A 144,179-nucleotide genomic window follows, 5' to 3' on the forward strand; every position below is an offset into this window, starting at 1 on the left:
ATTATGTTCAAAATTTTTCTTTACGTTTACACGAGGATACCCTCTAACAATACAGAGTTCATTTGGGGGATTTTATTCATTAACCGAATAGATTCAGTCAATTAAAACCTTGAGTTTCAAGCTTCTTAATATTCGCAGGTATGTGGGAAGAATGAGTGCTAATCACGCCAATGTTTTTTTTTTATACACGGTCATTCACGGGAAACGGATGTTTTTAAAATAATCATAAAAAATTGAATATATACTTTAAAAAAGTTTTATTGGTACTGAAACACTTGTTAAATCAAACCATTTGTTACTTACTCATGAACGAAAACTTATGTCCGTCAAGTGATGTCCATTTTGGGCAATACATTATTGTAGCCTCAATTCTGGCCTCAATTCTTTGCAGCATGTCTACATCAATCTGGGTGACGGATGACGAATTGCGATCTATAGGTCCTCCAATGTACGCGGTTTATTGTCGTATACACGCGATTTCAGAAACCCCCACAGAAAAAAAACCACTATTACTCAAGTCGGGGGACTGAGGGTGCCAACGAATGTCGCCGAATCTGGAAACGATCCGTCCCGGAAACAAGTTACGGAGAACAGCCATCGTTGCCCTCGCTGTGTGCGCTGTAGCTCCATCCTGTTGGAATAACACATTTTGAAAATCGATTCCCCGGTTTCGTAACTCGGGGATGAAAAACGTATTCAACATCGCAATGTAACGATCAGCTTTTACAGTTACGGCAGTGTCATTTCCTTCAAAAAAATATGGTCCAATAACACCGACCTTTCGTATTGCACACCAGACAGTCACCTTTGGGCTATTAAGTGGTCTCTCGTGAAACCGATGTGGGTTTCTTTCTGCCCGATACCGGCAATTCTGTTTGTTGACGAAGCCATTCGGATGAAAATGGGCTTCGTCACTCATTAACAATAACAAATTTTCATTTTCTTCAAAAACGGTAAGCATTTGTCGACAAAATTGTAATCGCTGCGTGAAATCTTGCTCGTTTAACTGCTGCACGACGGCTATCTTGTAAGGATGGAAATGCAGGTCTGTATACAGAATTCGTCTTACCGTACTTGTGCTCATTTGAAGCGCTGCTGAATGCTTCTGAATAGAGCGGCGTGGGCTTCTGACAATGGCTTCCCTTACTCGTTCGATGTTCTCCGGAGTGCTAGCAGTTCGTCGCAGACCCGGTGGTTTTTTCTTCAATATTGAACCGCTTGTTCGGATGTTGTTTACCCGTCGCAATATTGTGTTACGAGAAAGGACACTTGCATTACGATGGATATTAAACTGACGGCGGAAATCTCGCTGAACAGCAGTTACGGATTCGTCATTTCGCACAAAACTGTCATACGCGAACAGGCGTTGGTCTAGCGTCCACGGCTCCATCTCAACGACTAAAATGTAAATTCTATGAACAAAGGAAATTTCAGACACCAGCCACGTGCCCCTTCCACCACAAACGCCCGAGTACAACCCACTTCAAAAACATCCGGTTTCTGTGAATGACCCTGTACTAGAATCGTTAAATGTTTTCTTGGACTGACAAACTGCAATAGCTTCTGCACTATCAAAGTCGTTTACTACACCTTTGATGCCCTCGAAATGATAATTGAAAACAATACAGCTTCAATCCGCGTTTCCCACCTAGTTACCACTGGTTCGGGAGGTAAAGACACATTTGTCAGTTTTCCTTTATAAGCCTTATTGCGAACAGGTGACTTAAGAAACAATTTTTTTTTAGATGAAATACCATCTTTGGCCGCCTTGATCATCTAGGGAGCAGCATCTGAAAGAAATATAAATACTCTTTCATCTGCAGAAGATTCAGGAAATATTTTTTTAATACCTTCATTAATAAAACTAGCGATCGTAGAATGGTTTATAATTTCAAGGTCTTTGCATGCGACCAAATAGGAAGAAGGCTCTAGTTTTAATGCACCAACTAATAAATTCGCAATGTAACGGCCAAAACTCCAGTAGTTTCGTCAGCTGAAATCCAAATAATGCTATCCTTGAATTCAATGTGTATTTCTTCCAGAACATGTAGGTAGATTGTTGGTATGTAATTTTTACGCAATGTTGATCCATCTGGTATATTTTTATTCAAGAAATATTTTCGCAGAAAATCTTTGAAGGTAGGATTTGTAAGTTTGTGAAGAGGAATATTACTTATCATGCTGGTCTATTTGAAACATTTTTTGTGCACGAATTATTTTTCTTGCAAACTCGACAATATAAATCGTATGTAAATATTCCAGGATAGTCAGCTATCCACGAAGAGACACTTTATTTTTAGGGAGTCGTGATACACGTTAAACTTTGCACAAATAAATAAAAATCTAAGACCAACCGGGTTGGTCTAGTGGTGAACGCGTCTTTCCAAATCAGCTGATTTGGAAGCCGAGAGTTCCAGCGTTCAAGTCCTAGTAAAGTTAGTTATTTTTATACGGATTTGAATACTAGATCATGGATACCGGTGTTCTTTGGTGGTTGGGTTTCAATTAACCACACATCTCAGGAATGGTCGAACTGAGAAGACTACACTTCATTTACACTCATACATATCATCCTCTGAAGTATTATCTGAACGGTAATTACCGGAGGCTAAATAGGAAAAAGAGAGAGAGAAATAAAAAACTTAACTGATGCATTTAGCGCGTCAACAATGACATGCGTAATTTAATTGCCTAATGGGAATGCTGCAGTAGGCGTGCGCGACGCTAGAACGGTATCGTCCCTCCTTGTCTCGCGTGAGTCTGTGTTTTACTTGACCTCATATAATATTATCCTATCAGAACAATAGACGCGCGGTTGCTAAGTGCGCTCTAAGATCCGTGCGGGCGGCCTGCTACAACGTAAGATTTCATTTATTAAATAGGTACCCTACCGAAAAATATGATAAATATAGCAAAGATATTCATCATCACGAGATTTTAAGGAAAATATGCAATAACCGGTGAGAGTGGGCTTAATATTAAGCAAGTGCATATGCAAATATGCAAAAAACGTATAATCTGGTCTCTAGTTATATCCATTGATGTTATTATGTTATGTTTTGTTTGATTATTTATTTTATTTTTCAATTTAAAATTCATGAATCTGTTAATTTTAAAATCTATTATTTTAGTTAAGTTCAAAAAAAAAATTATATTACCCAATTCGAATAGTATGTTTTCGTGTAATGTATTGTTAGCAGGAACCTTCAAGAATGGACTAGAAAACACCCTCTTATACAGTACAATTAATAAACATTAAATTATTTTATAAAAAAAATATGTGGATGACATATTGATAATATATAACCAACAATTTAACTTTAAATATTAAATACAATTTAAACAGAGAAAATAATAACAGTACTGATTACTTGGACATAAAATTTAACAAAATATTTTACCACTAAGAAAATCGATATAGTAATTTATAGAAAACCAACAAAAGAGAATACAACTTAAATCGTTCCATCCTTGGAATCAAAAAACGGGAAACTTTAATTTATTAATTTATATAGCGTTAAAATACTTAACATATAATAATATATAATTGAATAATGAAATAAATAATACTAAATTTATGGTTTTAAATAATAGATATGATACTAAATTAATGAATAAATTATTCACCAGAATAAAAAATAAAATACACATAATGGAAAAAATAAAGTTGACGAACAATATTATAATAATTGAATATTCTAAAATTGAATACAATAAAAAATTATAATAAATTGAATAAAATATTTAAAATTTTTTAATTAAAAACCGCGTAAAGAACAAGTAATAAAATATATAAATAATGAAGACCCTTCTACTACAATAAATCAAGATAATAATTAAAATTTAAAAAAAAGGATTGTATAGTCTTAATTGCAAAAATTGTGACTTAAAATATATATAATGGAAGTGAAACTTGGACAATCGGAGTATCTGAGAAGAAAAGGTTAGAAGCTTTTGAAATGTGGTGCTATAGGAGAATGTTAAAAATCAGATGGGTGGATAAAGTGACAAATGAGGAGGTATTGCGGCAAATAGATGAAGAAAGAAGCATTTGGAAAAATATAGTTAAAAGAAGAGACTGACTTATAGGCCACATACTAAGGCATCCTGGAATAGTCGCTTTAATTTTGGAAGGACAGGTAGAAGGGAAAAATTGTGTAGGCAGGCCACGTTTGGAATATGTAAAACAAATTGTTAGGGATGTAGGATGTAGAGGGTATACTGAAATGAAACGACTAGCACTAGATAGGGAATCTTGGAGAGCTGCATCAAACCAGTCAAATGACTGAAGACAAAAAAAAAAAAAATATATTGGAATAACAAATCGTTCATTGGCCATAAAAATTAAAGAAAATGTTATAATTGTATTATTAAATATAATATAGAAAAATCTAATTTCGCTAAACACATTTTAGAAACTGGGCATAATTATAACCGTAACGAATGTATTAAAATTTTAATACACAATAATAATTGTTATAAAACCAGTATTTAAAAAAAAAAATTATATATATTTAATTAATAATAAATTGATGAATGAACAGGTTATATTCGATAATAATATTCCTTATAAACAAATTATATAATAATTAATTGTTTGGTAATATTTCATTTAATATTAACTCTATTTAATAATACTCGCAAACAATTTACGAACATGACATTACGGTCTTATTGAAGTACAATTTAATTTTATTTTTTGTCGACCGACTATTATGAATGAAAGAATTTAATTTAAATACAATTATACATTTGAATTTCAATATACATCTTTTAGGAAATCCCTGATGATGGAGTAACGGCTCCGAAAGTACTCGGATTTATACATTTCAAAATTGTTGGTAAGTTGAACTTTATATTATATAACTGTATATAACCAACGGTTCCTAATGCTTAGTAAATTAAACTGTCTAATGTTACAAAACAAAAGAAAAAGAACTAAATTTTTTATAAAGATATAAAATATAACATAATTAGTAAAAAAAAAAAAAAAACAGCTTACAAACAATTAAATAATCTGCTGAAAATATCCTCCAAATTAATGGGTACAACACTCTGCCCAAAGAAAATTGTTTTTTTTTTAATTTCCCGTATTTCAATATAGGTGTTTTTTATTATTTATTCTCCACTGATAATTTTAATAATGAACTCATCTCTTGTACTAAAAATTTGTTCATAAAAATGTGGCTTCGTTGAAAAACAAAAATCTTTTTCAATATTTCTTTCGGTTATCGAGAAAAGTAGTTTTAAATGTGCGACAGTATAAAGAGCGTTGTCTTAACCAACAAAATCACTGTTACTTTATGCTATGCGACTAGATCCATCTGCCTAAGGTTATTTTATTATAAAATATAAAATAGAAAACAAACAAAAATAATAAATGAGAATTGAAGGCGGTTACAGAACAGTCTTGCGGGAGGTAGTCTGTGTTATAGCTAGAGTCTAACCAATATCTTGGCTAATGAACGTAAGGACCGCTACATTTCCAAGGTAACCTATTGACGTCAGAACGAAAGCAGAAGATTGAAGACCGGGTCCTTGCGTCTTGGCAAGTCAGATGGGATGAACCCACCGGGTTGGTCTAGTGTTTAACGCGTCTTCCCAAATCAGTTGGTTTGGAAGTCGAGAGTTACAGCGTTCAAGTCCTAGTAAAGCCAGTTATTTTTACACGGATTTGAATACTAGATCGTGGATACCGGTGTTCTTGGCGGTTGGGTTTCAATTAACCACACATCTCAGGAATGGTCGAACTTAGAATGTACAAGACTACACTTCATTTACACTCATACATATCATCCTCTGAAGAATTATCTAAACGGTAGTTATCGGAGGCTAAACATGAAAAAGAAAGGTCAGGTGGGATGAATCCCCCACACGTCGCTACACGCATGGTATATTTTTTATAGTGTCTAATTTAGGTGCGATTAAATGGATCTCCCCCAATAGGTGTACTACACAGTTTCTTTCCGGCGATGGTTGCTTTCGGGCGATTTTGGCTAGGTTTCGTTTGGTAGATTCGAGTAAATGCCCGGATTTTAGGACTGATGATACAGTGAACCACGTCCTCTACGTTTCTCCCCGATACGAGATCGAACGTTCACGAGCTGTTAGGGAACTTGAGAGAATACATTCCTTCCTGGATCGCCGTACCAACTGGGTGATCCGCGAGGAATGATCTATAGCGGCTGGGTTTTTTTTTGCGCGCTTGCAATGTGTAGGTCTACAGAGAGAGTTTGATCGAGGTACTCGATCGCGGTAGGTTCCCGGGTGGCTAGGGTTCCGGGTTAGGCATTTAATTTGGTCGGAGGTAGGCGCATTGGCATCGTGCCACGGTTATATTGGTATTGTTTGTAATTTGATTTTGGGCTCCTGACGGGAGGGGGCTGCACTGCCGGGGTATGGTAACCCGTAAGACCAGGGGTGTGTCAATCAAATTTACGAATCTTGAAATGACCAAACTGTAGTTTTGAAATTATTACAATACATTAATAAATTTTATAGCCGGCTAGTCCTTAATAAAATTACAATAGATTAATACATATTAACATATTCTGTAAGATTATATATGTATATATATATATATACATATATAATCTTACAGAATATGTTAATATGTATTAATCTATGTATATATATATATATATATATATATATATATATATATATATATAGATATATATGTTTCTTCTAATGGAATCGCTTAGTTAAAAAGAAATTCATAAAAAAAAAATTTTTATTCATCATTATTCAAAACTTTATAGAGCCATCAAGTTCATAATAAATAAAAAAATTGTTAGATGAAAATTCGAATAAAATTATTGCTTTTATAAAAAAAATAGCTCCAGATTAAAGATAGGAAATAATAATAATAATAATAAGTCAGTGTAATTTTTATCGCATTTGACCTTCTGTATAACATTATTAAACTACTTTTTTTATTAAATGCTTTACAATCGATATCTAAATAATCGATACTGATATCATCAGTTACGAAATTTAGATTTTATCAGATATTTATGTAAATATTAAATAAAAATATTTGAGAAATATATAAAAATATTTATATATTATTATTTTAGTGGATATTTATATTTAGTATAAATATAAAACAATTTTGAAAAATTATGTTGAACCAGACCGGAAATATTTTTTTTTTTTTTTAACTGAATTTTTACGGGCATCGACTGCTAAGGTCATTAGCCCTCGTCACATTCTTTAAAAGAAATTATTATCTCCATCAGGATCGTCATATGTAAGGGTGTAAAGGGCCCTTACATTTTATTTAAAAACACAAACTTCACAATAAACATTAAAACATAAAAGACAAGGACAATCACAAACACTTACGGGGTGTAAAGGGCCCCAATATTAAAATTTGAGATAGGTTCTCAAAAGACCATGAAATTAAAATTAAAATTAATCTTATCAATACCATATCTTTCTTTCTTTCTTTCTTCTACGTAGTCTCATTTATAGTTTGTTTAAGCACCCTCGGGGCGACCAGAACCGCCGTTGAGCAGTATATCAGTCGTGCCAGGGTGCCGTGGCAGTTGAATCCTTCTTATATCAGGCCATAGGCATGCACGGCGTACACCCATAGCCTCACGCCCACAATCCACCCTTGAGAGTCCCCCATGCCATCATCGGACACACCCCGACTCACTGCTCTTGAATGCAGGTGAGCCAAAATGGCCTAGGAAAGAGGGCTACCTCCCGTCACTATACGTGCCACGCTTCGAGACTCCGTTATATGTATATATAAAACTACCGCTTAGAGTATCTTTTACCACAGCTTTAAACTTCCATTTTATAGACTTTTAAGAAGTCCACTGGCGTGTAAAAATGCAACTATATTTTCTTCATTTCCATTATCCAGATCAGCACTAATATTATTTAATAAAAATATTAATAAAAATATACGGAAATAAAAGTATATAGACACCTTCCTGAAATTTTTTTAATATTTATTTGTGTTTTTTGGATTAAAGGAAATGTCAAAATTTGCAAAAACCCCAATACCCAAAATTTTGACTGATTTGTGTACTTTCCCTTTATGGATCTGCAGCTGCTGCTGAAAATATAAAAGATGGATAGAAATATAAAACTAACTCGTATAAATGTGCCCTCGGCGGACGGCGTAAAAACGGCGTAAATGAAGCCATGATACAGGACTTCATGCATGGAAGAGATTGATACTCTCTCTCCTGGAAAAACAAAATTTATAAAGATGGTAGGAAGATGGCCTATACCAGAAATTCCGATACAGCTTGACGACGAACACGTATTTTCGGTAACATCCATAAAATACCTAGGCGTGTGATTAGATCGGCGACTGACGTTCCCAACAGACGTGAAAGTGACCACGGAAAGGCGGCTAACATGGTTAAGAATCTCAGCAAACTTTTGGGAAACGTCTCGACCTCTCGAATGTCCAAAATATGAGTGTACGGCTACGTCATTCTATCTTACTATACGATGTTACAGTCTAAGGGAAGAACAGGCGAGTTGTAGAAGACGACCAACGACGGATGGCACTACATATATCTTCAGCCTACTCGTCTATATCTACGGAAGCTATCCTGCTGATAACAGAGATTCCCCCTCACGAACCAGCTGGCCACTATGAGGAGGACAATAATGACAGGTTCCAATAAGGAGACGGCGTACAGAGAGATGATAGAGGAATGGCAAGCAAGGTGGGAGGGACACAGCCTTAACGGGATGCTGGACCCAGCGCCTGATTCAGAAGATAGAACCATAGATTTCAAGAGGTTTTGGAGAACTAAATTATTGGGTGACACAAGATTTTACGGGACACGAAATGTTTCGCCCCTACCTTTACACTAGAAGAAGAGATGAGGACTCGTTTTGTCTTTATTGTGCCAATAATGATGACCCAGAATAAGTCATTTTTTAATATCAGAGATGGGCCCGCGAAAGAGAACAATGCGAACAAATTACAGGTTTTTTGACAGTCGAAACGATAGTACACCGTATGCTTTCCGACCTGAATATGTTTACATCCGTATGAATACTACGGAAGTCCTACGGAATAAGAACAAGGAAGATTGAATAGCGAGGTTGTGGTAGACATCCTTTCTTGGAGTCGTCGTCCGTCCATGTCTACACGGGTGGGCGGGGGTAGGCCCCTAAGCTCCCAAGAGTAGAGATGTCAAGAAGACCGCAGAAAAGCCCACAGGTAATGAGAAGGACCGGAGAGCAAAGGGTGAAGGACAGCCTCCTGCGGACCCGTCGTTTGTCCGCGCTTGCGAGGATGGGAAACAGTGATGAAACACGAAGGACTCTGAAACCCCCAAGCTCAAAGGCACATTCCGAGGTTGTGTAATGCTTTTTCGCAGTCTAGCCTCGGGAGGGGAGAATTGGGGTGATAGGAGGTTTAGTCGGTAGGGCGCAGGTACACATACGCAACCATTATAATAACTTGCAGAACTTGTTAGGAAGTCCTACACTTCGCCCGTAAATGCGGTTCCTCCGACACACCGATATATATATAAAAAGCTCATATAAATTTATATATTATTAAATTAAAAAAAAGAATATTATTTGAATTAAAAAAAAATTATAAATTTAGTTATTTGAAAACTTATTTTTTTATTAAAGAAATTTTCTTATTCTATTAGTTTTTTATATTACTTCTGTTCACCAAAGAGTATTTAGAAACGAAGTTGATTAAAAGAAAAGGAGAAGTAAAAGATATGTGTACCAAAGTAAATAATAATAATAAATAAAAGAGTGGAATATAGAAAGATGTTGAAAAGAAAAAAAAGTGAAATCAGTGGGAAGAAATCCAAAAACTTTTCCGATTAAATGGCTTGTTCAACTCAGATCAATTAAATAGACTTCTACATTACAGGCTTAACAAGTGTTACATTATTGACTCTAAAGAGTAAATAATAAATTTCAGGTAGTATTTTATGTAAATAAATGAAAATTAACAATACTTTAACATAAAATTGATAAACAAGTAATTATTTAACTACGTTTAGCAGTAAAATGACAAAAATTATAGCATTTAATCAAAAATATATTGGATATGTAGAAAAATAAATTAAATATGTGCGATTTGATAATTTCTTACTTATTTCTTAAAATTTCCTCATGTTGAGGATGAATTATTATCTACTTCCTTTTATCAATAAATTTCTTTTTAAGATTTCATTATTTCTCCTATCATAAATCAACCTTTTTCTAGGTCTACCACCTGTTCCTTTACATTATTTTTTACCCTAATCCTTTTGTCACGAACGGTGCAGCAGATATAAATATGAATTCAGAAAGTATGAGTTATATTTCAGTAGTATAGGCTGAATCATTTTGACATTTACTTGTACAAAAATATTTCACATGTTTAAAATACGAGAAGCCCCACCTTCTTACAGTGCCAGCAACACTTTGGTAATCCCTTGCCGTAAGGGTTGATCATATCAAAAATTGTTACACACAAAACTTTTAAGTAATGTTTAGTGGACTAATGACCAATTTAAACCGATTCGATACTGTGCCTGTTAAGGGAGGTATGATTTTTTTATTTTATTCGAAACCCAATTTTTTCAATCCCTTGGGCTAATGGTGGGTGATATCAAAAAAATTACTTTAGGCCCTTATGCAAAAAATATTAGAAACTTTAAACCAATTCGATATTTTACTTAATAAGAAATTTATAGCGATATATTGTTTTTTTGAAACAGCCCACCACCCCCATTTCGATTCTCATGGTCCGATTTTGGTCGTTAAAGAACTCGACTGTGATTTAGGGACGAGTTATTTTTAAGGAGCTATTTGACGGTGATTGGCGCAAAAGTACAGCAGTTATGTCGATAAAAGTAAAAATATATATATACATATAAATGTATAAATAAAGTTTTGAGCTGAAGATGGTTTTGGGGTCTGAGGGATGTAAAATGCAAAGATATGTTGAAATTTTCCGGAAGTCGAACCGTGGTACCTATTATAATAGGTAACTTTCTTATGAAATCTACTTAATATGACCAGAATTAGGCGAAATTATGAGACTGAAGGTGACCTACTCCTACAGCCTCACGCCCTAGAACTTTTAAGTTGAAAATTTAATGGCATCAATGCCCCATATATAGAAGTAATTTGTCCAAGTTTGGTCAAAATCGATGTAGTAGTTCTAGAGCTATAAGGTGATTTTAAGTCCCACACCGAACACACACACACACACACACACACACACACACACACACGTATGTACGTAAAATTTCCATCCTGTATTTGGGTTCCTTAGGTGTAAAATAGAGGAAGAAGAGGAAGTTGAGGAGGATGAAATGGGAGAAACAATACTGAGATCTGAATTTAAGAGAGCATTAAAAGATTTAAATGGCAGAAAGGCTCCTGGAATAGACGGAATACCTGTAGAATTACTGCGCAGTGCAGGTGAGGAAGCAATTGATAGATTATACAAACTGGTGTGTAATATTTATGAAAATGGGGAATTTCCATCAGACTTGATGTGACCATCAAAAAAGTGTTATAGTTATTATACCAAAGAAAGCAGGGGCAGATAAATGTGAAGAATACAGAACAATTAGTTTAACTAGTCATGCATCAAAAATCTTAACTAGAATTTTATACAGAAGAATTGAGAGGAGAGTGGAAGAAGTGTTAGGAGAAGACCAATTTGGTTTCAGGAAAAGTATAGGGACAAGGGAAGCAATTTTAGACCTCAGATTAATAGTAGAAGGAAGATTAAAGAAAAACAAACCAACATACTTGGCGTTTATAGACCTAGAAAAGGCTTTCGATAACGTAGACTGGAATAAAATGTTCAGCATTTAAAAAAAATTAGGGTTCAAATACAGAGATAGAAGAACAATTGCTAACATGTACAGGAACCAAACAGCAACAATAACAATTGAAGAACATAAGAAAGAAGCCCTAATAAGAAAGGGAGTCCGACAAGGATGTTCCCTATCTCCGTTACTTTTTAATCTTTACATGGAACTAGCAGTTAATGATGTTAAAGAACAATTTAGATTCGGAGTAACAGTACAAGGTGAAAAGATAAAGATGCTACGATTTGCTGATGATATAGTAATTCTAGCCGAGAGTAAAAAGGATTTAGAAGAAACAATGAACGGCATAGATGAAGTCCTACGCAAGAACTATCGCATGAAAATAAACAAGAACAAAACAAAAGTAATGAAATGTAGTAGAAATAACAAAGATGGACCGCTGAATGTGAAAATAGGAGGAGAAAAGATTATGGAGGTAGAAGAATTTTGTTATTTGGGAAGTAAAATTACTAAAGATGGACGAAGCAGGAGCGATATAAAATGCCGAATAGCACAAGCTAAACGAGCCTTCAGTAAGAAATATAATTTGTTTACATCAAAAATGAATTTAAATGTCAGGAAAAGATTTTTGAAAGTGTATGTGTGGAGTGTCGCTTTATATGGAAGTGAAACTTGGACAATCGGAGTATCTGAGAAGAAAAGATTAGAAGCTTTTGAAATGCGGTGCTATAGGAGAATGTTAAAAATCAGACGGGTGGATAAAGTGACAAATGAAGAGGTATTGCGGCAAATAGATGAAGAAAGAAGCATTTGGAAAAATATAGTTAAAAGAAGAGACAGACTTATAGGCCACATACTAAGGCATCCTGGAATAGTCGCTTTAATATTGGAAGGACAGGTAAAAGGGAAAAATTGTGTAGGCAGGCCATGTTTGGAGTATGTAAAACAAATTGTTGGGGATGTAGGATGTAGAGGGTATACTGAAATGAAACGACTAGCACTAGATAGGGAATCTTGGAGAGCTGCATCAAACCAGTCAAATGACTGAAGACAAAAAAAAAAAAAAAGGTGTAAAAATGTAAAGATCCAGTGAAACCGCATATTCCCAAATTGTAGCAATTATAATACTTTTCCTTCTACAGCTCTGATATAGCCCTAGACGGGAAAGTAAAAATCTCACTATAATTGGTAGTGTTTCTTTTAATTCAATTGGTTGTTTTATACTTCTGTCAAAACATTAAATGTTTTTATTATTATTTTGTATTAAATATATATTTTGTAAATAACAAAGAAAAGATCTACAAAAAAAGAACCAGAAAAAACAGCGCACAACAAATCAATGAACCGCTTGACGGTGAGAACAGGCTGTGTCGTGTTTACCCATAATAGAACTTGAGTACTTCTTTCATATTATTTAGAATTCATAATATAATAAATACAAATTCAGTATATTTTGACGTATTTATTGTTTTATAACTTATTTATATTCTTTTGTATCATTTAAATAAATAAAACCTACATTTACAGCAAATAAGTTTCTACAGCCAATGTTAACTTTACTTATAAGACAAACAAAGAATCGAATCTCTTGTTATCGATAATACTAATTTAAACGTCATATCATTTCTTTTTAATATATATATATATATTTTTTTTTTAACTGACGGAGCTGGATATTACAACAGCTCCGTCAATTCAAAAAATGTTTTATAATTACAGTTAATTAATTATTTGATAAAGAATAATATATAAGCATATATCCAGAATATTTGTATAATTTATTAATCAAATTCTAATGTAAACAAAGAGTTGCCAGTATATAAAAGCTGACAACACAGTTGTAGGACTTTCTGATGCACCGGTTACACACACAACTTAATTAAAAATATTTCTCATTTTATTTAAATACAATATATTTGTTTATTTAATAGAATAATTCTGAATAAATCTCTCGCTCATACCTTATTTCATTCGAATGGATGAGGCAATACTAGTGGCCATTTTAAATAAATTTTTACACTTTAAATATTATTCATTTATTAAATTTTACCGCTCACTTGATAACAGAATATAGCAGACGTCTACAGCAGTAGTCCGGCCGCTATGTGATATGGGAGTGTATGGTGGGGATAGCTGGGTTAAAACCTCACTTTAATAGAGAACAAATTTGTGGATGTACCGAAATTATAATACAAAAAACTGCAACAAAAAAAAACCCACTGTACCGCTTTTAAGAACGTTTCAAAATTTAGATTATTTTTGCAGTCGGGGTGCAATTTACAAAAAGAAAATTTATAAACGATGTTATTTATAATTGTTTACAAAAAAAATTAAAAAAATTGCAACGAAAATCACCCCCATTGTACTGCCTTTTATAATTCTTCAAAATTAAAACGATTTGTACGAGTGGAGATGAAATTTAGCAAAAAAAAATTTTTTCAAAAGTTTTTTACTTTATTAATATTCTCAAAATGGAAAAAAAAAATAGTATTAATTATGCAAAATCTAGAAATAATTTTGTTTTTCCCCTTGTACCCCCCACCAATTGAGCTTTTGAACGGAAAATTTAATATCATCAATATAACTACTTTAGAAATATTATAGCCAAGTTTAGTGAAAATCAGTCAAGTAGTTCTGGAGATAAAAGGCGCTTTACCTACCAACATTCATGAGTACGCACATTTTTTCGCTTAAATTTCGACGACATTTTTCGGTTTTCTGAGGTCCTTAGGGAAGAATTCGTCATGATTCTGTGAAAATCGGATATGGTCAAATTTGACTTATCACCATACTGTCTCTTCTATATAGCTGCTATGCAGACGGCAAAGTAAAAAATCATTAATATGGAAAAATAAATGGGCTAATTTATATTCAAGCGGTGATTATAATATAAATACTATGTGGCTTTCTCGGAATAAACATATGAAGTGTACAATAAAACACAGGAGAAATTAATAGAAAAAAGTTTATATATATATATATATATATATATATATATGTATGTATGTATAAAACAAATTATACTTAATTATACATCTACTAACATAAATAAATTAGCATATAAATATGAAATAGAAAAATAACTTACAGTTTTATGTAATGGAACGATGATATTACCTGTAACAAAAAAATTTTTTTTAAAAATTAATATATATATATATAATTTTGCTTATTAGTTTTCTCTCTATTAGATGATATACAGAATAACTCACGAAAACGGGAAATTTTGAAATTTGTGTTGATAGCCCTACTATAGTGTCAGGTATGAAACAGGCGAAATAAGCCTTCAGTCAGAAATATAATTTGTTTACATCAAAAATTAATTTAAATGCCAGGATAAGATTTTTGAAAGTATATGTTTGGATTGTCGCTTTAAATGGAATTGAAACTCGGAGTATCTGAGAAGAAAAGATTAGAAGCTTTTGAAATGCGGTGCTATAGAAGAATGTTAAAAATCAGATGGGTGGATAAAGTGACAAATGAAGATGTGTTGCGGCAAATAGTTGAAAAACGAAACATTTGGAAAAATATAGCTAAAAGAAGAGACAGACTTATTGGCCACATATTAAGGCATCCTGGAATAGTCGCTTTAATATTGGAGAGACAAGTAGAAGGAAAAAATTGTGTAGGTAGACGACGTTTGGAATATGTAAAACAAATTTTTAGGGATGTAGGGGGTATACCGAAATGAAACGACTAGCACTAGATAGGAAATCTTGGAGAGCTGCATCAAACCAGTCAAATGAATGAAGACAAAAAAAATAATAAATAAAATATTTTCCAGATATCATAATTCTTGTCTAATGTAGCTACTTCAATCAGTGTTTATTCATTATTAAGAAAAAAAAAACTTTTTTTAACAACTTGAATAAGAAGATTTTAATAATAATGTGATATCTTTTCTTGTATCGGAAAAAAAAATTCATACGAAAATTTATAAATATTATCAATATTTTTAGTTGTAAGTTAAAAATAAAACCTTGCTTTAAAATGATATATAAACGAAAATTTTCCTTGTTAGATGTAAAGGTAAAAAGGATAAGCGTAAATATTAATTACATTTAACTGAAGTAGAAACTAGCTGACCAAAGTTTTGTTTAATAAAACAAATATATAACATCCTTTCCCTTTTGGATGGTATTATAATTGTCGCAGTTGAATATTACATAGATTAATTTCAATGCTTTTATTATATAATTTCTAATTTATTGTTTAACAAACTATTCATGTTTCAATTTGTCGTATATCTCTTAGATTATTAATAGTTTGTATATATGTTATACTAAGGAAGGCAATGAAGTGAATGATTTGATACGATAAGCTATTCAAGTAATTTGCGTGCACGTATGTTTAATTCAAAGACGAACAAATCATTACGTATCTCTAAACTTACGTTTTCATTGACTGCTTTATACTAAAGCTTGATAGGTTATTTTGCAGTATAACACCAACGCAAGTTTTTCTTAGTACATAAAAATAACTACTACTAAAAATATCTGTGTTAGTAATATCATATGATACTAACTAATATACTATGATACTATGAAAAAAAAAAACTTTTTTTAACAACTTGAATAAGAAGATTTTAATAATAATGTGATATCTTTTCTTGTATCTGAAAAAAAAATTCATATGAAAATATATAAATATTATCAATATTTTTAGTTGTAAATTAAAAATAAAACCTTGCGTTAAAATGATATATAAACGAAAATTTTCCTTGTTAGATGTAAAGGTAAAAAGGATAAGCGTAAATATTAATTACAATTAACTGAAGTAGAAACTAGCTGACCAAAGTTTTGTTTGATAAAACAAATATATAACAATAAATTTTTTTTTTATAAATTAAAATACAATTTAATAATTTTTTACAATTTTTTTACGATAGATTGATTAATTAAACCGTAATTAAATGAAGAATCTATCTTTTCTTTGCTTACACTAAGATAACTTTGGAAAAAATGATACTTCTTATATTCCGTTCAAATCCAAAATGACATGATCATATTTTATAATTACATTATCAGAGTTATTATATCCTAAAGTCATTTACCGGGAGAATACGATAGAATATTGAAACCAGTTTACTTTTATTTTTATTATTTTTTTTTATAGGAAACAATTTAGTGATTAATAAACAATTTAAATATAGTACTAAAGATTAGGTAGTAACATTATAAATGGCAAAGTGTAGAATGTCATATTAGCATGTTACATACAACATAATGAAATTATTGAAATACCGGATATTTAAACCCATAAAGTGTAACAGAATATAAATTTCCTTATTTACCATGATTTATCATCATAATAGTGCATATAACTTGAAAATTTAACAGGAGGTAATATTATAAATGTAGGTCTTACAAAGTTATGAAGTGTTAAATTTTCAAAATTTATAATTTACGATATTCAATAAATAAACTATTTTAATAACGCTAAGGGAAATTTTATTTTATTACGTTTGCATAAATTACTATTTTTTTTTGTTTTTTTTTCCGTAGGAGGAGGAGAAAGCTCTGCCAGCCCCCGCCAGACCACCTCTGACGGCAAGTGGTGGGGCTTTCACCCGTTAAAAAACCTTCCCCTATAGTCACGAAGGGGACAGACCTAATCCAAATTGTATGTACACAGCCCCTGCGCAATCACCAGGGCGCTCTTTTCACCGAATTAGATTAGTCAGAGCGATGTCGTCAGGGGATCATCGGCGAACGACGTCTCCTAGGAGCCCCCGCCCAACATCCTAAGACTGGACGCACATAGACGTCCGGCATTGGTCTCTCCGCCACAGGTCTACTGCAGACTTCCAGTATTAGTATTAATTATACAGATTATTATTTTATGCATTGTAATATACGAGTGAGCCAATAGAATAAAAAAATAATAATCTGTTTTATATATAAATTTAAAAAGTATTTTCTAAAACGTGTCAGTTTATTTAATAATCTATACTATTACAAAATTGTCTCTCTCTCTCTCTCATTGTGTGTGTGTGTGCGCGTGTGCGTGCACGTACCGCTAATTAGAAATACAACAAAACAAATGCTAAATTCTAATGGAGGATAAAAAATGATTTGATGACACCAAATTGACCTTTGCACCAAACTTGATAGTTACTGAAATAATCGAAATAGATTAGGATAAGGGGAGGGGGTATCAGTGCATTACACAAGAACCAACAGACCCGATACATATAAAAGTTTCAGGATATATTCTTGTTATCCAAGGTAAGGTTTTAATAATAGATCGAGACCCTTTTCCACAATGGTGGGGATGGTTGAACCAGACCTATTATATCTTTGACGAGGGTAATATTGGTGGAGAGAGGTTTTTTTTACAGTTTTAATTGTTATTTATAAGTATTATTCAACCACACGTACAAAACGGGAGTCCAAAGAGCGTATGCAATGAAAGTCCAAGGAGAACAGCCCCTCTTTTTTATTGTTAAAGAGGTGGGGAATCCCATTTACGGATCCTTAAGCAGTTTCGGGCTCGCTAACAGGTGCCAGAAGATGTTATTAATATGCGTATGTAAACCTGCGCACTACCGAGTAAACCTCCACTCTTCGGTACCACCCTTCCTGGAACCGCTAACGAAGCATTCCTTCTGGAAGGGGGGTTACACGCCCACTCACATACTCATACGTCATAGTGCAATCGCATCATAATACGAATATCAACAAAAATACATCAGTCACAGCAAACATGATACAACACCATAAATCAAGATACAGAAAACAGATTATGAAACTACATACAAAGAAAAAATCACACAATAAATAGAAATACAAGGGAAGGAAAACTCAAGAAATCAAGTCTCACAACATTATAAACATAGAAAAATCATCAAAAAATACAGCAATACTTACTTACTCGTCTTGCTGTACTCTAACAAACTAAGTAACACTTATAATTATAATTCAGAGAACGAAAAAGTTAGTGAGCACGTGGCCCCAAGTATAACGCATTCGATATTTAACACATTATGAAATTAAAATTAACGAACGGATATTAATTTTTAATGTATCAGAATGACCACCTCACTTATTACTAACATTTTACACAAAAAACACTGTAAAAAACACATATTTATCACTGTAATTTAGAAAAGACAAGGAGCTTTAAAAACACCTACCGCTATTTACAAAAATCATAAATTCAAGGCGGAGAGCCCCCCTGACTAAATTAAAAAAAATTATGTTTTAAAAAAAAAGATTAATAAACAATAAAAAACTACATTCTGGGCTAGAAAAATTTCCTTTTAGATATTTCTCAAGTGAGTTTACATATTTTTCAGCACAAAATATAAAATTTCTCCTCAGTAATCTCGACAAAGAAATATCACATATTCTGAAATACAGGAATCTCGTCATCTCCGATGAATATTGGCGTGTCTGGAGACAACGCAATATGGGAACAATCAGGTAATTATTAACTAATTATATAATTGCGTGATCTATCAAACTATTCTGTTTAAATAACTTCTTTTACTTTGGAGAAAGGGAAATCTTTTATAGGCCCCATGTGATTTTAGCTCAAATCCCATAGCAGTATTGGACAATCCCTAGTGAAACACTCCCCCTCAATAACATGAGGTCCCACCTTACGTTATCCCAGCATCCTACGTGTCTTGACACCAATCATACCTCATTGCTAGCTCCACGCTTATGAATAATGAATTCCAGACTCTTTGATGTATTTCGGTGTGCAGTAGACTAGTTTACAACTAAGTATTGATCCGTTTTGATGTGCTTGGATATGCGGTGATCTTCAGTGTTGGCAATTACATGAATGATGGTGGTAGTCGTTTTCTCAATTTGACCGAAAACTTTTTGATATGCCTCTGAAACGTGACGTTTTTATCGATCTGTATCCCGTGGTAGTTCACTGTATGGGTAGAGTGAAAAGCAATGGTAACGATTCTAAATGTAATTGGTTATCAACTGCCGTCTTTCTGAATCTACGACCATGTTTGGCGTAAAATAGCGTGCTATATTGACTTATTTCCCCGTAATTTGAAAATATAGTATTTCTTCAATTATTTTAATATATTACCCTTGTTTTAGTAAAATTATATGTTTACGGAAAATATTTCCTTTAGAAATTCCCAAGGAAAATAATCACACGGCTTCAAATAAGAACTGTCTGGGGGCTAGTTCTATCCGCACGCAGAATGATTAGGAAATCGGTTTGAAAGTTTCAAGCAGAAAATCTAAAACAACATTAGCTGTGTGCGGTCTGGATCCATCCTGCATGGAACCCCTTTTGTAAGAAGCTGAGGAAAAAAAATTACATTCAGTATGTGTTTAGATAACTTTCACTGTTCACTGCCTGTTCAAAAAAGAATGACCCTATTATCCCTAACTTGAGATAGCGGCCCGTATTGTAATTCTTGGAGCGTGATACACCTTTCCATAAAGCTCGCGTGGATTTTCGGAATCTCAAAAACGTACACTTTGTTAATTAACAACCCCATTGAAGTGAAAATGTAAATCATAAGAAAACTAAACATTATTCAACAATACGTCTTGGTGCAAAGCCTGTTCAACGAATGCAATTCTTTGATGTTTGTTGTCAACCGTTAATTTAGGCAATACCGTTATTTTATAAGGAAACATATGCAAATCGTTTTTTCGCTGCAAAGATCGCCTAGAAATCCTAATTTGTCCTGCTGCTTTTCTTTTGATTTCCTGGGCTTCTCAGCAACACTGCTTTGACAGCTTCGACTTTCTGTGGAGAACGAACATCGGCAGGCCGTTCCGCGCGTACTCTTAAATACTTACTGAACCATCACTATTAAATTTTTCCTAAAATCTACGTATTGTTTTAAATGAGGGAGACAACTGAGTTAAAAAAGGTGCACGAAACCGTTATTTTGTAAGCACCATACTTTTCGTTTCATTAAAAAACAACACAGTCTTTAATTCAGTGTCCAACAATCAATCTTCCTTTGTCACATATCTTGGAACAATACACAAACAGCGCGCTTGGAAAGAGAAGAAACTAATATTCGTGAACTGTTGTCACTTCTGCCAACATAAAACAAATTAATAAAAATTAACCTAAATAATTATTGCCAAAACAAATATTGGAACATGTCCTGCGCCATCCTGTAGTTTAGAAATGGCTGAATCCATTACAGAGCTTGTTAAAGTAAGGACTACAGAACTGCAGCTGGAAATTTTGGATCTTAAAGTTATAAATTCATATATCAGATGAGAACTTCTGGAATTTAGAGGATAGAGAAAGTTTTCCGTTCTTCAAAAGAGAAGCGTAAAGGATAAAATTGTTTTTGGGTTCTACAAACCCAAAAAAAAAAAAAAAAAAAAAAAAAAAAATTTTTTTTTTTTTTTTTTTTTTTTTGGGTTTGTGAATCATTATTTTCAAACACTAAATAAAAATATAGATCTCCACTAATTGATTAGCATATTGATGACGTATGCTGTTATGATTGTATTGTATGATTAGCATAACGTTCTATTTGTACGACCAATAGTACAGGCAATTTGTCATCAAAATAGGCTTTCTTTCTTTTTCCTGTTTAGCCTCCGGCAACTACCGTTTAGATAATTCTTCAGAGGATGAATGAGGATGATATGTATGAGTGTAAATGAAGTGTAGTCTTGTACATTCTCAGTTCGACCATTCCTGAGATGTGTGGTTACATCAAAATAGGCTGTATTTGAAAATCCTTACCTACCAATTGATCTTTTGTCCATGCGTTAGGGGTGATGAGGGGAGCTTAACTCAAGATTATTAACATCCCCCTACCATAGATTTTTGAAAAACTCGAAAAACTGAAAAGGTTTTTGAATGCGTTTTTCTCTGAATCTATGCATTTTAGAGAAAAGTTTTTCAAACAAAAAATGTAGAGGACATTCTCCTCTACAATTAATGTCTGTGAAGTTATGCTGTATAATTTGAAATTGAAATACTAAGTGGCGCTGAATTTGTAAAAAAGGTTGTAAACGAGTAGACCGGTTTCGAACACGTGCCCAATTCACAACATTTTTACACTTTCACAAGGTACAGCTCCAAAACGGTAAGTCGTACAAAAAAATTGTTTAAATAAAAGTTGTCTGCTTTTTTGAGATTAACAACTTTTCCAAATGCAATACAGACGAAAAACAATTTTTTCCGGTGAAAAAACCGAAAAACACGTTTTTTTTACAAATTCAGCGCCACCTAGTATTTCAGTTTCAAACTATACGGCATAACTTTATAAACATTAATTGTAAATGAGACTGTCCTCTACATTTTTTGTTTGATAACCTTTTCTCTAAAATGCATAGATTCAGACAAAAAGCATTTCAAAAACTTTTTGAGTTTTTCAAAAATCTATGGGAGTCGGATGTTAAAAATCTGGAGTTAAGCTTCCCTCATCACCCCTAACATATGAAAAAAACATCAATCGGTAGATAAGGATTTTCAAATAAAAATAAAAATTGACTGTAGTACAATTTAATCCAATGCCAAAGATCACATTCCTTTTCAGATTGATATTTGCTATAATTTTTTATTTTAATATAAACTCTAAAATTTGTATGTATTTTTTAACAAAGAATTTAAATAAAATAACAGTTGGAATAACTGAAATAAATATTTAACTGTATCAATAAATAAATTTTGTTTTGTTGAAGGAGATAGTACCCATGGCATTACAAGTATTTTAGAATGTGCTCTATGTATAAACAGTTTGAAAACCCATGGAATATTGTATTTAGCTTTATTTTAACGAGATGCTATAATTGAATGAATTTAGATGACTTGAAGTAAATAAAACAAACATCAAACAAGTGACCGACGTATTCACATGGTGAACAAGAAACGTATATAATAGGGAAAATGAGGATTGTTGTTATTTAAACAATTCACAATTTTCAAGAAGAATACTCCACGTATATGTTTCAATTTAAAAATTCTGTTCACTCCAGGAGAGATTTTTAAATAAATATTATTGTACGACAAAATAACGTATTTTTATTAACTGAAACATAAATAAAATTAAAAATAAAATAAAAAAAATTTACTAACGAGCAATTTTTTTTTATTTTAAAAATTTTACAATTTTTATGGGAAAACAGTAATAAAAATCGGTGTAAGAAGTATAGAATGTATACATTTTTTTTCTGATGACATGGAGATACTGGCAAAGTGCCCAAATAAAATTTATTAAATGCTTGATGATTTAAACGTAGCTTGCTAGTACAGGGTATGGAAATCAACAAAAAGAAGATAAATGTATGGTATTAGATGGAAATTAAATTCTAGAGCACGTGAAGAAATTTCGTACTTATAGAGTTTTACAACCGATGATCTGACTTGTACAGTAAAAATTAAAATAAGAATATCAAGAAAAAACAGGAATTTAATAATAAGGGAAAAGTGATGTGTAAAATTTTAAAGCTTAGTATTTAGGAAGAGATTAATGAAATGCGAATGTGATGCTCTGTAGAGCTGATATGTGGACGTTGAAAAACGCAGAAAACGAAAAGTTTTTGAGATGTGGGTGTGGCACAGAATGATAAATTTCAGATGGCAAGACCGTGTAACAAGTTTGACCGATTGAGGATCAGGTAAAGTAACATTCTTTCATTGCTTTACATGAGTAAAGCAATGAAAATTTTTTTTTTTGTAGCATGACATAATGACGCCTTAAAGAATATTACTATGACTCAGGCACCAGGTTCAGAAAATTTACTAAAAATTCCTTTTTTCCACGTGTAAAAACATGGACGTGGAGCAGTTTGTGGATGTAGAAAAGCGGGTTGTGTTGTACAGTAATTATTACATTTATGTATTTAATGTTGTAAAAAATAATAAATATAAGTATATTAAATTATAATAAAATTCTCTCAGTATAGAATTTTTAAAATATATTTTCCATTTTTTTTACCTTCCGGGACCACCGTTCGGTATTGCTTCGGAGGATGAGATAAATGATTTGTAGCGTGTTTGAAAATACCATACCTGACCGGGATTCGAACCCGGGACCTCCAAATTAAAGGCCGAGAACGCTACCATTCGCGCCACAGAGACCGGCTTAATATTATTATTAACCAACATCTAAGGTTCCTTAGGTGAAAGGCAACATATGCAACGCTAAAAACAATAAATTATACATAATTTTCTGCTTGTATAAGAATAAGCCGTCTAGAAAAAAAAAATCAAAAAATGAGAAACCTACATCTTAATAACAATTAAAAACATCTGATGTAGACATCATATGAATTCCTTGTATGTTTATTAGTTTACAAAAACACATTTTTTTAAAATGAAAAGTACATAAAATTTTATTTCATTAATAACGTCTGATTTTTTTAATTTTTTTTATTTTTATTATAATTATCGAATTATTATTTATTTATATCGTAAAACTTTTTTTTTACAATCAGAGGTTAATATTATTAATAAATCAATATATTTAAATTAACAAACAAAAAAATGAAAAAAAAATGAGATGAAGTCTCGAATCGATGTGTCTTTCCCTTGGAAGATCCAATATTTCATTAATTAAAATTTTATTTGGCTGTAACTCTGGAACCAATGAAAATAAGTACAACTTATATCGTTGAAAAGTTCTCAATAAGGACTTATAACTACGAAAGAAAAATTCCAAAATCCAAAAATTTGAATTTTGGGCTTTTATGGACACTTTTGGTCCAGTCAATTGCAATCACAAGATAATTACACAACCAGATGTTACAACAGTAATAAATACAAAATGTCAACATCCTACTGCTAACCATTTTGAGTTATTCGATATACGTAAGTACAGACGTCACACCAAAATATGTCAAAATGGATATTTTCGTTCAAATCTAAAAACCGAATTTTTTCGTGATCAAAATATTTCCTTTATTTCGTACAAGGAAATAAACAATTTAAATAAAAACAACAAACATGTATATCAATTGTTTGTAAGGTAAAAATGTTTTAAAAATATTATTATTAACTTATATTATATAATTTTTTATTTAAAATGACTAGCATATTTGGAACAAAGTTATTTTGTGAAAATTACAGAAGACAATTAAAATCTATATCTAAATTAGAAAAAAAAAATATTAAGAATTTCGTATTTTTATTCAGTTAAAATCAATAATAAGTGGTTAAGAACCTATGTATTTATTTAGGATATCGCTATCCACAACAAGGAAAAACAAAGGAACCAAGTAGAAAGAAAATTCCATTTATAATCAGTACCAGTGGGTGACTGTTTGACTGGAACTTGTTTCGCTTTTGACGGGACTATCCGTCCATCAGTTTATAAATATTTTATATATTTCCAGACAAAAAAAAATCAGAATATCTATAAATAGAAATAATATCTCATATATGATGTTATATTAATTTTTGGAATTTTAATAAATAATATATTTAAAAAAAAATAATACTGTCATAATTTATGCTCTAACTCATCTTTTACAGTACGCAAAAAATTTGAAAATAAATTATAAAATATAAATATATTTCATTTTTTGATGTCTATGTTTCTTCGTTATTTTTTTAATTTTTAATAATTAAATTAAATAAAAATAATAATTATTTAATAACAATTAAAATAATTATTAAATATATCAATAATAATTTTAATATATATAAAAAAAAAAAAAAAAAAAATAGTAATAAAGTATAAAAATGATTATTAAGCCTTTGTAAATTATTTTACGAAATGAATAATTAAATAACAATAAACTAAATAATTATATAATTTTGAAAGCGGATTTGTGAGTAGTAAGAGAGAAATAAATTTCAAATTAAAAATTATATAAATAAAAATTTCAAACGATCAGGTCAATATAAATGAATTTTTTTTAAAATAAATGTTATTAATTATCAACTTATAAATAAATATTTCTTTTTTTCAAAAATTTATTAATAAAATAAAATTTTAAGGCGGGTCTTTATACAGGTATAGAATATAAGATCAATGTTGTACTGTAACTAGCAAATTGCGCAGGATCAGTATACGTTTGGTGATGGTTTATTATTCTACCAACATGTAGCAGCACTTTATAATAGTTTAATATAGTTCGCATATAAGCCAATAGAATGCACAATAATACAGGTATAAATTTCCATATTGTTTAAATACTGTGGACAGAAATACAAATTACCAATAAAAAAAATAAATAATGGATTTCTTTATTGAATTAATAATTTGTATTTTTAAATAATTAAAATAGCATTTAAAAATAATAATTTTTTCAAGAAATAGATCGCTGAAATATATGTAATCACAACAAAGATCAAGTAATTTTAATTTTATTCACATTCTACTCCTATTTCTACAAAAAAATATATTAATTTATTTAAATTTTCACTTTTCCCCGTATTTTATTATACTTTATATAAAATACCATCTATCAGGAATTCAATCGAATACAGTATAAATATTATAATCTGATCAAATTTTGTATTCCCAAGATTTTGGATGCTCTGAAAATCGATGACCACAATTTAACAAAAAAAAAATCAAAAAATGATGTATGTACGTGTTTACATAAATATGTGTAAATGTAAAAAACTTGTTTTTTCATTGATATTTTGAAACTAGATTCACAGACGACGATATATTGCAGCTGATGGATGAACGTAGAAAATATAAGAATGCTAGTGATGAAGAAAGTAAAAGCAACTATCGGCAATTAAGAAATACTATAAACAGCAAGTGCAAACTGGCGAAAGAAGACTGGATTAAAGAAAAGTGTTCAGAAGTGGAAAGAGATATGAACATTGGTAAAATAGACGGAGCATACAGGAAAGTTAAGGAAAATTTTTGGTGTACATAAATTAAAATCTAATAATGTGTTAAACAAAGATGGTACACCAATATATAATACGAAAGGTAAAGTCGATAGATGGGTGGAATATAATGAAGAGTTATACGGAGGAAATGAATTAGAAAATGGTTTTATAGAGGAAGAAGAGGAAGTTGAGGAGGATGAAATGGGAGAAACAATACTGAGATCTGAATTTAAGAGAGCATTAAAAGATTTAAATGGCAGAAAGGCTCCTGGAATAGACGGAATACCTGTAGAATTACTTCGCAGTGCAGGTGAGGAAGCGATTGATAGATTATACAAACTGGTGTGTAATATTTATGAAAAAGGGGAATTTCCGTCAGACTTCAAAAAAAGTGTTATAGTCATGATACCAAAGAAAGCAGGGGCAGATAAATGTGAAGAATATAGAACAATTAGCTTAACTAGTCATGCATCAAAAATCTTAACTAGAATTTTATACAGAAGAATTGAGAGGAGAGTGGAAGAAGTATAAGGAGAAGACCAATTTGGTTTCAGGAAAAGTATAGGGACAAGGGAAGCAATTTTAGGCATCAGATTAATAGTAGAAGGAAGATTAAAGAAAAACAAACCAATATACTTGGCGTTTATAGACCTAGAAAAGGCATTCGATAACGTAGACTACAATAAAATTTTCAGCATTTTAAAAAAATTAGGGTTCAAATACAGAGATAGAAGAACAATTGCTAACATGTACAGGAACCAAACAGCAACAGTAACAATTGAAGAACATAAGAAAAAAGCCGTAATAAGAAAGGGAGTCCGACAAGGATGTTCCCTATCTCCGTTACTTTTTAATGTTTTCATGGAACTAGCAGCTAACGATGTTAAAGAACAATTTCGATTCGGAGTAACAGTACAAGGTGAAAAGATAAAGATGCTACGATTTGCTGATGATATAGTAATTCTAGCCGAGAGAAAAAAGGATTTAGAAGAAACAATGAACGGCATAGATGAAGTTCTACGCAAGAACTATCGCATGAAAATAAACAAGAACAAAACGAAAGTAATGAAATGTAGTAGAAATAACAAAAATGGACCACTGAATGTGAAAATAGGAGGAGAAAAGATTATGAGGTAGAAGAATTTTGTTATTTGGGAAGTAGAATTACTAAAGCTGGACGAAGCAGGAGCGATATAAAATGCCGAATAGCACAAGCAAAGCGAGCCTTCAGTAAGAAATATAATTTGTTTACATCAAAAATTAATTTAAATGTCAGGAAAAGATTTTTGAAAGTATATGTTTGGAGTGTCGCTTTACATGTAAGTGAAACTTGGACGATCGGAGTATCTGAGAAGAAAAGATTAGAAGCTTTTGAAATGCGGTGCTATAGGAGAATGTTAAAAATCAGATGGATGGATAAAGTGACAAATGAAGAGGAGGTATTGCGGCAAGTAGATGAAGAAAGAAGCATTTCGAAAAATACAGTTAAAACAAGAGACAGACTTATAGGCCACATATTAAGGCATCCGGAATAGTTGCTTTAATATTGGAAGGACAGGTAGAAGGGAAAAATTGTGTAGGCAGGCCACGTATGGAGATGTAAAACAAATTGTTTGGGATGTAGGATGTAGAGGGTATACAGAAATGCAACGACTAGCACTAGATACGGAATCTTGGAGAGCTGCATCAAACCAGTCAAATGACTGAAGACAAAAAAACAAAAAAAATTCACAGATTTGGAAGAAATCTTTCCAAAATCATTTCAGAGTACTGTAGATTCAGCTGAGGCGAATGGTAGCGTCTCGGACATCCGGAAGTCCCGATACTACTGTTAAATATTAAATTCTACTCGTATAATTTAAACTATTAAAAAGTAAAAGATAAAAGAAAAAAAAAGTCTATCCATTAATCTCGGAATTTCAAAAAATAAAGAAATCACTTTATAGAAATTTACATGAAGATTACAGACAACAGAAATCAAGTTTATATTTACATTTTTTACCGAAAAATTAATAAAAATATAGTAAATTTCATGTTACTCATTTAAATCTTCAAATTTGGACTCTATTTTAACGCTTTAAATATAAGATTTTTCTGGGCATTGATTATGAATCCGTCACGACATCCTTTACGTTACCTAAGTAAGATTTTTCTTGTTTTAGGTGCAGATAGTACAAGGCTGTAAAATGATACGTAACTAAAAACTTTTGACACAAGATAATAGCCTACCGTTGTGTGCCTTTCATTACAAAGCTAATATTACAAGTTTAAAAAGTTTTATCATAAAGTTGTCATGAATATTTAACTTTTATATAGTCTAAAAGTTGAACGAAAATAAAATTACACATTTTACAAAATAATGAAACATGAGAAAAGTAATTTTTTTTTTTCGAGTACAGTTGGAGGAAGTCTAGTCCATTCTGTGTTTAATATTATGTATTATGCAAGATAAATTCCTATTATTTCTTTGCTTAGCGTAGATAGTTAGAAGTTCATTTACTCAAACATACACGAGTATGATTTATTACGCTGTACTGTTGAAAAAAAAATGATACGAATCAAAATTTCTTCCAAAAAAAGCTTTTTAAATAAAAAAATTATTTTTTAATAATTGCTAAACAATAATATTTTACTTATCCGTTTATATAGTACCTATAGCGAAGCTACGAAGAGAAAGTATGGTGATCGGTCATAATTGGATATATCCGATTTTCACCGAATCATGACGAATTGACTCATAAGGACCTTAGGAAACCGAAAAATAGCATCGAAATTTCCGTGACAAAATGTGCGTACGTATGTACCTATATATGAATGTACGTTGACGTGTAAATCGTCTTATATCTTCAGAACTACTTGGCTATAATATTTCTATAGTAGGGGAATTGATGCTATTAAATTGTGAATTCAAAAAGTCAAGGGATGAGGGATACAGGGGGAAAACAAAATCGTCTCCAGATTTTGCATAATTAAAGTTACTTTTTTTGTATGAATATTAATAAACAAATTTTGCAAAAAAAAAAAAAATTGTTAAATTTCATACCTACCCTTAAAAAATAATAATATTTGAAAATCGCACTTCTAATCTCAAAAAAAAAAGCTGCTGTAGTCATCTGCTATGTTGTGATATCACAGGTGAGTGGTGGAATTAAATAAATGCATAATACAGAGTTATCATAAAAGAATGGTGCGGTTTTGAACATGGTTTAAATTAAAACAGAATTACTTACAGTTTATATTTTTTTTTTATTTGTCATCTCAAACATTTTTTTACATAATTAATAAATTTCAATATGTGCCTCTTTAGTCGCTCGATAAATGTCCAAACGATACTCAACTTTTCTACAAACATTAGTTAACATTTCATCGTTAACGGTTGTCATCGCTTAATTAATCCTGTTTTTTAAGCGGTTTAGGTCACGAAATGTTTTTGTTTAAACAACGTTTTTGATGTACCCCCACAAGAAAAAATCGCAAGGTGTCAGGTCTGGACTCCTTGGAGGTCAAAGTACGGGTCCTTGCCGGCCTATGCATCGATCTCCAAATTTTTCGTTCAAAGCGTCCGTGACCGATGCATTGAAGTGCGGGGGAGCACCAGCTTGTTGGAAATGAAGCCGATGAATGTCTTCGAGTTCATTGGCTGAGAAAAGCGATAATCGGTTAACACGTCAAGATACACAACTCCATTAATTGTTTTTTCAGCAAAGAAGAAAGGCTCTATTACACGATTTTTCATCACACCACACCAAACATTAACTTTAAGCGAATCGCGTTGTTTCTCGATATTTGCGTGTGGGTTTTCAGTGCCCCATATTCGTGTATTGTGGCTGTTAACGCATCCATTCAAATGGAATATAGCTTCGTCTGTAAAAATTATATCGTCTAAAAATGATTCGTTTTCACTTATTCTTCCCTAGCATTACAACAGCGAAATTGTAACGTTTTATACCATCATCGGGTTTCAATTCCTGCAGTATCTGGATTTTATAAACGTTTAATTTCAGTTTTTTACGTAAAACTTTGTGAAATGTTGATTTTGGAATACCTTATTCGACGCTTCGACGGGGGATGGACTTCCCAGGATTTCTAATTGCCGATCGTCTAATTAGTTCAACCGTTTCGTCCGGTACACTTGGTCTGCCGGTTGATTTCTGTTTCTTAACCGATCCGGTTTCTCCAAATCGTTTAAAACAACGTGTTATGTTATTTTTGTGTGGTCGATCTCTTCCGAATTCACGTCGAAACGCACGTTGAACTAAAATTACGGATTTTAATTCAGCCATCAATAAAACACACTTTGCTCTGTCTTTATCCGAGAACATAGTAACTCACTAAACTCACCGCAACAACCATACAAGAATTGACGTTGTGGTTACAAATGCTGATAAACAAACTTTTGGGTTGGAGGCTTTCAGGGATATCAATATAACATTTAGAAATTTCCCTACAGTCTTTCTATGAATTACTGAAACCGCATCATTCTTTTATGATAACTCTGTATTTAAAGTGTAAAAAAATTACTCGGTTACGTGTCGAACTCGATCATCTAGTTGACTCGGTACATGGTGCGTTAAGCCTCGCGGCTACACTAATAAGATTTAAATTTAGAAGTCGTAACTTAGAGTCGTAATTTAGAACGTAAGATTTAATCACTTCCATATAAAATAACGAATGTTGAAGAAAGAAAATTCGAGTGGGAAATTATTCCGTGATTCTATCAGTAATATTGACTGTGAAAAATTATCACTGGTTAAACCATACAGCAAAAGCGATTTTATTTCTGGACAAAATTACAAATATTGAAAAATAATGTTGGGTATATCATTTTTAGTTTTTGCCTTTGCTTAAAATACAATTATTTTTTCCTAAAAATACTAAAAAATGTTTTCTAATAATTCAGTTCTAAAACATGATAAATATAAAAGGTAGTCAAATGTACTATAACAAAACTTTAATGTAATCAATGCTTTAACTACGGCAAATACTTAAGTTATGTGTATGCTTGACTGTAAATTAGTAGTACCGCATTTGGTGGGGGTTAAGAATTATTTCCCCCATAAATCTGTTCTCTCCCTTTTATTACCAACAATAACACGATTTCTATATAAAAAAAATAACAGTAAAAGTAATCGGTAAAAAAAAATTTGAAAGGGAAATTTCATGTTTTTTTTTTTAAAGATACCATTTTTTTATTTACTATATAAGGACAGTGTAGACACATATTATTTCTCAATAATCTTTTGGATCAACTACTATTTGATCCAAACTACTATTTGGTTGGAAACAGCTGGTTTTATTATAAAAAGCTTTTCATCTTTACCATATTATATATATATATATATATTTTTTTTTTTTTCTTTTATTCAACGTTCAAGCTACTTTTATTCCACTCTTTGAAAAGGTAATTGTCAATAAAATAATTTTTAAAGTAGTTATATACAGATAAATAAACTATAACACTTTCTATTTCAGATTTTGAAATAAAAAACTGTGTTGAATAATTATATAAATATATTTTTAATAACCGTAAGGTACTGTGTAACGTGAAAATATTAATTTCATTTTACCACTTACTTTTGTTGGTTGTTTGTTTTTTCATTGTTTCTTTGTTTGCTTAGTTATTCTTTGTATGTTTTTAAGACCTTTTTTTGGTGTTATCTTTTTTTTTATGTCCTAAAGTTTATTTATTTTTCTTGGACTTATCATTTTTTATATTTATTTAACATAATGATCAACATAATTACATTATCTGTTGAGGGATTTTAATGGAGAAAACCTATTTCTCCATGTCATTTTTATTTTATTTATGGTTCAGGTAAATTGTAACCGATTCTAAAATACACACTTCGGTTAATTAACAACTTTTCCATCGAAATTAGATAGAATAGATATATATTAAAGGGAACGTCTGATGACAGTGTCAAAAACGAGGTATCGTATTTTGCAAATCTTTATGTTTTAGGGTTAACTATTTCATCTAGACTACAAAAAAAAAATCATATGTATGTGTGCTGCACGGATTTGGCCTTCATTTCAAAATTTCCCCAACGAATATTGTACAAATTTGGCTTAGATATATTTATGGATAATTGATCATATTATCGTTTGAAAATTCGTTAATCGGAAAGGGGATATTGCAATAAAACCAATTAGGATTTTATTTAGAAACACTTCAATAAAAACATTACTTACTTTGATATTTCAACTAACACATTGGTTGAAACATCAAAACTCTCTTACCACATAAAATTGAAATTTTAATTTTATCTTTTTCTCCATTCAGTTTTAAAGTTTAACTAATTTTTTTTTGAATTTTATACAGTGTATAGGGTTATCAAAAATGTTTACAAATTAAAAAATTGTAAATTCCTAACCAATAAAGAGGATTTTTATTTAGATTTTTTTAAAATCTTCCTTTAATCTTTATTGTAGTTGGTTTTATAACGTTTAGAAATAGTTTTAAATGTACTCTCCCTTCGAAAAAAAATATTCTCAATTTTTTTTGCGATAATTCTTTAATTTTTATTATTAAAACTATTTAAAAGCATTTTTATTTCTTTCGTACATTAAAATCGATTAAATTTTAAGTTGTTTTGACCCATATAATATACCATAAAACCCAAATAAGAACCAATTTTTTTCACTGGTATCGTAAAAGTTATATACCTAATTTTCAAATTTTTTATATAATAAATAAAAAACTTTTTTTAACGAATCACTTCTTCATAAAAAATATTTCACCGGTTCTTCCCGCACAAATCAAAAATATTTTTAATTTCGAATTTCAAATCTTATTTTGTAATAATTATAATTAATAAAACCAAATATTACTTATAGATATTTATAATAGAAAGCAAAAACAGATAATTATTTCTTTTATTGATTTCAAAAAAGCGTACGATTGCATACGTAGGGCTTCGATGTTAAAAATTCTGAGAAATCTCGCAACGAATCCTAAGTGAAATTTTAGAAAGACTTCGTAAATGAGTTCTTCGTGTCCGTGCCAACATTGCTGATAATTGTATTCTGCATCACGATAATGCGCCATCTCTTATTGCTCTGTCAGTACAGCAATTTTTAACCTCAAAACAAATTTCAGTACTACCACAGCCACCTTATTCACCAAATATCCCTCCGTGTAACTTTTTTCTATTTCCAAGAGTCAAAATGACGGTCAAGGGACACCATTTTTAAACAACACAAGATGTCTAAAAAACTGTGACGAGGGTTTTGGAGGATATTACAGAAGATGAGTTCCAGAAATGTTACCATCAATGGCAGAAGCGCTGGAATAAGTGTTTGCAATCAGAGGGGAACTACTTTGAAGAAGACAACACTAAACATGACTAAAATGGTAAGCAACATTTTTTTTCACATCAGTCTCATTACTTTATTGTCGCACCTCGTATATCACTTTACACTTTCAACACGGTATGAAATTTTGAAAGCAATCAAGCTTATAAGCACAACAAAAATCATGCTGTAGAACAGAATGTCATGCAATAGACATGCTATAAAACAGAACATATTCCCACAATTTATACATGAAAATAACCTACGACTGAATAACTAAATTCTATTTTCGTAGTTTTTGAAATTTAATATTTTGAGGGAGAAAAAAATAGTGTTTTTTTTACATTTTGCCGTTGTGTTCTACTGCTATTAAATCAATATTTGTTAAATTTGATCAAATTATTGTTTTAAAAAATTACAATACACTGATAGAATTTATAAATTAAACAGGTTTTAATGTTTATTTATTGTTATATTATTCTTACATGTATGACTTTAATAAACACAGAGGGGTACAGGGAACTTTACCGCTTCTTTATACAGGATGGGCGGGTACCAAGTGAGCAATGACCATCTAAGCTGATCGCGATCGGAAAGGAAATTAACCTAAGGCGAAACTGCGATGACGACAGCACTTTTTATGAATAAAATTTAAATTTCTATTTAAATATTTATTATTGATATGAATAATTAATGACTTTAATAAACACAGTGGGGTTCAGGGAACTTTACCGCTTCTTTATACAGGATGGGCGAGTACCAAGTGAGCAATGACCATCTAAGCTGATCGCGATCGGAAAGGAAATTAACCACATAGCTAAGGCGAAACCGCGATGAGGTCAGCACTTTTTATAAATAAAATTTAAATTTCTATTAAAATATTTATTATTGATATGAATAATTATGTATATATATATATATATATTTTTTTTTTTAGGAAAACAATGGATTGGAATACCAAATTTTTTTTGATAGGTATATTAATATTATTGCTGAATACAATACTTGTAATTTCTTCAGAGTATGATACTGATACTCCTGATTCAGATTATATTTCTGATACAAATTATAGTGTTATTCAACCTACAGCTGGAGAAATAAAAGAATTTTCTCCTGAAGAATTGGGAAAATTATATGTAGATGAATTAAGTAAAGGAAAAAATGAAATTTCAGAAACAGGTGGTTTTTTATCCAAGTTGAATAATTACAAAATGGTAAAGTACATTAAAGAAACATTTTTTTCGAATCGAAGTGAAAAGGAAATAAGAAAAGCATACTTTACCCAGATTTGTGAAGTGATTATACACGGTGACGTAAAAACATGTGCTGAGAATCTATACAAAATATTGCCCGAATATAATATGTTAATCATTTCAAAGGTAAAATTAATTTTTCTAAAATTTTATCTATGTATTTATATTTAACAATTGTTTGTATATTAATATATATCTATATAGCTTAAGATCCAGAAGGTTATGAATTGATATAAATAATTATTTTTTTATTATTTATTAAAATTTATTTATTAAAATGTCCTTCCAAAATTAAAGCGAATATTCCAGGATGCGTTAATATGTGGCCTATAAGTCTGTCTCTTGTTTTAACTGTATTTTTCCAAATGCTTCTTTCTTCATCTACTTGCCGCAATACCTCTTCATTCAAACATTCATTTATATATATATATATATATATATATATATATGTAGTATTTTTCTAAACTATTAGTATTATATGTGTTATTAGAGTAATCGAGTATTAATAAATTTGTCTGGGGTCTGGATCATTTGACTGGTTTGATGCAGCTCTCCAAGATTCTCTATCTACTGCTAGTCGTTTCATTTCGCTATAACCCTACATCCTACATCCCTAACAATTTGTTTTACATATTCCAAACGTGGCCTGCCTACACAATTTTTTCCTTCTACTTGTCCTTCGAATATTAAAGCGACTATTCCTTATAATATTTAAGCGATGTCTTAATATGTGGCCTATAATATAAGTCTGTCTCTTCTTTTACCTATATTTTTCCAAATGCTTCTTTCTTCATCTATTTGCTACAACACCCCTTCATTTGTCACTTTATCCACCGGCCTGATTTTTAACATTCTCTTAAGCACCACAATTCAAAAGCATGTAATCTTTCCTTCTCAGATACTCCTATCGTCCAAGTTTCACTTACATATAAAGCGACACTCCAAACATATACTTTCAAAAATCTTTTCCTGACATTTAAATTAATTTTTGATGTAAACAAATTATATTTCTTACTGAAGGCTAGTTTAGCTTGTGCTATTCGGCATTTTATATCGCTCCTGCTTCTTCCATCATTAGTAATTCTACTTCCCAAATAACAAAATTCTTCTACCTCCATAATCTTTTCTCCTCATATTTTCACATTCAGTGATCCATCTTTCTTATTTCTACTACATTTCATTACTTTCGTTTTTTTCTTCTTTATTTTCATGCGATAGTTCTTGCGTAGGACGTCATTCATGCCATTCATTGCTTCTTCTAAATCCTTTTTATTCTCAGCTAGAATTACTATATCATCATCAAATCGTAGCATCTTTATCTTTTCACCTTGTACTGTCACTACGAATGTAAATTGTTCTTTAACATCATTAACTGCTAGTTCTATGTAAAGATTAAAATGTAACGCTGAGGGAACACCCTTATCGGATTCCCTTTCTTATTACAGCTTCTTTCTTATGTTCTTCAATTATTACTGTTGTTGTTTGGTTCCAGTAAATATTAGCAATTGTTCTTCTATCTCTGTATTTGAACACTATTTTTTTTTTAAATACAGAACATTTTATTTCAGTCTACGTTATCGAATGTCTTTTCTAGCTCTATAAATACCAAGTATGCTGGTTTTTCTTCTTTAATCTTCCTTCTACTATTAATCTGAGGCCTAAACTTGCTTCTCTTGTCTGTATACTTTTCCTGAAACCAAATTGGTCTTCTCCTAACACTTCTCCCACTCTCCTCTGAATTCTTCTGTATAGAATTCTAGTTAAGATTTTTGATACATGACTAGTTAAACTAATTGTTCTGTATTCTTCACGTAGAATTTCATCAATATTAAATTACACAGTTCATTATTTCATTGTAAATATGTTTTTAAACGTATCTTGTAAGTTGTGAAATCAATTTCATAGATTTTTACCGTAATTTTTTTAGCTTAATTAAATAAATGTTAAGCTGTGGAGGTGTACAAAAATTTAATATAATATAAAAAAATATTTCATAATATGTATCGCTTTTTAATATTTATAGTGAATATTTTCTGTTATATACACTTTTGATTAAGTTAAGTAAATGTTATTGCATTTAAATTTAGGGACGCGATTTATTCAAGTTGTGTTTTTAAAATAACTTATTTTCAGGTAATAGGTGCGTTAAGACCGTGGTTCGGAAATGGCAGAGTAGATGAATCTGATTTACGTTTTATTGTTACATTTCCAACAGCAAATGGTTGGCCTGTGGAAACTTATTGTACTTTATTAAACGGTATAAACACCGTCGTACTAAGTAATGAAAATAGGTGAGTATTGTTTATACGTTTATTTTTATAAATAACCGTTGATAGAAGAAAATAATTCATTAAATGAATTTTTTATAGCACTCTACTTTCTTAAGTAAATTAAAAAAAATAACTACAAATTAAACATTTTATTATTTTTGTTAATACTGTAGACTCCAATGACAAGAAATATATGTTACCTTATTATAGGAATTTACATTTTTAAAACGTTTCCACTCAATGTTGTTTAAAAATTTTCTTCCTTTATGTTGGATCAAACATATTGAATAAAACTTTTTTTATCTAGAAAGATGAATATATGGTACGTAGGTTTATAAGAAAAACTACCTCTGTTATTGAGTTATAAGCAATAAAATTTGTAAAAGTGAGTAAATTGCGGTATTAAAAAAACGAGGTTAAACGCTTAATAGTAACGTTTTCGTGTTTCTTTCAATAATTATATCCAACGACAAAATTTCAACTGTTATTGTTAGAATTAATGACCCAAACACTAATAATAACAGCTTAACAATACTAAATAACATTCCAACACAGTCTCCTGGTAAAAAGCCTAACTAATAAGTACGAAGTTGAATGAACAATTCTAATGTAAAAAAATCACCTAAAACTATAAACAAAATCTTAATGTATGTACAAGTCCTATCAGCAAAAGGAAAACCAAATCAAAATAATAATAAAATACTGACATATAAAACAAAATAAAAAGTAAATAACAGAATTACAATGCGAAACAAAAAAAAAAAAGAATTTACCATTAAGGAAAACTATTCAGATATCCACATTAGATCCCCGGGTTTAACAAAAAATAACCTCCTCCTAACCATTCTTGTTTTGTCTGCTATTACAATAGGACTATCGTTATAAGATTTAAATAGAACCGTTATAACATTTCGTTGTAAAATTTTCGTTATTTATCGTTATAAAATTTTAAATAGGGTGAATAAAAGGAACAAATTTGGCTGTTTGCCAAAAGTGAATGGCGTTTTTTTATTAACAAATGACCAATTATGAATTACATTTAATATACAAAAAAATCGCTTACCAAGAATTGAATTCCACGCGGTCAAACGCTTTCAAAATTAAATCCCATCTTCAGAAACTATATCATATTCGTCCTATTTATAAAATTAATTAAATCTTCACACGTAAATTGTAAAAGTCGGGATATTTTGGGATATTTAGTAGCAGTTGATCGTCAGATGTGTTAAAATTACGTAAAAGTAACGTCCTGACAATTTGGTGGTGACAACGGTTGTGTTAAATGTGGAGGTGGATTATTACTATTTAATAAATGATAGTATAAACCTCGTAATAAAATTTTGTCTGTAGGTTTATTAATTTATTATTATTTAAATACTAGCAAACCTTGACATGCTTCGCTATTGCTATAGCGAGATATTGCTATATAGAGCGAGAGAGAGTCCACTCACTCTCTCACAGACGGAGTTTAAATGAACACAATTGATAATTTGATAAAAAATTAAAAAAAACCTTAATAGATAAGTTATATAATAACATTAAACACAAAATATACTAAAAGATAAAATTAAATTAACTAATAATTATATCTACGTTAAGTTGAATATAATATAAATTATAAAATGAACAAAAAATTTAAATCATTTCTACTAACAACAGCATAAATAAATAATAATAAAAAATATAAATAATATAGATTCTGAAAAAACTATAACAAAGTCGATTTAGGAAAACATGGAACATATTGTTCGAAATTCACATTATGCGATTTAAAATACATAGGCATGACCAAGAGATCAGTATCAATTAAAATAAAAGACCATTGAATTTTAGGAGAAGACCAATTTGGTTTTAGGAAAAGTATAGGGAAAAGGGAAGCAATTTTAGGCCTCAGATTAATAGTAGAAGGAAGATTAAAAAAAACAAACCAACATACTTGGCATTTATAGACATAGAAAAGGCAGACTGGAATAAAATGTTCAACATTTAAAAAAAATTAGGGTTCAAATACAGAGATAGAAGAACAATTGCTAACATTTACAGGAACCAAACAAACAGTAATAATTGAAGAACATAAGAAAGAAGCCGTAATAAGAAAGGGAGTCCGACAAGGATGTTCCCTCAGCGTTACTTTTTAATCTTTACATAGAACTAGCAGTTAATGAGGTTAAAGAACAATTTAGATTCGGAGTAACAGTGCAAGGTGAAAAGATAAAGATGCTACGATTTGCTGATGATATAGTAATTCCAGCTAAGAATACAAAGGATTTAGAAGAAACAATGAATAGCATGGATGAAATCCTACGCAAGAAGTATCGCATGAAAATAAACAAGAAAAAAACGAAAGTAATGAAATGTAGTCGAAATAACAAAAATGGACCACTGAATGTGAAAATAGGAGGAGAAAAGATTATGGAGGTAGAAGAATTTTGTTAGTTGGGAAGTGGAATTACGAAAGATAGACGAAGCAGAAGCGATATAAAATACCGAATAGCACAGGCGAAACGAGCCTTCAGTTAGAAATATAATTTGTTTACATAAGAAATTAATTTAAACGTCAGGAAAACATTTTTGAAAGTATATGTTTGGAGTGTCACTTTATGTGTAAGTGAAACTTGGACGATAGGAGTATCTGAGAAGAAAAGATTTGATGCTTTTGAAATGTGGTGCTATAGGAAAATGTTAGAAATCCGATGGGTGGATTGACAAAGTGACAAAGGAAGAGATATTGTGGCAAATAGATGAAGAAAGAAGCATTTGGAAAAATATAGTTAAAAGAAGAGACAGACTTATATTATAGGCCACATATTAAGACATCGCTTAAATATTATAAGGAATAGTCGCTTTAATATTCGAAGGACAAGTAGAAGGAAATAATTGTGTAGGCAGGTCACGTTTAGAATATGTAAAACAAATTGTTAGGGATGTAGGATGTAGGGGTATAGCGAAATGAAACGACTAGCAGTAGATAGAGAATCTTGGAGAGCTGCATCAAACCAGTCAAATGATCCAGACCCCAGACAAATTTATTAATACTCGATTACTCTAATAACACATATAATACTAATAGTTTAGAAAAATACTACATATATATATATATATATATATATATATATATATAAAAATGAATGTTTGTCTGTCTTTATGTCTCTTATGCCTTCCGTAACCGTTCATTTGATAGTGATGAAACTTTTGGAAATGGTTGACGCATGCCAGGGAAGTTTTCTGAATTAGTTTGGACTCGCTAGGTGGCGCTGGGGTCGAGAAATTTTGGAAAAAATATATTTATGAACCGATTTCGTTCATATTCATTATATCATTATCAGTTACGTGAAAAGAAATCTTTTTGCAAAAACTATACCCGCTAGGAGGAGCCAGTGTCCAGATATTTACTTAACTAGTAAAAAAATATAAAATCAGACATTTTTATTTTATATATATATATATATATATATATATATATATATATATATATATATATATATATATATTTATATTTATATTTATATATATATTTATATATATAAAATAAAAATATATGTATTTTATATATATGTATATATATATATATATATATATATATATATATATATATATACATATATATAAAAGGCATGTTCGTATGTGTGTCCGCTATAGACAAAAAAATTTACGCGCGGGCAAAAGGGTAAACGGGGAAAAGGTGGAAAGAGGAAAGCGGAAAACGGGAAAGGGTAAAAAGAAAACTTTGAGAGGGGGGGAGGGAGAAGTTTGAAAGGGAAAAGGAGAAGGAGAATAAGTGAAAGGTAAAATTTGTGAAGTTCAGTTTTTAAATTTTTTATAAAATTTTCAATTGCGTTCACTAAACTCTTTCACTCTCTCATTCTCTCTTTCTCTCTCTCTCTCTCTCTCTATATATATATATATATAGCAATATCGAAGCATTGCCGGGTCTGCTAGTATTTAAATAATAATAAATTTATAAACCAACAGACTAAATCTTATAATGAGGTTTTATACAAGCAGTTATTAAATAGTAATAATAGATTACGTTGTCCAGAATCTTGGAGAGCTGCATCAAACCAGTCAAATGATCCAGACCCCAGACAAATTTATTAATACTCGATTACTCTAATAACACATATAATACTAATAGTTTAGAAAAATACTACATATATATATATATATATATATATATATATAAAAATGAATGTTTGTCTGTCTTTATGTCTCTTATGCCTTCCGTAACCGTTCATTTGATAGTGATGAAACTTTGGGAAATGGTTGACGCATGCCAGGGAAGTTTTCTGAATTGCCAGGGAAGACTCGCTAGGTGGCGCTGGGGTCGAGAAATTTTGGAAAAAATATATTTATGAACCGATTTCGTTCATATTCATTATATCATTATCAGTTACGTGAAAAGAAATCTTTTTGCAAAAACTATACCCGCTAGGAGGAGCCAGTGTCCAGATATTTACTTAACTAGTAAAAACATATAAAATCAGACATTTTTATTTTATATATATATATATATATATATATATATATATATATATATATATTTATATATATATATATATATGTATTTTATATATATGTATATATATATATATAAAAGGCATGTTCGTATGTGTGTCCGCTATAGACCAAAAAATTTACGCGCGGGCAAAAGGGTAAACGGGGAAAAGGTGGAAAGAGGAAAGCGGAAAACGGGAAAGGGTAAAAAGGAAACTTGGAGAGGGGGAGGGAGAAGTTTGAAAGGGAAAAGGAGAAGGAGAATAAGTGAAAGGTAAAATTTTTGAAGTTCAGTTTTTAAATTTTTTATAAAATTTTCAATTGCGTTCACTAAACACTTTCACTCTCTCTCTCTCGCCCTCTCTCTCTCTCTCTCTCTCTCTCTCTATATATATATATATATATATATATATATATACATATATATAGCAATATCGAAGCATTGCCGGGTCTGCTAGTATTTAAATAATAATAAATTTATAAACCAACAGACTAAATTTTATAATGAGGTTTTATACAAGCAGTTATTAAATAGTAATAATAGATTACGTTGTCCAAACTGACCCACCTCCCCATTTAACACAACAGTTGATACCACCAAATTGACAGGACGTCACGTTTATATAATTTTAGATTATCTGACAACCAACTTTTATGTTTTTTGCAAATATCAAGATTTTCTTACAATATATATATTTCATATATATATATATAATTACTATTATAAATAGGACGAAGATTAGAGTTCCTGAAGATTGAATATAACTCCGAAAGCTCTTGAACCCGACTTCAATTGTTGGTTAACGGTTTTTTCTATATTAAATATTATAATTATATACTTGTACTAACGGGCCATGCTTAACAAAATTATTATCAATTTTGAATTACATCGATACAATATTGTAAAACCTAATGATCAGAGTAGCTATCTGTTAACCCTTGCCATGAATCTAACAACGTCATCATACAATAATGGATATATTTATCCAATCCAATGTCATCCATAAAAAAAAAAAATAATTAAAAAAACCTAGGTTAGAATAGATAACATCAAAACTCGACCCACCATTATAGTTGTTTCCTGATTTAAGATTATTAAACTAGGACTAGGTAAAACAAGGTTTCTTTTAAGGGTTGGTCACTTGCTTTCTTCATTCTATTCAAAATTCTTGTAGAATGATATTTTCTATCAGTGGTTTTCATTAGAATTCTAGTAATTGTAGTATTTTTTCTTGTAAGGGAATAATGCATCTTTTATAGTTTAAAGGTAATTAATAATCTTTTGTTTTAAACAGGTTAATTATAATAAAAATGATACCATCACGAAGTTTTAAACAGTGGAAACGTTATTTTAATAGCGACGTAACAAAACGTTTTGATTCAAAACTTGCAATCCCTAAAATGATGTTTCAACCACATACAATTATATATTATGACTTTTATATAGAATGGGTTGAATCAACCGTACGTAAATTCAAAATTGAAAACGAAGATAAAAATAATTTTGAAGACATGTGGACTAATTATATATTTGGTTGCTCTCACAAAGTAATCGAAGTTCTTGTGAAACTATTTGTTTCTACGTAAGTATTACATATGTTATAATTTTATTAAATGTTTGGACAATAAATAGGCAATGAAATATTTAGAGCATTTTACGTAGAAATTTGTTGCCAAAAATACAAAAATAAATAGTCGGCTTTTATTAATATTAATATTTATTAGTACAAAAAAATAAATTAAGAAATAGTAAGATATTCGACAATATCATCACATATATTTCTTAAAATATTTCTAATATTAGTCCTTAATTTAAATTTCCTATGCAATGCCGTATAAAATACCATGCCCAAAAGGACATTTTGTATCGTTAATCGAAAGTTGCAGCAAACAAAAACTGGTGTGTCCCTCTGTGATATAAACAAGAGAGCTCCTCATAATGGCGAAGGTAATACAAAACCTATGTGTCAAAGTTACACATCGAACTGGGAGGAAACGGAGTTTAGTGAATCCTATAGTAGAGATTCTCGTAAAGTGATACAAATTGATCAGTAATAATGTTACTCTTACTTTTAATGACACCTCAGACATAGAAGTAGAGGATGAAGTTACAGGATCCGAAACGGAAGCGTAGAGTACTAAAACACATTTTAAATATTCACTTAACTCTAACAAAACAATTCGAGCATTTTCCTTTGGAAGAAATTAGAAAAAAAAACTTTAAAGAGTAATTTAAATTGTCCGCATTAATAATATTTGGAATCACTGACGTGTTAAACTCTATCAGTTATTAGAAATGGTCGTAACCAAATTGGACTATAGCGTAGTACTATTAATAGCAAACAACTAAGAGTTTTCTCAAAAAACGTAAACGTTTATAAGAAGATTATTTAATGGTTCCGAGTATTCTATTCAGTGACGAGGCAATGTTTTGTTAGAGCAACCTGAACCAGTAGATTTACCGAAATTGGTGTGATGAAAATCCTCACCGGATTGAAACGTCCAATGTTCTTGGAGATGTTTAAATTATGGTGTTGTATGGGATATGGGATATCCGTGTGGTTGGATCAATCTTCATCGATGGAACCCTTAATTCCGAGCGGTACTTGGACATGCTGAAAGACACTACCTTTCCTTCCCTTTTAAATTAAGATGAAATATTCCCTTAGTTTTTTTAACAAGATGGTGCGTTGCCACACTTAGGGCTAAATGTTCGTCAATTGATCGACGTCCAGTTGCTTGGCAATGGATTGTTTGGCGTGGCCTAGTTAAATGGCTACCAATATCATTCCTTCCCATTTAAATAAATGGACAACGATTCAAAATGGGAGGGATTAAATAAATGACAAAATGGACAGCGATTCAAAATGGGAATTTTAAAATAAAGTCCATTGATCCGTTTTGTCCAAAACGTGGGTCCTCATATCTAATTTACGTTAGTGTATCCAAATATTTCGTTTTCTTTACAACTGAAATAATAGGCTGTACTATGAATTTTGGCAACCCGGTACTTTGTATTTTTAATATAAGTATACTAATATCAATATACAATTTATATTAAGGTTATGATATCCCAGTGTATAAGCGTAATTTAAAATTTACACGTAAAGGAAATTTTGTTGAATTTTAAAAAAAATAATGGTATATTTTTCTTTTGCAGCTCACTGCCAGAAGCTATAGTTAAAGACGTGTATAATAAAATGTGCTTAGGAGATTTTTATTTAAAGTGGAATGATGATGTGAATCAAAGAGAGCAACCCATTTTACGAGAAGAGTTTTACGTAACCACATACGAATCATACCATGCACTAGATAATTTCGTTAACTTTGCTGTAAATTTTAATACAATCCATTACATTATTATACTGATTTTACAAAACGAATATAACTCTATTAAAACAATACATGAAGAAAAATTCACACCAGATTTACAAGATAATTTGGTTGATATGAATGAAATAAATACCGTCATATCTGACTGTACGGGTGAAGAAGACGAAGAATGTATTTTGTGGGGTATATCTAGTTTGGCTAAATTTCGTGAAACTTATAAGATTGGAAGAACACAATTCAATGAAATTAGGGTTAAATATGAAAAGGATATAAAACTTGTATATCTCATCGGTAAGACAATCGAAATAGAAATTGAACATAACATTCAATTTATTTACGAGGATGTATTTCGTCGATTATTACATTTGTTAAGGAACAATTCATTCAGTTATAATGAAACCCTTCTCATCAGTTTAAGTTATAGTTTTCTTTCGATACAGAAGGACGCGTTTGATTTTTTACTATTATTACATTTGTATAAATACGATGAATTAACAACATGTATTGAACTAAAAAATAAATTCCAGAAATTGAATTATGAAGAGGTAATAATAGTATTATAATACCTAATCTATATATATATATATAAAAATGAATGTTTGTCTGTCTGTATGTCTCTTATCCCTTCCTAAATCGTTCATCCGATAGCGATGAAACTTTGGGGAATGGTTGGACGCATGCCAGGGAAGGTTTCTGAATTATTTTGGACCCTCTAGATGGCGCTGGCGTCGAGATATTTCGAAAAATAGTATTTATTGTCCGATTTGCCTCATATTCAGAATACATGTTACTTACATCGAAAGAATTATCTCTACAAAAAATGAACCCGCTAGATGTCGCTGGGGTTGAGATATTTAGAAAAATTGTATTTATGGACCGATTTGGTTCAGAATATGAATATTAGTTACGTGAAAAGAAATATTTTTACAATAACTATACCCGCTAGATGGGGCCGGTGTTGAGATATTTACGAAATATACAAACAGACTTTTTTATTATATATATATATATAAAAGCCATGTTCGTATGTGCCCCCTAAAAACCAAAAAAACTAATGGACCGATTTACGCGCGGGCAAAAGGGAAAAAGGAGGAAAGAGAAAAGGGGAAAACGGGAAAGGGTAAAAGGAAACAGGTAAAAGGAGAGGGTTGAGGTAAAAGGGCGAAAAGGAGAAGTTGGAAAGGGAAAAGGGGAAGGAGGATAAGTGAAAGGTAAAATTTGGGAAGTTCAATTTTTTAATTTTTTTATCAAATTTTTAAATTGTATTCATTTATACTCTCTCTCCCCCACTCTTCGGCAATAGCGAAGCATTCCCGGGTCTGCTAGAATTTATTAAAAACAAAACACAAACACGTAAAATAGAAATAAACATTACATTAAAAATATATATTTTTTAATTATATAAAATTTTTTTCAATTAACATGTCCTACAGAAATTTTTGATAATTTTTTTCTGTTTTATGAATTCACCATATAAGCTCGATACTTATGCGTAAAATATAGAAATGGCATTTTGTAGCGTATGAAAAATACGCAACAATATATTGCCAAATAGGGATTCGAACCCAGATGAAAGACCAACTTATTTAAATTTATTCTTTATTTCAACTTTTTTTTAATGCCACCTTAAGGCAAAAACTTCAAAAAACATAAATTTAAAAAAAATGTTTTTTATCGATCTATGCACTTCCCCGTTATAGGTAGAAGATGATACCAATTAACCTTGAAGACAAGAAAAAATTACAAACTTAATTGATTTTACGCAATCCTAGGTTTTTACATACACGATCATGATATTCGTTAAACGATAGGAAAGATAAATGGCATTGTAAAACGGCTAATGGTTGTTATGTTCTCATTTAAGGAGCAGTATGATGCTATGATAAAGCAAGTTGAAATTGGACTTTATTATTTATTTCCTGTACGTGTGGAGTAAGGAATATACAAGTTTCAAGTTTTGTAACTAAAAATTTGGTATGTTTTTGCCGCTGTAACAGATTACAACAACTTTGTAAAGGAAGTGTATTCAGACATTGCCCCTTAACCCAGAAATTATAAGCGGTAGTTATCAAATAATAATTTTCTAATAACCAAACCCAATATTTTGGTTATAATTTTTCTATCGGTTTTTCTTAAAACTTCTCTTGCAGCTTTCATAAAATTGTTTTAAATTTTTTTGCTTTTATATTAACTGTATTTAAAGATAAAAATCTCTGTTAAGTTTTTAAAGTGTGTAAAAACTGTATTTTGAAAGTATGGTCGTGACGAAGAAATGTACTGAACCATATGTTTTCTTGAATAGTTAAATTTTAATTTGTCACATTAGAAGGATGAATAAATGACACATTATTCAAAATTGTACAATTGAACATTAGCAATAAACTATAAGCCACATAAGACTTTAGACTACGAAATAAAAATATTCTGAACTAGAATGAAATATTACATTAAACAAAACATGACCGCACCAAGCGGGATCCGACTCTCGAATGGTCACGATAGACCCGTTAGTCACCTTAGACTAAATGTATATGACCGCACTCGGCGGGATTCTCAACAGGAATAATCGAACGAGACTAACTCGCCGGCCAGCGCTAGTAGATATGCTAGAGTGCAGCAGCAACCGGCTCAACATGGAACGGAACAAGCTCCTTAATGTTTCCATAACTTTTTTATAGAAATTTTTGTGTATTTATATCTTTAGATATATATTAGTTTTCTCAAAATGGAATATTTTGATATACACTTTTGTAATATTTTCTAAAAAAGTTTATATCACATTTTAATATTTTTTTTTTTTTTTAACTTAGATCTACGATAACTAATTATTTTGCCAATGGTAGATTTCGTGAAAATTATTGGTTCTTCCAACTTATATATATTTATTAATATTATTGTAAGTTTTTTCATTCAAATAACTTTTTCACACTCCAGGGTAAAATAAGTGGAATTAGTACAATTCCTTGCTTAGATTTAGTTATATTTTTAATGATTTCTATAAATTTAATTAATTTTATTAAATAAACAAATTCAATCAATTATTTTATTAATAATGATATTGTTTTTACATTTTTTATCAATGCCTTTTTATAAATAATTATAACAATTTATTTTGCATCGAAAAAAAATAGACGTAGCATTTTCCTATGTCACCAAATATTATTTACGTTAAAAAAGTATAAAAAATGTTCATTTAATACCACAGTACCTTCACTTATATAAGGTATTAGCCGGTCTGGTCCCGCACGGTGTTTATTAAACCTATTATTGTGGTTGTAGTGTTGATAATTAATAACTAATGTCTGTTCAGTTAATTAAAACTATCAATCTGTTGTAACTTTTCACAGCAACAGTTTGATTAGCAAAAGATTCGAAACTTTCAACGATCTTAATTACGCGACTTTACGAATAATCGGCTCGTTAAAAATATTAGTACAACTGTTTACCTCGTAACAAGAACAGGTAAAGAAATATTTTTAAATTTATTACGTTTGTTAGCGTTACCCGATAAAAATAATGAAAAGTTAACCGTACTTCGTTTTCGATTTTTTTTTATTAATTTTATCCTGTTTACGGAAGTAACCGTAGGAAGATGCCGCCAATCGCGTCTCACAACTAATCAAATGGTTGTGGCGTTTGAGCTGCCGTACTTTACACAACGTACATTCAACGCTATTTTATTTTCGATAATTGAAAGACGTTTTGTAAATCACAAAAAAATCTTATTGTATAAAATTAATTTTAAATACTTCAACTGTTGACCGAATTCGATTTGACCAACCGTTTAGCCAAAGTATTGTTAAATACCGGCAATGCACATATACTGGTTGTTACCGAAAATAATTGAAACGGCCACCATCTCAACAGAGTTGATAAATTTTGTAACGGGAATTATCCTATATTTTTCCAGATATAAAATTAAGGTTCATGAAAAGTTCAACTCAATCGTTTCAGTAGTTTTTGCGTGAAAGAATTACAATCATGGCCCAACTAGATTTATATATATATATATATATGCGAAACCTATTTAATATGATCTTGTAACTAAAAGAAAAATTTTGTTGCAGAAATTGAAATTAATGAAATATAAATTAAAACAGATAAAAATAACCTATGAAACAGTTCAAAAATATGAAAACACTAAAGTATAATTATATAAATTAATTTATCAAATGTTATACTAATAGCAAAATATATTTCTAAAAATGTAAATTTATCTGGTTAAATATATATTTTAATAAACTGATATTTATGATATATTTATTTATATTTAATTAGAAATAAAAATTGTAGAAAAAAATATATAATCAGAAAACAGAATTTGTGTTACATCTAAATTTTGGAATAAAAATTTAGTTTTCATACGATTTACCTTTCAAAATAGATGAACTTTTGAAGACGCTGGAGAATACGGGAAAAACATGCTCTGGTTGGGTCAAAATATATTACCTCATGATTAGTTACGAAGCATTGCTGCAAAAGTTAGATTGCTAGAATTATATAATCTGGTGGGAGATAAGGCGAATTGAAAAGTACTCTAGTCAGCTAAAGAAAAACATATATTGGACCAATTCAAAACAAAAAAAAAAAACTAAAAATCTAACCGATCCCAATATTTACCGTCCTGTTTCCTATTCAAAAAAATCATAACCATCTAGAAATCATATATGTCAGTAAAAATACAGTTTGGTGTAGTGTAAATTGCAACCCGCGTTAAACGAAGATGCAAAGAATAAAGGATACAAATATTGAGACAGAAAAAACTTGGCGTGTGATTTCTGTAAAAAGACAATTCCTCATTGAAGACCTATTTTGTCCATCGATGATCGTCCTATTCGATATAAAGAAAATCCACGCATTTTAGTGTTTTATATTCGTTAAAAACTTACGTGGAAACTACACATGGAGGGTTTGAGTGTTAGATACAAGAAATTCATAAAAATTATTAAATTGTTTAACGAAAATCAATTGGCACTCAGAAAAAGAGATATTAATGCTATATAAACCATTCATCAGATAGAAGAAATTCGTATATAATAAAGTTAGACGTAATACGTAATAAAGGAATCGGTTATTGTACAAGCGCTTTCCGTACTACCCGTGAGTAGTTTAACGTCTGAATCCGGAATAACGTTACAGAAGAGTAATTATGTTATTACTAAGAAATTCAACTAATATGTGAGCATTTTCTTGTCATAAAACTATTTTGTGTGTATGTTTTTTTTTGTTTTATTAAAATGTAAGAGAATTTCACCCTCTTGTGTCGTTCGTTCGTCCTGGTCATTAATTTTTTTTAATCAATGTATGGAGGACTAACCATATTAGTAATCGTTTCCCATAAAATTCGGGAAAATAAATAAATAAAATAATCGTAATAATAATATAGCAGTAATACAATGAATTTTACACATCCAAGTTACAACAAAAACCAAGGACTAAATGAACGAATTTCATTATAATAAATCAGAATGGAGTAGAGTGAAAATAATAAATGAAATAGACATAACAAGCTGAGTTGTAATGCAAATGAAGAAAAGGGAATAATTTTGCAATATTTTTATCTACGTAATAAGAACTGTATAATCTATATATATAAAAATGTTAAGTTCGTTTGTGTACTCTTCAAAAACTCAAAATGTTCTGCACCGATTGAGCTCAAATTTTAGCACGATATATAATCTGCATCAAAGATTGTTTTATTTAATTTTCGCAACAGCCACATACCCGCGACCGCGAGAAAACAGTTTTTTTAACGGTCAGTTGTGTACCAGTGACCGCGCCATCGGCCGGAAGCGAGGGGAACACTCGCCATACTAGCAAACGACAACCGCAGTCACATGTGAAACAATACCTGTTCACAATTACCTTGTTTATTAAAAAAAAAAGTATCCGCTTGCATCTGATTCAGATTATTATACAATCTGAATTAAATATTCACTTTAATCGAGGTACTTTTGTGTGATCATGTCGGGATTGAGCTGTGCCTTTCACCAAGCTCTGAATTTATTAGAAAACGACCAACAGCGGGATATGTGTATTAATGACGCGTGCAACACTGCACATCCAAACCAAATTCGCGCATTATTCGCAATTATATTGACCGCTTGCTTCCCTTCATCTCCCACAGAGTTATGGGAAAGAAATCGATCGCTAAGGCTGCGGATATTTTGCGTAGAGTACGCCTAAAATATACCAATATGACCGTGGAATTTACAACGAAGCATTAATAAATATGGAAGACAAATGCTTAGCTATTGCGAATAAAGTTCTTAGACGATTGGGAATGCCAGCAACCACCCGAGCTGCGATTGCTTCGTTTGATGTGGATTTACGCCGTGTACAGAGTTACAACATCGGTGATCTTCAGTCATATGTCCGATCAAACATTCCCAAATTAACGCGTGAACAGAAAGGCATTTATGATCGCATAATGAAAATCATAAATAACGGTGTTGGGGGGGACCTTCTTCTTGGATGCGCCAGGAGGAACTGGGAAAACATTCCTCATTAGATTGATTCTAGCAACGGTTCGATCAAAAAATGACAATTATCCACTTGCGGAATATTAATCGGCCAAAACTCTGCAACGGCACGCGACTTGCAGTTAAGAAATTGATGAATAACGTAGTGGAAGCAACGATTTTAACGGGACCTTTCAAAGGTGAAGATGTCCTCATTCCTCAAATACTCATAATCCCGATAGATATGCCATTTTAATTTAAAAGATTGCATTTCCCAATTCGATTGGCACTTGCAATCACAATCGATAAAGCTCAAGGTCAATCTTTAGAATTGTGTGGTTTAGATTTAGATGCGGATTGCTTCTCACATGGGCAACTGTATGTTGCGTGTTCCCGAGTCGGCAAACCAGATAGTGTTTATATCTACGCAGGCAGTGGAAAAACATAAAATATTGCATATCCACAAGTATTGCAAAATTAAAATTCTATGAAACGTATGCTTTGTTTTGTTTCTCATTTCTCATCCATGCAACCACAATATGCCTGATAATGGAAAAGATATTATACAAATATCAAAATATACGAATATCGTGATTTTCTTAGCATAACCTATATATTTATATGTCATATCAGAAGAAACAAAAAATGACTAAATTTAGTGAACAATAATATAATATACTTATTACCAACCATAAGGTTTATGGTATGTTTTTTTTTATAAGAGGTGCTAGTTAAAAACAGGAAACAAATATTAATTCGTGTAATATATCGCAAAAAAAAATTACGTTGCCTTATCACAACTTGAGTTGTACATGAGTTATCTTACCGTGCTGATCTAGTGGCTAAGTCGTCATCGAAAATAAGCTAATTTCGATGTCAAGAGTTCGTAGATTTAAATCCTAGTGAAGGAAGTTACTTTTAAACGGTTGAATACTAGATCGCGGACACCGGTTTTCTTCGGTAGTTTGGTGTTAATTAACTACATATGTCAGGAATGGTTGACCTATTTCTTTCTTTTATTTGTTTAGCCTCCGGGAATTACCGTTCAGGTATTATTTAAGAGGATGATATGTATCAGTGTAAATGAAGAGTAGTCTTGTGTAAAATCTCAGGTCTACCATTTCTGAGATGAGTGGTTAATTGAAACCCAACTACCAAAGAATAGGACTGGAATTGCTCAATGTACACCAGACGACCTGATTGATTTCATGTGAAGATCAATGGAGGAGAGTAGATATACACGCTAAGGAGTGCTAAAAAATAAAGAATAAGACGAACGGTGGCGCCTGAGCTATTAGCGTAGGGTAGGGAAGACAGCCCAGAGGCGAGGGCAGGCATGCCTAGGTGTGACAGTATCAATGAAACTCTGGGGACTTCATGGGATAGTAGGCTGAACACAAAGAGAAAAGAGCTGGCGCCGTGTTCGGCATAATTACCCGGCCACGAGTCAAAAAAGGCACCCAAAATATTCCTCAAAAGAGCTGACCGGTAAGCCGACCTACGATACTGCATATGCATCCGGTAACTGGGAAGGCTGATTAGAGTATCCAGACACTCCTTTGGAATTATAACTTCCTGTTTGGTCCAAACTGGAGGAATAGAATAGAAAAAAAACTACCATAGAACACCGGTATCCCCGACCTAGTATTCAAATCCGTTTAACATAAATGACTTTACTAGGACTTGAATGCTGGAACTCTCGACTTCCTAAATCAGCTGATTTGGAAATCAAGAGTTCCACCGTTCCAGGTCGTGAATACCGGTGTTCTTCGGTGGTTGGGTTTTAATTAACCACACATCTCAGGAATTGTCGAACTGTGACTGTACAAGACTACATTTCATTTACACTCATACATATCATCATCATTCATCCTTTGAATTATTATCTGAAAGGTAATTACCGGAGTCTAAACAGGAAATAGAAAGTACATTAAAGTTATTCATTAAAAAGCCGTACAAATATAAAATTATCAAGCAATGTCGATCTCCATGGCGGTGTGTCTTAATTTTTCATCCGGTGGTTCCAAGTTTGGAGGTCCAGTTAGTTAAGGTGTTAATTAATAAATTTAAATGAAAGTGATGGACGAATTTAAATATTTCCTTTTTAGATAGATTTTATAAGAAAGCTACCTATTGTAATGGGTACCATGGTTGGACTTCCGGAAAATTTTGACATATCTTCGACTTTCGCATCCCCCAGACCCCAAAATTTTCCGTCAATTCAAAAGTTTATGTATATATATATATTTTACTTTCTTGTAGATACGAAAAATGATGTAATTTTGTGCCAGTCGCTTTCAAATTGATACATAAAATATAACGACTAAAAATCCCGGGGTTTTTAATAAGCAAAATGAAACCATGGGAGTGAAAATGGAGGAGCATTTCGAAAAAAAATCGCTATAACTTTCTTATTAAGTAAAATATCGAATTCGTTTAAAGTTCTTTTATAAGGGCCTAAAACTTATATAACTAATTTTTTTTGATATTGCCCCAGGGAGTAGAAAAAAATAGTGTTTCGAAGACAAAAAAACAACACACCTCCCTTAAAAGGCACAAAATCGAATCGGTTTAAAATAGTTGTTAGTCGTTTAAATATTAGCTGAAAATTTCGTCAGTAATAATTTTTCATTTGGCTAACCCTTACAGCAAGGGTGACGAAAATATCGCAGTAATTGTAAGAAGATGGAGCTTGTCGTATGCTAAATATGTAAAACGTTTTTCACATGCAACAATTCTCTTATTGAGGAAATTTGAATTTTTTCTTAAGTTTAACGTGGAAAAATTTTTTATCTCCTACTTAGCATGTGATAAAAGAATGAAGCTAAGAATGGTAAGTAGTCAACTTGGAATTTATACTGATCTCAGGAGAAATGAAATACTAATTATTATTTTTTAAAAAACAATTTTAAGATAGTTAGTGTTGGGCAATAGTGAGTTATCGCTATTCTGCTCGTTTAAGAAACGTTATGTGGCTGCAATCTAGCAGACTGAAATAGGAAGTTGTTGGTTCTAAGATGTAATTATACCAAACATAGAATAACGAATAAATAGGTTTTAAATTTTGAAATGATGAATGTGATACTCGTTATGCCTTTGTAAGTTATTTTTAAAATATAAGGAAATTATATATCGGGGGTATGTATTATAACAAAGATGGACCAATGAATGTGAAAATAGGAGGAGTCAAAGATTATGGAGGTAGAAGAATTTTGTTATTTAGGAAGTAGAATTACTAAAGATGGACGAAGCAGGAGCGATATAAAATGCCAAATAGCACAAGCGAAACGAGCCTTCAGTCAGAAATATAATTTGTTTACATCAAAAATTAATTTAAATGTCAGGAAAAAATTTTTGAAAGTATATGTTTGGAGTGTCGTTTTATATGGAAGTGAAGCTTGGACAATCGGAGTATCTGAGAAGAAAAGATTAGAAGCTTTTGAAATATAGGAGAATGTTAAAAATCAGATGGGTGGATAAAGTGACAAATGAAGAGGTATTGCGGCAAATAGATGAAGAAAGAAGCATTTGGAAAAAAATATAGTTAACAGAAGAGACAGACTTATAGGCCACATACTAAGGCATCCTGGAATAGTCGCTTTAATATTGGAAGGACAGGTAGAAGGAAAAAATTGTGTAGGCAGGCCACGTTTGGAATACGTAAAACAAATTGTTTGGGATGTACGATGTAGAAGGTATACTGAAATGAAACGACTAGCACTAGATAGGGAATATTGGAGAGCTGCATCAAACCAGTCAAATGACTGAAGACAAAAAAAGATGTATTATATATCCGTTACCCACTAATAATATAGGTGGGTGTGGTCTGTACATGGATTGTATTTTCGCATGTTTGACAGCTTATTCTGAGCAATGAATTTTTACGGTATTTCACAGAAGAACAGAAGAATGTTTCCTATATGCGGAAATAATTTATTAGTCATGGGAGGAACATAATTTCTGAATATTGGTGAAGTACAACTATATACCCAATTTACAAAGTATAATTTTACACGTAAACTGTTAAACACCCGGTTATATTTCGAAATTCAATTACCAGGGTTCATATTAACATAGTTGAAAGTTTTAAGGGAAAAATCGGAAAGATGGAGCCACATGTATTGTGGTACAACACAACCTACGTTAGACTCCAATTCATGTACTTAATCGATAAAATCGATAAGGACTAGTTCAATTAAATTTTCTATAACATTTCCTTGATACACTACAGTAAATCCACTACAGTAAATTTATGAAATACTTTTTTTTTTATTATTAAAATATCACTTTAGGAAACGTGTTTCGAAATAAGACAGAAAAATGCAACTATTTAATATGTAGACATACATAAGTTTAAACGTCAATTAAAAAGCATAATAATTTAACCTCATTGTTTTCATATATTAATATTTATGTCTTCAAATCTGTTTGAAATCAATTATTGTAGATAGGTTAGGTTAGGTTACGTTAGGTTAGGTTGGACTTCCAGAAAATTTCGACATATCTTCGAGTTTTGCATCCTCCAGACCGCAAAACTACCGTCAATTCAAAAGTTTATGTATATATATTTTACTTTCGTGTAGACACGATAACTGATGTAATTTTGTGCCAATCACTTTCAAATTGATACATAAAATATAATGACTAAAAATCCCCGGTTTTTAAAAGGAAAAATCAAACCATGGAAGTGAAAATGGAGTGGCATTTCGAAAAAAAATCGCTATAACTTTCTTATTAAGTAAAATATCGAATTCGTTTAAAGTTTCTACTCTTCTTTTATAAGGGCCTAAAACTTATATAAGTAAAGTTTTTTGATATAACCATTGGCCCAGGGAGTGGAAAAATTGGTGTTTCGACGAAAAAAAAAATTTTACCTCCATTACCAGGCAGAAAATTGAATCGGTTTAAAATAGTTGTTAGTCGTTTAAACATTAGCTGAAACCTTTGTCAGTAATAATTTTTCATATGGACAACCCTTACGGAAAGGGTGACGAAAATATCGTTGTAATTGTAAGAAGATAGGGCTTGTCGTATAACCATGTGAAACGTTTTTCACATGCAACAATTGTCTTATTGAGTAAATTTGAAATTTTAGGGATAGAAATCGTTTTTAAGCACCGGTGAAATCAAAATCCGCCTTCCGGCTTGCCGAAAGAGAGTTTTTTTTTATTCTATGGTCTTATAAATTTTTTTAATGTATAATCCTTCAAGTATTTATCTATTGATTCTTTTAAATACTGCATAATTGACCATAACAGTACAAAATCTAATAACTTTTATATAAAATAAATAAATCTTTTAGAAAGAAAATTTATGTGGTAGATTTTTTTACGGGATTCAATCAGTAATATTTACTTTGAGTCATGTTCTAACACCTTGTTATATAGTTAGTTAAAAAGAAAAATGATCTTTAGCTAAACCATATAACATTTTTTTTTTGGACAACTAAAGAGTTTGAAAAACAATGTTTGTTATATCATTATGTAATTTTTTCATTTGCATAAAAAACAATTCAAGTTTTTTTGCAGAAAATAATAAAAACAATTTTTTGAAATACTTCAATTCTAAGACATGAAAAATAACAAAAAGGAAAACAGGAGTCAAATGTGTTATAATAAAACTTTAAAGGAGTCAATGCTTATCTATAATTGGTGATGAGTTGACTACGGTAAATATTGAATTTAATGTTTATGCTTGATTGTAAATTATAAGTACTGCTTGTGGAGGGGGTAAGTATTATTTCCCTCAGAAAATTTTTTTTTCTCTTTTATTACCAACGATAACAGGTTTTATATATAAAACAATAACACTAAACGTAATTGGTAAAAAAAAAATTTGAAAGGGAAATTTCATGTTTTTTAAAAAAAAATACCATTCCTATAATTTACTATATAAGGACAGTTTGGCACTCATTTTTTACACAGATATTTTGGATCAACTACTTGTTAAAATCAGCTAGTTTTATTATAAAAAGCTTTTCATCTTTATCAGATATTATATTCAACGTTTAAGCAACTATTGTTCGACTTCGTTGGAAGGTAATCGTCAATAAAATATTTTTGTATGTAGTTATATACTAACAAAATATACTACAAAACTTTATATTTCAGTTAGTAAAAAAAAAAAATATATATTTTCAGCTATCGTAGGGTGTTGTATTACGTCAAAATTCTTCACTTCTTTTCAACGCTTACTTTTGTTGGTTTTTGATTTGTTTCACTGTTTCTTTGCTTGATTCGTTATTTTTTATTCTTTATGTGTTTAGTAACACTATTTTTTGTTGTTTTATTTCTTTTAATGTGCTGACGTTTATCAATCTTTCTTGGACTGTATGTAATTTTAAGTTTATTGTATATGTATATAAATATCCATATTTGTTTAGTGTGTAAGGTATGTCCCAATTGCATACATATATATATATATACACCATCTTTGGAGGGGTTTTCAGTGGAGGAAACCTCACAGTGAATGTCATTTTTCTTTTATGTATACAAATTTACAAATGGTTCAGGTAAATTGGAACCAGTTGTAAACTACACACTGCGGTTAATATTAATTAACACTTTCACGTCGAATTTAGATTGAATAACTATATTAAGTGTGAAAGTCTGATGACAGTTTTAAAAACGAGGTTTCATTGTATTTTGCAAATCTTTATGTTTTAGGGTTAACTATTTCATCTAGAGTACAAAAAAATTATATGTATGTTTGTCGCACGGTTTTTGGGGTTATGTTTCAGGATTACACCAACTGATATACTTCAAATTTGGCACAAATATATTTACGGAACATTGATCATATTTTCTTTTCAAAATTCGTTAATGCGGTGGGGAATATTGTAATAAAACCAGTTAGGATTTTATTTAGTAGAACAGGCAATTTTTCATCAAAATAGGCTGTATTTGAAAATCCTTACCTAACGATTGATCTTTTGCCCATGCGTTAGGGGTGATGAGGGAAGCTTAAGTCCAGATTTTTAACATCCCCCTCCCTAGATTTTTGAAAAACACAAAAAATTTGAAATTGAAATACTAGGTGGCGCTGAAATTTTACAATTTCAGCGCCACCTAGTATTTCAATTTCAAATTATACGGCGTAACTTTTAAAACATTAATTATAGAGGAGAATGTTCGCTACATTTTTTGTTTGTAAATCTCTAAAATGCATAGACTCAGAGAAAAACGCATTTCAAAAACTTTTTGAGTTTTAAAAATCTATGGGATTGGGATGTTAAAAATCTGGAGTTAAGCTTCCCTCATCAACCCTAACATATGGAAAAAAACATCAATCGGTAGGTAAGGATTTTCAAATAAAAATACAAATTGACTGTACTATAGTGGCACTTCAGTAAAAACACTTTAAAAAATTTGACACCTTCATTGCATATACATATAATGCATAAATCGATTAACACTAAAATTAGAACTTAAAAAACTGTGGTTAAACCAGTAATTACTTACGCCAGCGAGACTTTATTTAAATTAAATCAGAAAAATAGGAGTGAACCTTTGCTTAAAGTTGAACGCAGGATTCTTATAACCTGCATAAAAAATATAAACACGAAAATCAGTACAGATTATCGCCTAATAAATTTCTGAACGAAAACTTGGAATCCTTAATCGATACTATGAAAAAGAAGCGAATTTATTTCTGTGCACACTTGTTAAGATTACCGCGGATAGGATTACTAAGAGAATTATCGATCGATTTTGGTCTTTAAAAAATCCGTCATTATTGATCAAAGATATTAAAGAAGACGTGCAAGAATTAAATTTGACTTACGAAGATTTACTTAATAAATCCGAAAAATTAAAATTTGTTATTAGAGATCCGAATACCGAATTTCAAGTAAGAACTTTTGTTTATACAAAGAAGATTTATTCAGAAGAGGATCGTAAAGTAAGATCATTAACAATGACTAAATATTGGGAGAAAGTAAAAGCTAAGAACTTAAAGGCCAAAAGATAGGCCAAAAATAATTTGAATTATTCTGACTAAAGTGGTCCTTTGCGGCCTTGAAAAAAAAAAAGAAAAATAAAACCAAATGAATGACACAAGGGACTCGAAATTATATAAAAAAAGTTTTTATTTATCATATTCCCAGATAAGTTTAAAGGGTACGCGTGGGATCATTGAAATAAATTTTGTAGCGTAAGAAAGGTGCCTTGTCTGACCGGGATTTCAACGCAGGACCTCCGGATATAAGGCGCAGACATTACGTCTATTCCACCTTGGACACCGACAAATTTGTTTATTTTTTTTAACATTTATACAAAAACCTATTGATAATTTAAAATAAATATATAAATTGACGACCTCGACGCCAAAGAGAAGTAGTCTCTGTCTTTAAATGGAGGTCTCGTGGATGAATCCCGATCAGGCATGAAATTATTCATACCCTACAAATCTCCAGCTTTTTATTCACATAAATAAGCGTCTTTCCTTTTTTTTGTATTTGATTATTTTTTTTTTTTTTTTTGTCTTCAGTCATTTGACTGGTTTGATGCAGCTCTCCAAGATTCCCTATCTAGTGCTAGTAGTTTCATTTCAGTATACCCTCTACATCCTACATCCCCAACAATTTGTTTTACATACTCCAAACGTGGCCTGCCTACACAATTTTTCCCTTTTACCTGAACAAAATTTAATATTTTGAGGGAGAAAAAAATAGTGTTTTTTTACATTTTGCCGTTGTGTTCTACTGTAAAAAATTACAATACACTGATAGAATTTATAAATTAAACAGGTTTTAATGTTTATTTATTGTTATATTATTCTTACATGCATGACTTTAATAAACACAGAGAAGTACAGGGAACTTTACCGCTTCTTTATACAGGATGGCGGGTACCAAGTGAGCAATGACCATCTAAGCTGATCGCGATCGGAAAGGAAATTAACCTAAGGCGAAACTGCGATGACGACAGCACTTTTTATGAATAAAATTTAAATTTCTATTTAAATATTTATTATTGATATGAATAATTATGTATATAAATATTTTTTTTTTTTGTTTTTAGGAAAACAATGGATTGGAATACTAAATTTTTTTTGATAGGTATATTAATATTATTGCTGAATACAATACTTGTAATTTCTTCAGAGTATGATACTGATACTGCTGATTCAGATTATATTTCTGATACAGATTATAGTGTTATTCAATCTACATCTGGAGAAATAAAAGAATTTTCTCCTGAAGAATTGGGAAAATTATATGTAGATGAATTAAGTAAAGGAAAAAATGAAATTTCAGAAACAGGTGGTTTTTTATCCAAGTTGAATAATTACAAAATGGTAAAGTACATTAAAGAAACAATTTTTTCGAAACGAAGTGAAAAGGAAAAAATAAGAAAAGAATACTTTACCCACATTTGTGAAGTGAATGTACGCGGTGACGTAAAAACATGTGCTGCGAATCTATACAAAATATTTCCCGAATATAATTTGATAATCATTTCAAAGGTAAAATTAATTTTTCTAAAATGTTATCTATGTATTTATATTTAACAATTGTTTGTATATTAATATATATCTATATAGCTTAAGATCCAGAAGGTTATGAATTGATATAAATATTTATTTTTTTATTATTTATTAAAATTTATTTATTAAAATGTCCTTCCAAAATTAAAGCGACTATTCCAGGATGCGTTAATATGTGGTCTATAAGTCTGTCTCTTCTTTTACCTATATTTTTCCAAATGCTTCTTTCTTCATCTATTTGCTACAACACCCCTTCATTTGTCACTTTATCCACCCGCCTGATTTTTAACATTCTCTTATAGCACCACAATTCAAAAGCATGTAATCTTTTCTTCTCAGATACTCCTATCGTCCAAGTCTCACTTCCATATAAAGCGACACTCCAAACATACACTTTCAAAAATCTTTTCCTGACATTTAAATTAATTTTTGATGTAAACAAATTATATTTCTTATTGAAGGCTAGTTTAGCTTGTGCTATTCGGTATTTTATATCGCTCCTGCTTCGTCCATCTTTAGTAATTCTACTTCCCAAATAACAAAATTCTTCTACCTCCATAAACTTTTCTCCTCATATTTTCACATTCAGTGGTCCATCTTTGTTATTTCTACTACATTTCATTATTTTCGTTTTGTGCTTGTTTATTTTCATGCGATAGTTCTTGCGTAGGACTTCATCTATGCCATTCATTGTTTTTTCTAAATCCTTTTTACTCTCGGCTAGAATTACTATATCATCAGCAAATCGTAGCATCTTTATCTTTTCACCTTGTACTGTTACTCCGAATCTAAATTGTTCTTTCACATCATTAACTGCTAGTTCCATGTAAAGATTAAAAAGTAACGGAGATAGGGAACATCCTTGTCGGACTCCCTTTCTTATTAAGGCTTCTTTCTTATGTTATTCAATTGTTATTTTTGCTGTTTGGTTCCTGTACATGTTAGCAATTGTTCTTCTATCTCTGTATTTGAACCCTAATTTTTTTAAAATGCTGAACATTTTATTCCAGTCTACGTTATCGAATGCCTTTTCTAGGTCTATAAACGCCAAGTATGTTGGTTTCTTTTTCTTTAATCTTCCTTCTACTATTAATCTGAGGCCTAAACTTGCTTCCCTTGTCTGTATACTTTTCCTGAAACCAAATTGGTCTTCTCCTAACACTTCTCCCACTCTCCTCTGAATTCTTCTATACAGAATTCTACTTAAGATTTTTGATACATGACTAGTTAAACTAATTGTTCTGTATTCTTCACGTAGAATTTCATCAATATTAAATTAAGCAGTTCATTATTTCATTGTAAATATGTTTTTAAACGTATCTTGTAAGTTGTGAAATCAATTTCATAGATTTTTACCGTAATTTTTTTAGCTTAATTAAATTAATGTTAAGCTGTGGAGGTGTACAAAAATTTAGTATAATATAAAAAATATTTCACAATATGTATCGCTTTTTAATATTTATAGTGAATATTTTCTGTTATATACACTTTTGATTAAGTTAAGTAAATGTTATTGCATTTAAATTTAGGGACGTGATTTATTCAAGTTGTGTTTTTAAAATAACTTATTTTCAGGTAATAGGTGCGTTAAGACCGTGGTTCGGAAATGCCGGAGTAGAGGAATCTGATTTACGTTTTGTTGTTACATTTCCAACAGCAAATGGTTGGCCTGTGGAAACTTATTGTACTTTATTAAACGGTATAAACACCGTCGTACCAAGTAATGAAAATAGGTGAGTATTGTTTTGTAAGTTTATTTTTATAAATAACCGTTGATAGAAGAAAATAAGTCATTAAATGAATTTTTTATAGCACTCTACTTTCTTAAATAAATTTAAAAAAATAACTACAAATTAAACATTTTATTATTTTTGTTAATACAGTAGACTCCAATGACAAGAAATATATGTTACCTAATTATAGGAATTTACATTTTTAAAACGTTTCCACTCAATGTTGTTTAAAAATTTTCTTCCTTTATGTTGGATCAAACATATTGAATAAAACTTTTTTTATCTAGAAAGATGAATATATGGTACGTAGGTTTATAAGAAAAACTACCTCTGTTATTGAGTTATAAGCAATAAAATTTGTAAAAGTGAGTAAATTGCGGTATTAAAAAAACGAGATTAAACGCTTAATAGTAACGTTTTCGTGTTTCTTTCAAGAATTATATCCAACGACGAAATTTCAACTGTTATTGTTAGAATTAATGAACCAAACACTAATAATAACAGCTTAACAATACTAAATAACATTCCAACACAGTCTCCTGGTAAAAAGCCTAACTAATAAGTACGAAGTTGAATGAACAATTCTAATGTAAAAAAATCACCTAAAACTATAAACAAAATCTTAATGTATGTACAAGTCCTATCAGTGAAAGGAAAACCAAATCAAAATAATAATAAAATACTGACATATAAAACAAAATCAAAAGTAAATAACAGAATTACAATGCGAAACAAAAAAAAAAAGAATTTATCATTAAGGAAAACTATTCAGATATCATCATTAGATCCCCGGGTTTAACAAAAAATAACCTCCTCATAACCATTCTTGTTTTGTCTGCTATTACAACAGGACAAACTACTATCGTTATAAGATTTAAATAGAACCGCTATAGCGGAAATAGAATTGCTATAGCGAGATATTGCTATATAGAGCGAGAGAGAGTGAGTGGAACAGACAGAGTTTAAATGAACACAATTGATAATTTGATAAAAAAATTAAAAAAACCTTAATAGATAAATTAAATAATAACATTAAACACAAAATATACCAAAAGATAAAATTAAATTAACTAATAATTATAATATCTACGTTAAGTTGAATATAATATAAATTATAAAATGAACAAAAAAATTTAAATCATTTCTACTAACAAGAGCATAAATAAATAATATGGATTCTGAAAAAAAAAACAAAGTCGATTTAGGAAAACATGTAATATATTGTTCGAAATGCACATTATGCGATTTAAAATACATAGGCATGACCAAGAGATCAGAATCAATTAGATTAAAAGACCATTGAATTTTATAAAAAAAGGTCAGAAAGATAAATCTAACTTTGATAAACATATTATAAATAACAACCATAACTATGACCCATAATTAATCATAAACCATAATTATTAGTTTAACTAGTCACGCATCAAAAATCTTAACTAGAATTCTATACAGAAGAATTGAGAGGAGAGTGAAAGAAGTGTTAGGAGAAGACCAATTTGGTTTTAGGAAAAGTATAGGGAAAAGGGAAGCAATTATAGGCCACAGATTAATAGTAGAAGGAAGATTAAAGAAAAACAAACCAACATACTTGGCATTTGTAGACCTAGAAAAGGCAGACTGGAATAAAATGTTGCTATCATTTACAGGAACCAAACAACAACAGTAATAATTGAAGAACATAAGAAAGAAGCCGTAATAAGAAAGGAAGTCCGACAAGGGTGTTCCCTCAGCGTTACATTTTAATCTTTACATAGAACTAGCAGTTAATGATGTTAAAGAACTATTTAGATTCGGAGTAACAGTACAAGGTGAAAAGATAAAGATGCTACGATTTGCTGATGATATAGTAATTCTAGCTGAGAATACAAAGGATTTAGAAGAAACAATGAATAGCATGGATGAAATCCTACGCAAGAAGTATCCCATAGAAAATAAACAAGAACTAAACGAAAGTAATGTAATGTAGTAGAAATAACAAAAATGGACCACTGAATGTGAAAATAGGAAGAGAAAAGATTATGGTGGTAGATAGATTTTGTTATTTGGGAAGTTGAATTACTAAAGATGGACGAAGCAGGAGCGATATAAAATGCCGAATAGCACAAGCTAAACTAGCCTTCAGTAAGAAATATAATTTGTTTACATCAAAAATTAATTTAAATGTCAGGAAAAAATTTTTGAAAGTCTATGTTTGGAGTGTCGCTTTATATGGAAGTAAAACTTGGACGATAAGATTATCTGAGAAGCAAAGATTTCAAGCTTTTGAAATGCGGTGCTATAGGAAAATGTTAGAAATCCGATGGGTGGATAAAGTGACAAAGGAAGAGGTATTGCGGCAAATAGATGAAGAAAGAAGCATTTGGAAAAATATAGTTAAAAGAAGAGACAGACTTATAAGCCACATATTAAGACATCGCTTAAATATTATAAGGAATAGTCGCTTTAATATTCGAAGGACAAGTAGAAGGAAAAAATTGTGTAGGCAGGCCACGTTTGGAATATGTAAAACAAATTGTTAGGGATGTAGGATGTAGGGGTATACCGAAATGAAACGACTAGCAGTAGATAGAGAATCTTGGAGAGCTGCATCAAACCAGTCAAATGACCCAGACCCCAGACAAATTTATTAATACTCGATTACTCTGATAACACATATAATACTAATAGTTTAGAAAAATACTACATATCTATATATATATAAAAATGAATGTTTGTCTGTCTTTATGTCTCTGATGCCTTCCTTAACCTTTCATTTGTTAGTGATGATACTTTTGGAAACGGTTTGACGCATGACAGGGAAGTTTTCTGAATTAGTTTGGACTCGCTAGGTGGCGCTGGCGTCGAGAAATTTAGAAAAATTATATTTATGGACCGATTTCGTTCATATTCAGTATATGATTATCGGTTACGTGAAAAGAAATCTTTTTGCAAAAACTATACCCGCTAGGAGGAGCCGGTGTCCAGATATTTACTTAACTAGTAAAAAAATATAAAATCAGACTTTTTTATTTTATATATATAAATATATATATAAAATAAAAATATATGTATTTTATATATATGTATATATATACATATATATAAAAGGCATGTTCGTATGTGTGTCCGCTATAGACCAAAAAATTTACGCGCGGGCAAAAGGGTAAACGGGGAAAAGGTGGAAAGAGGAAAGCGGAAAACGGGAAAGGGTAAACAGGAAACTGTTGGAGCGGTGAGGGAAAAGGGAGAAGTTGGACAGGGAAAAGGAGAAGGGGAATAAGTGAAAGGTAAAATTTGTGAAGTTCAGTTTTTTAATTTTTTATAAAATTTTCAATTGTGTTCACTAAACTCTTTCACTCTCTCTTTCTCACTCCCTCTATCTCTCTCTCTCTCTCTCTATATATATATATATATATATATATATATATATACATATATATAGCAATATCGAAGCATTGCCGGGTCTGCTAGTATTTAAATAATAATAAATTTATAAACCAACAGACTAAATTTTATAATGAGGTTTTATACAAGCAGTTATTAAATAGTTATAATAAATTACGTTGTCTAAACTGACCCACCTCCCCTTTTAACACAACAGTTGACACCACCAAATTGACAGGACGTTACGTTTATATAATTTTAAATTATCTGACAACCAACTTTTATGTTTTTTGCAAATATCAAGATTTTCTTACAATATATATATATATATATATATATATATATATATGAAATTTTAATTACTATTATAAATAGGACGAAGATTAGAGTTCCTGAAGATTGAATATAACTCCGAAAGCTCTTGAACCCGACTTCAATTGTTGGTTAACGGTTTTTTCTATATTAAATATTATAATTATATACTTATACTAACGGGCCATGCTTAACAAAATTATTATCAATTTTGAATTACATCGATACCATATTGTAAAACCTAATGATCAGAGTAGCTATCTGTTAACCGTTGCCATGAATCTAACAACGTCATCATACAATAATGGATATATTTATCCAATCCAATGTCATCCATAAAAAAAAAAAAAATAATTAAAAAAACCTAGGTTAGAATAGATAACATCAAAACTCGACCCACCACTATAGTTGTTTCCTGATTTAAGATTATTAAACTAGGACTAGGTAAAACAAGGTTCCTTTTAAGGGTTGGTCACTTGCTTTCTTCATTCTATTCAAAATTCTTGTAGAATGATATTTTCTATCAGTAGTTTTCATTAGAATTCTAGTAATTGTAGTATTTTTTCTTGTAAGGGAATAATGCATCTTTTATAGTTTAAAGGTAATTAATAATCTTTTGTTTTAAACAGGTTAATTATAATAAAAATGATATCATCACGAAGTTTTAAACAGTGGAAACGTTATTTTAATAGGGACGTAACAAAACGTTTTGATTCAAAACTTGCAATCCCTAAAATGATGTTTCAACCACATACAATTATATATTATGACTTTTATATAGAATGGGTTGAATCAACCGTACGCAAATTCAAAATTGAAAACGAAGATAAAAATAATTTTGAAAACATGTGGACTAATTATATATTTGGTTGCTCTCACAAAGTAATCCAAGTTCTTGTGAAATTATTTGTTTCTCTGTAAGTATTACATATGTTATAATTTCATTAAATGTTTGGACAATAACTAGGCAATGAAATACTTAGAGAATTTTACGTAGAAATTTGTTGCCAAAAATATAAATACAAAAATAAATAGTCGGCTTTTATTAATATTAATATTTATTAGTACAAAAAAAGAAATTAAGAAATAGTAAGATATTCGACAATATCATCATATATATTTCTTAAAATATTTCTAATATTAGTCCTTAATTTAAATTTCCTATGCAATGCCGTATAAAATACTAAGTCCAAAAGAACATTTTGTACCATTAATCGAAAGTTGCAGCAAACAGAAACTGGTGTGTCCCTCTGTGACATAAACAAGAGAGCTCCTCATAATGGCGAAGGTAATACAAAACCTATGTGTCAAAGTTACACATCGAACTGGGAGGAAACGGAGTTTAGTGAATCCTATAGTAGAGATTCTCGTAAAGTGATGTCACAAATTGATCAGTAATAATGTTACTGTTACTTTTAATGACATCTCAGACATAGAAGTAGAGGATGAAGTTACAGGATCGGAAGCGTAGAGTACTAAAACACATTTTAAATATTCACTTAACTCTAACAAAACAATTCGAGCATTTTCCTTTGGAAGAAATTTGAAAAAAAAACTTTAAAGAGTAATTTAAATTGTCCGCATTAATAATATTTGGAATCACTGACGGGCTAAAACTCTATCAGTTATTAGAAATGGTCGTAACCAAATTGGACTATAGCGTAGTATTATTAATACCAAAAAACTAAGAGTTTTCTCAAAAAACGTAAACGTTTACTAGAAGATTATTTAATGGTTCCGAAAACGCACTCTCATCCGCCATATCTTCACCGGCAAGGGAGAGACAATGCTAAACGGAACGCCCTTTTCTTGATTCTGGATATTATGACGTAACGTTTAGAAATCGATCCAAAAAAAAGTTATAAGGGATGAGAGCGAGAGTAAGTGAAACAGTATTTGCAGCATCATTAACGATTCCCATCTTGATTCAACAGAAAATGATTGTTTTAAAACAATTGCATGAGGCCGTATTGCTGTGTAAAATGCGGACAGGCACAGAACCTCATAGGCCAAACAAGAAAGGTTGTCGCTAAGTTCTGCCGATGATTACGACTTTTAGTATCACAACGTAAAACATAAATGGATTTATGAACCGGCGTAATACTTCTGACAGAATTACTATATATTTTTCTCATACCAAAAATGCATTTCACCTACCGGAACTACTTGAAAATCCGAGGTTTCTTTCCTTACGTGACAAAAACACTAATGGTGCGGACACACGGAGATTCTGCAATTCTGACTAAAAAAGGAATAAAGCATATTGACCTACTTCCAATTAAAACCGACCGCATTGAAACAACTTGGGTTGAAATACTGGACTGGCTTGAAACTCTGAAGATCTCAGCGATCTACTTTCCTACACGTCACGCAAAAACATACGACATGCAGTCGAAATGCTTGAGTCTCTGGGTTTCCGCTTTATCGCTAGAGAGTGAATGGAATGTAACGAATACACTCTGGGGTTCTAGAGTAATATTTCATCGAAGAGCATTAAAGTAATGTGTAACGAAGCCGCGGCGCGATACTATTTGGGTGTAGAAATTACTTATTGGGGCATGGACGTAACTACGTCTCCTGATCAATTGGACTTTTGCAATAAACCAAACCTGTTTATACTAATATGATGTTTAACCTAGATTCCAAATCCGTTCACTCTCCAGTTACAAAGACAATGAGAAAAATTGTGGTAACGAAGTCCTCCTCGATTATTCAGAACAATAAGATTGACTGAAAATTCTACGGAGCTAGTTCTAGGACAGGCTTCTCACATGTTTTATATAAATGTGAAATGTATCATTGAATATGCTACAAAGCGCTTGACTTCGATTATCCGAGATGCAGCTTGGCGCTCGATACCCGCTGAGGTAACTGAAAGGGAAGAAAACAATGGTTATCCTACAAGAGTTATGGATCTTATTGCGTATAAAAGGAGCATCTGGAGAAGATGCCAATGGTACGGAAGGAGGAAAAAACGGCTCACAATCAGCTGCCCGTAGGCTTAGGAGATAACTACGATCATTCAAGTACAATACCATTGGGAACTATGTTGACCGTTTTTCGTCCCTTTACGGGGACAAGTTTACTTTGAGAAGAATAGTTATTTGATTTCGCATATCAAGAAACACCTTAAGGACACAACTTTGACTATAATTTTAGCGATTGTGAACTAACTGCATGGATATTCTTCAAAGATGTTGTTGGTTTTAGTAGGCAACATGAAAGAAGAAAGGTATATTTTTTTTTTGTTTTGGTTAATAATTTGTTAGATAACTACAATCGTTTAGGATGTAGGATATCATTTAAGAATTTATTTTCTACACACCACTTAGACTTTGCTCCTAAAGATTTGGGCCCTGTCAGCGAAGAACAAGAACAGCATCTCATCAGAATATTCTGACCATAGAACACGGTAGCAAGGAAGATGAGATCCTGGAGTGATAGGTGGCTATTGTTGTTTCCAGAAACTGATGAAACATCGTGCAAGCAAAAATGTTTGACATGATATTTTAAAAATTAAATGTAAGGCAATTCCAATGTTTTAAACTTTTAAAAAAGTGTTAACAGAAAATCTTAATAATGTAATTAATTTTTTTTCTCTGAATAAATAAGTATTTAGTCAATTTAACTTAATTTTAAATGAATGCACGCAAATAACAACTTATTTTTAATACTGACCTAGCAATGAATTTGCATTTGATGGTAAATAAATCGTATGCATCTAAAAATTGCGAAATTCTATACAAATTCTGATAACACTTTTAAACTTTACACCCCAAAGTTATTTAAAATCTATAAGTACAATTCCACATACACGAAAGAAGAGGATGGTTCAGAAGTTGTAAAGAAACAAAGTTGAAGTTGTATTCAAATGAAACATTTTAATACACCAATGTAAATTAGGTATGAGGGCCCACCTTTGTGGCATAACACAACAATGGCCACCATTTTCAAACGCCGTCCATTTCTTTAAATGGGAATGGGGTCATGTGACGTATCAAATCAGATTTTAATTTTACCAGGAATTAATTTCTGAAATCAAATTTCACATAACCGTTTTAGTATAGGAGTTATTCGTATCGAAATTTTTGAAAATATAATTTTTTTCTTTGATAAAGGAAGACCGAATTGAGGTGATCCTGATATTTGATGAACGAAGCAGTCGCTATTGCAATAGATTTCAATAGGCGCAAGAAAGAGAGACCACCAATTTCCTATAATAATTTTTCATGTCTCATATCCAAATTCAATGAAACTGAAAATGTTTCCGACAGGATACGTAATGGTCGTCCTAAATCTTCCACTGATGAGACAACCTCGACGATGTTCTTGGCTGCTTTTACGAGGAGCCCAAATCGCAGCATTCGACGTCTTCCAATTAAAACTAGTGTTAGTCTTTCCTCCATACTGTATATTTCATAGCAACAAATGGTACCCATTTATGATTCAAATGCTGCAAAAACTTTCTGAGGATGACTCAGATAGGTGTGTCGCGTTCTGTACATGGGCATTACGTCAATATCAGAAAAACCCTACATCTCCATAGAGTATTCTATTCAGTGACGAGGCAATGTTTTGTTAGAGCAACCTGAACCTGTAGATTTACCGAAATTGGTGTGATGAAAATCCTCACCGGATTGAAACGTCCAATGTTCTTGGAGATGTTTAAATTATGGTGTTGTATGGGATATGGGATATCCGTGTGGTTGGATCAATCTTCATCGATGGAACCCTTAATTCCGAGCGGTACTTGGACATGCTGAAAGACACTACGTTTCCTTCCCTTTTAAATTAAGATGAAATATTCCCTTCGTTTTTTCAACAAGATGGTGCTTCGCCACCCTTAGGGCTAAATGTTCGTCAATTGATCGACGTCCAGTTGCTTGGCAATGGATTGGTTGGCGTGGCCTAGTGAAATGGCTACCAATATCATTCCTTCCCATTTAAATAAATGGACAACGATTCAAAATGGGAGGGATTAAATAAATGACAAAATGGACAGCGATTCAAAATGGGGATTTTAAAATAAAGTCCATTGATCCGTTTTGTCCAAAACGTGGGCCCTCATATCTAATTTACGTTAGTGTATCCAAATATTTCGTTTTCTTTACAACTGAAATAATAGGCTGTACTATGAATTTTGGCAACCCGGTACTTTGTATTTTTAATGTAAGTATACTAATATCAATATACAATTTATATTAAGGTTATGACATCCCAGTGTATAAGCGTAATTTAAAATTTACACGTAAAGGAAATTTTGTTGAATTTTTCAAAAAAATAATGGTATATTTTTCTTTTGCAGCTCACTCCCAGAAGCTATAGTTAAAGACGTGTATAATAAAATGTGCTTAGGAGATTTTTATTTAAAGTGGAATGATGATGTAAATCAAAGAAACCAACCCGAGTTTTACGAAACCACATACGAATCATACCATGCACTAGATAATTTCGTTAACTTTGCTGTAAATTTTAATACAATCCATTACATTATTATACTGATTTTACAAAACGGATATAACTCTATTAAAACAATACATGAAGAAAAATTCACACCAGATTTAAAAGATAATTTGGTTGATATGAATGAAATAAATACCGTCATATCTGACTGTACGGATGAAGAAGAATTTGAAGAAGACGAAGAATGTATTTTGTGGGGTATATCTAGTTTGGCTAAATTTCGTGAAACTTATAAGATTGGAAGAACAAAATTCAATGAAATTAGGGTTAAATATGAAAAGGATATAAAACTTGTATATCTCATCGGTAAGACAATCGAAATAGAAATTGAACATAACATTCAATTTATTTACGAGGATGTATTTCGTCGATTATTACATTTGTTAAGGAACAATTCATTCAGTTATAATGAAACCCTTCTCATCAGTTTAAGTTATAGTTTTCTTTCCATACAGAAGGACGCGTTTGATTTTTTACTATTATTACATTTGTATAAATACGACGAATTAACAACATGTATTGAACTAAAAAATAAATTCCAGAAATTGAATTATGAAGAGGTAATAATAGTATTATAATACGTAATCTACATATATATATATAAAAATGAATGTTTGTCTGTCTGTATGTCTCTTATCCCTTCCTAAATCGTTCATCCGATACCGATGAAACTTTGGGGAATGGTTGGACGCATGCCAGGGAAGGTTTCTGAATTATTTTGGATCCTCTAGGTGGCGCTGGCGTCGAGATGTTTCGAAAAATAGTATTTATTGTCCGATTTGCCTCATATTCAGAATACATGTTACTTATATCGAAAGAATTATCTCTACAAAAAATGAACCCGCTAGATGTCGCTGGGGTTGAGATATTTAGACAAATTATATTTATGGACCGATTTGGTTCATCTTCAGAATATGAATATTAGTTACGTGAAAAGAAATATTTTTGCAATAACTATACCCGCTAGATGGGGCCGGTGTCGAGATATTTAAGAAACAAACAAACAAATATACAAACAGACTTTTTTATTCTATATATATATATATATATATATAAAAGCCATATTCGTATGTGCCCTCTAAAAACCAGAAAAACTAATGGACCGATTTACGCGCGGGCAAAAGGGAAAAAGGTGGAAAGAGAAAAGGGGAAAACGGGAAAGGGTAAAAGGAAACAGGTAAAAGGAGAGGGTTGAGGTAAAAGGGCGAAAAGGAGAAGTCCTACAGAAATTATAAGCGGTAGTTATCAAATAATAATTTTCTAATAACCAAACCCAATATTTTGGTTATAATTTTTCTTTCGGTTTTTCTTAAAACTTCTCTTCTCTTCTAAAAATATTCTGAACTAGAATGAAATATTACATTAAACAAATCATGACCGCACCAAGCGGGATCCGATTCTCGAATGGTCACGATAGACCCGTTAGTCACCTTAGACTAAATGTATATGACCGCACTCGGCGGGATTCTCAACTGGAATAATCGAACGAGACTAATTCGCCGGCCAGCGCTAGTAGATATGCTAGAGTGCAGCAGCAACCGGCTCAACATGAAACGGAACAAGCTCCTTAATGTTTCCATAACATTTTTATAGAAATTTTTGTGTATTTATATCTTTAGATATATATTATTTTTCTCAAAATGGAATATTTTGATATACACTTTTGTAATATTTTCTAAAAAAGTTTATATCACATTTTAATATTTTTTTTTTTTTAACTTAGATCTACGATAACTAATTATTTTGCCAATGGTAGATTTCGTGAAAATTATTGGTTCTTCCAACTTATATATATTTATTAATATTATTGTAAGTTTTTTCATTCAAATAACTTTTTCACACTCCAGGGTAAAATAAGTGGAATTAGTACAATTCCTTGCTTAGATTTAGTTATATTTTTTAATGATTTCTATAAATTTAATTAATTTTATTGAATAAACAAATTCAATCAATTATTTTATTAATAAAGATATTGTTTTTGCATTTTTTATCAATGCCTTTTTATAAATAATTATAACAATTTATTTTGCATCGAAAAAAAATAGACGTACCATTTTCGTATGTCACCAAATATTATTTACGTTAAAAAACGTATAAAAAATGTTCATTTAATACCACAGACCCTTCACTTATATAAGGTATTAGCCGGTCTGGTCCCGCACGGTGTTTATTAAACTTATTATTCTGGTTGTAGTGTTGATAATTAATAACTAATGTCTGTTCAGTTAATTAAAACTATCAATCTGTTGTAACTTTTCACAGCAACAGTATGATTAGCAAAAGATTCGAAACTTTCAACGATCTTAATTACGCGACTTTACGAATAATCGGCTCGTTAAAAATATTAGTACAACTGTTTACCTCGTAACAAGAACAAGTAAAGAAATATTTTTAAATTTATTACGTTTGTTAGCGTTACCCGATAAAAATAATGAAAAGTTAACCGTACTTCGTTTTCGATTTTTTTTTATTAATTTTATCCTGTTTACGGAAGTAACCGCAGGAAGATGCCGCCAATCGCGTCTCACAACTAATCAAATGGTTGTGGCGGTTGAGCTGCCGTACTTTACACAACGTACATTCAACGCTATTTTATTTTCGATAATTGAAAGACGTTTTGTAAATCACAAAAAAATCTTATTGTATAAAATTAATTTTAAATACTTCAACTGTTGACCGAATTCGATTTGACCAACCGTTTAGCCAAAGTATTGTTAAATACCGGCAATGCACATATACTGGTTGTTACCGAAAATAATTGAAACGGCCACCATCTCAACAGAGTTGATAAATTTTGTAACGGGAATTATCCTATATTTTTCCAGATATAAAATTAAGGTTCATGAAAAGTTCAACTCAATCGTTTCAGTAGTTTTTGCGTGAAAGAATTACAATCATGGCCCAACTAGATTTATATATATATATATATATGCGAAACCTATTTAATATGATCTTGTAACTAAAAGAAAAATTTTGTTGCAGAAATTGAAATTAATGAAATATAAATTAAAACAGATAAAAATAACCTATGAAACAGTTCAAAAATATGAAAACACTAAAGTATAATTATATAAATTAATTTATCAAATGTTATACTAATAGCAAAATATATTTCTAAAAATGTAAATTTATCTGGTTAAATATATATTTTAATAAACTGATATTTATGATATATTTATTTATATTTAATTAGAAATAAAAATTGTAGAAAAAAATATATAATCAGAAAACAGAATTTGTGTTACATCTAAATTTTGGAATAAAAATTTATTTTTCATACGATTTACTTTTCAAAATAGATGAACTTTTGAAAACGCTGGAGAATACGGGAAAAACATGCTCTGGTTGGGTCAAAATATATTACCTCATGATTAGAAACGAAGCATTGCTGCAAAAAAATAGATTGCTAGAATTATATAATCTGATGGGAGATAAGGCGAATTGAAAAGTACTCTAGTCAGCTAAAGAAAAACATATATTGGACCAATTCAAAACAAAAAAAAAAACTAAAAATCTAACCGATCCCAATATTTACCGTCCTGTTTCCTATTCAAAAAAATCATAACCATCTAGAAATCATATATGTCAGTAAAAATACAGTTATGTGTATTGTAAATTGCAACCCGCGTTAAACGAAGATGCAAAGAATAAAGGATACAAATATTGAGACAGAAAAAACTTGGCGTGTGATTTCTGTAAAAAGACAATTCCTCATTGAAGACCTATTTTGATCATCGATGATCGTCCTATTCAATATAAAGAAAATCCACGAATTTTAGTGTTTTATATTCGTTAAAAACTTACGTGGAAACTACACATGGAGGGTTTGAGTGTTAGATACAAGAAATTCATAAAAATTATTAAATTGTTTAACGAAAATCAATTGGCACTCAGAAAAAGAGATATTAATGCTATATAAACCATTCATCAGATAGAAGAAATTCGTATATAATAAAGTTAGACGTAATACGTAATAAAGAAATCGGTTATTGTACAAGCGCTTTCCGTACTACCCGTGAGTAGTTTAACTTCTGAATCCGGAATAACGTTACAGAAGAGTAATTATGTTATTACTAAGAAATTCAACTAATACGTGAGCATTTTCTTGTCATAAAACTATTTTGTGTGTATGTTTTTTTTTGTTTTATTAAAATGTAAGAGAATTTCACCCTCTTGTGTCGTTCGTTCGTCCTGGTCATTAATTTTTTTTAATCAATGTATGGAGGACTAGCCATATTAGTAATCGTTTCCCATAAAATTCGGGAAAATAAATAAATAAAATAATCGTAATAATAATATAGCAGTAATACAATGAACTTTACACATCCAAGTTACAATAAAAACCAAGGACTAAATGAACGAATTTCATTATAATAAATCAGAATGGAGTAGAGTGAAAATAATAAATGAAATAGACACAACAAGCTGAGTTGTAATACAAATGAAGAAAAGGGAATAATTTTGCAATATTTTTATCTACGTAATAAGAACTGTATAATCTATATATATAAAAATGTTAAGTTCGTTTGTGTACTCTTCAAAAACTCAAAATGTTCTGCACCGATTGAGCTCAAATTTTGGCACGATATATAATCTGCATCAAAGATTGTTTTTATTTATTTTTCGCATCAGCCACATACCCGCGACCGCGAGAAAACAGTTTTTTTAACGGTCAGTTGTGTACCAGTGACCGCGCCATCGGCCGGAAGCGAGGGGAACACTCGCCATACTAGCAAACGACAACCGCAGTCACATGTGAAACAATACCTGTTCACAATTACCTTGTTTATTAAAAAAAAAAAAAAAAAAAAAAAAAAAAAAAAAAAAACGTATCCGCTTGCATCTGATTCAGATTATTATACAATCTGAATTAAATATTCACTTTAATCGAGGTACTTTTGTGTGATCATGTCGTGATTGAGCTGTGCCTTTCACCAAGCTCTGAATTTATTAGAAAACAACCAACAGCGGGATATGTGTATTAATGACGCGTGCAACACTGCACATCCAAACCAAATTCGCGCATTATTCGCAATGATATTGACCGCTTGCTTCCCTTCATCTCCCACAGAGTTATGGGAAAGAAATCGATCGCATATGGCTGAGGATATTTTTCGTAGAGTACGCCTAAAATATACCAATATGACCGTGGAATTTACAACGAAGCATTGATAAATATGGAAGACAAGTGCTTAGCTATTGCGAATAAAGTTCTTAGACGATTGGGAATGCCAGCAACCACCCGAGCTGCGATTGCTTCGTTTGATGTGGATTTACGCCGTGTACAGAGTTACAACATCGGTGATCTTCAGTCATATGTCCGATCAAACATTCCCAAATTAACGCGTGAACAGAAAGGCATTTATGATCGCATAATGAAAATCATAAATGACGGTGTTGGGGGGGACCTTCTTCTTGGATGCGCCAGGAGGAACTGGGAAAACATTCCTCATTAGATTGATTCTAGCAACGGTTCGATCAAAAAATGACAATTATCCACTTGCGGAATATTAATCGGCCAAAACTCTGCAACGGCACGCGACTTGCAGTTAAGAAATTGATGAATAACGTAGTGGAAGCAACGATTTTAATGGGACCTTTCAAAGGTGAAGATGTCCTCATTCCTCGAATACTCATAATCCCGATCGATACGCCATTTTAATTTAAAAGATTGCATTTCCCAATTCGATTGGCACTTGCAATCACAATCGATAAAGCTCAAGGTCAATCTTTAGAATTGTGTGGTTTAGATTTAGAGGCGGATTGCTTCTCACATGGGCAACTGTATGTTGCGTGTTCCCGAGTCGGCAAACCAGATAGTCTTTATATCTACGCAGGCAGTGGAAAAACATAAAATATTGCATATCCACAAGTATTGCAAAATTAAAATTCTATGAAACGTATGCTTTGTTTTGTTTCTCATTTCTCATCCATGCAACCACAATATGCCACAGCGAAGCGTGGCGGGTAGAGCTAGTTAATTAATATAATTTTTGTCAGACTGATAATGGAAAAGATATTATACAAATATCAAAATATACGAATATCGTGATTTTCTTAGCATAACCTATATATTTATATGTCATATCAGAAGAAACAAAAAATGACTAAATTTAGTGAACAATAATATAATATACTTATTACCAACCATAAGGTTTATGGTATGTTTTTTTTTTATAAGAGGTGCTAGTTAAAAACAGCAAACAAATATTAATTCGTGTAATATATCGCAAAAAAAATTACGTTGCCTTATCACAACTTGAGTTGTACATGAGTTATCTTACCGTGCTGATCTAGTGGCTAAGTCGTCATCGAAAATAAGCTAATTTCGATGTCAAGAGTTCGTACATTTAAATCCTAGTGAAGGAAGTTACTTTTAAACGGTTGAATACTAGATCGTGGACACCGGTTTTCTTCGGTAGTTTGGTGTTAATTAACTACATATGTCAGGAATGGTTGACCTATTTCTTTCATTTATTTGTTTAGCCTCCGGGAATTACCGTTCAGGTATTATTTAAGAGGATGATATGTATCAGTGTAAATGAAGATTAGTCTTGTGTAAAATCTCAGGTCTACCATTTCTGAGATGAGTGGTTAATTGAAACCCAACTACCAAAGAATAGGGCTGGAATTGCTCAATGTACACCAGACGACCTGATTGATTTCATGTGAAGATCAATGGAGGAGAGTAGATATACACGCTAAGGAGTGCTAAAAAATAAAGAATAAGACGAACGGTGGCGCCTGAGCTATTAGCGTAGGGTAGGGAAGACAGCCCAGAGGCGAGGGCAGGCATGCCTAGGTGTGACAGTATCAATGAAACTCTGGGGACTTCATGGGATTAAGCAGGCTGAACACAAATAGAAAAGAGCTGGCGCCGTGTTCGGCATAATTACCCGGCCACGAGTCAAAAAAGGCACCCAAAATATTCCTCAAAAGAGCTGACCGGTAAGCCGACCTACGATACCGCATATGCATCCGGTAACTGGGAAGGCTGATTAGAGTATCCAGACACTCCTTTGGAATTATAACTTCCTGTTTGGTCCATACTGGAGGAATAGAATAGAAAAAAAACTACCATAGAACACCGGTATCCCCGACCTAGTATTCAAATCCGTTTAACATAAATGACTTTACTAGGACTTGAATGCTGGAACTCTCGACTTCCTAAATCAGCTGATTTGGAAATCAAGAGTTCCACCGTTCCAGGTCGTGAATACCGGTGTTCTTCGGTGGTTGGGTTATTAACCACACATCTCAGGAATTGTCGAACTGTGACTGTACAAGACTACATTTCATTTACACTCATACATATCATCATCATTCATCCTTTGAATTATTATCTGAAAGGTAATTACCGGAGTCTAAACAGGAAAAAGAAAGTACATAAAAGTTATTCATTAAAAAGCCGTACAAATATTAAATTATCAAGCAATGTCGATCTCCATGGCGGTGTGTCTTAATTTTTCATCCGGTGGTTCCAAGTTTGGAGGTCCAGTTAGTTAAGGTGTTAATTAATAAATTTAAATGAAAGTGATGGACGAATTTAAATATTTCCTTTTTAGATAGATTTTATAAGAAAGCTACCTATTGTAATGGGTACCATGGTTGGACTTTCGGAAAATTTCGACATATCTTCGACTTTCGCATCCCCCAGACCCCAAAATTTTCCGTCAATTCAAAAGTTTATGTATATATATATATTTTACTTTCTTGTAGACACGAAAAATGATGTAATTTTGTGCCAGTCGCTTTCAAATTGATACATAAAATATAACGACTAAAAATCCTGGGGTTTTTAATAGGGAAAATCAAACCATGGGAGTGAAAATGGAGGAGCATTTCGAAAAAAAATCGCTATAAATTTCTTATTAAGTAAAATATCGAATTCGTTTAAAGTTCCTGATCTTCTTTTATAAGGGCCTAAAACTTATATAACTAATTTTTTTTTATATTGGCCCAGGGAGTAGAAAAAAATAGTGTTTCGAAGACAAAAAAAAAACACACCTCCCTTAAAAGGCACAAAATCGAATCGGTTTAAAATAGTTGTTAGTCGTTAAACATTAGCTGAAAATTTCGTCAGTAATAACTTTTCATATGGCCAACCCTTACAGCAAGGGTGACGAAAATATCGCAGTAATTGTAAGAAGATGGAGCTTGTCGTATGCTAAATATGTAAAACGTTTTTCACATGCAACAATTCTCTTATTGAGGAAATTTGAATTTTTTCTTAGGTTTAACGTGGAAAAATTTTTTATCTCCTACTTAGCATGTGATAAAACAATGAAGCTAAGAATGGTAAGTAGTCAACTTGGAATTTATACTGATCTCAGGAGAAATGAAAAACTAATTATTATTTTATTAAAAACAATTCTAAGATAGTTAGTGTTGGGCAATAGTGAGTTATCGCTATTCTGCTCGTTTAAGAAACTTTATGTGGCTGCAATCTAGCAGACTGAAATAGGAAGTTGTTGGTTCTAAGATGTAATTATACCAAACATAGATTAAGGAATAAACCAGTTTTAAATTTTGAAACGATGAATGTGATACTCGTTATGCCTTTGTAAGTTATTTTTAAAATATAAGGAAATTATATATCGATATGTATTATAACAAAGATGGACCAATGAATGTGAAAATAGGAGGAGTAAAGATTATGGAGGTAGAAGAATTTTGTTATTTAGGAAGTAGAATTACTAAAGATGGACGAAGCAGGAGCGATATAAAATGCCGAATAGCACAAGCGAAACGAGCCTTCAGTCAGAAATATAATTTGTTTACATCAAAAATTAATTTAAATGTCAGGAAAAAAGTTTTGAAAGTATATGTTTGGAGTGTCGCTTTATATGGAAGTGAAACTTGGACGATTGGAGTATCTGAGAAGAAAAGATTAGAAGCTTTTGAAATATAGGAGAATGTTAAAAATCAGATGGGTGGATAAAGTGACAAATGAAGAGGTATTGCGGCAAATAGATGAAGAAAGAAGCATTTGGAAAAATATAGTTAACAGAAGAGACAGACTTATAGGCCACATACTAAGGCATCCTGGAATAGTCGCTTTAATATTGGAAGGACAGGTAGAAGGAAAAAATTGTGTAGGCAGGCCACGTTTGGAATATGTAAAACAAATTGTTAGGGATGTAGGATGTAGGGGGTATACTGAAATGAAACGACTAGCACTAGATAGGGAATCTTGGAGAGCTGCATCAAACCAGTCAAATGACTGAAGACAAAAAAAAATGTATTATATATCCGTTACCCACTAATAATATAGGTGGGTGTGGTCTGTACGTGGAAACAGACAAATTTCCTTTTAAACGGATTGTATTTTCGCATGTTTGACAGCTTATTCTGAGCAATGAATTTTTACGGTATTTCACAGAAGAACAGAAGAATGTTTCCTATATTCGGAAATAATTTATTAGTCATGGGGGGAACATAATTTCTGAATATTGGTGAAGTTACAACTATATACCCAATTTAGAAAGTATAATTTTACACGTTAAACTGTTAAACACCCAGTTATAAACAAAAAAGATAAAATCGATAAGGACTAGTTCAATTAAATTTTCTATAACATTTCCTTGATAGCCTCCACTACAGTAAATTTATGAAATACTTTTTTTTTATTATTAAAATATCACTTTAGGAAACATGTTTAGAAATAAGACAGAAAAATGCAACTATTTGATATGTAGACATACATAACTTTAAACGTCAATTAAAAAGCACAATAATTTAACCTCATTGTTTTCATATATTAATATTTATGTCTTCAAATCTGTTAGAAATCAATTATTGTAGATAGAAAACATTTATGTTTAAATATAATAAAAACACTAACATTAATGTCGGAAAAAACTGAGAGGTTCGATTCCTTCATCGAAGGCTTAGTGTTCGATTTCTGATTAGTACAACGAAAATTTGTAACGAGGTAAGTCCATTGTCAACTTGAGCATACCTTAGTTGCCCGAACAAAGATTTATACAGTATATAATATGAAGAATGAAACATAAGGAATTAAATGTATATACGTTTAGATATAAATTCAAAATGATATTAAGCCATCAACTAGCATGTCAAAAAATTGTTCATTGTTTGATAGAAGTATCAGTTAAATTTATTATTTTTTTGTAATACAAAATAATTAATTATCAAACAATCATAATCAATACTAGTAAACTGTCTTTCTTCTTAAACAATTAAACACCGCAATAATTGATTAATTTTTCTGATATTTTAATTTGGAAAGGACGGAATTATTCTACAGACCTCACTTCTCTCATAAAGAATATTGTATTCCATAAACCTAAATAACAAAAACCAACAAACCATTCCTGCACATCCAATACGTACTAATACAGCCTCTACTTAAATAAAAATACTCATACTTAAAATGGTTAACCTAAAAGTTTCACTTTAAGGTCTTCTGTTCAACGAAGATATATTAGTACATTGACTGGATGGAGTAGTATTATAAAAAAACATTGCATAAAATTCACTTCCGAGTATATCTTCAGCAGATAAACCAGTCCACATTTATCAGTGTTAAGTACTAAAAGTATTTTGCTTTTTATAATATATTATATTATTTTATTATAAATGTATTAAGATATTTTATAAAATTTGTTTATGTAACAATTTTTTTATTGACTTGATGAATTTCAATAAAGAATATGAAGTGTAATTTTTATATGATATGAAAAATGCTATACCTGACTCGGATTCGTACTCCGGACTTCCGAATGAAAGGCTGTGAAGCTACCATTCGCGTCATTATTTACCGGCACTATTAAAATGAAAGTAATTTTTTTTGTAATTTTTTTTTTTCACCGTTAAATTGATGAGCTTTTTATTTCTAGACAAGCTAATAGAAAACTAGAAATATTATGGGTATGAAATAATTTTACACGCGTGCGCGCATACACTCACACACACAGTGACACAAAGAAAGAGAAGAATACATTTGCGCAATATTTCTAAAAATAAATTTTACATGCTCTTGCATCAAGGTCAAAATTAGTTTACGCAGAGCTGTTGTAATAAAAAAATAAATATTTATATATTACTTTCTATTTTTAAATATTATTGAAAGTTTTTAAATTATTATAATAGGTTAAATTACTGAGAACGTGTTTAAAAATAGATCTGAGTATATTTGGTTGATATAATGAATAAAAAAATAATTTTACTTATAATGTTTTTTTTTTTCTTCAGTCATTTGACTGGTTTGATGCAGCTCTCCAAGATTCCCTATCTAGCGCTAGTCGTTTCATTTCAGTATACCTTCTACATCCTACATCCCTAACAATTTGTTTTACTTTCCTCATTTTTTTGTTTTTTCTTATTACAATGATTCTATCGCTATGCTTCTTGAAATACTCCACTCTCCTCCCTATCTTCTTGTTCATCACGAAACCTACTCCTGCCTGCCCATTATTTGAAACTGAATTAATTACTCTAAAGTCACCTGACCAAAAGTCGCCTTCCTCTTCCCACCGAACCTCACTAATTCCTACTATATCCACATTCACCCTATCCATTTCCCTTTTTAAATTTTCTAGCCTACCAACCTTATTTAAGCTTCTAACATACCACGCTCCGACTCGTAGAATGTTATTTTTTAGTTTTCTGGTGACCCCCTCCTTAGTAGTCCCCACCCGGAGATCCGAACGGGGGACTATTTTACCTCCGGAATATTTTACCAAGGAAGGCGCCTCCATTATTGTATATGTGAAAATGCAGAGAGCCACATTTTCTTGGAAAAAAAAAACAGCTGTAGTTTTCCATTGCTTTCAGCTGCGCAGTACTCAGAGGACTGAGTGATGTTGATATGGGCGTTTAAGTCATTGTGACTCACGCCCCTAACAACTACTGAAAGAGCTGCTGCCCTCTTCCAGGAATCATTCCTTAGTCTGGCTCTCAACAGATACCTCTCCGATATGGTTGCACCTTCGGTCCAGCTACTCTGTATCCCTGAGCACTCAAGCCCCCTCACCAACGGCAAGGTCTCATGATTCATAGAGGAGGAAATAATGTTTGAAAATATGATAATAATATTACTGAATATTGCCAAAATTATCAAAAACTATTACATTTTTACCATTTCTCATGTAAAATTATGAATAAATAATATTATTTTCACCTTAGCAATTTTGTTATACATTGTTTACCTTATCATAACAACAAAATATATTGGTGATATTATATTATGAAAACTGCTTCATATTTCACATAATTTTATTTAATTAATTATACTGCATTGATTTAAGAGAAATGTATACTAGGAAATTAGTTAACAGTATTCTAAGAGTGGCAAATTTAATACAAATCAACGGTTTTGAAATACGTCCAATGTGGCGGAGGACGTTTTTAACAATTTAATAAATTGTTTATGTTTGTTATTTTTCTAAATATTTCATTTTTTTATTTTATAATATTGGAAATCTTTTTTTTTAACATCTTGTTAACATCTGTCAACATCAAGTCCAATTTAATTTGCGACATAAAAATTAGTCTAGATAAATTTTACTTAAATTGGTAGAAATCAGGCGAACTCTTTCACCAGCCTACACTCGCTAAGAAAGGGTTGAAATGAAAATTTATAATATTTTTCGTGAATCCCCCCGTATATTTATGATTTACATTATTAAAATCTGTATTATATAATATTTATTTATTTTTGTTTGGCGGCGAAAAACGCCTGAGCGTTATCATAGCCCGGAATTTTTATTAGTAAAAGGGTAAAATAACTCCAAAATAATAAAACTTATAAGGTGTAAAAATTAATATTAATCATATAATAAAAATTTATTAAAACAAAAGTCAAAAAGGTGAAATAAAACTCAAAACTAATATCGTAGACAAATTCTTTTAATTACAAAAGTTAAAACAATAGAATAAAGAAACTATATAAAACTTATCTAATTCCGATAGGTTGTGGAAAAGGCTCCGTTCTCGGATAATAAAATTAAAGACATATAATCAAAAAAATCAAAATTGAAAGTAAAGGTAAAAATTATCAAAAACTATTCTAGCATAAAAATATAAATGATAATATTAAATTATTTGCAGTAACCTTGTACTATGCAAAAACAGAAACATCCGGTCCAAGGTAGATTAAACTTACGACGCAACGCCGCATAACATACGCAGTCCACGAGAATGTGGTGCACAGTCATGCGGCAGTTGCATCGTGTGAATAGGGGGGCGATTCCTCCCGACATTAGGTACTTGTGTGTGATCCTCGTATGTCCGTAACCGGCAGAGGACCACTTCCTCACGACGAGAAGCCCCATTGCAACACTGTATCTTTAATCCGTCGGAGTTTATTATCGACGGTAGTCGCCCAGTCACTTTGCCACCTTGTTCTCAGTGATTATTTTACACGATTAATAAAATAAAGGGTAGTAACTCGAGTGGTGAAAGGAGGTTGAATACAGGCTTCTTTGGCAGCATAATCTGCTTTTTCGTTACCTGGAATCCCTACGTGGCTAGGGATTTCCTTGGGATTCATTATAAATATTATATAATATAATTGAACTTGTTAATGTGCGTAATATATTTCTATTAGATTACGTACGAAGTAAAAACCTGGGGTCTCAAGTATAGATGAAGCAATAAATATAGTTGGGCCACTAAATGATAATTCAAAATATGACAATAAATGACATTTCCTTTGTTTTTCAATGGTATTATCTCAGATAACGAATAAATATGTCTAAAACAGAAAGGTAAACATTTAAAAGCTAGTAAAATGCAACACACTTAAAAAAAAGAAATCGAAATTAACATTTTCAGTCTCCATTAGCTTATGGAATTAATACTATGCATTCTACACACTTATTCTTATCAAGGAAAATTTTATAGTAATATTGAAATTAAATTTTTCACAATTTAGATTCGGAGTAACAGTACAAGGTGAAAAGATAAAGATGCTACGATTTGCTGATGATATAGTAATTCTAGCCGAGAGTAAATAGGATTTAGAAGAAACAATGAACGGCATAGATGAAGTCCTACGCAAGAACTATCGCATGAAAATAAACAAGAACAAAACAAAAGTAATGAAATGTAGTAGAAATAACAAAGATGGACCGCTGAATGTGAAAATAGGAGGAGAAAAGATTATGGAGGTAGAAGAATTTTGTTATTTGGGAAGTAAAATTACTAAAGATGGACGAAGCAGGAGCGATATAAAATGCCGAATAGCACAAGCAAAACGAGCCTTCAGTAAGAAATATAATTTGTTTACATCAAAAATTAATTTAAATGTCAGGAAAAGATTTCTGAAAGTGTATGTTTGGAGTGTCGCTTTATATGGAAGTGAAACTTGGACAATCGGAGTATCTGAGAAGAAAAGATTAGAAGCTTTTGAAATGTGGTGCTATAGGAGAATGTTAAAAATCAGATGGGTGGATAAAGTGACAAATGAAGAGGTATTGCGGCAAATAGATGAAGAAAGAAGCATTTGGAAAAATATAGTTAAAAGAAGAGACAGACTTATAGGCCACATATTAAGGCATCCTGGAATAGTCGCTTTAATATTGGAAGGACAGGTAGAAGGGAAAAATTGTGTAGGCAGGCCACGTTTGGAGTATGTAAAACAAATTGTTGGGGATGTAGGATGTAGAGGGTATACTGAAATGAAACGACTAGCACTAGATAGGGAATCTTGGAGAGCTGCATCAAACCAGTCAAATGACTGAAGACAAAAAAAAAAAAAAAATAAAAAAAAAATAAAAGAAACAAAAATACAGTAGTTTATCAAATTTCGGTTTGATATATTTTTAAACTGATTATTTACGTATAATTTATCCAATTTCACTTAAAGAAATTGGATAAATTTCATTATTAGAAGAAAAAAAATCATATTGTTCTAGGTGAACTACATTTTTAGGTGAACTTATTTTATGTGAATAAGTTTCCTTAAAAAAAATTCCTAGTTATTTTTTAACACAGTACGTTAACACATATTAAAAATTAAATAATTATTTATTAATTTTATAGAAAAAAATCGTATATAATTTTTTTGGTGGTATTTTCTATATTTGAAAATAACATTGTCTTAAAACGTTTCTATTTAAAATTTACACATAAATGATTTGAATAAATTGAGGAAATCGTATATCGGTTAAAATAACAATATATTTGTAGAAAAAAATGTTAAGTAAAACAGTTTCTCAACACCTATTAAATTTTTCAAATTCATTTTTTAAAGAAAATCTATTATTTAATATCTTACAAATAACCATTTTTTAATAAAATTTTAATTTTTAAAAGAGGAAGGAAACTTTCTACGTCGGATTATTGAAATAAAAATTAAAATATACTCCAAGCAGTTTTTAAAGGGCAATTAAAAGATTGCCAAATAAAAATCAAATGAATGAAAAATCAAATCATTACTTGTCTGACATCAGACGAGTAATGAAATAAAAGTAAAAAATTTTTTCCAAAAAAAAATTCTATGTCTCTATATTGTTCTTGTGAGGGTCTAACTTTCAGTCACTCTGTACTATCATTATTAATATATCAATATAATTAATTAAAAAAAAAAAAACAGCTATGAAAAAATCTAAAACTCAAACTTTTTTTAGAATTAGGGCTTTTTTTGACACTTTTGTTTCAGTCAATTTCAAATAAAAGAGGAAGTAGAAGTTACAACAGTCCTAACTCTAAAATTTCAACATCATACGGCTAATCGTTATTTATATATGCGAGTGAAATATGTATATGCATGCGTAGGGACAGACTTCACGCCGAAACTAGTCAAAATGGATTCAGGAATGGTAAAAATGGATAATTCCATTGATATCTGAAACCCGAAATTTCTCGCGGTCACAATACTTCTTACTTTTTTTTTTTTTTTGTTCTCTCCAAGATTCCCTATCTAGTGCTATTCGTTTTATTTCAGTATACTCTCTACATCCTACATCCCTAACAATTTGTTTTACGTATTCCAAACGTGGCCTGCCTACACAATTTTTTCCTTCTACCTGTCCTTCCAATATTAAAGCGACTATTCCAGGATGCCTTAATATGTGGCCTATAAGTCTGTCTCTTCTTTTAACTATATTTTTCCAAATGCTTCTTTCTTCATCTATTTGCCACAATACCTCTTCATTTGTCACTTTATCCACCCATCTAATTTTTAACATTCTCCTATAGCACCACATTTCAAAAGCTTCTAATTTTTTCTTCTCAGATACTTGTACTTCGTACAAGGAAGTAAAACTGCTTTTGAATAATTTAAAAAGAGACAAGAATATACAAAACAACTGTAAAATAAAAAATACTTATTCTGGCACTGTTGAAATACATATTCACTAATTATACTCCTTAATTAACGTCCTAAAATTTCAGTAGGACCTCATTTCATTTACCTTAAATCCGATAGAAATCATTTACTAGCCGTAACTCGCAAACGAAACATTATAGGATATAAATTTATATGCACTTTTTCCATTATTTTTACGAGTAGAAAAAGTTATGAAAATCTAGGGAGAACTTCGTTAGACACTATGTGTATTCTAGTTATATTCGGCGGGAAAGTAAAAAAATAAAAAAATACGATCTGTAGTAAAATCAATAACGGGTATTTCACGAAAATATAATGAATTCAACAGTTAATAATTATTACTAATCATTACTTTTATTGAACATTAATCAATTTTCCCTTCTTTGGCCAACATTTTATAGTATTTAAAAAAAAAAAAATGTATTTGATCAACCAAAAAATAACAATTCAATTTTTTTTTAAACAAGATGGTCACCAACTCTAATTTGTAATTAAAGTAAAATTTTAGTCCCTGGTTTCATTTTTTGTAAATTATACTGTACTCTTCAGGGGAAATTCCTCTCTAATCCTTCACATAATAAAGCGTTTAAATTTCACCTATTGGTAGTATCACAACAAAATTTGAAGGATTACGAATAAGGTAACAGAATCTGCACTAGATGTAATTATACTGATTTTTAGCATAAAAAAAACAGAGCAATTTACGAAGAATGTAACAAATTTTAAGAAAATTTTCTACTAGTGAAAATAAGAACGATGTAAACATTGTCTCTGAAATGATTCCTTGTCGGTTAGCGAAGTATTTCTTTTTGATTTTTGGACCTTCAGTTAAATATAAGTCAGAATGTAATTCATTAGACCTAAATTAATAAGGAAAAAATTTGTCAGGTTGTTAAAAATTGAAAAAAAAAAAAAGGTCTCAGGAATGTATTTTATAATTTTTTTAAATAACAGGGGAAAGAGAAGATATTGAGGTCGGAAATACGGTATTTTATATATAATGTAAAATAACGTTGTTAAATGGGTAATAAACGAATAAAAGTTTCAAATATACCTGGTAGGAAACTAATTCTTGAGTAAAATCTAATGAATAAAACGACGTTAAAAATAAAGGTATCAATTTTATTAAAAAAACATTGGTTTGTATGGAACTATGTTTCGCACGAGATTTGAGCGTGACAATGTCTTGCAAAGACCGACAATGTAAATCGACCCCAAAGAGCTGAAGCAAAATTAGACGATATCAATAAACTTTGCCATAAACAGAACCTTATAGTAAACTTAAGGAGTTCGATAAAATACACAATAGCGAAATCATAAATTTACAATTTTTATTTATAAAAAATGTTCATTTATTATGTTTTTTAATCAAAGCTATTATTATTATTTCTAAAACTAACGCTGACAGATTTAAATTTTTTTTTTTTTTTGTCTTCAGTCATTTGATGCAGCTCTCCAAGATTCCCTATCTAGTGCTAGTCGTTTCATTTCAGTGTACCCTCTACATCCTGCATCCCTAACAATTTGTTTTACATATTCCAAACGTGGCCTGCCTACACAATTTTTCCCTTCTACTTGTCCTTCGAATATTAAAGCGACTATTCCTTATAATATTTAAGCGATGTCTTAATATGTGGCCTATAAGTCTGTCTCTTCTTTTAACTATATTTTTCCAAATGCTTCTTTCTTCATCTATTTGCCACAATACCTCTTCATTTGTCACTTTATCCACCCATCTGATTTTTAACATTCTCCTACATTTCAAAAGCTTCTAATCTTTTCTTCTCAGATACTCCGATTGTCCAAGCTTCACTTCCGTATAAAGCGACACTCCAAACATATACTTTCAAAAATTTTTTCCTGACATTTAAATTAATTTTTGATGTAAACAAATTATATTTCTTACTGAAGGCTCGTTTCGCCTGTGCTATTTGGCATTATATATCGCCCCTGCTCGTCCATCTTCAGTAATTCTATTTCCCAAATAACAAAATTCTTCTACCTCCATAATCTTTTCTCCTCCTATTTTCACATTCAGTGGTCCATTTTTGTTATTTGTACTACATTTCATTACTTTCGTTTTTTTCTTGTTTATATTCATGCGATACTTCTTGCGTAGGACTTCATCTATGCCGTTCATTGTTTCTTCTAAATCCTTTTTACTCTCGGCTAGAATTACTATATCATCAGCAAATCGTAGCATCTTTATCTTTTCACCTTGTACTGTTACTCCGAATCTAAATTGTTCTTTAACATCATTAACTGCTAGTTCCATGCAATGATTAAAAAGTAACGGAGAAAAGTAAATTAAACTATTAAAAAGTATGATTTAAAAAAACAGATGGTAATTGTAAAAAAAATAGACAGATTTCTAAAACTAACGCTAAGAAAGGGATTATTAGGTGTCCAAAATTGATTACCTTTTGAGTAAAATTTTTTTTTTAATGATGAAAATTGATCAAAGAAAAGCGAAAAAATAGCAGATTGGGACAATTTTTCGTGCGTGCTGCCGGCGTTCATTGATTTATAAGACGTTGTCACGTCAAAAAAAAAAAAGAAAAGAAAAACGCCAAATGTGTTAGACTAACTACACATTAAATCAATTAAAATTTTCAGTATTACAAAAAAAATTATAAAAAAATATATATATTTCTATTAATTAAAAATAAACAATACAAATAAACGGAATAACTGATATTTTTTTGTTGCTATCTTATGAATACGTGTAAAACCGAATGTTTGCCTGTTTGTTCTTTTATCACGCGATAAACAAGGAAACTTCTTTTAAATTTTCTGGATCTATTCGTGTTATTTGAAAATTTAACACGGTTTTAGATCGAGTACCATGGGAGTGAGGTCGTAAATTAAAAAGATATCCATTAAAGAAAAACGGTGGTTTTTCTTTTCACTTTATTGTTATATTTCGGTCATCACGGGCAACATAAATAGATTATGAAATTTTCCGTATTCTGTCTTTTGTAATTTAGTGTCTTTATCAAATTTGTATAAAGACGATATGATATTTATCAGAATTATCCACGAAATCATGAAAGTAATGTACACTGCGAAGATTTAAGTGAATCGGGTGGACCCGGAGACCTCCGGAGGTTTCGAGAACTCGTAAGTCGGCTCCGGAATTCGACTGGGCCTACCAGTGCCCCGGGGGTCCTTGTTAGATGGGCCGGCGAGCTCAGCTCACCCGAACCAGGTTCTTCTGTAATTACAACAATAAAAAGATACTGATAATTTAGAATTAGTATCATGAATGAAGTTTATGTTTATATCGGTATACTATTATCAAATCGTACAAACCCACGAGAGTACAAGAAAATACCGAACTTTGTATCGATATCGATCATATAAATAATCATTAAGAATACTAATTTCTATTCTAAAATAGTTTTATTTCTAGTAATAAAATATTGACAAAGTCATTTAATGAAAAAGTAGATTACGATATGTAATCTACTGTTAGTGTAAAATCTTAAATTAGAAAAGATATAAACACAACTATTTTACTAAAAGTAAAATTTTACAAGTTAAAGAAAACTGTAAAGCAGAGGTTCCCAAACTTATTTTTCTCATAGACCATTTTCAAAATTTTGCTGGTTCCGGTGGACCCCCTGCAGCTACATTTTTACCATATTTCCAGTCGACGGCAAATGTGAAGATTAGATCTAACTATGGAAATTTGCGTTACGGCTGAGTTCCACGAACTAACAGCTTCCGAAAAAAAAAAGAGAACTGATTGGTTAATTTTTGATCGACTGTGCTGTGAGTGGATGTCAAAAAAGTAAAGTTGGCCGATCAAAAAAAATGCTTCCATCCGACTTTACATTTTTGACATCTACTCACAGCACAAGAAAGCAATCAATTCTCACTTATTTTATTTAGAAAACTTCCCATTCATAGAGGTAAAAAGCAAAAGAAAAATAGTATATTTTTTGTGTTGCATTTATTCAGATATGTAATCATTACACTATTATTATTGTTATCATATTGCAATGTAATATAATAAATTTGTCGTAATATAATTAATATTAAACATTAATAACGTAATGTAACTTCTACAATGACAATCACAAAATAGTTACAATTTTAATGGGAGAGATGTACTTGATGGATTGACAGCAAATTACAAATATTTGGCTTCAGTTTTGTTAGGAATAAGCGCAAATCTCCCCGTTCTGTGATATTGAATCTGCTCCTTTTTTTTGATAAAAGGTTTGTAATGACACTAAAAATTTTTCGACAAGATATGACGAGGGAAACGCTATCAAAAGCTTTCTCGCAATTCCCCACAGTCCAGGATATTTTTCTGGTATTTCTGCCTGCAGCCGAAATGTTTGATACCCTCTTTTAAATTTCACCTTCAGCTCCTCATTAGTGCTAAGCTTCTCAAAAAATTATCTGCCTAGATTGATACGCAAAGTCAAGCCAACATTTTAGTTCTTCACACATTTTCGTGGACCCCGCTTACGAATTGTGAACCCCCATTTTTTTGTCACGCCAACGTAAACCACCGTTGAGTCTCCCGTGGACCCATGGGGGTCCACCTGGACCACTTTGGGAATCAATCCTGTAAACAGACGTGGGACTACGTAAACGAATTACTAAATATTTTAAAAATAAAAATTATTCCAGAAATATACTCTGAAATTTTAAATAAGCATTTTGTTCAAGTATGTAAGGAATATGCGGAGAACTGGGTAAATGGAAATACGTTCGTTATGCATGACAATCATCAAACAAATGCGGTTATGCAAACTTTACTGTTCTTTTTTTCTGTTTCCAACAAATGAGAACGAAATTATCAATAGAATTTACTGTTCTGAAAAATAATTTAGATCCTGATATTGATGGTTTCAAAAACGTATTTTTAAAAAATATCTCTCCTTGCAGCTTATTAAATAACTAATAAATAAATGTTTTACCGTATGGTGTTTTCAAAACACATCTAAAGTCGGTAATACTATACTACCTTTTAAGTAGGGAGATCGCTTTATTTCCACAAATTACCGTTCAACAAGCCTGTTAAACGGTTTATCTAAAATTACAAAAAAAAAAAAATATCAGGAGTTACAAAATATTAGATTCAATATCATTTACACAAATCAATATGGATTTAAACCAAAGAAAATCACCCAATCTATATCTATAAAAATCAATGTTTGTTTGTCTGTCTGTTTCAACTTAACTCGAGATCTATCGAACAGATTTGTCTAACATTTTTCACACTTTGAATCCCTGCGGTGAACATAGGCTAATTTTTTTTGACCTCCGACTAAACGAAATTTAAAACACTTTATTTCTTCCTTAAAGCTTATTTAATTTTTAAAATGACTTTGATATTCAAGAAAAATTTAATTTTTAGCTAACATTTTTTTGAATCGATTAATTTTGAAAAGGGCTGAGGTTTTAACATACATTTATTCCTAAGTTTCAATCGATTTAGCGCACATGCATATGTAATTTTTACGATTCATTCATTTACAATTTACTTCAGCTGTTTATAAACATAAATAAATAGCCGCTTTTGTTTATCATGTGTATGTTACTAATTTAAAATGTGTAAAGTATTTAACTGCAATCTTTTAAATGCTTTGATCTTTTTTCAAAACATCACACCATGCCTAAAAGACATTCTTCAATTGGGAGAAATAAAACAAAAGCACGTATGATGAAAACCGTTCGTGCGGAGAGACTGAAGACGAAAGACAGTTAAGATTGGAAAGCGACCGAATACACACAGCCCAATCCCGTTCGACTGAAACAACTGAGCGACGGGGAATACGTTTAGAAAGCGACCGAATACGCACAAATCAATCCCGCTCGACTGAAACAACTGAGCGACGGGAAATTCGATATGCCACCGTTACTGTATGTGTGACTGACTGCACCTGCCTCCGGTTACTTCACTAATAAATATAAAATAAAATGATTGACCACCACGGGAAACGCAAGTAAATATATAGTGCGAGCGAAGCTGTGACTGGGAGCTGGTATGCGATAAATTACCTTATTGGCTGAAGGTCAAATAACTTTAAATATAACAAAAAACCTATTGTAGTATTCATAGATCTTTATGCTTTCTTTTACCCGTTTAGCCTCCGTTAACTACCGTTTAGATAATTCTTCAGAGGATGAATGAGGATCCTGTTGTTTGGTGTTTTCAGGTAGAAGACCTATTAGAAACTTCAATATAAACATTATAGGAGAGAGAATTAAGGAGGTCAAAGAAGCAAAGTATTTAGGGGTTCTTTTGGATAAAAGCCTAAGATTTAGCAAACACGTAGAGATGATTTGTAACAAGGTCACCCCTTTGATTAAGGCATTGAGGACTCTTTTCCAGAACCATGGTACACCGAAAATGGTAATAAGGAGACTGATAACTGCGGCTACCACGTCAGCAATTTTATATGCGGCCCCGATATGGGGAGATACAATGAATATTCAGAGAAACAAAACAAAATTAAAAAGAATACACAGGCTTGCTTTACTGCGTGTAGCCGCGGGATACAGAACAGTGTCATACGACGCGTTGTGCATACTAACGAAGGTTCTACCCATTGATTTACAAATTAAACAAAGAACATTTAGATATAGGGGTATGTCCAAAGATGAGATTGAACGGCTAATTGATCAAGAGTGGCAGGATACATGGACACACTCTAGAGTTGAGGATTGGACCAGGCGACTAATCCCCAACATAAATATGTGGACTAGTAATAGAATAGGTAATGTAGATTTTTATACGACACAACTGTTGACGGGGCTCGTTCGGCCATTATCTGTTTAGAATTGGAAAAAGACCTACCCCACAATGTGTGTACTGCCCAGAGACTGATGATGCGGAACACACTGTGTTTGTATGCCCAAGATGGGCTCCAAATAGAAGAGAAATTTCGGACAACGGACTTACACCTGAAAACCTCTTAAATTGGATGGTCTATAGTGACGATAACTGGGATTGGTTCCGTAGGTTTGCCGGGGAAATCTTACGCACCAAGGAAGAAGAGGACAGAAGAAGGGGTTTGTGAAATTAGGGTAGGGAGGACAGTCCCTCCGTGGAGGGCCCGTACGCCGTGGTGTGCGGGTTCCTGAGAAGGGGGGGAACTCCTGGGGAGTGTGGGACAAATAAAAGATCGAGTCCCGGTTGGCGGTGCCGCTCCTGCGGGTGCCTCGATGCTTAGTGGGGGCGGTACCGCTGATTAGAGGCAAAGACATAATGACCGAGACCCGGTTCCCTGCTGAGGGGATGGGAGGTGGCGTAGCCATACCCCGTCTCCGAGGCGGGGGATTAGAGGCAGGCGAATAAAATAAAATTAAAGATCCGAGACCGGGGGAGCTAACCTCCCGGGCGGGGGACACTCCCTTAGAGTAAAAGGACACTCTCCCCGACTGAGTATAGTTAAATGGATATCCGGTCGGGGAGAGTAGGGGAAAAAAAAAAAAAAAAAAAGAATGAATGAGGATGATATGTATGAGTGTGAATGAAGTGTAGTCTTGTACATTCTCAGTTCGACCATTCCTGAGATGTGTGGTTAATTGAAACCTAACCACCAAAGAACACCGGTATCCGCGATCTAGTATTCAAAGCCGTGTAAAAATAAATGTTCATAGATCTGGCAAAAGCCTTTTACACGCTCCCACATATAAATCTGGTAAAAAAGTTAATAGTTTTGGAATACGTGGCTAACCTCAAAAATTATTTACAAGTTATATAAAAAACAGGTCGCAAATACATACGATCCACAAAAGTATCAGCATAAAGCACTTGACTGAATAAGGCCTACCACAGGGATTAGTCTTACGCACTATCTCATTCTTATTGAGTTATTTCATAAATAACTTACTAAAAATAAAATTAATAAACTGTAATATAATATCTTTCGCTGATGACACTGCCTTGATTTTCACGTGATCCTCATGCGATGAGTTTATAAGATCAGATGAACAAGGTCTGAAGAATAACCTTTAATTTCACGAACATCATATAGCCTTAAATGTTAAAAAAAACCTTTTTATGACGTTTAGAAGTTATGAGGAATCATTCATAACACATCCTTACATAAATAATTTAACTATGTACTCAATAAAGTGCAAAAAGCCAAATTTTACTTCATGTCTGTATCCCAAGTAAAAAAAAATAAATAAATTAAAATATCTTGTTATTTTGATAAACCCTCACTTTAAACGGGACGGGAACATTAACAATATGCACTAAAGAATTAAACACTTAAACCTTAAATTCCACCAAATTAGTAAACTAAAAAAAATTATAGTATCACTAGAGTTGCATATTTTTTGCGTAATCCCAATTAATGTTACAGTAATGATGATGGGGTGGGGCAAGAAACGTGCATTTTTAGAAAAGTTCTTCAGAAATAATTAATGAAAGCAGCCTTAAATAGGCAAGAGATTACCCTACAGCTGATGCATTTCGGGAAGGTAAAGTGTTACAAATGTAGATAATTCAACGTCGAAAGTATTGTTTTATATATTAACAAAAATATAAATCTGATTTTTACCAATGATTCATCGTATAATCTGAGTCCATCTAGTACCATCTTTATAATACCGTGAAATGACTTATCGTTCTACAGAAAACATTTCATGAATATTTTTGCTAAACTAAATCTTATTCTTGCTAAATTTATGTATAGCAGAACGAACAAAAAATTTCCAATTGAAATTTAGTTTTCTAATCAAATTTTTATAAAGTTTTGGTTATTTAAATGAAATCCTATAACTGGTTATCAGAACTAATGAAGGATAACTTTAAGTTAAATTATATAATTCAGAAATAAATTTTTTTCATCCCTTCTATCCATGTTGTTTTGATCTTCTTTTTTATAATTTTATATTTTTTTTTATCAGAATCTCAAAATTTATAAATATTTTTATATTACTATTATTTTCATATATTTATATAAATAATAATAATAATAATAATAATAATAATATATATATCATAAATTTAATTAAATTTCGAAATTAATATAACTCAAAACTAAAATGTACGTGATTAAAAAAAAGTTAAGTTTATTATTTTTTTAAACATTAAATTATTATAATTGAAAATCATGTACATCAATATATTCCAAACAATTTTTAATAAAATTGATTTGCGTCGCTTAAAATTAAATATATTTCTCGACATGTTTAGATTGTAATAAAATTCAAGAAGTGAATTTTGAATATTTATTCAAAATAAATATTCAATACAGAATATTTAATTTGTTTTTTTTTCTTCTCTAAATCGTGTAAAATATAACTGAATAAGTCTTTAGTATTTATTTATAATGAAATCAGTTTTTTAATTGCTTTTTTATTCTGGAAAAATGCAATAAATATAACTGAAAACTGAAGTATAAATAACAACATTGTTGGTTTATTTAATTATAACACTATATACATATAAATATATAAAAAAGCGTATAATATGTTTCAACTTTATTATGTATTATAATATATGAAAAGACACAACAGAAAAAAACACAGCTGCTAGAAATGCAAATGTTTAATTAATCAATTAAGAATTTTTTACACATTATTTCACACTCATTACTGTCAAAAAGTTTTGTATAACGGATACAATGTTAAGAATATAATTTTGTAATTATATATACCTAAAATGTTATAGTTAATAATCGACCGAATATTTTTCAACAAATTTTAATTAATAAAAAAAAACTTAAAAAAAAAAATGTATTGGAATTAAAATATTACAACAATAAAATATATATATATATATATATATATATTTTTTAAATGATGAATTAATATTACCAAGAAAATTAAAAACAAGTTTGAACGTAGCATACGTGATCAGAAATCGTATACGGAATCTCTTGGAAAGGCTGATACGTGACCATTAACACCATGGAGATTGGCAATTTATTTATTTAATAATTTTCTTTTTTCTTTGGAAGGGAAATTTTCTATAGAAATAAGACACAAAAAACACCTTTATATTGGCATATACTCTGAATTTCAGTTAATATGACCATAGATAATTCGGGTTGTCCCGTTTAATAAGGGAATTTTTTTTTTCAAAAAGAGAAACATATTTTTATAATTAATTAGAAATTAAAGGCCCAAAATTCTGCTTATGCTGTTTATTTATATTATTGATAAAATAACACAACTTTATTAATGATGTAATTAAAATTGTTTTACCTTTGTTAATGTTCTATAAAGGAGGAAACTTCTCAGTAACCAGTAGGAAAAACATTTTGAACGTATTGACCCACAAAGTTCTTCCAAGCTGTGTGGAAAGAATGCCAAATAAAAATAAAAATTGAAAAAAAAATCATGATAACGAATCGAAACTGAAACGCGTATTTACATAAATGTTAAAAAAATTCATTAACGATTTTCAGCCGTATTTTATTTATCAAGATAGAGACGGAAATATGAGTCTACGACCTAAGATTCAAAAACAAAACTTTCGTTGTTATTAATATCGCGGCATGTCCTGCAGTATTAAGTTGTATAACAACTTAACACTGCAGATATATTTTCACTGCAGACATTTTTTAGTTGTAGATATATTTTCTGATAAGGTGGTCGTACTAGTTCGCCCTCTACTTTTGATGAAGTAGATAACCTTGGTATGATATCTGTGGTCGAATATCGAAAACTGCGGTTCTTTTTTTAAATTTTTTCCGGAGTTGTCACTAATTACTCTTTTGCTTGTACTAGTAGATGATAAAGGTCATCCTCATTTTTCATCAGGTGGCTCAATTCCGACTTCATTTCCTTTATTATCTTTGCTTTTTTGTTGTATATTTTGTGCTATATTCATATTATTATTATCAGATCCTGTTTCGTTTGGTTTTTGTTTTTGTTGTTATTGAAGAGGAGGAGGTTGAGGAGGAGTTTAGAATGGTTTTGATCATGAGTTGTTTCTGTCTGTCATCAGGTGTATTATAACAGGACCATAAAGTTCTGGTATCAAAGTGGTCAGATTTACCGAATTTCATTGCATTTTGATATTTACTAACTATAGGCAATTATTTTTTGAAATCGAACTCAATTCAATTCAGCCGATAATGAGTACACGTAAATACATAAAATTCTAGTACATTAATATTAACCCACCGGGTTGGTTTAGTGATGAACGCGTCTTCCCAAATCAGCTGATTTGGAAGTTGAGAGTTCCAGCGTTCAAGTCCTAGTAAAATCAGTAATTTTTACACGGATTTGAATACTAGATCGTGGATACCGGTGTTCTTTGGTGGTTGGGTTTCAATTAACCACACATCTCAGGAATGGTCGAACTGAGATTGTACAAGACTTCACTTCATTTACAATCATACATATCATCCTCATTCATCCTCAAAAGTATTATTTGAAAGGTAATTACCGGAGTCTAAACAGGATAAAGAAAGTACATTAATGTTATTCATTAAAAAGCCATTCAAATATAAAATTATCAACCAATGCCGATCTCCGTGGCGGTGTGTCTTAAATTTTCATCCGGGGTTTCCAAGTTCGGAGGTCCAGTTAGTTAAGGTGTTAATTTTTTTTTTTTTGTCTTCAGTCATTTGACTAGTTTGATGCAGCTCTCCAAGATTCCCTTTCAACTGTTAGTCGTTTCATTTCAGTATACCCTCTACATCCTACATCCCTAACAATTTGTTTTACATATTCCAAACGTGACCTGCCCACACAATTTTTTCCTTCTACCTGTCCTTCCAATAGTAAAACGACTATTCCAGGATGCCTAGTATGTGGCCTATAAGTCTTCTGTCTCTTCTTTTAACTATATTTTACCAAATGCTTCTTTCTTCATATATTTGACGCCAATACCTCTTCATTTGTCACTTTATCCACCCATTTGATTTTTAACATTCTCCTATAGCACCGCATTTCAAAAGCTTCTAATCTTTTCTTCTCAGATATTCCGATTGTCCAAGTTTCACTTCAATATAAAGCGACGCTCCAAACATATACTTACAAAAATCTTTTCCTGACATTTAAATTCATTTTTGATGTAAACAAATTATATTTCTTACTGAAGGCTCGTTTCCTTGTGCTATTCGGCATTTTATATCGCTCCTGCTTCGTCCATCTTTAGTAATTCTATTTCCCAAATAACAAAATTCTTCTACCTCCATAATCTTTTCTCCCCCTATTTTCACATTCAGTGGTCCATCTTTGTTATTTCTACTACATTTCATTATTTTTGTTATGTTCTTGTTTATTTTCATGTGGTAGTTCTTGCGTAGGACATCTGTTTATTATAGGATTTCATCTGTTCAGGTGTTAATTAATAAATTTAAATGAAAGTGGTGGATGTATTTAAATATTTCCTTTTTAGATAGATTTCATAAGACTGCTAACTATTGCAATGGGTACCATGGTTGGACTTCCGGAAAATTTCGACATATCTTCGAGTTTTGCATCCTCCAGACCCCAAAACTACCGTCAATTCAAAAGTTTATGTATATATATTTTACTTTCGTGTAGACACGATAAATGATGTAATTTTGTGCCAATCACTTTCAAATTGATACATAAAATATAACGACTAAAAATCCCCGGTTTTTTTAAAGGCAAAATCAAACCATGGGAATGAAAATGGAGGGGCACTTCGAAAAAAAATCGCTATAACTTTCTTATTTAGTAAAATATCGAATTCGTTTAAAGTTCCTACTCTTCTTTTATAAGGGCCTAAAATTTATATAAGTAAAGTTTTTTGATATAACCAACCATTGGCCCAGGGAGTGGAAAAATTGGTGTTTCGACGAAAAAAAAAATTTTACCTCTATTACCAGGCAGAAAATCGAATCGGTTTTAAATAGTTGTTAGTCGTTTAAACATTAGCTGAAACCTTTGTCAGTAATAATTTTTCATATGGACAACCCTTACGGAAAGGGTGACGAAAATATCGTTGTAATTGTAAGAAGATAGGGCTTGTCGTATAACCATGTGAAACGTTTTTCACATGCAAGAATTGTCTTATTGAGTAAATTTGATATTTTAGGGATAGAAATCGTTTTTAAGCACCGGTGAAATCAAAATCCGCCTTCCGGCTTGCCGAAAGAGAGTTTTTTTTTATTCTATGGTCTTATAAATTTTTTTAATGTATAATCCTTCAAGTATTTATCTATTGATTCTTTTAAATACTGCATAATTGACCATAACAGTACAAAATCTAATAACTTTTATATAAGATAAATAAATCTTTTAGAAAGAAAATTTATGTGGTAGATTTTTTTACGGGATTCAATCAGTAATATTTACTTTGAGTCATGTTCTAACACCTTGTTATATAGTTAGTTAAAAAGAAAAATGATCTTTAGCTAAACCATATAATTTTTTTTTTTTTTGGACTTAACTAAAGAGTTTGAAAAACAATGTTTGATTTGATATATCATTATGTAATTTTTTCCTTTGCATAAAAAACAATTGAAGTTTTTTTTCAGAAAATAATAAAAACAATTTTTTGAAATACTTCAATTCTAAGACATGAAAAATAACAAAAAGGAAAACAGGAGTCAAATGTGTTATAATAAAACTTTAAAGGAGTCAATGCTTATCTATAATTGGTGATGAGTTGACTACGGCAAATATTGAATTTAATGTTTATGCTTGATTGTAAATTAGAAGTACTGCTTGTGGAGGGGGTAAGTATTATTTCCCTCAGAAAATTTTTTTTTTCTCTTTTATTACCAACGATAACAGGTTTTATATATAAAACAATAACACTAAACGTAATTGGTAAAAAAAAAATTTGAAAGGGAAATTTCATGTTTTTTTAAAAAAAATACCATTCCTATAATTTACTATATAAGGACAGTTTGGCACTCATTTTTTACACAGATATTTTGGATCAACTACTTGTTAAAATCAGCTAGTTTTATTATAAAAAGCTTTTCATCTTTATCAGATATTATATTCAACGGTTAAGCAACTATTGTTCGACTTCGTTGGAAGGTAATCGTCAATAAAATATTTTTGTATGTAGTTATATACTAACAAAATATACTACAAAACTTTATATTTCAGTTATTAAAAAAAAATATATATATTTTCAGCTATCGTAGGGTGTTGTATTACGTCAAAATTCTTCATTTCTTTTCAACGCTTACTTTTGTTGGTTTTTGATTTGTTTCACTGTTTCTTTGCTTGATTCGTTATTTTTTATTCTTTATGTGTTTAGTAAGTCTATTTTTTGTTGTTTTATTTCTTTTAATGTTCTGACGTTTATCAATCTTTCTTGGACTGTATGTAATTTTAAGTTTATTGTATATGTATATAAATATCCATATTTGTTTAGTGTGTAAGGTATGTCCCAATTGCATACATATATATATATATATATATATATACCATTATTGGAGGGGTTTTCAGTGGAGGAAACCTCACAGTGAATGTCATTTTTCTTTTATGTATAGAAATTTACAAATGGTTCAGGTAAATTGGAACCAGTTGTAAACTACACACTGCGGTTAATATTAATTAACACTTTCACGTCGAATTTAGATTGAATAACTATATTAACTGTGAAAGTCTGATGACAGTTTTAAAAACGAGGTTTCATTGTATTTTGCAAATCTTTATATTTTAGGGTTAACTATTTCATCTAGAGTACAAAAAAAATTATATGTATGTTTTTCGCACGGTTTTTGGACTTATGTTTCAGGATTACCCAAACTGATATACTTCAAATTTAGTATAAATATATTTACGGAGCATTGATCATATTTTCTTTTCAAAATTCGTTAATGCGGTGGGGAATATTGTAATAAAACCAGTTAGGATTTTATTTAGTAGAACAGGCAATTTTTCATCAAAATAGGCTGTATTTGAAAATCCTTACCTAACGATTGATCTTTTGCACATGCGTTAGGGGTGATGAGGGAAGCTTAACTCCAGATTTTTAACATCCCCCTCCCTAGATTTTTGAAAAACACAAAAAATTTCAAATTATACGGCATAACTTTTAAAACATTAATTATAGAGGAGAATGTTCGCTACATTTTTTGTTTGTAAATCTCTAAAATGCATAGACTCAGAGAAAAACGCATTTCAAAAACTTTTTGAGTTTTTCAAAAATCTATGGAATGCAAAGTTGGCAGGAGTCTATTACTCCCTACTTTATCGCAGAACCTGGACAGAGTCCCTTGCTGCTGGATCATTCTAATCGGGCTTGTTTTTAAAAGGGTTATTTTTTTTAATCTCGGATCTAATTTTTCAAGTTTTGTCTATTATTATTTTAGTGAATTTAAGACGGATTTAATTGCATTCCAATCCGTTGTTAAACCAGCGTTATCGAACCCATTTCATGGGCCGACCGCGGAAGGCTAGGCTTATAAAGCCTGTCCTCCCGAAGTAATTCCCCTTCAGACCGTCCACTGAAGTCCTTTCGGTGCTAACTCTTTAATAGGCTAGCAGGAATACGCCACAACGGGGCACTAGCTATAAGGAGGGAGCAATGCGTCCCCTTTTCCGGAGGAGTCGCAATTGCTGGGATATTTTGTCTTACTGTAAGTTTTTTTTTAAATTTAGACCGCGTTTCTGTTTTATGCGCGACTTACCATGTTTGATGTCTTCAAACTATATAACTCGCGACCCCGGAAACGCGTCTGATGCACTATTCCGTTTATGGCTCATGCGATATGGAGGCCCCTAAGCCTGGTTTGTCGATTTTCGGCTCCCGCACCGCACCATCACGGTGGTTCGTCCAGTACGGCGTGAGGCCGCTTCCTTACAACTGTCGGAGTTGGGTCCTCTCGGCAGATGTCCCGAAGATGACTGTGTTCCAAAAATCTATGGGATTGGGATGTTAAAAATCTGGAGTTAAGCTTCACTCATCAACCCTAACATATGGAAAAAAACATCAATCGGTAGGTAAGGATTTTCAAATAAAAATACAAATTGACTGTACTATAGTGGCACTTCAATAAAAACACTTTAAAAAATTTGACACCTACATTGCATATACATATACAACCTACCAACACATTGTTTGAAATATCAAACCTACTTACTTCATAAATTGAAATGTAACTAATATTTTGGTATTTTACGTACTGTAAAAGGTTATCAAAAATTTCAAAAATACACAACAATTTTAAATTCCTAACCAATAAAGATAATTTTTTCTCCACTTAGCCTTTATTCAGAACTATAGCAGTCTCGGTCTTTCATCCGGAATTCTCGTAGACGAATCCCATCAGACATGACATTTTTCATCCCTAAAAATCTTTATTTTCATATTTCCACATATAAGGTTTTATGTAAGCATTTCTGTTGGATTAATTCATCATTAAAATATGCATTTATTTTTTCTCCCAATTGGCAAACATCATTACAACTTATCTTTTTTCTTACTGTATTTCTCTTTCGCTGATATTTCAATATGACAATTCTTTCATTATTCAGCTACCAAAATGAATTTTTGGTTTTTCTAATAATCTTTCAATTTTTTTATTTTTTGAGAAATTTTACATGCGATGGATTATTTTTTGAAATCGAACTCATTCAGCCGATCATGAGTACACGTAAATGTATAATATTCTAGTACATTAATGTTAACCCACCGGGTTGGTCTAGTGGTGAACGCGTCTTCCCAAATCAGCTGATTTGGAAGTCGAGAGTTCCAGCGTTCTCAAGTCAAGGTAAAGTCAGTTATTTTTACACGGATTTGAATACTAGATCGTGGATACCGGTGTTCTTTGATGGTTGGGTTTTAATTAACTACACATCTCAGGAATGGTCGAACTGAGATTGTAGAAGACTAACAACTACACTTCATTTACATGAAGTATTATCTCTGAAGTATTATCTGAAAGGTAATTACCGGAGTCTAAACAGGAATATTTCAATACGCCGATATTTCAATATGTCATTTATTTCTTTATTCAACCACCAAAATTATTTTTTGGTTTTTTTAATAATCTTTCAATTTTTGTATTTTTTGAGAAATTTTACATGCAATGGATTTTATCTTAATCACATTTATGTCTTATTCTAAAATCTTTTCTTCCTTCTTAAAACAAAGGTAATATTTTCATTGTTTCTGTATTTAACGTATATAGTAAATCATGAGTTAACGGAATTTCGCGAAACCGAAAATATTTTCCATCATGAACAGGACTCCTGTGTAGACAAGTATGAACTACCGGATTATACAACTAAAAAGAAAAATATGGTAATGTACTTACCAGAAACCCATTTAATTTTCAACAGTGAATTGTACATTAAATTTTTAGCGTAAGCAAAAAATTTTTATCGGTTGTTTGCATGTACAGAACAGTATACTGGATTGTAGAACAATTTCCGTAATTTAATTTAAAAAATTTAAAATTTAAAAAGTGAAACGAAATTTGAATACCGTAGACTAATACACTTTAATAAGTAAACATAATTTAAATTAAACTAAATGTACATAATTACTATTCATTATGTAATTTAATATCTATTACTAAAAAAAAATTGGTTATCTTTTTATTTTTTTATTTTTTTCATTCATTTGTCGCTCCAATATAAAGCGACTATTCCAGGATGCCTTAATATGTGGCTTATAAGAATGTCTCTTCTTTTAAAGCGAGTTAAATATTTTTTTTTTTTTTGTCTTCAGTCATTTGACTGGTTTGATGCAGTTCTCCAAGATTCCCTATCTTGTGCTAATCGTTTCATTTCAGTATACCCCCTACATCCTACTTCCCTAATAAATTTTTTTTCCATATACCAAACGTGACCTGCCTACACAATTTTTTCCTTCTACCTGTCCTACCAATATTAAAGCGACTATTCCAGGATGCCTTAGTATGTGGCTTATAAGACTGTGTCTTCTTTTAACTATATTTTTCCAAATGATTCTTTCTTCATCTATTTACCGCAACACTTCTTCATTTGTCACTTTATTCACCCGTCTGATTTTTAATATTTTCCTATAGTACCGCATTTAAAAAGCTTCTAATCTTTTCTTCTCAGATACTCCGATCGTCCAAGTTTCACTTCCATATAAAGCTACGCTCCAAACATATACTTTCAAAAATCTTTTCCTGACATTTAAATACATTTTTGATGTAAACAAATTATATTTCTGACTAGTTTAGTTAGAAATATAATTTGTTTAGAAATTATTTCTGACTAGGCTAGTTTCACCTGTGCTATTTGGCATTTTATATATTTCCTGCTTCGTCCATCTTTAGTAATTCTACTTCCGTAATCTTTTCTCTTCCTATTTTTACATTCAGTGGTCCATCTTCGTTATTTCTAATACATTTCATTACTTTCGTTCTGTTCTTGTTTATTTTCATGGGGTAGTTCTTGCGTAGGACTTCATCCATGCCGTTCATTGTTCCTTCTACATCATTTTTACTCTCAGCTAGAATTTTTATATCATCAGAAAATGTAAGCATTTTTCTCTTTTCACGTTGTACTGTTACTCCGGATCTAAATTGTCCTTTTTTGTATTGAACTTTTACTTCCAGCTACTCTATATTCTGACAAAATTCCGGCTTTACAAATTATATTAAGGAACTGAGAATCATTTGTTGTAAGTAAAAATTCTTGAAGGTCTAATAGGTTTGGTAACGATGCACTGCATGATTTAGTTTTTGTATCGTTACAGTCTGCGTCATTGCAATCGCTCTTTCTTTGTCAGTTTTCTCTCGACGTTTGTTAGGATATTCATCTATATTGTATACATTAATACCAGGTATATTAAATTTACCAATTTCTCTAATAAGTTGTCCATGTTAACAAATTCTTCAGGAATTTTATTTATTATACGACATGGCGTTTTATAAAAATATAATTTCAGGGTAATTTATAATGTGGCGAGGTTACATTATACAGTTTACAGTACCGTGTTCAGTCTTATCATGGCAAATTTAGTATTGTACTTCATGTATAGTATTAAATGAGTATACGTATGATTTTGCACAAAATTACAGTACTCTACAGGATTCTCAAAAATGTTTACTTTAACTCTTGAGATTTTTTCCGTTTCTGCTTCAACCAGGGTTTCGTTATCTCAGGCGAAATTAACTTCATATCCTTGGTAAAATTCACGTGAACAGGGTAATTTTCCATTAAATCCAGGTTCAGTTAACTCAAATTTTACTGTAATTCATTTTTCATTTTTTTTTTTTTTTTGCTGTATACTTCGGAATTATTTTTTATTCCTCGGATTTCGTTATATAATTAGGTAAAAAAAAATTATGGTAAATTTCTTTTGGTTCTTTTTTTTATTTTCCTTTACTTTTTACTCCAATCTTTAACGATTTTACGAAATTTGATATGTTATAAAATAAAATCTTACTTTTCCAGTTATAAAAACAAATTTTTGTTGTTTTATATTTTAATTAAACTGTTCGTTTTCATAACTTATGATTGGAATATTTTTCTAAGTTTTTTTTTGTATCATTTCTTAAAAATATTTTAAATTTTAAACGTCAATAAATTTGATACATTTTCAATAATTTTTCCATAAATTTTCCTATAGAAATTGGTAATGAAATTTTTCTGTTATTCTTATAGATGATTAAATTTATTTTCGGTCGATTTTTTTTGGTTTCGTGTTACAAGTGTCAAATCATTAGTAAAAGATAAAATATTTGAGTTCGATTAATTTTATTATTTATATTACAATATAATATATAAACGTTTCTTGGAACTGAAACACCAATACATGAATCATATTCATTTTTCTACAAGTCTAAAAATGATGTTATTTATCTCTATCCTACATCACATTTTTGTTATACATAATTTAGAACTTGCAAAACGGTAAGAAATATTGAAAGAAACCAAGGTTATAAGCACAAAAAAGACGAGGGATAAAAAAAATGGAAAAAATATTATTAATAATATTTGGTTGGAAGCTGACTGCTCCGAGACCTACATTCTCAGATCACTAAAAGTTAAAATCAAACAGTTTTTATTCAGAAATTACAAACAATCCATTGATAGCTTATATAAATTCAACAGGATTCAATATTTATTTATTTTTATATTATTGTCACAAGCGTAATTTTAATGAACACAGACTGGTCCAAGAAACAGAGCTCCCTAGCTAGACAGGAGGGACGAATTTAGCGAGCCCTAATCGGTTACCCATCTTCTGACCGCGACGGGTATCAACTGTGTACACACTTATAGCGCGGGAGAAGCAGAGACGAGTCGACTAGTGATTATATATAAACGTATGTATATAATAACATGTAAGTATAAAATAACTGATTTTTAATCAATACCCAACAAAACTACAATAGATAAATATTGATGAAAATTTGTATACACGTTTATAGTTAAGGTACAAGTGCACACCAGGTAAAGATTTTTTGAAATTCCGAATTTAAACGGTTAAAATGAAATTACGTTATTTGAATTTCTCTATAACAGATAAAGATAACAAGTTGTTTATTAGTGTGTATAAAGTTCAAGTAAAAATTTAGAAAACCATTTTTTTTTATTTTTGAAAATTCGACTTTGAAAGAGAAGAAGAAAGTCAATAAATATCGAAAAATAATATTATATTTTCTCATTTTCAGCTACCAAATTATTAAAAAAGATATCCACACGATTTGTGCGTGTAGGTTTTCTTCGTAAAAATTAAAAGCTCTGAAGAAATTAAAATATGCTGATAGTATTTATAAATTGAACAGGATAATGTTTATTTATTGTTATACAAGGTTATCATAAAAGAATGGTGCTGTTTTGATCATGGTTTAAATTAAAACAGAATTACTTACAGTTGATGTTTTTTTTTATTTTTCAAATTTGTCGTCTCAAACATTTTTTACATAATAAATTTCAATAAGTGCGCCCTTAGTCGCTCGACAAATGTCTAAACGATACTCAACTTCTCTCCAAACATTAGTTAACATTTCGTCGTGAATGGTTGTCATTGCATCATTAATGCTGTTTTTTAAGCGGTTTAGGTCGCGAAATTTTTATGTATAAACAACGCTTTTGATGTACCCCCACAAGAAAAAGCCGCAAGGTGTCAGGTCTGGAGTCCTTGGAGGTCAAAGTACGGGTCCTTGCCGGCCTATCCATCGATCTCCAATTTTTTCGTTCGAAGCGCCCGTGACCGATGCATTGATGTGCGGGGGAGCACCATCTTGTTGGAAATGAAGTCGATGAATGTTTTCGAGTTCATCCGGCTGAGGAAAGAAATAAGCGGTTAACATGTCAAGATACACAACTCCATTAATTGTTTTTTCAGCAAAGAAGAAAGGCTCTATTACACGATTTTTAATCACAGCACACCAAATATTAACTTTAGGCAAATCGCATTGTTTCTTGATAATTGCGTGTGGGTTTTCAGAGCCCCATATTCGTGAATTGTGTCTGTTAACACATCCATTCATATGGAATGTTGTTTCGTATGTAAAAATTATATCGTCTAAAAATGATTCGTTTTCTCTTATTCTGTCCGACATTTCAACGGCGAAATTGTAAGTTTTGCACCATCATCGGGTTTCAATTCCTGCAGTATCTGGATTTTATAAGCGTGTAATTTCAGTTTTTTACGTAAAAATTTGTGAACTGTTGAGTTTGGAATACCTAATTCGACGCTTCGACGGGGGTGGACTTCCCAGGACTTCTAATTGTCGATTGTCTAATTAGTTCAACCGTTTCGTCTGGTACACCTGGTCTGCCGGTTGATATCTGTTTCTTAACCGATCCAGTTTCTTCGAATTGTTTGATCTGACGTGTTACGTTATTTTTGTGTGGTGGATCTCTTCCGAATTCACGTAGAAACACACGTTGAACTAAAATTACGGATTTTAATTCAGCTATCAATAAAACACACTTTCCTTTGTCTTTATCCGAGAACATAGTAACTCACTAAACTCACCGCAACAACAATACAAGAACTGACGGTGAGGTTACAACTGCTGATATACAAACTTTTGGATTGGAGGCTTTCAAGGATACCAATATAACATCTAGAAATTTCCCTACAATCTTATGATCTTACAATCCCTATGAATTACTGAAACCGTACCATTAACCCTCTATTATTCTCACAAGGATGAGTTTAATGAACAGAGGGGTTCAGGAAGATTTACTCTTTGGTTATATGAAGTATTTATCCATATAGCGCAGGTGAAGCTGAGACTACTACCGCACTATATATAAATAAAACAAAAATTTCTTTTTCTTTTTTTTTGATTTATATATGTATATATTACGTTTTCATTTTTTGTTTGTTTTAGGAAAACAATGGACTGGAATAACAAATTTATTTTGATAGGTATATTAATATTATGTTCCCAAATAATCCTTGTAATTTCTTCAGGCTACAATAGGATTCAGTCTACTACATCTGCAGAAACAGAATTATCTTCTTCAGAATTGGGAAAGTTATTTTATGATGAAGTAATAAAATATCAAGCGAATAATGGCAAAGAAAGTGTTGGTTTTTTGGATTATTTCTTGAAATTAATTAAATTATCATCCTTATATAAAAAATTTTTTGTAAAACCAAGTGCAAGAGAAGTAGCAAGAAAAACCAGGATTACAACTATATGTAATAATAATGGATTTTATGATAACCTAAAACCTTGTGTAAAGAAGTTATCAGCATTATTTCTAATCTCCAATTTTGATTTGGGCGTCGTTGAATCGGTAAAAATTACTTTTTTTTAATTTTATCTATCTATTATACATATATATATTTAAATTAACTTTTGTGAGTATATTAATTATAATATACTTAATTATATTAATTATTTGTGAGTATACACGTTCGTGTACATATATATATATACGAGTATATAGAAGTATGCTTGTGATCCAGAAAGATGTGACTTTATACGAATAATTATGTTTTATTATTTATACTGAATATTAAGAATTGAATAAATCGTCAGTACACCCAGGTATTACCTTTCTTCTTACGAATGAAGGATTACGGATGACTCCATTCTTTTTAAAAAAGAAATAAGAAGATTAAAAAACTAGTATATATATATATATATATATATATATATATATATATATTAGTGTTTAATTTAGAAAAAATAGTTTAACTGTATTAAATTAACTTAGTAGTTATGTTTGCTATAACATAATTTACATATATAAATGAATAACGAAGATTTTATTGAAGTTGCTATCAACATACCACACAAGCCAGGCGATTGCATTTAAATCGAACAGCAGTTTTTTTTTATTACGAATAATCACCCCTTTTTAATTTGCTCATACTATTTTTAAAATTTTTAGAAAACGATTTTCGGGATATTGAGTTACGCAATGTAAATTGTAAAATAATTCTCATAAGAAATGTATTGTAAATTTTTTTCACTAACAGATCTTTATGTTTGATATACTCGTAAAATATTCGAAGAAATATTAGTTGTTCATTGTAATATATACACTGAATTTTATGCGTATATTTGTTAAATTTCTTTTTTATATGTTTGTTTTTTCTCTGTCTTCAGTCATTTGATTGGTTTGCTGCAGATCTCCAAGATTCCCTATGTAATGCTAGTCGTTTCATTTCGGTATACCTCCTACATCCTACATTCCAAACAACTTTTTTTACATATCGAAACGTTGCCTGCCTGCAACATTTTTTCCTTCTACCTGTCCCTCCAACATTAAAGCGACTATTCAAGGAGGCCTATAAATCTGTCTCTTCTTGTAACTATATTTTTCCAAATGTTTCTTTCTTCGTCGATTTGCAGCAACACGTCTTCACTTGTCATTTTGTGCTTTATACCACCACATTTCAAACGCTCCTAATCTTTTCTTCTCAAATACTCCGATTGTCCATGTTTCACTTCCACATAAAGCAACACTCCAAAAATATACTTTCAAAAATCTTTTCCTGACGTTTAAAATAATTTTTGATGTAAACAAACTATATTTCTTACTGAAGGCTCGTTTTGCCGGTGCTATTCGGCATTTTATATCGCTCTTGTTTCGTTTATCTTTAGTAATTCTACTTCCAAAATAACAAAACTTTTCTACCTCCGTAATTTTTTCTCTTCCTATTGTTACATTCAGTGGTTCATCTTTGTTATTTCTACTCCATTTCATTACTTTTGTTTTGTTCTTGTTTTATATAATTTTCCTGCGGTAGATTTTGCGTAGGAGTTCATCCATCCCGTTCTTTGTTCCGTCTAAATCCTTTTTACTCTCAGCTAGAATTACTATAACATCAGCAAATCGTAGCATTTTTATCTTTTCACATTTTACTGTTACTCCAGATCTATATTGTTCTTTAACATAATTAATTGCTAGTTCTATGTAAAGATTATAAAATAACGCGGATAGGAAACATCCTTGTCAGACCCTTTTTATTACGGTTTCTTTCTTATGTTTTTATCAAATTAAAAAACCCCTGAATCGAATTCAATGATTTTTTTAATAGCTAACTTATAGAAATTTCAAATAATTTTTTCAATATTTACCATAAAGTTTTACGCTATTTAATTCCTATTTAACGTTTATTTAGAATTACATTGATGATTATGAATCACAAATTAAATGAAAGTTTATCTCTTACAGTTAATTTTCAGTGTTCAATGTGTGAACAAATCGTCATAAGGCATACATCTACCCACAAGAAGAGTACGTCTCATTACTTTATCGACAGAGTAATGGAAGCAACAACTGGATCAATCCATGCCTCACATCTGTTTGATTAGTAACTAGCAGAGACAAATACCTAAAAACCTTTAAACAAAAAAATCACAAGAAGTCATATGAGGTGATGTTTAAAACATAATCGTCTAAAACAAAGCCGTCATCCTGTCAATTTTGAGCTATTGACGAAATTGAATAGGGAGAGAACGTCATTCAATTGATCCCGAACAAAGTTAACCCAGTAATCATTGGACTATTTTATCGATATTGAATAATTTGCTTAAGATTGAATTCTCTAGTATATCTTGCATTTGAGCAAAGAGGGATGTATTCAGCATATGCATATAAAATTTATTGCTTTAGAAAAATATTCTTTTGTGTTGAAGCTAAAAAAAAACGCAAATACATTTGCCGTCGGGTTATTAAACATGCACAGAAAAAAATGAATTTTGGGGATAAACTTTCGCATTTAAAAAATTAATCAAGGTATTCTGACTCCGAGATATCTATATTATGTGTGTTACCTTTTAAAAAAAGATTAAATGTGATTCAACATGTTCAAATATTCCAAACCATCATCTAGGCTTTTTCTAATTTGCAGCCTACCTTGCTAAAACGTTTTTCAGGACTCGTTCACTTGGAAAATCCCAATTAAACTTTGTGCTCTATTTTAAAGCTGGGTATTATGTTTCTGTAAATTATAGAAGATACAAATTTACAGAAGATTTTTAGAGACCTTCGTTTAAATGTCTGTAAAGTTTCAATAGAATCGGAAGAGGAATGGGGGGGGGGGGACAAGTGATTGGTTTGCTTGGCATTTCTCTCGCCACCACCCCATTCTGTCGCCGTAAAGTATAAGACCGAATTTCTGTGGCACAAACGGCTAATGAGCCACGAAAGAGTCCAGCGAACAGTGTACTAAATAGCTCCTAGAGCTTACTTAACAGCGTGAGCGGACTAAGTGCGGGCCATACACCACCGGCTTACGTGTCCCAAAAGCTCACTAGTCATATACTTATTAAAATGGGTAGGCCCACCCAATTAACTACTAAAAATATATATGATATCTATAAATTAAAATTTTCTTCGTGTAGGCATCAATTAGCTGCCACGCCCAGGACGCTGAATACCATAAAATTCCTGTCCACCATATTACAGCGCTTGGAACTTTAATTGGCTGGTGGTTAGCCATATACATCTAGGTTGGCTTCCGACAGCAGGAAAAGACTCCTACTCTTTCCCTTAAGTAATGGGGGAGTCATAATTAATTAAATGCATATACAATTTTGTAGGAAACAGGGTATATTAAGGTTAATTTAGAATTGAACTAACATTAAATAAAGAACCGCCGGAAACACCTCGTTTATAAGTTATGGCAATTGAAATATTTTGCCGCAATTTTTCTTTAATTAATTAATAATTTCTTTAATTAATCTTAGGTTTGGTTTGCAGCAGTCTCTTCCTCCAGGCAATTCTAACATGATCAGTTTTCGTTGTTTCCTTGCACCTTTTAGAACCGATGTCCTCCATGATTTGATCAACATACCCTAGTCTTGATCATTCTCTTGAATCTTTTCTTTCAACTGTGGCCTCTATTACGTTGGGAAAGAACTGTTATGCCGAAATGTAACGTGTCCAATCCACTTCTTTCTCCTTTTCTTTAATGTGGTCCATAAATTTGCCATTTCATCAATCTTTCGTAACAATTTTCATTAGCGATTTTTTCCATGTAATCTTCAACATCCATCGGTAGCACCAATGCTCAAATGCATCAATTTCGATTTCACTTCTCCTCCTATAGGTACTTCACTTCACTGCTATATAGGTAACCGCTCCATATAAATGTCTTCAAGATTGTTTTCTCAATTTTTATTTACATTATTTGAGTGTCGAATTTCTTTCTTTATTTTCATATTGAATTCTAATTTCGCCTATTTAATTCTGATAATAATATCAGTCAAATTTCACTCATTTGGCGTAATTCTCTTCCAAGATAAGTGAATTTCTCACTGTATTTTACGTCGATTAATATCAATATCAGCTTTCGTATCGTGCCTGCTCATTACTGTTTTCTTTGTTTTATTATTTATACATGAAAAATTTGAGGCAAATTTGATTGTTTTTTTGAACAATTTCATAAAAATTAAATACAGCAGTTCATATTTTCGTTTTAAATATAGGACAATCCGTTTTCAAACGTATCGTGTAAGTTGTAAAATTAACTTCATAGATGGTTTTTACAATAAATTTTACGCTTAATTATCTAATAATTAAGGTATGGATGTGTACAAAAATTAGGTGTAATATAAAAAATATTTCAATAAATGTAAACGTATCGCTTTTTAATATTTAGTACTAGTTATACTTTTGAATAAGTAAAGCAAATGTTATGGCATTTGGATTAAGAGACGTAACGTCTTCAAGCTTTGTTTTAAAACAATTTATTTTCAGGTAATGGTGTCCTTAAGATGGTGGTACGATGTTGAGAAAAATATAGAAATATCTGTTTTGGAATATGTTATCACATATCCAATAACAAGAAATTGGGATGTGAGACATTATTGTATGTTATTAAACGGTATAAACACCGTGGTCTTAAAAAATACTGAAAGGTGAGTACTGCTTATAAGATTATTTTTACACGTAGCAGTTGGACAAAGAAAATAATGTCATTAAATGAAATTTTTTTTTTATAGCACTATCTACTTATTTAATTGAATGACTTAATATATATATATAGTAATTTACGTTAAAAAAAATACAACTTAAACTTAGAAATGTTATCTTTTTTATGTTGATACAGTAGATTTCAATGATAAGAAATATGTGTAACCTAATTATAGGGATTTACATTTTTTTTTTAATTTCTACTCTGTGTTGTGTTAGAAATTTTACGTCCTCCTATTTGTATCAGATGTTTGCATCAAACATTTTTTACATAGGAAGATGATCATGTGGTACATAGATTTAATGTTAGAACTTAACGTTAGAAAAAAAGATTGCAAAGTCCAGTCCTTGATAAGTGACTTTGGTTTTGAGTTATAAGCAATCCAATTTTCAAAAACTGATAAATTTTGTTATTAATAAAACAAGGTTAAACGTTTCGCAGTAACTTTTTTATTTTGTATTATCTTCTTCAGAATTATATTAAAAAAAAAAAAATTTTAACTGTTGTTGGCATTAATGGCCCAAACACTAATAATAAATAGCCATCACAATACAAAATAACATTAGCTAAATACAATACAAAAATAACAATACATAATATAAAATAACATTAGCTCTTGGAAAAAGGCCTAACTAATAAGTGCGAAGTTGAGTAAACAACTGTTATATGAAGAAGGGCCTAAAACAATAAACAAAACCTTAACGTATGCACAAGTCCTATCAGTGAACGGAAAGTCAAAACAAAAGAATAATGAAATCCTAACATATAAAACAAAACAATAACTAAATAATAAATATAAACCGCATGGAAAAAAAAATACCCAGACGCCAATAAGAAAACCTATTCAAATACCCTCATTATATCACTGGGAAACCCACCGGGTTGGTCTAGTAGTTAACGCGTCTTCCCAAATCAGCTGATTTGGAAGTCGAGAGTTACAGCGTTCAAGTCCTAGTAAAGCCAGTTATTTTTACACGGATTTGAATACTAGATCATGAATACCGGTGTTCTTTGGTGGTTGGGTTTCAATTAACCACACATCTCAGGAATGGTCGAACTGAGAATGTACAAGACTACACTTCATTTACACTCATACATATCATCCTCATTCATCCTCTGAAGATTTATCTAAACGGTAGTTACCGGAGGCGAAACAGGAAAAAGAAAGGGTTAACATGAAATATATCCCCCAGCCAACCATTCTTGTTTACTCAGCTACTACATGTAACTAATGGGAACAAATTACTATCTTTATAACATTTAAATAGTGCCTACTAGACCGAATAAAAGGAACACATATGGTTAACTCAAATCGCACTCAATAATCCAATTAAGAATAATACGAGAAAATAACAAGATGTTAAACAGTGTGCCTAACCTTGAGCAATACATTTTCGAAAACTGGCATTGGTTCTTATAGACTAAGGCAAATAAGCAAAGCAAGATATTTTCTAGACTTGGAATCTCAAGTTATACCTCAAGATCAGAAATAACTTCAACACGTTGTGTAGAGTGTTGATCAATCCTGTAATTATATTTAATCACAATGGTTGTACTATAATTAGTTACAAGAGGTGTTATACAAAAAATCCGCTTACCAACGATTGATGGTGGATCAGTTTGGCCAACATATAACTGTTTAATTCTTCCTTATATAAAACCAGATTATCAAATTTTGTCTGTTCATTATTGATTTATTATTATTTAGATATATATAGTATTTTCCTAAAATATTAGTATTATATGTGTTATTAGAGTAATGTGTTAAACAAAGATGGTACGCCGATTTATAATACGAAAGGTAAAGTCGATAAGTGGGTGGAATATATTGAAGAGTTATACGGAGGAAATGAATTAGAAAATGGTGTTATAGAGAATGAAGAGGAAGCTGATGAGGATGAATGGGAGAAACAATACTGAGATCTGAATTTAAGAGAGTATTAAAAGATTTAAATGGCAGAAAGCTCCTGTAATAGACGGAATACCTGTAGCATTACTGCGCAGTGCAGGTGAGGAAGCGATTGATAGATTATACAAACTGGTGTGTAATATTTATGAAAAAGGGAAAGTTCCGTCAGACTTTAAAAAAAGTGTTACAGTCATGATAGCAAAGAAAGCAGGGGCAGATAAATGTGAAGAATACAGAACAATTAGTTTAACTAGTCATGCAACAAAAATCTTAACTAGAATTCTATACAGAAGAAGTGAGAGGAGAGTAGAAGAAGTGTTAGGAGAAGACCAATTTGGTTTCAGGAAAAGTATAGGGACAAGGGAAGCAATTTTAGGCCTTAGATTAATAGTAGAAGGAAGATTAAAGAAAAACAAACCAACATATTTGGCATTTATAGACCTAGAAAAGGCAGACTGGAATAAAATGTTCAACATTTAAAAAAAATTAGGGTTCAAATACAGAGATAGAAGAACAATTGCTAACAATTACAGGAAGCAAACAACAGTAATAATTGAAGAACATAAGAAAGAAGCCGTAATAAGAAAGGGAGTCCGACAAGGGTGTTCCCTCAGCGTTACTTTTTAATCTTTACATACAACTAACAGTTAATGTTGTTAATGAACAATTTAGATTCGGAGTAACAATACAAGGTGAAAAGATAAAGATGCTACGATTAGCTGAAGATATAGTAATTCTAGCTGAGAGTAAAAAGGATTTAGAAGAAACAATGAATGGCATAGATGAAGTCCTACGCAAGAATTATCGCATGAAAATAAACAAGAAGAAAACAAAAGTAATCAAATGTAGTAGAAATAACAAAGATAGACCACTGAATGTGCAAATACTGAAGCCACTGAATAATTGCTGTATTTTTGTCTAACCTATCCGCCCAAACAGACGCAGCATAATAGGGAAAACTTTGGAAGACACCACGGTACACCATGAACAAATGACGGCCCGAGAGCCCTTAATCCTTCCGAGTAATCCTCCTAAGCTTGTGCATCACAGAGACGGCGCCCGCCGCTACTTGCCTAATGTTGTTACTAAACAGCAACTTCTCATCAAACAAAATACGTAGGTACTTTTGAACCCTAACTCGGATGATCACACAGCCTTTATACTTAATTCAGGGTTTACGGCTGTAAGATAATTTGTCTGCACTCTTGAGAAGCATAAACATCGTCTTGGGCACAGAAATCTTTAAATTTTGAATGTCAATCGCGCCCTCTGCAGTTGGAAAGGCCGCTTGCGCTCGGTATTTTAGCTGCGGTCGTAAATTGCCATGTACTAATAGGAGACAGTCATCGGCAAAAGTCTGGGCCCCCCTACCGGAGCTGTCAGTCCCAAAAATCCGTCGAATACCAGGTTCCACAGGAAGGGACCGAGAACGGAGTCCTGCGGGCTTACCCTGGTGACGGAACTTTTCCACAACTAGGTGCGCATCCATAAACAGAGCCGTGCAATCAGAAAACTAGTCACGTACTACGGTCTGCAGGGATGCGGAACATTGCGGCGTTCCAACTCTAGAGGACAGAACCCCAACACAATGTAGGAGATGCTGCCGCAGTCAACAAAATTTGGTAAAACATATTTACAGTCGGTGCTTTTCACCTCGGCAAGAGCATTTAAGATGCAATACTCGATGCCAACCCCATTCATACTGGCCTCGATTTAGAAGTGAGTTCATATCGATGCTTTCCCAGAGCCGTACCGCAACCAGCCTTTCAAGCAACTTGCCAACTACCGGCAAGAGGCTAATGGGTCGATAACTGCTGACCTCACTGTGATCCTTTTCTGATTTTAATAGCACCCTTATCAATTTGATTTTTCAACTGTTTTCAAAATTCTTGTAGAATAATATCTTCTATCAGTGGTTTTCATTAGAATTGCAATAATAGAATTTTTTCTTTTGAACTTTGAATGGAATTAATAATCTATTGTTGTGAACAGGTTAACCTTATTAAAAGCGATATCATCAAGAACTTATGAAGTGTGGAAAGGTTATTTTCATCCTGACATCATGCGTCGTTTTCAGCCAGAAATTGCAATCCCTAAAATGATGTTGCAACAATCTACAATAGCATATTATGACGCTTACTTGAGGTGGAATGAAATAACCGCACGAAATTTTAAATTTGTAAATGGAAACGATCCATTTTTTGACATTAAATGGAAGAATTTTAAATTTGGTTGTCCTTTCAGTGTAATCGAAGTTCTTACAAGATTATTATTTTCTCTGTAAGTATAAAATATGTGATAATGTTTAATAAAAGTTTGATAGTAACTACGCAATAATACTATTGAGGTAACACGTTACGTACAGTTTTGTTTCCAATTATATAAATACGAAAGTAATTAAATAACGGGACCTTTATCGAAAATTTTGAAATTGCACAGAACATAATTCATTATGATAATGATACATAAAGATTAATAAAACGCTCTTTAACCACAAATAGTATGTGACGTTTTTTATTTTTTATTTTATTCATTTAAAAATGAATAAAAAAAAATATTTTTGTACGAGATTTTGTGAGTCACAAAGAATTTTTGTTTTATTTTTTAAATTTATTCTCAGGTGTTTGAAAAGGATGAAAATTACCTAATTTGTTAGTGCCGTATATTTTTATAAAATTGAGCATAAAACCGTATAAAAAGTGTGAAGGGCATTAACTCAATCAGGATTGCGAGTAGCCACAGTAGTAGTAACAATTTCAATAGAATTCTATCTTTAAGAAATAATATAAAGTCCTAATCTCCTGTAATATTTCACCTGAAACGCACATAGTTTATAATGATAATAATAGGTATTAGGTGCTTGTAATTTCTTCGTGACAGGAAAGAGAGGTAGATAACCCCTTATACGTTAAACCACCACATAACATTAACGTTACGCGGATTAGACTTTTTCAATACTAACGACTTCCCCTCACTTAATCGAGGGACTACCAAATCTTATAGTAAACATCTACGTGATCGCCTTACCCTACGCGATCGATTGCTGAGAAATTAAAATGTAATGACGTTGTTGTACGTTCTTATAAAGACAAATACCATCATTTGGCTATAAAGATGTGGTTTTAATACAACAGTTCGACAGCCTTATACGCCGAAAAATAAAAGTTGTCACTAAGTACTGCTAATGAGACGAATTTTATTATCTCAACGTGGAACATAAATGGTTTTATGAACCGGCGAGGAAGTACCGGAAGTAATACTCTTGACGTTATTAATATATATTGTTCTCATATCAAAAATGCAATTCACCGAAAGGAACTGCTTGAAAATCTGATGTTACTTTATTTACACGACAAATCACCGTAATGATCTCGACACAAGTAGATTGTGCGATTCTTATCAAAAAAGGAGTAAAACATACTGACTACCTCCAGTGTTCATCACGACACGAGTAAGAAAGGTTGAGATTGTGTTTAGGCTCCGCTATTTGGATATTTAGGTGGTGTAACCTTATCGTTATATTATAGTTTGTTAGTTGAATGTGTTCACTGTGACTTGGTTTATGGTTTTGTTCTTGTTTTAGGGATTCTGGAGTGTTTAATTAGTCTTGTTTGGTATTAATTTGCGTAGGTAGCCTGTTAGGCTATCTAGGTTAGTTTAGTGTGTAGTCTAAATTCCCTTTGAACTGCGCACCCGGGGGTGAAATCAACATGTCTACTGTGTTTTGTTGTATATTTGTTTGTTTTTATTGTTTAGTGTTGCTTCAGTTTCAGATATTCAGATACTAAGCCTTGGGTTTGAGAGGTTGTGAGGGAGATAGTTTCGGCCCCTTCTGTATTTCCACAAGGTAAACGCTACGCAAAGGTTCTGAAAGGGAGGCGGGAGATTAGGCTGTCCCGTAAGCAGCCAGAGGTTGTTTTCATCAACCTAAGTATGGGGCCACTAGATTGCATCATGATGGAATAGGGAACTGGTCGGCACGAGGAAGGCGGTTTTCCGCTTGCAGAGAAATTCTCAACGTGAGGGTGATCCAGAACCACGGCCGTCCTTGTTGCCAAATACATGGCCTTGAAGTATCATTACTTTCAGAAAGTCTGGACTGCCAAAAGGGACTCCTGGCGTTCCTTTGTTCATAATCAGGAGAACAGGGATCCCTGCGGCGTAGTATATAAGGTCTTGGAACACAAACGACTAAAGGACGTTCTTCTATCAGCACTCTCTACCACGTTTTGTGTAATTTCGGATACTTCTGAGATTTTACACAAATTACTAGACGATTAACAGCCTGATAGTGAAGCTTGAAAGACCGCATACCATCTGCTGGTGCGGCGAGAGGTCGCTCAGTTCCGCGGGGGTGCAATGTGCTTGGAGTTCACTGTGGCTGAGATGCGTCATGCCATCTATAGTTTAGGTAGAGGGAAGGCCCCAGGCGTTGATGGAATAACGACGGAGCTTCTTGTTCGTTCGGTTGGGGTGAGTGTGAGAGTTGTTAAACGTGCATTTAATAAATTGTAGTTTGGAGGATACTTCCCTGTGTGTTGTTAGTTCGTCGTATAGATCTCTGACGTTACTTCCGGCTATTGTCAAAGTCTTTGAAAAGGCTCTGAATCTGCGTATAAACGAGAGCTTTACCTCGCAAAAAATTATTGATGGGGAATCAGTACGTGTTTCGTCCCGGAAAGTGTACGGAGGACGCCATACTTCGTGTGATGTGTGTGGTAAAAACTAGTGGGGCGGAATATGTCCTGGGGATTTTCCTTGAAATTTCCGGAGTATTTATAATCTATGGTGGCCTTCTACTACTTAACAACTCCAAGAAAGAGAATGTACTGTAAGTGAATTGCAAGTTATGCAAAGTTACTTCAGTCATGGTAACGTGGTGCTCCGCTAGGGCGGTCATGAGATTGGCAAGACGCTGTCTTAGGGATGTCCACAGGGCAGCGTTTTGGGTCCATTGTTGTGGGTCGTGGAGTTTGATTCTCTCCTGTGGCTCAGGTTGCCTAGCGGTTTATCGTGGCTTATGCAGACGATGGGCTCCTGCTGGTCGAAGGAAGCTCACGGAGGATGGTTGAGCTCCGAGCCACTCGGGCTTGCAGGATGCTTGAGCTGTGGGGTCATCAACATAAGATGACGTTTAGCCAGGAAAAGACCACGGTGATGATTCTCAATGGCCGTTTGGCAGTGAGTCGGCTTGTCCGTGTTTCGATGGTAGGCAAGCGTATAAAGTATGTTCACGTTCAAAAGTACTTCGGGTTGTTTCCTGATGAGAAACTGCAATTTAAGAAGCACCTTCAATACGTCGCGGAGAGGGTCTGAATGCCTTCTTCGGTATTCGACGTATGGTCAATCATGATTGGGGTGTTAACTTAAAGAAATTAAGAATCCTGTATTAAAGCGTGCGCGAGGCAGCAGCGGTATGTTGCTTAGAATTCCGCTGAGTTGACTTCGGATAAAGTTCGAGAAATTGAACATGGCAATGCCTTGTAGCTTGTAGCAACTGGGATGAGTCAGATGGTGAGCGTTATACGCAAGATCTCTCTCCAAATGTTGTTGGTTTGCGGGACGCCTAATGGATCCATCCTAATAAATATGTACCGCAATTTCTCTCCGGCCATAGTGCTTTTAGGGACAAACTGCAGAAATTCGGCGTGGTAGATTCTGGGGGTGTCCTTAATGTGGATAATCGGCACAATAGCATGGAGACACATAAATATGGCCATGGAAGAGAAGAGTATCAGCTCATACTTGCGGAAACAAATTGAGGAATATCTCAATGAAAGAAGGTGTAAGATTAGTACACAAGAGATGAAGTACACTTCAATATGTCAGGCGGTGTGCCTCAAGGTTCAGTTCTGGGCCCATTACTATGGGTCCTGGTCTTTGTTGGCATACTTAGTTTAAGGTATCCAGAAGGGGTACAGCTTATTGCTTATGCTGATAATTTAGCTGTGCTCGTACAAGCTAAAACAATGGAAGAAGTTAAAGATAAGACAAACCTGTCACTCGAAATAGTAGCTAGATGGTTGCGTACAAGAGGGTTACAATTATCTGTGAATAAGTGTAAATATGTCAAGTTCACCGGACGTAGGGTACTAGAATCGGTTGATATACACATCGATGGTCACAGAATAGAGGAAGTACAGATGCTAAAATATTTGGGAGTCACATTGCAGAAGAACTGTCGTTTTACAGAACATGTTTTAAAAATATGTGATAGTGCAGAAAGAATGATGAGAAGTTTGAATGCGTTAATGTCAAAGAAGCGGGCACCAAGGGCTTCGAAGAGAAGACTTCTTGCGTTGACAGTGACTTATGCAATGTTGTATGCCGTTCCGGCATGGTGGTCAGCATTCAATATTGGAAGAAATAGAGATAGAATGAAGAAGATAAACAGAGGGGTACTCTTAGGAGTTGTATCCGCCTACAGAACGGTCTCTTATGAGGCCCTCTGTTTCCTTTCTGGAGTTTTCCCTATAGATCTTATCGCTAAATACAGAGTTGAGAAATACTTAGGCAGAACAGATAATGAAGTATAGGAAGAGATATATAACTTATGGCAGCAAAGATGGCTGGATGCAGGGGTAGCTAATTGGACTAGATTATTAATACCTGACATATTAATATGGACAAGTAGGCGTCACGGTGAAATGGATTATTATGTTACACAATTTTTAACAGGGCATGGTTGTTTCAATGCATATCTTCATAAAATTGCCAAAAGAGATCAGCCTATGTGTATGTACTGTGTAGAACAAGATGATGTTGTGCATACCATTTTGAGGTGCCACAAATGGCAGGAGTTAAGGGAGTATTAGAGGGAAAACGCCGAAGGAAACAGTTGATTATATGCTTGACAGTGAGGTAAAATGGAAAAAGGTTGCTGATTACATAAGAACAGTTTTAAAGCAAAAGAGCATAGATGAAAGAAATATGGGGTACTAGTTTGTTAGGTGGGGTGGACAGCCTCAGCAGTGAGAGCCAACACGTTGAGGTGTGCTGGTTTCAATGATCTGCTGAGGACTCCTTGGGTGTGTTTGGTAGGAATAAAAAATTACAAAAGATCCATGGGCCACACCACGGCATTGAGGTATGGTGTGGGACCATACAAAAATGAAAGAAACAAATGAAGGACAAAAATGAAAGAAACCTCAAAAGAGCCACTGGTTAGCCCGCCCTGCCATGCCGGTATATTGCCGGTAGGTGGGGAGGGCTAATTAGAGTAACGGACACTCCCCTGGGTGGCGTAATACCATCAAGTCAGTCTGGCCCAAGCGAGTAGAGGAAAAAAAAAAGCTTGATCTTATCGGATGGCTTTGGATCTCTGTGCAAACTAGAGGAGCCGAATGGGCGATAGTGGAGGGTTTTGTAGTGTACTTAGCAAAGAAGCTGAGGGGATCTAGAGCTCAGCTTGGATTTCTTTTTTATTCTATTTTTGTTGATGTTTTCTTATATAAATTATGTTTTATTTTGTTCTTGTCCTTGTTTTGTTTTGTTTCAGTGTTATTGTTCCATGTAATATTTTTATGTTACGTGGTGAGTGTTACCTTCACTTTTACCTTCTACGAGTAGATAGTTCAATTCCTTTGTTGGTTAGGTATTTTCAGTCTTGCTTAAGACTCGGTGAAAAGTGTGAGATTGTTTTGAGTTCATTAATAAGTAGTACATTGATGGGAATATCACTGGTGGCATTCAAATCGGTGTCATCCTGGCCCAGGCGGACTGGAATATGTCAAAAGCCGAAGTTTCGAAGATGACCTCCGGTAAAGTACATAAGGACTCGGAAAAAAGAAGGGGTGGTGGAGTGTCTCATCCCCTATTGGGTCAGGATGACCTACCTCCAATTAAAACCGATCACATTGAAATGACTTACGTTGAAATACTGGAATAGCTTGAACCTTTGAGGATCTCAGCGATCTATTGTCCAAATCGTCAGCAAAAACAGATGACACGTATTCGGAGTACTTGAGAGTTTGGGTTTCCGCTTATTTCGGGAAGGTGACTGGAATGTAAAGAATACACTTTGGGGTTTTAGACTAACAACATGTCATGTAAAAAGCATTAAAGTAAAGGGTTACAAAGTTGCACTTTACAAAGAAATCTAAGCTATTTATGTGATTAATAACGTATATTTGATATCCGATCACTCTCCCATCATACAGTCATTGACCAAAATTATGCTAAGGAAGAAGTCCTCCTCGATTATTCAGAACAATAAGATTAATGTGGAATCCTACTAGAGCTGGCACGAGGAAAGGTTCCCCACAGGTGTGTCATGTAAATGTTAAATGTATTATTTATGAAGTTACAAAGCGTCATGCGAGATGCAGCTTGGCGCTCGACACCCGCTGAAGTATGTGTAAGGCGAAAAGGTAACGATTTCCTTCGAAAGTAATTGATGTTATTGCGAATAAATGAAGGATCTGGAAAAAATGCCAATTCTACAAAAGGTTGGAAAAATCGACTCTCAATGAGCTGCATGTAGGGTTGAGCGGCATGTAGGGGACTACTACGATCAAATAAAACGATACGATTAGAAACTCGGTTGAAGGTTTTTCGTCGCTTCACAAGGACAAATTTTCTGTGCCAAGAAGAGATGTTTAAATTCCGCAAATCAAAAAAAGTGCTCACGGACACAAAATTGACGGTAACATTAGCGATTGTTGTTGATGGTTTTTGTAAGCAACAGAAAATATGAACCCTATTTTTTTGTTTTGTTAATTTGCTGATAGAAAACTACAAATATTTACAATATAGGATGTTATTAAAAAATCTTTTCTATTGTCTCACATACACTTTTCTTCTGAAAATTTGGGCTCTATAACCGATGAACCAGGAGAGCGTCTCCAACAGAATATTCTGACCATGTAGCATCGCTACCAAGGAAAATGAGATCCCGAAGTGATGGGTAGCTTTGTTGTTTTGAGAAACTGAGTAAACATCGTACAAACGGAAATGTTCGACATAATATTTTTAAATTTAAGTCAAGAAAATTCCAGTTTTTTAAACTTTTAAAACCTGTTACTTTAAAATCATATTAATGTAATCTAATTTATCTATGAATAAATAAATTTTATCCGATTTAACCAATTTTTAAATGAATGAAAATATATAACAATATAATTTAAATATTGACTTTCCAATGAATACGCATTTAGTGGTAAATTAATCGTAATAATATAAATTACCTAAATTGCATATTATAATGTGAAAATTATACAAATACAAATTCTGGTAAATTTGGGGTAATAGAACCCCAAAATTAGTTTAAATTACAATGTACCATTCCACATTCATAAAACTAGCATAGTTTTTACATTAAATTTAGTATACTAATATTACTATTATATTTACATTAAGGTTATGATGTCTAAAATACGAGTTTTATCGTAATTTTAACTTTACAATAAAAGGAAATTTTGATAAATTTTTCTAAAGAACTAACATGAATTATTTTTCGTTTGCAGCTCATTATTCGAACTTGAAGTTTACAGAGTATATGATAAAATGTGCTTAGATGATTTTTATTTAAACTGGAAAGACGAATATTACATTACAGATGAATTCGACAAAAATGATTACGAAACATACCATGCACTAGATCAATTCGTTACCTTTGCTATAAATCACAAACTAAGTTCTAATATTATTACATTCGTTTTAGCAGATGGGTTTAAAATTATTAAAACTATACATGAAGAGAAATTCACACCAGATTTAAAAGAAAATTTGGTTGATATGAATGAAATAAAATCAATCATATCTGACTGTACGACTGAAGACGAAATATGTATCAAATTGGGTATAACTAGTTTGTATAATTTTCGTGAAAAATATAAAATTGGAAGAAGTATGTTCAATGAGATTAGGTCAATGTTTGATAGTGATCGGAAACGTATATATCTTATCGGTACGGTAATCAGTATGCGCATAGACTTCAAGCTTCATCTTGTTTATAAGTATGTATTCACTCGATTATTACATTTGTTGAGGACACATTCATACGAATATAGCGAAATTCTTCTCAAAGGTGTTGATAACTGTTTTGATTCGAAAAAAAAGGATGCGTTTGATTTGTTACTAACATTACACTTGTATAATATCGATCAATTTAGAGGTTGTATTTCAGGAAATACGCCATTTACGAAAAATATGTATGAAAAGGTAATACTAATTTATTAGAAACAAAATACATACACGTAAAATAAAAAACAATCATTATAATAATAATATTTTTTTTTTTATTTTATTAATTTTATGACGTTTTTTATAATTAGCATGACTTCGAAAAAAATTTTTTATAAATCAATTTTTTTTGTTTCATGATATCATCATTATAAGTTTATACTTATACGTGAGATATGGAAATGGAATCTTTGAAGCGTATGGAAAATACAACAAAATATATCTTCAAATCAGGATTCGAACCCAGGATAAACTTCCAGATGAAAGACCATTTTATTTAAATTTATTCTTTAGTTCAACTTTTTTTTATGCCACCTTAATGTAAAAACTTAAAAACAGATAAAATTTTTTAAATTATTTTTTATTGATCTGTGTACTTTCACGTTATAGTTTGAGTAGGATACCAGTTAACCATGAAGAAAAGAAATCACTAAAAAAATTTAGGAAACTGATTTTTTACCATCCTAGGTATTACGTATCGTCAAGCATCAGGAAACATAAATAGAGTTGTGAAAAGGCTAACTGTTGTAATGTTCTCATATGAGGATAATATCCAGCAAACTGAAATTGAAAATTGTAAATTATTTCTTGTAATTATTGAGTACGGATTATACAAGTTTCAAATTTTACAACTAAGAATTTAGAACGCGTAATGCCGCTATAGCAGATTAGAATAACTTTTTAAAGAAAATTTATTCAGACATTTTCTCTATAACCCGTGAAATTATAAGCGAAAATAGTCAAAAAATTACTTTCTAATAATAGAACCGAATATTTTCCGTAGAATTTTTCTTTCATTTTGTCTTAAACTTCTCTTGTGCCTTCATATCCCGTTTAAATTAATGTTTATCTGCTATAAAGTACCTTTGCTTTTAGTACTGCGTTACTTTGGTTTAATTCAACAGTTTTTGAAAAATAGTTTATTGTCATATAAATTCAAAATAAAAACTAACCTTTAATAAAAATTGTTTAAAGTTTTTCTGCTCTTATATTAACTGCTACTTTTTCATTTTTGAGGTAAAAATTTTTTTTAATGTTTTAAAGATAAATATTTTCTTAAGAAAATTTTTAATTCATGTGTCCATAACTTTTTTATAGAAATTTTTGCGTATATATATCACTGGATATATATTATTTTCTTCCAAATGAAATATTTTGATCTAAACTTTTCTGCTATTTTCTAAAACGTTTTATCATTGTTTAATATTTTTTTTGAAATTTAATCTACCATAATTAATTTTTCTGCTACTGTTAGACTGTGTATAGATATTTGTTTTTTCCAAGTTTTATATATTTATTATTATTTTTTTTTTTTTCTTTCCGTAGCGGAGGAAAAGCTCTGCCAGCCACCGTCAGACCCACACTGACGGCAGTTCGGGGCTCTCACCCGCTAAAAAACCTCCCCTTCTACCATTCAGGGGCCGGATCTAAGCCATATGGTATGTACAGCCCCTGCATGATCACCCAGGCACTCCACTATCCGAATCCGTGTGACCGGAAGGCGTCCCCAGGGGGCGATAGACGAGCGACGACTCCGAGGAGCACCCGCCGCCCACCCCCAGAAGCTGGCCTCCCTTGATCACCCGTCATCGAACTCCAAGCCTCCATAGATTCGCATCAACTCAGCTTGCCGTCGCCTCTCTTCATTGGCCTTCTCTCGTATCATTGATGTGATCGTAGTCGAGACACACTCCCACTTGCTGCTATTGCTGAGCATTACCTCGATAATATTGTTTGCCCCCTCCACACCCTGACCCTCGAGCACTACGCGGAAGTTGCGCCATCTAGGACAAAAAAATACTACATGCTCTGCTGTATCCAGTCCACCGCAATCGTGATAGCGACTTGTATGGCATCTGCCCATCCTGTACAGGTACTCTCTAAAACATCCATGTCCAGACAGGAACTGAGTGAATTCGTAGCCTGTATTACCATGCTTTCCGCTCCACGCAGTTCCTGACGTCTAGTATGAGCCCATAGGTCCACCTTCCTTTGTCCGAATCTCGCCATCTGTCACGCCAAGCCATGTAGAGACCGTCAATTGCCTCCTTTCTGTCCCCTCCATTCACTGTTGCAGCTCTCATTTGCGCTTGTAAGTTTATGGCCGGTACTCCAGCTATAACCGAAGCCGCCTCGGCGCTGATCGTACGATATCCTGCGATGACACCTATGTTCAGCCTACGTTGTTGCATAACCAAACGCCTCACGTTCCTTGCCCTCGACAACACTCCCAGCCATACAGGAACACCATATAACACCACAGAAGAGTACACACTGGCCAACAGTTTCCTCTTACCCGTCTGAGGACCGCCCTTATTTCTCATTATGTTGCTCAGCGCCTTCACCACATTTTCGCCCTTTCTCGCCGCCTCCTCAACATGTATAGTAAAGGATCGGTTCTTGTCCAGCCACACGCCTAAATACTTCGCGGCTGGACTAGGATGGACTATCGTGTGTCCCACTCTAAAACGCAATGGATGCAGTCTGCGTCTTCCAGCCATAACAACCACTTTCACTTTGTCTTCAGCGAGCCGTAGACCATGAGCTATTAGCACCATTATTTTTTATTTTATTTTTTTTATCTGAATTTTTACGGGCATCGACTGCTAAGGTCATTAGCCCTCGTCACATTCTTTAAAAGAAATTATTATCTCCATCAGGATCGTCATATGTAAGGGTGTAAAGGGCCCTTACATTTTATTTAAAAACACAAACTTCACAATAAACATTAAGACATAAAAGACAAGGACAATCACAAACACTTACGGGGTGTAAAGGTCCCCAATATTAAAATTTGAGATAGGTTCTCAAAGGACCATAAAAATTAAAATTTCAGCTTATCAATACCATATCTTTCTTTCTTTCTTCTACGAGCCTCATTTATAGTTTTTTTAAGCACCCTCGGGGCGACCAGAACCGCCGTTGAGCAGTATATCAGTCGCGCCAGGGTGCCGTGGCAGTTGAATCCTTCTTATAAACAGGCTATAGGCATGCTCGGCATACATCCATAGCCTCGCGCCCTCAATCCACCCTTGAGGGTCCCCCATGCCATCATCGGACACACCCCGACTCACTGCTCTTGAATGCAGGTGAGCCAAAATGGCCTAGGCAAGAGGGCTACCACCCGTCACTATGCGTGCCACGCTTCGAGACTCCCTTTTATATATATATATATAAAACTACCGCTTAGAGTATCTTTTATCACAGCTTTAAACTTCCATTTTATAGACTTTTAAGAAGTCCACTGGCGTGTAAAAATGCAACTATATTTTCTTCATTTCCATTATCCAGATCAGCACTAATATTATTTGTAACACGGAACCTCTTTCTGAGGTCCTCATTTATGGTACACTCTTCTATTAGATGCTTGATTGTCAGTGTTTTATTACAAGCACCGCACATTGGTCTCACTTCGCCGGTTAACAAATATAAATTTTTTAATCGCGTGTGACCGATTCTAAGTCTGGTCACCGCTACTTGTTCACGGCGAGTCAACTTAAAGTCGCTTTTCCATTTATAAGGAGAAGTTTTAACTTAGTTTAATTTTGTATTTAAACTCCTCCATTCAGCGTTCCACTTGTTTCTTACTATGTTTGTTAGACGGTTTTTAACATCTGCCACTCTTACAGGAAATGCATCCAAGTCATCGCAGACTGTTGCCTTTCTGGCAGCTTCGTCTGCGATTTCATTACCTGTAATACCAGCATGCCCTGGAGTCCATACAAATACGCATCGCTGTCCTCGTTGTTTTAGTACGTATAAAATGGACAGGATGTTTGCAATTAGGACATCCTTAATGTTCTTGTTCCGAATTGCGACGAGTGCACTTAATGAATCGGAACATATTAGCAGTCTCTCTTCGCAATAGTGTTCAGTGTAGCGAAGAGCTTGCTGAATTGCAGTGAGTTCTGCCGTGTAGACACTGGCCACATCTGGCAGTCTCTAAAAGTGGGCTTCTTCATTTACATATATCGAGCATCATATTGGACCGGAAGGAAAGAGACATTTTCGTATGTCACCAAATATTTAAGTTAAAAAAATTTTAAAGATTTTCATATTATATAATAGTACTTTTAGTTATATTAAATATTATCCGGTCTGGACCCACACTTCTTCATTTATTAACTTCATTCTTCTGATGGAAATGCTGATAAATAACAATTAAAATCTGTTCAATTTATGAATACTATCAATCCGTTGTAATTTTTCACAGCAACAGTTTGATCAGCACAAAATTCAAAACTTTGACCGATCTGAATATGGCTAGTTTGCTGATAGCCGGCTCATTAAAAATAATAGTTACAACTTTTTACACATAACAAGGACGGGTGAAAAAATATTTTTATATTTATCACAGTTCTTACCGTTACCCGATAAAATCCACGAGAAAATAACCTTAATTCGTTTTTCATTTTTTAAATTTATTTTATGCTGTTTACGGAATTAACCGAAAGAAGATACAGTCCATCGCGTCAAACACGTAATGAAATGGCATTGGCTGTGGCGTTAGAGCGGCCGCACCGCACCGCACATTCTTTTTTTTTTTAAAATTGAAAAACTTTATTGTATAAAATTAATATTAAATACTACAACTGTTGCCCGAATTCGATTTGATCAACCGTTCAGCCACAGTACTGTTGAATACCGGCAAGGGTACCAGTTGTTAGCAAAACTCATTATAACGGCCACCACCTCAACAGGGTTGATAAATTTCGTAAAGGGAATTGTCATATATTTATTACAGATATAAAAACAATGTTAATGAAAATTTCAGTTCGATCGTTTCAGTAGCTTTTGCGTGAAAGAGTTACGATCCAAACACCAATAGATTTATAAATAAATATATATGTGTTACCAATCTAATATGATCTCGTAACTAAAAGAGCAATTTTGTTGCAGAAATTGGAAGAAATGAAAATTCAGTTATCGAAGAAAGCAAATTACACTTAAAAATAATGAAACGATAGAAATTCTAAAACCTAATAATATAAATAATTTATGAAGTGTTATAACGATATTTATAAAAATATAAATTTATCGGATTAAATATATGTTTTACTAAACGGATTTTTATGATTTATTTATTTATATTTAATTAGTAATAATAATTGTAGAAAAAAAATTATAATCAGAAAACAAAGATTGTGTTTCATTTAAATTTTGTAATTAAAATGAATTCTTCATACAATAGATGAACTTTCATAAACGCTAGAGAATACGAGAAACACATGCTCTGGTTGGGTCAAAATATATTACCTCATGATTAGAAACGAAGCATTGCTGCAAAATTTAGATTGCTAAAATTATATAATCTGATTCGAGATAAGGCGAAATGAAAAGTACTATAGTCAGCGGAAGAAAAACATGCATTGTTGCAATACAAAACAAAAAAAAAAATAACCTAAAACTCTGACCGATCCCACTATATACTCTCTTGTTCCCTTGACGTGTACTATTTAAAAAAAATTTAAACTGTCGACCAAATTTGTCAGTAAAAATACAGTTTGGTGTAGTGTAAATTGCAACGCATGTTAAATGAAGATGCAATGTATAAGGGATTCAAATTCTCACCCGAAAAATACTAGACTTCTATAAAAAGAGAACTCTTAATTTCAATCCAGTTTTGTTCATCGATGACGTCCTATTCAGTATAAAAATAATTCACGGATTTTTGGGTTTATTATTCAATAAAACCCTTACGTGGAGAATACACGCACTGAACTTGAGTGTTCATGCAAGAAATTCATAAAAATTATTAAATTTTTAACGAAATTCCATTGACACTCGAAAAAAGAGACAATACTGCTATATAAACCATTGGCTCAATGGAATCTCGGTTATAATTTTATTGCATATTCAACAGATAGAAGATCGTATATAATAAAGTTAGACGTAATGCATAACAAAGGAATCTGTTATTGTATAAACGCTTTCCGTACTAGCCCGTGAGTAATTTAACGTCTAAACCCGAATAATATCGTTACGTTACAGAAGAGTAATTATATGATATTATTAAGAAATTCTGCTAATATATGAGCATTTTTATGTCAAAATTTTTTTGTGTCTGTGGTTTTTGTATTTTATTAAAATGTAAGAGAATTTCACCCTCTTGTATGTTTTATTTGAACGTATACAAGATGATAAAATAGAGGATTTATTTATTTTCCCGCATTTTATACGGGAAAATAAATAAATAATAATATTAATAATAATGTAGGGGTAATATGATGAGCCCTAAAGATCCCAATATTAGTAAAAATGAAGGAATAAATAATTGCAAAATTCTAATTGTCATTCTAGTATTTATATTTCAACCTGTGTTATCTCATCTTAATTATATCATTCTGTGTGTACTGTTTAGTCTGTCCAGTCAATGATATTCCTCTACTGTTTTTTAACTGTGCTTGACACTATAGGTTTATAGATGTTGTTAATATGATTTTTGACACTCAGGTTTGTTTATTTAACACAAACTGATTTAGCTTACTTATTTATTTATATTTTAACGAATCTAAATAAAAACTAAACACAATAGAATTTAGAAAACAATATATGAAATTTTTACGATTTATTTAATTATAAAATCCTTATAATTCGATTCTTTTTTTCATGGTAATCAATAAAATATTTTGGGTGACTCCAATTTTCCAGTAATTACAAGATAATACCGTTGTATTTATACACTATCGGCTGTGGATCCTTCTATTATTTACATTTTTCAGGCAGATGCTTGTCAGGCAGAGTTTCTCAACAACTCTGTTGCAGAGAAAAAACTCAGTTTCTATTCCTTGATAAATAGAAATGTTGAAAATGTATCTGCGTGAGGCACATAATACCACACATGGTAGCCAAAACACATAAGTTTTTCTTTCGTAAACATTTTATAAGAATGGCATTTAAATTATTGTATCATAAACCACCAATTTTGCTTTCATTGTTATTCGATAGTTGCTGACACCACTGTCATCTGAATCAACTTCATCCGTATAGCGATTATATTATTTTATGAAATCTTGCTATTAGAACGAAATTTTCATTTTTTTAACCTTAGAATACCTTTTCAGAGGTTCAATGTACTGAAAATTTCATAATTAAATTGACAGGTAAGATGTCAATCCATTTTAAAATAAAAATTAAATTAGTGGTATCAAACTGATAATCGTGCGTCCTACGAGGTTCCTTCATAATGAGTGAAAATCTTCCAATAAGTAGTTTACATTCTATTTTCAATAAAAAATTTATCAAACCCAATGCTGTGTTTTAAGGATGGTCTACGTTGCGCAATAAATTATTAACAACTGAAGCACCTAATCCAAGGCAAGAATCTAATTCTGCTTCTTTTCCTCGATAAAGAGAAAAGTTAAAAATATATCTGTGTGAAGAACATAATACCACACATCGTAACCGAAACGCACAAGTATTGCTTTAGTAAATATATTTCAAGAATAGTGAATAAAGTATGGTATCATGTGTTCATCTATTGAAAGGTGAACAAGAACACCGCAAATGAAAAAGTTTATATTCAGAAGATGTATGGCTGCACTGTGTTTATTCGATGAATATATGTGTCAACAATAATAATAAGTCATTGTCTATATTCATTACTGCTGAAATTGCGAAAACGCAACACTTTTTTTCTGTTTAGATATAGACGTATAAAATAATTGACGATAACATAAGTTTATGCAGAATAACTTTCGCTCTTTTTGAGTACATAAATATTTTTTAAAATTATATTGTTCATCGAAATCTATTCTTACATAAATGATTAGTAGGTTATTAAAAAGAAGTAAAAAAATTGATTAAATTTTGTGAATAATAACAAATTAGTTATTACCAACAACAATTGTTTATTCTATTATGAAATATTATGTAACATTTTTTGTAAGATATGCAACTTAAAAAAAAAAAAATAATAATAATAATAATTCATGTAATATAACGCAAAAAAAAAAAAACAAAAAAAAACGTTGCCTTATCACAACTTGAGTTGTATATGGGTTAACCCACCGGGTTGGTCTAGTGGTGAACGCGTCTTGCCAAATCAGTTGATTTGGAAGTCGAGAGTTCCAGCGTTCAAGTCCTAGTAAAGCCAGTTATTTTTACACGGACTTGAATACTAGATCGTGGATACCGGTGTTCTTTGGTGGTTGGGTTTCAATTAACCACACATCTCAAGTATGGTCGAACTGAGAATGTACAAGACTACATTTCATTCACACTCATACATATCATCCTCATTCATCCTCTGAAGTATTATCTAAACGGTAGTTACCGGAGGCAAAACAGAAAAAAGAAAGGAGTTGTATATAGGTTACCTCACCCGGCTACGTAAATCCTAGTGAAAGCAGTTACTTTTATATGGATTTGTGGATACTGGTGTTCTTCGGTGGTTGGGTTTTAATTACTTACTCATCTCAGGAATGGTCGAAGTATTAATTTTTTTAGCCTCCGGGAATTATCGTTCAGATATTATTTCAGAGGATGACATGTATGAGTGTAAATGAATGAAATGTATGTCTTGTTTACAGTTTCAGTTCACCATTTCTGAGATATTTGGTTAATTGAAACGTAACCAACAAAGAAAATCCACGGAATCCACGATATAGTTATTCAAATCGGTAAAAAAGGTATCTCGACTTCCAAATCAGATGATTTGGGAAGAAGCATTCACCATTAGACCAACCCGGTAGGTTAGGATTGGTCGAAATGAAAGAGTGCAAATCTACACTTCAGATACATTAATACATATCATCCTCATTCATTCTCTGAAGTAATATCTTACGGTGGTTTCGGAGGCTAAACAGAAAAAAAGATTTGTATATATGGAAATTTAAAAATTATTAATGCAGATTTCATTCCGTATATAAAATTAATTAAATGTTTTAAGCAAGTAACAGTTAATAAGATAAATGTATAATTGGTCAATTGAATTAAAGTAGTAAATTACCATTTAACAGAAATAGGTATTAAAAATCGAAATTAATTTTACTAGATATTAACATATTACTATTTATTTCACGGTTAATCTAATGTGTAAATTATTATTTTATTTAGTTACTACACTAAAATCAACAACAGTAAAATTAACATAAAATATTAGTCTGTTTTATGGGCTGCAGCGATTTATATAATAAATACAACCTTTTGTAAATATTCTTGTCATTAACTATTTGGTAGCGCAACTATATTACCATTTTAAAGACATTAAGAAACAACATTTAATATAAATTTTTTTAAATACATATTTTATATACTCATATATACTGTAAAATCATAGCAAGGTAAGATTTTTAATGAATCTTTAAAAACGTTACTATAGATTTTAGTAAATAATTTAAATAATATATATATATATATATATATATATATATATATATATATAAAGCAGTAGTCAGTATGTAATTTATAGTGATTTCAGCAGAAATGATATACTAATTATTATTTTAATAACGATTTTAAGAAAGGTGTTGTGGGATAATAGCGAGTTGTCACAATTCTGCTCGTTTAAAAAACGTTATGTGGCTGCAATCCAGCAGACTGAAAAGTAACCACCGGTTTGGTCTAGTGGTGAACGCATCTTCCCAAATCAGCTGATTTTGAAGTCAAGAGTTCCAGCGTTCAATTCCTAGTAAAGCCAGTTATTTTTACACGGATTTGAATACTAGATCGTGGATACCGGTGTTCTATGGTGGGGGGTTGGGTTTTAATTAACCACACATCTCAGGAATGGTCGAACTGAGATTGTACAAGATTACACTACAGTCATACATATCATCCTCTGAAGTATTATCTGAAAGGTAGTTACCGGAGGCTAACTACAGGAAAAAGAAAAGGCAGACTGAAATGGGAAGTTGTTGGTTTCTGAGATGTAATTATACTAAACATGGACTAGGGAATAAACTAGTTTTAAATTTTGGAAAGAAGAATGTAATACTAAATAATTTGTAAAATATAATGAAATTATATATGGATATGTTAATCCGTTACACAGTAATAATAGGTGGGTGTGGTCTGTAAATGGATACAGCCGAATTTCCTTTTAAAACGATTGGATTTTCACATGTTTGACAGCTGATCCTGGAATTTCACAGAGGAGCAAAAGAATGTTTTCTATATGAGGAAATAATTTCTGAATATACGCGGAGTTACAACTATATACCCAATTTACAAAGTACAATTTTACACGTTAAACTGTTAAACACCCGATTATATTTCGAAATTCCATTACCAGGGCTCCACTATTAACATAGTGGAAAGTTTTAAGGGAAAAATCGGAAAGATGGAGCCACAAGTATTGTGGTACAACACGACCTACGTTAGATTCCAATTTATAAGAATTCATGTACTTAAAAGATAAAATCGATGAAGACCAGTTCAATCAAATTTTGTATAACATTTTCTAGTTGCAGCGTCCACAACAGTAAATTTATGAAAGATATTTTTTTTATTATTATAATATCAGTTTAGGAAACGTGTTTCGAAATACGACCAAAAAATGACACTATTTGAATACTCGTTTCATACGCAGAAATACATAACTTCAAACGTCATTTAAAAATTATAATAATTTAACCTAATTTTTTCATATATTAATAAAGTTATGTCTTCAAATCTGCTAGAAGTCAAATTTTTTCAGAAAGACAAAATTTATTTTTAAAAAAATAATAAAAATATTAATATTAATGTCAGAAAAGATTAAAAGAGGTTAGATTTATTCATCGAAACCTTACTGTTTGATTTCTGATTAGTATAACGAAAATTTATAACGTGGCAAGTCTATTGTCAACTTGAGCATACCTTAGGGGCCCAAACAAAGATTTATGCAATACATAATATGAAGAATGAAACGTAATAAGACAAATACGTAATAAAACAAACAATAAATAATGAAATATATGTACGCTTAAATATAAATCAACATGATTTTAAAGCTTTAATCAACACGTCAAATATTTGTTCATTGGTTGAAAAAATTACCAGTTAAAATGATTAATTTCATTTATTACAAAATAATTATTAAACAATAATTATCCATAGTTGTAAACTTAGGTACTATATTCCTTCTTACACAGTTACATACCCCAAAAATTAATTAATTTGTCAGAAATTTTAATATAAAAGGGACGGAATTATTCCATAGACCTAAATAACAATAACCATTTCTGCACATGTAATACGTACTAACACAGCCACTTCCCAAATAAAAATTCTTATACTTAAAATGTTTAGCCTAAAAGTTTGGAAATATTTCATTTTAAGGGTCTCTTATTCAAGGAAGATATACTAGTACATTAATCTGTATGGTGTATTATAGGATGTTTCATAAAATTCATTTTCGAGTATATCCACAGCAGATAGGAGAGTCCAGATTTATCAGTGTTCAGTAATAAAAATATTCTATTTTTTATAACATATTTTATTTTATATATATAAATATTCATATATTTTATAAGATTTGTTATGTTTTAGTACCATTTTTTTTTTTTTGCGTGATGAAATTCAATACAGAAACTCGATGCTTGTACGTAGGAATATGAAATGTAGTTTTTGTAGCGTATGAAATATGCCATACCAGACTGGAATTCGAACACGGATTTCCGAATGAAAGGCTGAGAAGCTACCATCTCGTCACTGAGGCCAGCACTATTTAAATGAAAGATAATTTGTAATTTTTGTAATTGTTTTCTTTCAACGTAAACTTGAAGAGTTTTTTTATTTGTAAATAAGATAAATGGAAACTAGAAATCAGTATTATATGTATGAAATAATTTTACTCGCGCGCGCTCACATACTCAACAAGAGAGAGAGAGAGAGAGTGAGAGAGTGAGTGAGTGAGAGTGAGTGAGAGAGAGAGAGTGAGTGAGATTGAGTGTTAGAGAGAGTGAGTGAGAGAGAGTGGGAGAGAGTGAGAGAGTGAAAGAGAGAGAGGGAGCGAGAGAGAGGTTGAGAGAAAGTGCGCCAGAGAGAAATTCAATTGCGACATCACTTCAAAATATATTTTACATGCTCTTGCATCAATATTAAAATTAGTTTACGCAGAGCTGTTGTAATACAAAATAAATATTCATATATTATTTTCTTTTTTTTAAAAATATTATTGAAGGTTTATAAATGATTAAAAAATCATAAATTATTGAGAACGTGTTTAAAATTTGATCTTAGTAATTATTTTAGGTTGATATAACGAATAAAAAATAATATTACGTATAATGTTTAAAAATGTGATAAAAATATTACTGAACATTGCCACAATAATGAAGAAATGAAAAATTATACCATCCCTCAAGTAAAAATATCAATTAATAATATTATTTTGATCTTAGAAATTTTATTACACACTATTTACCTTATCATAACAGCAAATTGTATGATAATTTGCTATCATATCTCCGTTACTTTTTAATCTTTACATGGAACTAGTAGTTAATGATGTTAAAGAACAATTTAGATTCGGAGTAACAGTACAAGGTGAAAAGATAAAGATGCTACGATTTGCTGATGATATAGTAATTCTAGCCGAGAGTAAAAAGGATTTAGAAGAAACAATGAACGGCATAGATGAAGTCCTACGCAAAAACTATCGCATGAAAATAGAAAAGTACAAAACAAAAGTAATGAAATGTAGTAGAAATAACAAAGATGGACCACTGAATGTGAAAATAGGAGGAGAAAAGATTATGAAAGTAGAAGAATTTTGTTATTTGGGAAGAATTACTAAAGATGGACGAAGCAGGAGCGATATAAAATGCCGAATAGCACAAGCGAAACGAGCCTTCAGTAAGAAATATACTCCACTCTCCTCTCAATTCTTCTGTATAGAATTCTAGTTAAGATTTTTGATGCATGACTAGTTAAACTAATTGTTCTGTATTCTTCACATTTATCTGCCCCTGTTTTCTTTGGTATCATGACTATAACACTTTTTTTGAATGCTGATGGAGTTAGATAAAGCTTAAAAAAAAAAAAATTAATATGATTATTCATAATGTTTTTTTCAATTTTATTTTTTTTAGAAAACTTAATTTGAAATATGACAGTGAATATCAAGGATACTTGGTCTATAATATTATTGATTTTTTTACAATATATTTATGCCTCCGAATTTACACAGTCCAATTATCAGCAGGAATTAGATATATTCAAACAAAGAACAGAATATGAATTAATAAATCCAGATGTAAGACAGGCATGTATCAATTTAAATTACCATAACTCTGGAAGTGATAAAAGTACCACTCTGGAAGTGCATAAATCTAAAAACGAAAAATATTCAAGCTGCTGTGAAAAACTTGAAAAAATTAAAGATGATATACCTCCTATTAGTATGGAACAGGTAAGATTCAAATATAATAAAACATTAAATTTAATTATATATCAGTAAATTTTAATAGCTATTTCTAAAAACCGGGTGGCTACAAAGTAGAACGCAACTTCCTCTAACGTTTTAAACAGTTGATGTAACTCAATACCCGGTTATTTCTTTTACCGAAAAAATACTTCAGTATTCACTTTTCGGAATTTTTGGTAGCAGGAAAGGAAATTCAGAAACTTGAAAAGTCATTTAATATATAATTTTACAGAGCTTGATGAGAGACGAGAATAATGATGATACACATAAACTTAAATTTGATCACTCAATTCAAAATGGCAGAAACAATTTTTTTTCTTCAGATAACTAGAACTGATATACTCCCATGTTTTATTACACAAGTTGAACGAAGTTTATACGATGTAAAATCTTTTATTTAGATTAGAAAGAATATGACAATTTTTTCTCAGAAATGTGTGTGTGTGTGTGTGTGTGTGTGTGTGTGTGTGTGTGTGTGTGTGTGTGTGAGTTATCCCCATTCTGTCTTTGGAAATCTTTGATAAAAGAGACTAGCTCAGTAAACCCCAATTTAAAGTATTCTGCCTTATGGGAGGGCTCTCAAAATATTTAGATGGGATATGTTGTCATCAGATAATTTAAAAAAATTTTGCGAGACAAGCAAAATGTATCCAAAAATTAAATTTTTCCTATTTAAACAAAAAAAAGCGACCACACGTATAATTTCAATATTAAATTTGAAAAAATTAATTATCGAAATTTTTCAAATACTTTTTTTATTAAACTTATACTCATGAATAATACAAAAGAAAATGCTGCAAACAGCATCTAGTTATCTGAATTATAAAAAAACGTTAGAAGGAGATATAAGTTACTTTTCAGTCACTCAACATATGAAATACCATGTTGAGAGTGATTCATATTCAACGGCCAGAAAAAACTAGTGAACATAGATTTTTTTTTTGTCTTCAGTCATTTGACTGGTTTGATGCAGCTCTCCAAGATTCCCTATCTAGTGCTAGTCGTTTCATTTCAGTATACCCTCTACATCCTACATCCCTAACAATTTGTTTTACTTATTCCAAACGTGGCCTGCCTACACAATTGTTTCCTTCTACCTGTCCTTCCAATATTAAAGCGACTATTCCAGGATGCCTTAGTATGTGGCCTATAAGTCTTCTGTCTCTTCTTTTAACTATACTTTTCCAAATGCTTCTTCCTTCATCTATTTGCCGCAATACCTCTTCATTTGTCACTTTATACACCCGTCTGATTTTTAACATTCTCCTATAGCACCACATTTCAAAAGCTTCTAATCTTTTCTTGTCAGATACTCCGATCGTCCAAGTTTCACTTCCATATAAAGCGACGCTCCAAACATATACTTTCAAAAATCTTTTTCTGACATTTAAATTAATTTTTGATGTAAACAAATTATATTTCTTACTGAAGGCTCGTTTAGCTTGTGTTATTCGGCATTTTATATCGCTCTTGCTTCGTCCACCTTTAGTAATTCTACTTCCCAAATAAGAAAATTCTTCTACCTCCATAATCTTTTCTCCTCCTATTTTCACATTCAGTAGTCCATCTTCGTTATTTCTACTACATAGATTAATTAAGATTAATGAATATAGATTAAGAACATAGATTAATGAATATATTTATGTACACGTTCTTCTTACGGTGTAATTACACACTGAGAAAGAAGATTTTGGATTTCGGAATTTAACGCTTTAAAATAATTTATTCTTTATTTTATATTTTGGAAATTTTGTTTTGCTTTACATCTGTCGCCATCTGTTAACATCACGTCTTATTTAATTTGCGATATAAAAATTATAGTCTAGCTAAATTTTACTGAAGGTGGTAGAAATCAGGCGAAATCTTTCACCAGCCGACACTCGCTGACGAAGCGTTGAAATGAAAATTTATATTATTTTTCATGAATCTCTATATATTTATAATTAAGTTATTTAAGTTATTATAATCTGTATAAAATAATATAACTGAAATTCTTAATGTTGTATCTAATATGTTTCTATTAGATTACGTACGAAGTAAAAACATGGGGACTAAATATTGATGAAGCAATAAAAATAGCTGGGCCACTAAATGATAATTCAAAATACGACAATAATTGGGATTTTGTTTGTTTTTCAACGGTATTACATCAAATAACGAATGAATATAAGACCAAAATAGAGAGGTAAGGATTTAAAAGCTGGTAAAGTGGAATTCAGTTAAAAAAAAGAAATAGAAATTAAATTTTCTAATCTCCATTGGTTTATGGAAATACTAAAGTGGATTCTACAAACTTGTTATTCTTAATAAGAACAATTTTCTGTTAATATTGAAATTAAATTTTTCATAATAAAAGGAAAAAAAATCCTGTAGTTTTATCAAATTTGGGTTTGATTTATTTTTAATCTGATTATTTAAGTATAATTTAACAAATTTCTTTACGGGAAATGAGATAAATTTTATTATTACAAGAATTATATTATTCTAAGTGAAGTACATTTTTACGAATTTTTCGCAATATGTATATGAAAAAAATTTCTTTAAAAACATTTTCTAGTTGTTTTTAACCGGTTACTTAACTAAAAAACATTAAAATAAAAAAAATTAAAATTCACAAACAAATACCTTCTCGTTGTGTTTATCGGATAAAATTACGAACCGTGCAAAAATGTTTTTACCCGTAGGTAATTAGCTATAAATATATTTTTTATGAGGTGGTGAACTATTTTTAAACACCCATATTTCAGATCACTCAAACTTTTAAGTCGTATGATGTTAAAACTTTGCTCTGAAGAAATTAAAATACACTGATTTTATTTTTATAAACTAAAGGCTTTAATTGTTATTTATCAATATTATTCCCACAAGTATAAAGAAACGATCTTTTCATCATACTTGTGACAGAGTGACAGCGCCTCGGGTTTTCATAAGGAGGTCCCAGGTTCGAATCCCAGACAGGCAGGACGTTTATTATAGTTAAAAAAATTCCATTTCCATATGATTCGTACATATTTCAACCTTACGTGACGAAATCATCAAGAAAAAAAATTGGTTTATGTGGAACTACATTTCGCACGAGATTTGAGCGTGACAACGTCTTGCAAAGACAGACAATGTCGCGGGCGCTCTGATTTGGATGTTTTAAAAAATTACTTGTTTAAACAAACAAATTAAATCGAAGTGATTGTTTAATTAGCTAATGAAACACGT

General features: G+C 31.6%; 1 protein-coding gene across 1 annotated transcript; it reads left to right on the plus strand.

The window, feature by feature from the left end:
* The first annotated feature begins 31,875 nt into the window (after nt 1-31,875).
* LOC142334054 (uncharacterized) lies at nt 31,876-121,041 on the plus strand. Its single transcript, XM_075381721.1, has 13 exons — nt 31,876-31,929; nt 34,759-35,200; nt 37,208-37,365; nt 43,134-43,421; nt 44,999-45,716; nt 47,036-47,103; nt 60,653-60,929; nt 62,694-62,851; nt 67,156-67,443; nt 71,832-72,549; nt 115,311-115,471; nt 119,429-119,716; nt 121,020-121,041. Exons 2-13 carry the CDS (start codon nt 34,766-34,768, stop codon nt 121,039-121,041), a joined length of 3,579 nt encoding a protein of 1,192 aa, XP_075237836.1. The 5' UTR covers nt 31,876-31,929; nt 34,759-34,765.
* The last annotated feature ends 23,138 nt before the right edge of the window (nt 121,042-144,179 follow it).

Source organism: Lycorma delicatula, chromosome 13 (genome assembly GCF_047948215.1).
Source record: "Lycorma delicatula isolate Av1 chromosome 13, ASM4794821v1, whole genome shotgun sequence".
Taxonomy (NCBI): Eukaryota; Metazoa; Arthropoda; class Insecta; order Hemiptera; family Fulgoridae; genus Lycorma; species Lycorma delicatula.

Excerpts from the sequence above, each read along its gene's own strand:
- LOC142334054 (XM_075381721.1), top strand. The coding sequence starts at position 34,766 with ATGGATTGGAATACCAAATTTTTTTTGATAGGTATATTAATATTATTG. Across the intron at positions 35,201-37,207 it reads ATATGTTAATCATTTCAAAG|GTAATAGGTGCGTTAAGACC; the intron begins GTAAAATTAATT and ends ACTTATTTTCAG. Across the intron at positions 72,550-115,310 it reads AGAAATTGAATTATGAAGAG|GTAATGGTGTCCTTAAGATG; the intron begins GTAATAATAGTA and ends ATTTATTTTCAG.